The sequence below is a fragment of the Schistocerca nitens genome, chromosome 2, assembly GCF_023898315.1.
Source record: "Schistocerca nitens isolate TAMUIC-IGC-003100 chromosome 2, iqSchNite1.1, whole genome shotgun sequence".
NCBI lineage: Eukaryota > Metazoa > Arthropoda > Insecta > Orthoptera > Acrididae > Schistocerca > Schistocerca nitens.
This window is the reverse complement of record NC_064615.1, coordinates 526,672,478-526,816,656: the sequence shown is the minus strand read 5'-3', so window position 1 is coordinate 526,816,656 and position 144,179 is coordinate 526,672,478. Positions and strand designations below refer to the sequence as shown.

The window sequence follows — 144,179 nt, the reverse complement described above, 5'->3', positions numbered from 1 at the left end:
CTATTCAGCATAGAACAACTGTACGTGATGTACTACGCCCTCATAACGGCTGTAGATCTTGATTCAATTGAACATTATTACCAAGTTCCTGCACATACATTCTGGCTGTGAAGCTGGTGTTATTGAGAAGGATATTTAGAAGATGCCTGTATGCCAGAGGATTGGTACAGACTAGCAGAATATGCTCGAATGAAGAATCTTTTTCCTGTTCCGGGGATGAACAAGGAAGATTTTCAAGATTGGCAAGAAGCAACTTCGAATTTAGCTAAGAAACGGACATGTACGTCGGGGTAGAAGATGAAATTTCAAAACATTTACGTTATGAAAATCGAAGCCAGTAAGTCTGACGTTATCTGTTTTAAATAAAATACCTTCCATAGGCTATTTATGAGGATGCTGATGTTTTCACAAGAATACTGTACGACATCGGAAACAAAGGTTGTAACCTCCCCCTCACTTATCGACCTTAATGACAGTGAAAAATTAAACCGCGTGTACCTAATGAAAATTTGGGAAAAGCAATCGTCACCGAAGTTAATCGTTGGGTAAAGAGGAAGGAAAGGGTTACATCTAAATGAAAGGAAAAATGCAAATGAAACTGGTGGAAATTAATTTTGAAATGGGGTAAAGTTAATAAGGAAAGTAAATGTGCGGCCGTTACGTTAACAATTAACTAGCGGTAATTAGATATTTGAGATTTGGGGAAAATTACGGTCGCCAGTCCTATGGACAATTACTAAAATAACTGAAAAACAAAGGTTATTGCACATACACTCTTGGAAATGGAAAAAAGAACACATTGACACCGGTGTGTCAGACCCACCATACTTGCTCCGGACACTGCGAGAGGGCTGTACAAGCAATGATCACACGCACGGCACAGCGGACACACCAGGAACCGCGGTGTTGGCCGTCGAATGGCGCTAGCTGCGCAGCATTTGTGCACCGCCGCCGTCAGTGTCAGCCAGTTTGCCGTGGCATACGGAGCTCCATCGCAGTCTTTAACACTGGTAGCATGCCGCGACAGCGTGGACGTGAACCGTATGTGCAGTTGACGGACTTCGAGCGAGGGCGTATAGTGGGCATGCGGGAGGCCGGGTGGACGTACCGCCGAATTGCTCAACACGTGGGGCGTGAGGTCTCCACAGTACATCGATGTTGTCGCCAGTGGTCGGCGGAAGGTGCACGTGCCCGTCGACCTGGGACCGGACCGCAGCGACGCACGGATGCACGCCAAGACCGTAGGATCCTACGCAGTGCCGTAGGGGACCGCACCGCCACTTCCCAGCAAATTAGGGACACTGTTGCTCCTGGGGTATCGGCGAGGACCATTCGCAACCGTCTCCATGAAGCTGGGCTACGGTCCCGCCCACCGTTAGGCCGTCTTCCGCTCACGCCCCAACATCGTGCAGCCCGCCTCCAGTGGTGTCGCGACAGGCGTGAATGGAGGGACGAATGGAGACGTGTCGTCTTCAGCGATGAGAGTCGCTTCTGCCTTGGTGCCAATGATGGTCGTATGCGTGTTTGGCGCCGTGCAGGTGAGCGCCACAATCAGGACTGCATACGACCGAGGCACACAGGGCCAACACCCGGCATCATGGTGTGGGGAGCGATCTCCTACACTGGCCGTACACCACTGGTGATCGTCGAGGGGACACTGAATAGTGCACGGTACATCCACACCGTCATCGAACCCATCGTTCTACCATTCCTAGACCGGCAAGGGAACTTGCTGTTCCAACAGGACAATGCACGTCCGCATGTATCCCGTGCCACCCAACGTGCTCTAGAAGGTGTAAGTCAACTACCCTGGCCAGCAAGATCTCCGGATCTGCCCCCCATTGAGCATGTTTGGGACTGGATGAAGCGTCGTCTCACGCGGTCTGCACGTCCAGCACGAACGCTGGTCCAACTGAGGCGCCAGGTGGAAATGGCATGGCAAGCCGTTCCACAGGACTACATCCAGCATCTCTACGATCGTCTCCATGGGAGAATAGCAGCCTGAATTGCTGCGAAAGGTGGATATACACTGTACTAGTGCCGACATTATGCATGCTCTGTTGCCTGTGTCTATGTGCCTGTGGTTCTGTCAGTGTGATCATGTGATGTATCTGACCCCAGGAATGTGTCAATAAAGTTTCCCCTTCCTGGGACAATGAATTCACGGTGTTCTTATTTCAATTTCCAGGAGTGTATAATCAGCACTAAAAGCGTGGCAACTGAAGGTTGACACGTGTTGTGTGAAAACTGAATGTTTGTCTGAAGTAATAAATTTCGCTACACCCTGACTTAATTTAGCAAAAGAATTAATAAAACTGGAAAATTGAAAGTTAGTTTTGTGACTGAAATTAATAGTGAACTTTGTTTCTGAAGCATATCGAAATTCAGTAAAATACAGTTAGTCTTGGGCTACCTCAACAATCATTTCAAAAGCTACTTCAATCTACACAATTTAGAAATGAGAGATTTAACTTCGAACTTGAATTAAATGATTCTGAACAATTAACAATAGTAAAATTTAGTACGTACCAAGCTGAGCTGCAGTCACAGGTAAGCTAAAATATGCTAACAAAACTCGCACTCTTAATTTGTGCTCGTGTAATCTAAATATTGTAGCCAGCTATGAATACTTTAACTGAACTTTGAAATTAAGGCAGTGAAATTGAATTATATTATTTTAATGCTGTCGTTTGAATTTCAACGACACTCGGGTTCATTTCGGAAAAGGAAGGGGACCCTGCTTGGTAATGCAATTGGGACAATGAGCAACAAACGTTCATGCTAAGTTGCTGTAATTTTGTGATGCAACAATTTTAAAAGTTTGAAAAGCTGAGGTCTGCCATACAGTTCTAAAACTTTATGTGCTTCCAGTCTTCCTTGTTGGCTGCTTTAAGGTTTGAAGCCGTCGATCGAGGAGGTGACGACAGTCACTCATTGTCGGCCGTCGCTGTTGCTGTAGCTGGATGTTGGCGCGCCTTCTTCTCGACACGGTCACCAGACGAAATGGGCTCTTGATGTGTGCCAGCTAATGCTTCCCGTCCGTGACACCGCGCTAGAAACTGTTATAGCCAGCCGAGCGCAATTTCATGCTGTCCAACCCCGAACGCGTGGCAACTCGGGGGAGCGTCACACAACACACCTGCTCCATTGCACTACTCCAGCCAGACTCCCTCTGCTCTGCCCGCGCTCCACGAGGCAGAGTTAACACTACCAAAGATCCTACACACTTTGATTCTTCACACGACCTATCGATGTAATCGTTCGATAGCAGTTTTCCCTAGGCAAGACCCAGCGTAAAAATACAAATAATATTTACGAAACAAACCAATTATACACCGACATAAATGAATAAATATATATATACAAATAGTAAAACAAATACAATATGTAAAGACACAGAAATGTCATATAACAGGTAACAAAAATAAGGAAAACAAATTTATAGTACAATAGATGGAAATAGGAGGATATGCATTTCCGACGTTACACGTGCCCCACATTGGCTGAGGATGTTCGTGTAACCTAAACAGACTCAGAAAATGTCCCAAAAAAGAAACAGGGGAAATGCATATGCTCAAAACATCAACAAAATTTAGCATTCGTCTAATTAACCATAAACCAATTTTTAGACGATAATAATTGAGTGGAGACACTCCTAATCTTATTCCACTCTGTCATCTTGCACAAAATAAAACAGGTTGACAACATATTAAAATTCATAGAAAACATAGAAAATGGTTTAGCTATTTAAAAATCAAAATTCCTAGCAGTATCAAGAAATGAAATACTATTTACAAAATTAATCAGAGTACATGGTCTTAAAAAACAGGTATATCAAAATACGCAAATTAATAATTAATTACATAGAATACACATTTTATGTAACCTTTTCATAATTAATACTCTCGCCATGAAAGCCCACTTAACGCTAAACAAGAAAATAATATACAGCAGATCGACAAAAACATAAATATTGACAGCAGAATTCTTTCACATCAGCTGTCCGGGAAGAAAACCAACTCCACCTTCCGTACTCGCAAGTACGAAGAATGCCGACAGCGGCACAAGAGGCGACAGCGACACAAGAGCCGACAGCGGCTCCGCCTTGCCAATATTGTTGCGCCCGCCTGTGCGGCACGCTTGATCTCACTCTCCCTTTAACGGCATTTCCAGATCGTGCGTTTCACTGAATTCTTGCGGAAAAACTCACTCCCGAGTAATCTCAAGGAGTCCATTAACACTATCACAGTGGATAACTCGACACTGTCCATCATCACACGCATGTACTAGCCTGAAACTCAAAACAGCGTCTAAGTACATCAGCAATGACTAGTAAATTACACATTCATTAAATCTTACAGCTAGTTACAAAATCATATTTACATTCCTTAATCTACTGTGACTCAGCTAAAAACTTAAACTAGCAGCTTGGATTTTTTAATTGATTTATAATGACTCTCTTGTAAATCATTTAGTAAAATTAATTACATATTAGTTACAACTTCTTTAATGTCCTCTTGGTCAGGCAAAAGCATGGCAATCTAGCAAATCGTTTAAATCTTACACTCTATATTTACATACTGTACAAATTACCCATTCTGTGGTACTAATCGATCCTAGGATGGTACAATTTCAAGTCTACAATGTTCCGTATACCTAATAGTTTTCCAGAGCTTGGATACTCTAAGCAATAAGCATTTGTGTGAGGTATACCAATGACTGTATATGGTCCATTATAAACAAACTTAAATTTAGAGATTTCATTGTCTATCTCGCTCGATTTCTCATGAGCTTTTACAAGTACTAAGTCTCCGATTGCAAACTTAGCAAAACGCGCTTTAGCGTCATGACGACGTATGCGAGCATCGGCTTTTAGCTTCATTACTTCTCGCAAACGATCTTTTTTCACACCAATGCTAATGTCAATCCGTGGAGGGAATTTGATTATCTCTTCCATTAGTCCCAGTTTGTCTGAAAACACACTCTTATTCCTCATTATTACATCATACAGGCCTCGTCTTTGTTCGTGTGTTACGTTTGACACACCGTTTACAATACTTTCCAATTCACTTTCTACACTATTGTCAATGCCGAGATTCCTCTCATTACAGTAGTTCAATTTCATACCTACATCAATACCATCCGGCCAGTTAACAATGTGTATAGGCTGGCATTGCCTATGCACACCGTCTCCTGCCTCGTCAAAGCTAACTACTATTGTTTTATCTTGTGACGTACATGTCAAAGTTTTGCTTTCGCAATTAATCACTGCACGGTACTTAAATAGCCAATCTAACCCGATAATTACTTGCGTAGTTAAGTCTGGCACGACGACAAACTCTTGTTCAAATCGTGCCCCACATATCTCGAAGTTGACAAAAATCTGTTTTGTGAGCGGTTTACTGGCCTTCCCAGTACCACCGATAATTTTCACTCCTGTTACTGGCATAACTACGATGCCGGGTCTGTCTTTCAGTAACTCAAGTATTTTCCCAGATACAGCACTCAATTCCGCACCGGTGTCAATCAACACGTTTAGTTGTAGGTCGTGCATATTAAAAGACACTACTATCTGTCTACACTTGTCCTCGACTGTTTCTTTATTTTCCCACAGTAAATCCTCGTCTATATCCAGGTCATTACAGAAAATCCCATCCGGCTTTGATCCTCAATCCGGCTTATCTGGCGGCCTTCTCAGCCTCTGTTCATATACAGTTTTAATTCCAACACGTTTGTCCTGAGGCTTAGTCTGTAGCTTCGCCTCCAATACCGAAACCTATTCCTGTAACTCGTCAACTAGTGAGTGTTGCTTTGCTATAAATTCACTAATTGTCACCTTCGTTGATTCCACTTTGGTCAGATTGATCTCATCTGCCAATCTACCTGGAGGAATGTGCCCAGTTGTATCTGCAATTACTTCCTCTGGATCTGCACAACCCACACTGCTACCGTCTGACCGTATAACGTCAGCTCTAACCTCATACACGCTGTAATCTATGTGCTTTTCTACCAATCGTGTTCGGCTATCACTAAAATTTTCGTAATCTTTCTCCTTAATACTCTCGCAATTTCTAAACTGGAGGTTTGCGTCGGATGGGTCGGCTACTTCTACCACTACGACTTTCGGTAAGGTCTGCCGGTTAGGGCCAGAACTTTCCGTTACTACTTCAATATCTAACTCCTGCGGGACGAAACACGACGAATCTTGCTCGTGCTCCCCATTAACATCAACTGTTTCTGGTAAAGTCTGCCGGTTAGGGCCAGAACATTCTATCATTTCACAAACACTATCTTCCTGCGGGACGAGACGCGGAAAATCCTGCACGCGCTCCCCATAAACACTTCTCCCTTACAGGCCCCTATAATCTCTTAGTTCGTCGTATAGCGACCGAACGGCCTTAACCAGACCTCATCCCTCTCTGCATCCCCTCGCTCGATGACGGACGTTTTATCCGACATCTGATCTTCTCTCAACACTAGCGAATCATTCTTAAACTCAATTTCCAGTTCCGCTTTGGGTATTACAGCTGCCACTTTATAATCGATTTCCGGAACACTACTTAAATTGTTCTCACTGACAGTGAATGTACTTCCTACTGCCGTGTATACAGCTGATCTACTACTTGTGGGCGCACTCCTTTCTCCTAACACTCGCACACTCTCCCGCCATTGATTATTCCACACGGAATTTTCATAACGACGACACCTGGGTTTTCTCCTGTTATTGGGCCGCCAAAATTTCTCCACGCCCGGTCGGCCCCTCACCGGCGCGGCTAATGGTTTCCCTGTCTCGTCCCAGCAGATACGCTCCCCCGGATGCTGCTGAGGCGGCTGATCACACCCTCTGGCGTTATTACTATTCTGTGAAGCCCGTATCACGTTAGTATGATACTGGTTTCCGTCATTCCTGTTATTATTTGCATTGTACCGATTGCTATTACGGTCCGAACCATTATTGTTATTGCTGCCATGGTTGCGGTATGCATTATTCCCATGGTTATCGTTGTTGTGGTTGCTGTGGTACCCGTTGTTGTTACCACGGCCTCTACCACTGTCGTGACTATTGCGCCAATTATCCTCGTCCTCCACTCTTTCCAGGAAATCATTTATTGTCATGTAATTGCTTCCTACGTAGCGTTTTGTATCATCTGGAAGCTTCTTGTAGAGTTCCAAGACTATTTCGGATTCCGTGCGGCGATCACGCAAATATTCCAACTTGCGGATCCAGCCCTCACAAAACTCCTTCATCGAACCGCGCGAATTCGCATCGAAAGGCCTCGATACGACAAATTCGCGCCAGACACTTTGCTGTTTTTGCTCTGACCAGCATTCAGCCAGAAACAAATTTTTAAACTCGTCAAAAGTCAGGTTCGTAATGTTGAGGTTTCAGCCCCAACGCTTGGCATCACCAACCAACATATCAATCATCGCATTAATTTTTCTCTCATTAGTCCATGATCTGGGTAAAACTCTTTCACAATTTTTAATGAAATCCGTCGGGTGTATACCGCCTTTTTTCAAGGGGTCGAACCGCTCCTCTTTCGTCAACAATTCCGAACTAGGTGCACAGATTGGCACATAGCTCTGTTTTTCGTCAAGTTTCTTTTCTAATTCCTACACTCTCGTAATGTCCGCCCCAGTAGCTGAGTGGTCAGCGTGACGGATTGCCGTCCTCTGGGCCCGGGTTCGATTCCCGGCTGGGTCGGAGATTTTCTCCGCTCAGGGACTGGGTGTTGTGTCGTGTTCATCATCATTTCATCCCCATCCGGCGTGCAGGTCGCCCAATGTGGCGCCGACTGTAATAAGACCTGCGCTATGGCGGCCGGACCTGCCCCGCGAGGGGCCTCCCGGCCAATGACGCCAAACGCATTTCCATTTTCCTACTCTCGTAATTACTTGGCAAGTGGTTGTCGCAAGCGATTCTACTTCCCTTTTTTTCTCTTCGCAGGTATTAGCCTGCTTCGTCACTTTAGCATCAACCTCGGACACTAAAACCTTTAAAGTTTCCACCTTCTGTTGATCCTCTTTTTTCACTAACTGAATTTGTTCCGTCACCTTATTCTCGATGATCGAAGCAACTGCTTCTCCTACACATTTCTCGATTCTGCTAATTTCGGAATTAAAACGAGTATTTATGCTCGCAATTTCCGCCTGAACGCTTACCATTTCCTGTTTAAGGTTACCGATTTCGGTATTAATTACAACAATATCTTCTTTCATTTTATCAACTTTTGTGTTAACAACTCCAACATTGTTGTTAACAACATTAATAGCTTTGTTCTGATTGTCTAGCTTCCGTTCAATTTTTTCAGCCTGAGCTTCTTGCTTGGCAGCCTGAGCTTTAATTTCCGCCGATTGACTCTTGATTTCATTAAGCAAAACAATCAATAAATCAGTTAAATTCCCGGAAACTACCGGTTTTACTTCCGTAGCGGCTTCCTCTTTAATTGTCCCCCCGTATTCGTCATCAAGGGATTCAGATCTGATTTTCACTTCCGATTCCGAAACATTTTCTAAAGCTTGGAATTCCATTTCTGCTCATTGTTGCGTTACGGCGGCCGCGTCTTTCATGCTAGCCGCCTGCCCCAGAACAATGGGTACCGCGGTGCACGTTTCCCACTGTTCGACCGATTGTTCCGTATGCAAGTCTACCAAATTTTGGTAATTGTTGCCTTCACTCATTTTAATAATTTTCAATATAAATGCCCAATCTCAAATGTAATTAGGATTCCTCACACTAATATTCTCGCTGACGTAACGACCTGTTCGTAACCAGTACTTTGTTACGAGATTTGCACAATGCAAAATTCGTGTCCAGAACAACCTCAAATCCGAAGATTGTCCTGTCACCAGGTCATCACGTGTAACCTCCCCCTCACTTATCGACCTTAATGACAGTGAAAAATTTAAACCGCGTGTACCTAATGGAAATTTGGGAAAAGCAATCTTCACCGAAGTTAATCTGTCGGTAAAGAGGGAGGAAAGGGTTACATCTAAATGAAAGGAAAAATGCAAATGAAACTGGTGGAAATTAATTTTGAAATGGGGTAAAGTTAATAAAGAAAGTAAATGTGCGGCCGTTACGTTAACAATTAACTAGCGGTAATTAGATATTTGAGATTTGGGGAAAATTACGGTCGCCAGTCCTATGGACAATTACTATAATAACTGAAAAACAAAGGTTATTGCACATATAATTAGCACTAAAAGCGTGGTAACTGAAGGTTGACACGTGTTGTGTGAAAACTGAATGTTTGTCTGAAGTAATAAATTTCGCTACACCCTGACTTAATTTAGCAAAAGAATTAATAAAACTGGAAAATTGAAAGTTAGTTTTGTGACTGAAATTAATAGTGAACTTTGTTTCTGAAGCATATCGAAATTCAGTAAAATACAGTTAGTCTTGGGCTACCTCAACAATCATTTCAAAAGCTACTTCAATCTACACAATTTAGAAATGAGAGATTTAACTTCGAACTTGAATTAAATGATTCTGAACAATTAACAATAGTAAAATTTAGTACGTACCAAGCTGAGCTGCAGTCACAGGTAAGCTAAAATATGCTAACAAAACTCGCACTCTTAATTTGTGCTCGTGTAATCTAAATATTGTAGCCAGCTATGAATACTTTAACTGAACTTTGAAATTAAGGCAGTGAAATTGAATTATATTATTTTAATGCTGTCGTTTGAATTTCAACGACACTCGGGTTCATTTCGGAAAAGGAAGGGGACCCTGCTTGGTAATGCAATTGGGACAATGAGCAACAAACGTTCATGCTAAGTTGCTGTAATTTTGTGATGCAACAATTTTAAAAGTTTGAAAAGCTGAGGTCTGCAATACAGTTCTAAAACTTTATGTGCTTCCAGTCTTCCTTGTTGGCTGCTTTAAGGTTTGAAGCCGTCGATCGAGGAGGTGACGACAGTCACTCATTGTCGGCCGTCGCTGTTGCTGTAGCTGGATGTTGGCGCGCCTTCTTCTCGACACGGTCACCAGACGAAACGGGCTCTTGATGTGTGCCAGCTAATGCTTCCCGTCCGCGACACCGTGCTAGAAACTGTTATAGCCAGCCGAGCGCAATTTCATGCTGTCCAACCCCGAACGCGCGGCAACTCGCGGGAGCGTCACACAACACACCTGCTCCACTGACTGCACTACTCCAGCCAGACTCCGTCTGCTCTGCCCGCGCTCCACGAGGCAGAGTTAACACTACCAAAGATCCTACACACTTTGATTCTTCACACGACCTATCGATGTAATCGTTCGATAGCAGTTTTCCCTAGGCAAGACCCAGCGTAAAAATACAAATAATATTTACGAAACAAACCAATTATACATCGACATATATATATATATATATATATATATATATATATATATATATACAAGTAGTAAAACAATTACAGTATGTAAAGACACAGAAATGTCATATATTCAGGTAACAAAAATAAGGAAAACAAATTTATAGTAGAATAGATGGAAATAGGAGGATATGCATTTCCGGCGTCACAAGGTCATCAACACATTTCGGCCCCATAACATTTTATTCACGCTTACATAATGCAACACGCTTGTATTTTGCCGCAAAACACGAAGACTTGATGCCGCCTCTCCCTTTTTCTTTTTTTGAGTCATCAGTCTTCGGACTAGTTTTATGCGGTGTGCCACGAATTCCTCTCCTGTGCCAACCTCTTCATCTCAGAGGAGCACTTGCATCCTAAGTCCTCAATTGTCTGCTGTATGTTGTCCAATGTCCATCTTCCTCTACAGCTTTGCTCTCTGCATCTCCCTCCAGTACCATGGAAGTCATTCCCTGATGTCTTAACAGATGTCCTGTCACTCCTGAAAACCATGCTGCTGTGTGTCGCGCTCTCCAACCAAACACTCCAGGTGTAAAAAGCGAAGAGGATGATGATGATGAGAGTAAGTACAGGTTTCCGAACAGACTGCTCCTTGGGTCAGTGTGACTTCAGCCTCACACAATGTTAGTACACCCTAAATGTAATAAGAAATTCATGTTGAAGTAGGTCTGAATTTAACTGAATTTTAAACAAACAATAGATGAAAAATGGATTGTAAAATCAACAAATTTTTTAATGTCTAGATTTTTCGATTTGAAGGTAACATTTATTTAGATCAGTACTAAATATCAGGAGACGATCTGAAATTTCTTAAATTTTTACACTGTAAATGATTGTTTTATGTACCAACAAGGTGACTGTTGATATGCAAAAAAGACGAGCGCAGAAATCAAAAATTTGAGTTCCATGTAAGCGAGGATAAGCTTTCCTTGCATTCTAGCATTAAGTTTCACTTTCACATTGTTCTAAGAAGCAAACACATGACTTCACACAACGCGGTAGGAGGTGTTTCTCTACCTGGCGTTGGCTGTTTTCTCATCAAACAAATTGTCATCTAGTAGTGTCACACCTTTTTTTTTTCTTTCACCGGGCATTCGACATACCCACACCCTGCTATCGTATTGCCACATTGTGTACCGTGATTCGCCACTCTACACAACGTTTTTCTACTGTTTTCCTATGTTTATGCTCCTTACACCAAGCATTTGCTGGCTTCATGCGTGGCTTACGAGTTGCCGCTCGACCATGTAAAGCACGTTTTCTTATCTCCCGCCTAACTGTCATAGTACTTGCAGTGGACCCTGATGCAGTTTGGAACTCCTGTGTGATGGTCTGGATAGATGTCTGCCTATTACACATTAGGACCCTCTTCAACAGTCGGCGGTCTCTGTCAGTCAACATACGAGGTCGGTCTGTATGCTTTTGTGCTGTACGTGTCCCTTCATGTTTGCACTTCACTGTCACATCGGGAACTGTGGACCTAATTATGTTTAGGAGTGTGGAAATCTCGCGTAAACACGTATGACACAAGTGAAACCCTGTCACCTAACCACGTTCGTGAGATTCGTGGAGCACCCCATTCTGCACTCGAACGATGTATAATGACTATTGAGGTCGCTGATATGGCAGCACAATGCACTTAATATGAAAAACATTTTTTTTTTTTTGGGGGGGGGGGGGGTCCGGATACTTTCGATCACATAGTGTATCACATCAGTATTAAAGCAGTTGGGAGAGTAAAAAGGGATATCATGTCTCAGTAAACAAACTTAGTACACAAACAGATGTAATTTGCATTTCTTGATTCAAGTTAGGGAGAACTGTTAGGTGGACATTGCTCAATACTTCCATGTGAAATATACCAACAAAGAAGCAGAAGCAAATAACAACAGAGATAACGAGAGGAAGGCTATCACAGCAGCCTCTGTTCTACTTACTAAAAAATAAAAATAGAAAAAAATATATGTGAAAAAACTTATTGTGTTTAGCGTAAGATTTTGGAGAGTTTGATCTGGCCGGCCACAAATTTCTCTCCTGTGTCAACCTCTTCATCTCAGAGTAGCACTTGCAACCTACGTCCTCAATTACTTCCTGGATGTATTCCAATCTCTGTCTTCCTCTACGTATTGGCCCTCTACAGCCTTTTCTAGTACCATGGAAATTATTCGCCGATGTCTTAAAAGATGTCCTATCGTTCTGTCCCTTCTCCTTCTCAGTGTTTTCCACATATTCCTTTCCTCTCAGATTCTGTAATTCCTTGCCTTACGAGTCCACCTAACTCTGAATATTCGTCTGTAACATCACACCTCATATGCTTCGATTCTCCTCTATTCTGGTTTTCCAGCAGTCCATGTTTCACATCCATACAATGCTGTGCTCCAAACTTACATTCTCAGTAATTTCTTCCTCAAATCAAGACCTACGTTTGACTCTAGTACACTTCTCTTGACAGGAAATGCCCATTTTGCCAGTGCTAGCCTGCTTTTGATGTCCTCCTTTCTCCGTCTGTCATTGGTTATTTTGGAGTCTAAGTAGCGGAATTTCTTAACTTCATCTACTTCGTGACTATCAGTCCTGATATTAAATTCCTAGCTGTTCTCGTTTCTGCTACTTCTCGTTACTTTCGCCTTTCTTGTATTTACTCTCAATGTAGCCTGAGGATCAAGGAACTAACAGTGGTAGTAGTTAACGGTCAAAATTCAAAATGGATGATCTAAGCACAGGTCATACGGTGACTTCGACACACTTCAGGCTGTACCTTGCCATAAGAAAATCTGATGCAGTTATTATTCCGGAAGAGTAATGGTAAAAAACGCAAAAACCGCAAGAAAATGTAAGACACTATTTTTCTCTCATACAGGCAGTTGATAGTGGAAGCTAAAATGATGAAAAATCAATACTCGTTCGTAGGATTTTTCGACCAGGAAAAAGCGTTCGACAGTGTCACATGATATATACGTAATTAAGGCGAGAACGACCAATGATTGTCTTAACTCAGATGCAAATCAGGCTGAGGATAAGGGGCAATGGGCGCTACGTCACTAGTGTGTGGATGAAGTTAAGAATTTGGGTATGACGGGATTCGTGCAAGGGTAGCGCATGCAGCTGCGATGACCACTGTGTCGCACTGCTCAGCGCATCCGCCTGGTAAGCAAGAGACTCATGTTCGAATTCCGGTACGGCACAAATTTTCAACTTTCCCCATTGATTTAAATCAATACTTACTTGCAGTCAGTGTCTGTAATTCCGTTGTGCCTTAATGTCAAATGATGCAAGATGTTGAAAATTCTGAGAAAAATAGGAGTAAACTTTAGAGAAAGCCGGGTTGTTCACAACCTGTGCAAGAATCAAGAGGAAACAATAAAAATGAAAGACCAAGAAATAAGCGTTGGAATTAAAAAGAGTATACGACATTGATGTAATCTTCGGCCTCTACTATATAATCTATACATCGAAGAAGTAATGACGAAAGTAAAAGGGAGGTTCAAGTGGGATTAACATTCCAGATGAAGGGATATCAAAGATAAAACTGGCTGCTGACATTGCCATCCTCAATGAAGGTGAAGAAAAGTTACAGGATCTGTTGAATGGAATGAACAGTCTAATGAGTACAGAATATGGACGGAGAGTAAATCGAAGGAAGACGTAAGTAATGAGAAGGAGAAGAAAAGAGAACAGCGAGAAACTTAACATCAGCATTGGACATAACGAAGTTAAGGAATTCTGCTACAAAGGCAGCAAAATAACCGTTACCGGCGGCGAAAGGAGGACGTAGAAATCCGACTGGCAGTATCATAAACAGCATTACGGGCCAAGAGAAGTATACTACTAGCAAATATAGGTTTTAATCTGAGGAATAAATTTCCGAAAATGTATTTTTGGACAACAGCATTGCATGGTAGTGAGATATGGGCTGTTGGGAAACCAGAACAGAGGTGAATAGAAGCATTTGAGCTTTGTTACTGCAAAAGAATGTTGACAGTAGGATGGACTGATAAAGCAAGATATTAGGAGGTTGTCCGCAGAATCGACAAGAAAAGAAATGTATGGATCACGGTAAATGATGACAACCAAAACAGTTGCAGGATAAAGATTTATTAAGATTCTTGACCATGAAATAGTCGAAGTACTGATGCTAAGCTGAATTCGCATCGACCTTCTGTCCATAATGATGTTGTATAAATGGAGATGATGCTTTAACTACTGACGACGCCTTTGGCACAATTGTTTTATTAACTTCCATTGCAGGATGTAATTTTAGACATTTTTCTTCTGATGAAAGTGTATTTATATATACCGAAACCGTGGTCAAGAATTTTAATAAATCTTTATCCTGCAACTGTTTTGGCTGTCATGATTTACGTGAAGAATTTCAACAGTTGCTGTTTCAGCCATGTTTAATATCTTGAAAAGTATGGATATCACTTTCAAGGAAGAGGGACTGGATGGTAGGACATCTGTTAAGACCAAGGAATAACTTCAACGGTAATACAGAGAGCTGCAGAGGATAAAAACTGTAGAGGAAGACAGAGATTCGAATACAGCCACAATATAATCCAGGACGTAGGTTGCAGTTGCTACTCTGAGGTGAAAAGGTTGCCACAGGAATTCATGGGGGGTCGCATCAACCCAGTCAGAAGACTGATGACACACACAAACACACACACACACACACACACACACACACACACACGCTCACGTACACACACAGAAGGGGTAAAAAAATGTGGACGGATTTATCACCGTTCAAGCTGTTTCCGAGGAGACATATTTCACCGCGAGTATTCATGTTCTTATTTAATCGCAGTTTAAGCTTTTTCTTTGGTTACATTAGTTTAAAACCTGATCGGTATCATACTTTAAGATACCGAGTCCCTTTCATTGGAGATAGGAAAAATATCAGGTACTCACGCGAAGTTCACAATATATCGGAAAAGCAGAGTAAGCAATAAAAGACAAAGACGATGCAAAAAAGCAGCAACCACCACTGTGCCACGAGTAAGACAGGATTAAGAAAGACTAGATCACTACATGACGCCACAGTCCCGTGAACGTCTACATTTTCCTACAGAGAATCGCTGGTGTGATGTGACATTGACTTCCTTGAAATCCGCTTTCCAAGTGTGAATACAGGCGTTTGAAACTAATTGCAGGATGTTCTGGCGTAACATTTCGTGGCGTGATGCAACTTGATGCGCAAAATGATTCAGCTTGTAGAAGTCTGTCCATTGTGATGTTTACACTGAGGTGACAAAAGTCATGTCATAGCGATGTGCACGTATTCTTATGGCGGTGGTATGGTGTACACAGAGTGTAACATGGCAGTGCATTGGCGAAACAGTCGTTTGTACTCAGATTGTTCATGTGAAAATCTGTCCGACGTGAATGTGGCCGCACTACGGCAATTAACGGACTTTGAGTGAGGAGTGGTAGTTGGAGCTAGGGGGATGGGACATTCCGTTTCGGACGTCGTTAGGGAATTCTGTATTCCGAGATCTACGGCGTACCGTGAATACGGTACCTCTCACCATGGGCAACGCAGTGGCCGATGGCCTTCATTTAACAAACGAGAGTAGCGTCGTTGGTGTTTTGTGGTCAGTGTTAGCAACACGTAACAGTGCGCGAAATAACCGCAGAAATCAATGAGGGACCTACGACCAACGTATGCGTTAACGGCAGTGCGACGAAATTTGACATTAATGGGCTGTGGCAACAGACGATCGAAACGAGTGCTTTTCCGAACCGCACGACATCGCTTGTAGCACTTCTGCTGAGATTGTGGCCATATCGTTTGTACTCTAGATGACTGTAAAACCGTTGCCTGGTCAGACGAGTCCCAATTTCGGCTGATAAGAGCTGATAACAGGATTCGAATGTGGTGGAGACCTAACGACTGCATGGACTCAAGTTGTCAACAAGGCACTGTGAAATTTGGTGATGGCTCCATAATGCTGTGGGCTGTATTTGCATGGAATGAAATGATTATTTTCGGTACTTGGAGACCAATTGCAGATATTCGTGGACTTCATGTTCCCAAATAACTAAGGAATTTTTATGAATGACAATGCGACGTGTCACTGGGTCACAGTTGTTCTCTACTCGTTTGAAGAACGTTCTGGACAATTCAAGCGAGTGGTTTGGCCATCCAGACGGCCCGGCATGAATTCCATCTTAACTTTTACGTGACATAATCGAGAGGTTAGTTCGTGCACAAAATTCAGCACCGCCAACACTTTGGAAGTGATGCGCGGCTATTAAGGCCACATAGTTCAATATTTCTGGAGAAGACTTCCGACGATTTATAGAGTCCATACCACGTCTAGTTATCGCTTACGTATGTGTACGTCCAGCACGATATTAGGAGGTATCCTATGACTTTTGTCACTTTAGTGTAAAGTACAAATCTGTTTTCCAATGAAATTGGTAACATTTGGTTTGCCTAGACTGGCTATTGCCACTGGTATCGATATATTAAATTCGTAAAAACATCCACGAAGTTAGAAAATGCGCAGGAATTTTGAAATGAGTTCATAGGATTCACGCTGCAAGAAGAATCTCATGTATCTTGTGAGTATGAAAACAGTATAGAATTGTGACACTGGAATAACAGCATGTTACGTAGTCTGATGCAGTCGTGAGGACTGCACAGAAACTGTCAGAAAGAGAGTATGAAAAATTGCTGAAAAGTTATTATGTCTGTCTAACGGATCATCTGTCCAATCACAAGCTTCCGTTTAGGGAATTTCAGTTGCAGCAACTTCCTGTGTGTGTAACGATTCTGGGCTGATATTCGAATTATTTGTTCTTCGTCGTCAAGTGAAGCACACAGTTCTGTACCTACAACAGTCATTAATTCGATGATATGATACATACACAACGTTTATATTAGTTTACGTACGCTCATTCGTGGCAACGCATCCCAAGACAGAACTAATGATAAGCTCTTCTTTGTGGCGAACAAAGATATGATACTTCTTATCCTTAAGTAAAGGTTTAAGATAAATACAATAATTCGGCACGCATCGTTTACAACATCTCCTTTGGCGGCAGACGGCTGTCTCGCTGTTTTCACAAAGAGCTGCCTTGCGCCGTCCGAGTAAGACGGTCCCTAGAATACTATTACTAATCACTTTGTTCAGTAACTTTCGCTTTATATGCTTAAATCTCTCTGTATACCAGTTTTATCTTCTGCGTAACATCTCTGAGTTGCTTTTATGAAGTCCAATTCTAGTGAAATACCATTTCCGACATTCTCTTTCGTGACACTCTAAATTTCACTTTCATATAGCGATGCTGGGTCAGCAGTTGTATCATTTAGCTTTGTCGTCGTATTCTTTCATATTTGTTCTGTAGTAATTTTTGTTTTTATCCTCGTGAGGCATGGCGTTTTGGCTTTTGTCTCAGCGTTCTCACTCAGGTCACTTTCGAGGATCTCAATCTCTCAGAACGGTATAGTTCAATCATTTCGTTCCTTTTCCCAAGACTGCAATCTTCTGTAGGTCTCCTCCAAAGGTAAGTATCTGGGCCCAAATCCTGATCCAGTATAAGAATATTCATTATTTCATTTCAAGCCCTATCACGTGCATACCAATCTGCTAGTGAAAATTAACGTGCATTTCTAATGTCTGTTCATTTGTTGCCAACAATCGCAATAGGTGTCGTTATTTCTGGTCAAACACGCACACATCTTACTGTTGGTGAATAAGCAAGTATTACTTAAGCTATGTTCGTGGATGATAAAGAAGGACGGTAGGTGTGCGGTTCGATTCTCGCTCAGGCACAAACATTTGTATCCTTATTTTAGATTCAAACATCTAGCAGCTGGTAAGAAAAACCGATACGGAACATTTGATTTTACTTAGTTAACAATCCGATTGCGTGCTGGGTTCGTATCTCCGTCACAGAACTTCACATCATGAGCTTCATCTTTAAATGCATGAACACTTTGTTCCTTCTGAATGGAGGTTATATCACACATCTTTCGTGGTTAGTTAACAGGGACGAAAGGGTCTTTAAAGGAGTCCCGGTTTATTACAAAAACTGTCGTCTTTTTTTTTCAAGTTTAGACTTGGTTACTGATATTGGCGAAAATTTCTAATTCGTGCCTCTTCATGACTAGTCAGCAATATGATATGATTAGATTAGATTAATACTTGTTCCACAGATCATGAATACGACATTTCGTAATGAGTAGAACGTGTCATTTTAATGAAAGATTTCTTTACATACCGTGATTCAGTTTCTTTGCAACAATTTTTTAATCTTTCTCTCTCATTCTTTTTTATTTTTATCTCTCTCCCTCATCTCTCTCTCTCTCCCTCTCCCTCACACTCTCTCTCTTCTCTCTCTCTCTCTCTCTCTCTCTCTCTCTCTCTCTCTCTCTCTCTCCCTCTCTCTCTCTCTCTCACACACACACAGTCTTTTTTATTTTTATTTGTTTGTTGTGCTCGACTATCGGCGAGGCACGAAAACGTTCGTCAATGATTTTTTTAGTTTTGAGCACACTTACGAAAGATATATAATAACAACTATGAGAGTTACTGATTTATGAAGATTAGTTTGCAGTCAGTTCTGAGTATTATTAGTAACTACGCTCCAGTCCCTAAACCCAGTTACAGACATGTGAATCAGACGGATTACGTATTTTAGGCCGTAGCAGCCGCGTCTTTTCCCAGCCCGTCGTCTTCTTCCTGCTGGTAATGTAACTGAGATTTGACAACAAGGCAAGGTATATATGGCAACCATGTGATGGACGAGTTACTTCCTGGTGTGCACGGAATTAAGCCTCGAAGTTCTCTTGATTCTTCCTGTCATTTCCATTTAATAATCTGAGTTATTATTAACGCTTGAGCTGTAACAAAAGATTGTAAATTTACGGTTTTCTGCCCAGGAAAGTTGTTGCACGTGGAAATCGCATCTAATCTCGTCTTTTATATAGCGGTTTACGAGTTCTAGCCACTACTGGTCTCGTAAGAGGACACCTAGACGCATGGCTCTTCCCTAGTTCTGTGGAAACGTGCTAACTTGAGAGAAAGAGTCTGTTATGGTTTGCGGTTCCAGTCTTGCTGACTGTAACGTTTTTATCCCTTCTGTGAAAGAGCTACAAGCAGTCAGATCACACATCAATAAGGAAATCGCAAGAAAATACTTTCGGCTCATAGTGCAATGGTGAAAAACTTACAATGCTGCACAACAGGTAACGCCTCTTTCCACTGCTGACAAGCAAATTTTGGGTTTCTAGGAATACATAACTTTATTTATTAAATGCCACATTTGCATACCACTTGAGTATGACACAGCATACCAATCAAACACAGACCCAATCGAAATATAAGTGATAAGTATTTTACTAATTCGTGCCGATGGAGGCACGCTTGTCTACAGATACTCAGTTTTATTGAAACAGACTTTCGTCGTAAGGTTATCGTGGGTAATTTTATTTTATTTCTTATAATACAGTGCACAATTTTCGTATGGTTTCTTTTAGTGTTGTTAAAACATTAGTTAACATGAGAGAGAAATTAATCATCAACGATATATGCGAATTATCTGATGTTATCTATAACAGTCTAACAATGCACATGCAGTTTATTGATTACATGCATGTAGAAAACTTGTTCTGCCACTGCCACACGACAGCTAATGTAGAAAATACTTTTCTGACGTATTTTGGCACGATGCGCTCTCCCCATGCATAATATAAAAGTTTCGAGATGCATCTGCAGCCTGGCCATCTATTAAACCTGAAAAGAACAAAATGTCGCAGAAGTTAGCCCTTTTTCCACATGCGACTATTTTGGGTTGAGAAGTGAAAGGAATTATGTTCAAAGTTCCATTAGATCGATAACTTCAGCAGACAGCAGTATGGCGTTTCAAAAAAATGTAGCAGTGAATGTACCCAAACTCGCGACGTCTTATCAACAGTGCGCGACGCTTACCGTTACGCTACTAGCTGACACATAGCTACAACACCTCCAGAACTTGCACATTGCACAGTGCTGTGAGATAATGCATATCGCCGGATCTAGACTTCTGAGAGATAGACAGTTACAGTTTTTCTTTTGCACTGCACGACGTTTTTAACAAACAGGTAGCGCAATAGAGTAGCTCAAGTCGAAAGGAACACTTCCTGTTTAAATTTCTGCATCCTACACTGTTGGCATTTCTGTGTAGGTGTCAGTAACGTGATTTTATTTCGGTGATTACAAAAGAGTCGAATGTATGCACTGGGTAGCCGAGGCAGCTAGTTCATGGTGATTCGGTCAACCAAGCAAATGAATGTACTGAACATGCTGCAAACCACTACAGGGAGTCTGTGTGTCAGAATTCTCATCCAGTGGGGCGCAACAATGTTATGATAGAATAATGAGTGATAGAGCAGAGAATTTGGTGGTCTCTTGGATTGATGCTAGGTTTATATACTTATGGTCTGGGTTCGATTCCGATTTCTGCTGATTATTTTTGATAAGGAGAGACAAATGCTGTTCTCTTCTGGCTATGCCAAGTGAAGAAGGTATAATGGCATTGTGGTCTGAAATTCACGTTAAACATGATATTCCTTCTCTACCAAGTAGACGTTAGGTTGAACCACAATCAAGTCAGGAGTCGCGTCACGTAGAAACTCTATCACCAGTAACCTTTCTTATACTAGTTATTTATTTCTAGTGACGAAACAAACGCAATGTAGGGTCACAGGACACTTATTCCATCTTTGATTTGAGCTTCTGTATGTCGATAAAATTGGTTCTGATCTGGGAATGCAACTCAGACCGTCCTTAACGCGGAATTTGATCCCTTCGTGACAATACAGCTCGACTGCAATTTATTGTTCGTTCAAAACTGCAGATTCCTCAACATCTCCACATATTGCGCGTGAAAGGGTTCGAATCCTGGCCCGCCACTAACGCTTTCATTATGTATTATCAAGCTCTAGCATGAGAACACCTATCTGCTGGTGGGTAATAATTTTGGTGTTTAATGTATTTCCATTCGTTGTCAACACTAACTTTATTTGACGTTTTTCAGTCCCAGTGAGACACAGAACTGTTTGAGAAATCATTGTAAATTCAAGGATGTTATTCCGAGCTGCTGGTGGAGGAAAAATTCGGTAGCTGACGTCTCTTTGTGTGCAGTCAACAACGATATGAGTGGGGCTCGATTCCCAGTCAGCACTGAAGTCTTTGCCATATTATTTCTAGTTCAAACATGCTCACATGTCGCTGCTGGTGTAACAAACCCATTTTTAACGTTCGTTTTCTCTAGAATATAACAGCGATAGGTGCCAGGTTGGAGTCCTGGGAAAGAAAAAATTAATGTTTCGTCTCGTCCTTTCAGTTAAAACATCTAGCTACTGCCGAGAAAATCCGATATGTCACAGTTGATTGTGCTTCGATGACAACCCAATTAGGTTCTGGGTTCGAATCCCTGTCCAACACAAAGCTTTATCTCACGGCATTTCAAGTAAGTTACTTGTGAAGAAGCAATATTTAACATCTCTCGTAGTTCGTTAACAAGGACAATAGATGCTGGGCAGGAATTCGCGTCCGTTAACAATGTTTACGTTATGTAGTTTAAAGTTGATATTTGCTAACTGTTACTGTCTAAAATCGAGGTATATCACTCTCTGTATGCCTAGTCAGGAATGACTGTTAGTTTACGTCAGTCACGAAGTCTTTGCTTAGTCTGCATGACCTGGGTTTGAATCCATATGCAGAACGAGACGGTTCGTCGTGTCATTTGAAGTTATCACATATTGTCAACTAGCTGCTCGTGAATAACTTAAATTTTTAATGTCATTTTGTGTTAAATAATATGTACGGTATGTTATTTTGAAGAGGAAATCATGAATGCGACGAACTTACTACGTGAATTACTTATCTGACGTAATAATGAGAGTGGTAACATTTCGTGTATGTCATTTATTGTAATAAATGTGAACTTACAAGCCTGAAGAACCGTATTATCTGTGATAAGATGTTCCCTGATATTTGTAGTACTTTGGTATTACTTTACATCTTGAGTTATTGCGATACAGAGCAGTGTTTTCTAATGGTGACTTGGAACCATTTTCAATAGTCAAACGACTTTACCGAGGGGCGATTAGAGGACCTGCTAGACAGCTGCGCTATGTGGGTTGCATTCGAATCAGGCGAAATGCAATTCAGGTCGTTCGGATTCTTTTGAGCACAACTGTACCTTTGAAAGCTAACTAATAGACATGAACAGTTAATTACACTTCCTTTTAAGTCACCTTTCACACTATTAACGGTCAGTTTTAAACATGGCTGTTACTCAGCGACCGTATACTAGTTTAAACATGGGATTACGCAGCCAACTGGTTGTACGTGATTGATAGGTACATTAACCAAGGTTTCGACACCTGCTAAGGGGGGTCTTCATCAGAATAAAATTAATATAAATCGTAAAATTACGATGCTAAAAAGCAATTGTCAGAATTTATAGCAGTCAAAAGTCAAATAAGTTGTCGTAGACTTTGCCTAGCTGGATGCAACACCAGAGTCTGATCTTCAAGTCAAAACTGAAATAAAACGTTCGAGCCTTTGTCAGTGTGTCCAACCTGGAACAACATCAGAGACTGATGTTCTTCCCAGCTGGGCACACGTGACAAAGGCTGTTGTTGTTGTGGTCTTCAGTCCTGAGACTGGTTTGATGCAGCTCTCCATGCTAATCTATCCTGTGCAAGCTTCTTCATCTCCCAGTACCTACTGCAACCTACATCCTTCTGAATCTGCTAAGTGTATTCATCTCTTGGTCTCCCTCTACGATTTTTACCCTCCACGCTGCCCTCCAATACTAAATTGGTGATCCCTTGATGCCTCAGAACATGTCCTACCAACCGATCCCGTCTTCTGGTCAAGTTGTGCCACAAACTTCTCTTCTCCCCAATCCTATTCAGTACTTCCTCATTAGTTATGTGATCTACCCATCTAATCTTCAGCATTCTTCTGTAGCACCACATTTCGAAATCTTCTATTCTCTTCTTGTCCAAACTATTTATCGTCCATGTTTCACTTCCATACATGGCTATACTCCATACAAATACTTTCAGAAATGACTTCCTGACACTTAAATCTATACTCGATGTTAACAAATTTCTCTTCTTCAGAAACGCTTTCCTTGCCATTGCCAGTCGACATTTTATATCCTCTCTACTTCGACCATCATCAGTTATTTTGCTCCCCAAATAGCAAACCTCCTTTACTACTTTAAGTGTCTCATTTCCTAATCTAATTCCCTCAGCATCACCCGACTTAATTCGACTACATTCCATTATCCACGTTTTGCTTTTGTTGATGTTCATCTTATATCCTCCTTTCAAGACACTGTCCATTCCATTCTACTGCTCTTCCAAGTCCTTTGCTGTCTCTGACAGAATTACAATGTCATCGGCTAGAACGTTTTATTATACGTTTGACTTGAGCATAGCTGCTCTAAATTCTGACCATTGCTTTTTAACAATGCAGTTTTACGATTTATCATAATTTTGTTCTGACGAAGACACCTCTAGTGGATGTCGAAACCAATGTACCTACCAATTACGTGCAACCGTTTGGCTGTGTATTCATATGTTGAAACTATTAACGGTATCAATACTAAACTGCTACTTCAGTGAAGTTATACTTTACAAACAATAATAGACCGTGTTTTCTACAGCAGTTTCTCATTAACCTATGATGACGTTCTTCCTCATTCATTATCACACCAAACGTTACTAGTTTTCAGCAGTGTACTGCCTTAGTGTCGAATAAAATAAAGTTTCCTGTGATACGATGAAAAAGTTCTGTGTTAGTGACTACAAAGTAATACAATGAGTTGCCTTTCCAAGCAGAACATTAAATTTAGTTTCTCAAAGAACCTTCCTGAAGAGCAGAACTGTCGATTTACCGACAGATATTTGTATTTGATATCACTGTTTGTAACTATTGTACGACCGGCAAATCTCAAACTTACAACGATGTTTCACATGTACTAGATCAAAATCTGTTTCCACTGGCGACTTCTAAATTAATTATCTGAGGTCTTGCAATTATAGCCTTGAGGTGTTGTCTAGGCTATCTTCCTTAACACCGTTCAGGTAAACAAAACAGTACAGCTCAGAGTTAACGTCTTTATCAGTGTCCATCTCTTTAACACGTCTTAATACATCTTCACTTAATGCATCTCCGCACCAGTTCTGGGCGTTTATCACTCGAGAAACTTCTTTCCAAACGTTTAATACTATGAAGAGAAGGGGTGGCAACGAATAAAACCATTCCTCAGCTAAACGTTATACAGCAACAGAAAGTACGGTTTTCAAATACACAAAAACGGATGACAATAAATGATAAAAAATGAAAACATTACTGGACAATACTTACGGTTTGTACATAAGAACAGAAGATGATAAATGAAGATTTAAGAAAACCCACAGTGGTGGACAATAATTGACGATTTTTTAAAACATTGTCTATTCTTTTACATTACATTTAAAGTGTAGTCACTGAAAATATTGTCAATGGTGCTCTCGTGTAATGGTGGAGCTGGTGATATATAAAAAAGATCATGGATATTGTGGATGTGGAATGATGAGCGCGACTGTGGGTCTATGTGAAACCACAGCCAGTGATTGAAGGCGAGCAACGTGGAGAAAGGGGTGAGGAGTAATTGGAAGGATGGTGAGAAGTGGTGCTATGTGATTAAGGTGGGAAAGAGTGGTGTATATCGGGACATCTTTCATTGTTGAGGAACGAGAGTTGATTGAAATTCCACCGGGAAAGAATGGATAAGGAATGGGGGTATATGGAAGAAGGGCTGCAGCAGGATACCTGGAAAGGTAATTAATGATTGGGATATTGGGTGACTTGGCGGAGGTTTGCGATTAACGTATTGGATGCGATGGTGCTCTAGGAAGAGAAGAATATGTTGAAACTAGATGAGCTGGTATAGGATAAGAATTGGGGACCGTAGACGCATTTTGGAGGCGAGACGGAGTGCATGTCTTTCCGAGATTTATAAGAGACTTGTAGAATTTAGGATAGTTGGAATGTTAGGACTGGGCGGATGAGACTTTTATAAGTGAAGATATCGGTAGAAGGGAGCAGATTTTTTTTTCATTGTGATTTCGTATCTCTCTTGCCCATATGGGCGGCCTGGAGGAGGAATGTCTGCAGGTATGTGTCGCCACCCTGTAGCCATATGACAATAAAAATTTTAAAAGATGTTATAAAATTGGTAATGGTGGTAGAAACTAAAGAATGGTACAACAAAAACACAGATCGTCAGTTGCATGAGTTAAAATGCAAAAGGCTGATTCGTTGATCAATTAAAATATTGACACGGATGAAATGGAAAATGAATGTTCCACAAAATATAAACGACAGATGGACAGTTGCATAAGTCAAAAGTTAAAAAGCAAAAGTGTTGACTGGTCAAGATAGAGGCATACACGAGTGAAGTGATGATTGAATGTAGACTGGCAGGGATAGGAGTATCATCGCAACCTATCAGTCGGCTGTAATGTGTAAAACGGTATTCTGTAGGCGGGCGTTTGGAGGAGATATTTGAGGGAGAGAAGAAGAATGCTGCTCTGGGCCGAGCGTTAGGATGTTCGTTGAGAGGAGTGGAGAGGCAGGGAGTCCTGACCACGGGAGAAGGGATGGGCTCTGTTAGATCTGGCAGGTTGGGTAGAAGCCAGGGGGGATTTTATGGTCGAGTAAGGGAAGACGATGATAGTATCATGGGGGTGGGGGGGAGGGAAGAACGAGGAGAACGTGGAGGTGTGGTTTTAGGGGAATTTGGTACCAGAATCGGTGAACAGGTGGGGAGCTAGCTGGTGGGTAGTGTCAGGTTTATAGGTAACGTAGAACACTCGAATGTGCTCAAAAATGAAGATCAGGGGGAGGGGGGTTTTATAAGGTGGTAGCGTATTTGGATGAGGGAGAGTAAGCGGATGCGAAAGGTTAGGTGGATTGCACGGCGTTTGAGGATCTGTGGGGCTCAAGAAAAGAAAAGAGAAGCGAAAGGTCAAGTCACATTTTGGTATCGGAGGGTTGGTTGTAACAGGGTTTTATAGGTATGGAGGATTGTGGAAGGGTGCAATTTCCAACTTCAGCCGGTTAGTAATTTTAGTGTGTTTTGGGCTTTGTGTTCAATGGTTCGTAGATATTTCTTCCATGATAGTCGGCGTTCAAGTGTTAGCCTGAGGTATTTCAGTGTGTTATTTTGCTGGATAGGACCATCGTAAACGGTAAGGTAAAAGTTGTGTGGGCTGAAGCTGCCTAGAGTGGATGTTGAGGAGCAACTTGTTACTCCTGGATGTGAACTGAACGAAATGAAACTGGAGGGATAGATGGGACCAAAATGATAGATCTGTCTATAATTTAAAACAAAGGTTTTCCTAAGTTCTCCCAGTCATAACACAAATGTCTTATCATAAACAACAAAATTTGCAATTATAACCACATTGTATGATTTACAGGTCAAATATAATACCGACTGTAAGCTTTCACCTTACCAGACCGTTTGTAGCCATTGGTGCAAATGCCACTTTGCGATACTCAGCAGATCAGACAGTTATGGGACTGATGGCCCAGTAGTTTAGTCCTTTTAAACTCATAATCATCGAATTATCGTCTAACAGTTGCACCAAGTTACCCAGAGAAGGCTTGTGCATCTGGTCTCAGATGTCTTGCACAAATAAGTGCCATGGTATCTAACATGAAGATAAAAATTAGGGGCGATGGCGCTCCAGACTTCTGCTGTAAGTTGTTTTGATGCTGATGGGCAGATCCTGCGGCCTTCTTAGAGTTCTGTGATTTTGGGTACCCCTAAACATTGGCAGACTACTTCATCCGGTTGATTCCTCTTCTTAATTTCTCTCGTGTACACGCAACAGTTGCTTCAGATATAAATATTACAGTGCTTAGGTGAATAACACAATGTCAGGAAGCCAATTTCAAACGTTTTTTCTGCTTTTAAATGTGTATTTGACCAGTAGTATGACACATTTGGCCTCATTAATGTACCTGTTTCTATTTACAATAACCAAGAACAGTGGTACATGATATGAAAAGGATGCTTCCGTAATCCTTTTCAGCCCTCTTTTACTCTATTTGCGTAAATAGTTGATGAAGCTAGCGCCCTGAAATTAATCTGTGTTTCCTGTTACTGATTCCTACTAGTTGCATTTTCAACATCTAACTCATACCGTATGCACAATATTATTAAACTTCACGTTTACCAAAAACTTACCTATATTTTCTTTGCCAGCCCATAAATCTGTGCCATGAGGATAGAAACAAGGCATCTATCATCTCTTGTGGATGTCAACAAGGTGGAAGACGTTTGAAATGTCAAAGGAACAGAACTCCACGTAAATATAACTCAATGCAAAATACAGTCCTTCTTTTACTAGGTCGTCAGTGCAACAGTCTCACTGTAGTTTACATATTTTCTCAGTTTGAATCTCACCAGTGATGTGTGTGGCCAATAACAGCAATATACAAAGTAAAAATAAGAAAAATTCTTTCTTTAAAACATGTAATAGCATTTTTCAATGCTCTAATTGTAACTAGTTGACGGTTCTGAGAGCAATAATGTACTTCCAAACTAATACCTTCTGTATTAGTTAGTGCGAAAGACAGCATAATGAATAAAGGAATAACCTCAATAGCCTAGACCCTCGAAAATGGATGTTTTACTTCAACAAGTTTCACATATACACTGACGGAAACAAAAATCGCAACACCGAGAAGGAGCTGTGTGCCATAAACAAAGGTTGGTAGGCGTGTTTCTACATCTGAAAGATTATGTCTATTCAAATTTTGCACCAGTTGCATCAGAGTGGGGCTAATACCGCTACTATGAGGATATAAGTCAGGTTTGCTATTAACACGGTCTTGAGCGTTAGGTACCTCTGAAACTGGACGTGGTGAGTTGATGTTAGTAAAGAAAGCCTATAGGGTGACGAAGAAGCCATTATCAGAACCTCACTGAGTTTGAACGAGGTCGTGTTGTAGGATTTCGATAAGCTGAATGTTCCTTGTGCGATCCTGCAGAAAGACGTGGCAGGAATGTGACCACTGCACACGATTTCAGGCGGCAGCGGTGGTGACGAGAATGTATGGTAGCAAGAACACCGGGCTCCGGACGGTACTACCGAGAGGGAAACCATGGTGTAAGGCGATGGCTCTGACGCCTCGCACTCTGTCTGCAGCAACAACATGAGCAGCAGTCGGCACCACAGTGACACAACGAACTGTTACACAACGGTTACTTTGAGGGTAGCTCCGATCCAAACGCCCTGTAGATTGCAGTACATTGGGCCCAAACCACCACCATTTGCGACTTTACTGGTGTCAAGCAAGAGCTCACTGGAGGGCAGAGCGGAGATCTGTTGTGTTTTCTGATGAAAGCTGGTTCCGACGACAGTGATGGCCGCGTGCAGGTTAACAGGAGACAGTTGACGGTGTGCAACCAACTGGTCTGCGAGCTAGACACGCTGGACCGACAGTTGGAGTTATGGTCTGGGGTGCGATTTCATATGACAGCAGGAACACTGTCGTTATTCCACACACCACGACCCCAAACTAGTTACTCAGTCTGGTGGTTCGAACTGTTGTGCTACCATTCATACACAACATTCCAAGTGTTGTTTTCCAACAGGATAACGCTCGCCGACTTACCACTCTTGCAATCCAGAACGCTCTACATCGTGTCGACAAGTTGCCTTAGCCTGCTCGATCACCATATCCGTCTCCAATCGATCACATGTGCGACATCACCACACGCGCCAGCACCTTTGACGAACAATATCAACCGTTCTTGTATTGACCGAATAAATGCAACAGGCATGGAACCCTATCCCACAAACTGACATGTACAACACAATGCATGCACGTTTGCAAGCTTGCGTTCAACGCTCTTCTGGTTACACCGGCTATTAATGTAGCAGCACTTCACATTTGCAATGGCGTATCTTGAGTTTACATTAACCTGTGATCCTGCGATGTAAACCACTTAAATACGCATTCCCAAAATTTCATTACTCTTCGTTAATTAATTTCAGGTGCTGCGACTTTTTTGCGTCAGTGTGTTTTAACAAAGATTTCGTTAACAGAATGTAGTTTCACACAGGGGTTTCATCATAATTTACTGTTTATTCCGAACAGTAGCCTATTTGTTTCATTTCCCAGAAATTTCTTGCCAAGATCTCTGTCAGATTTTCAGTAGTACCGGTAATCAAACGTAACCCAAATAGAATGTGCAGCTACTTTGCTCATACGCTTGCTGTTACTTCCGAATTTGATTTTGTCAAAGAACATAACAGTATATCACACTTTGTGATCAACCTACAATTTTGCTAGAATGCCAGCCAAATACTGATTTTGTTTGTTCATTTAACCACAATCACCCAGGACATCACATTTGATTCAATGTACTTCACACATTTAATAAAGAAGTATGCGAAGTAATAAAAATAATGTCAAGTTGAGAAATGTTTACATCCCAAAATGTTCATTAACCGTCAGTCGGAATATAACGTTACAGACTAAACAAAAAAGAAACATTTACAAGATACAGAAAATTGGTTTATTTGTTACAACCACAAGGTCATAAACATATAACCATTTGCACAACAACATGTCTGTAAGAGGTAATTTTTCATTTTTGTTTTATTTAACAGAGCTTATTATTTTATTAACACATTTGAAATTATTAATGCTTTGTGTGCATTCTATAGAAAGGGATTACAGTTCAGATGACAGTCATTGTCAATTATTCTGCATAACTGAGTACAAAGGCAAGAGCATTTTTACTAACTTCTTTCATAGAATTAAATAAATCCAAAGAAAAGTAAATCAGGAGAGAGAAGACAAGGAAATGACATAGCATTTATGACAGTATGTGAAAAATGAGCTCGTGTTTAAGCAGAAGTAATGTCAATTCAAATTCCGAGCTGGAAAGACAGCTGTCCTGTATGCATCAAATCCGAAGACACTGCAAAATCCAGTCTGCTGTTGTGTAGATAGCAAAGTCGAAAACACTGTAAAATCCAGGATGAAATATTAATAAACAGGCAGGATGCAGCCAGTGTGGTATTGGACACCCCTGAAAACTTTGTTGTGTTGACAGACTGCTCTTTAACGTTGACCGAATTCTAGGTTAAGCTGGAAGGTGATAATTTGGTTGTGAGCGACAAGAGAGAGAGAGAGAGAGAGAGAGAGAGAGAGAGAGAGAGAGAAGTAAGAGAAATAGATGGAAATGAATCATAAGTTTTACCATTATTTGTTCATGTATTATTTTTATACATTCAAAAATATGCTCGTGTATGAGACTGAGAGAGAAATTAAAAAAAAAAAAAAAAACTGGCCTTTTAAAAGCACCGCTTTGGTGTAATCTGATCTCAATTTGTTTTTTGCATGTAATGTATCTGTTGTACATTTTGCAGACTGTTTCTGCCCTTTCAATAGGTACCTTATGGCAGTCGCCCTGGTCAGCAACAGCAAATAGTTGTTTAATGGGTGCTGAGCCTTTTTGTGTTCAGCCATGTCAATGAACTCTGGTCTGAACACAATAGTACTAAGTACCTCTGACACACACTTGGAAAAATATACATTTTTGGGATTTGCTATTTTCGGCATTGTACTTCCTAAATGTCTTTTCTCCTGACAGACAAATTTTCACAATGTCATTTGAGGCTGAAACTAAACTACCTCTGCTCTTCCTGTGTATGAGAGAATAAACAATATGAGTGGCATCCCCTCGCAACACTAATAAGCATGATTCGCAGTGCAATGTATGTTCTAAGTGACAAAGGACATATTTGAGCATCCACAGATAGACTCACACCAGCTTCATCACAGTCATGATAATAAGTCGCTAAATTGCTTCACGCAACTACTATGTGCGAATGATACTAGGTGAGATTGATGTGTTTTTCAGTGCTTTGTCTGCCGTTAAGTCGGAATAGAGATTTCTTCCAGTATCACACAATTGCCTCTCTCAGACTCACAACCTCATTGTGTACTAATATTCTCTTTCAGACAGACATGAACTGACGTGTAGTTGGGTTTTTGTTCCACCCATCATGTCTACGACTGTCAGTGAAAAACATTTATAGAGGGTCCTGCGAGCACTTGTTTTAAGGTGTCCGGATTTTACGGACCTTACGTGAGCTTGATCCATAACGACAAGATGATACATTATGAGATCCTCAGATAATAATAGTTATATTATATCAACAGAAGGCAATTGCAGTTCAGTTAATCTCATGTACCGAAAACTAACAAGACAATAGTTACCATCATATGGAATGGCATGAACAAACAAGTTGAAGTGAAACGCAGTTTAGAGACGAATCGAGCAGGTGGTTAATGATATTGTAAAACTCTCATTTAGCAAGAAAACGGAGAGCTTCAGCGCAGAAATGGATAAAGTCAGAACAATACATTATTCCTTTTAACGTAAATACGGCCAGGAATGAGGGTAAGTGGCTGCACATCATTTACAGGGCTAGGCTACGACCCAGCAAGAAAAATAAAAATGTAATCACCTCTGGCGAGACGTTGATTGGCTGAAGCCATACTTGGCAACGCAGACGCGACACGGTGGTGAGATCCCCATTACATAAAAGTATTGGAAGACCTAAAATTTCTCTCTCTCCCGTCTCGTGGCGGACCGCACAAGTGTGTGGAAATATGCGAAGGCATTGAGAGTTTGCTCTCTGCAAAGTGAGGACGATACGCTTCATGTATCATGGCGACAGATAGCAAACAGGTAGTTAATTATTCCTGAGGGAATTTTTGCGGGCAAAGAAATTGTGCACGTTCCTCCAAGCCATAGCGAGTGTGGAATAGCCATTATTTGAAAAAGGGAAAGATTAAGGTTCTACGGAACGCAGGAAAGTTGCGACTGAGTAAATTCAGTCAACGCCATAGTGGGGAATTAGCGTTTCAGATCCAGAATGGAGACAATGCTGTTGAAAATGCTGCTTGGTAAAGTACCATCGCGCATTATGTCACAGTAAATGTGGAGTCTGGATTTTGCTCACTCCAACTTGCGTATGCTTTGACCATTGAACATTAAAAGCTAGGATACTAACCTGCCGGCCGGTGTGGCCGAGCGGTTCTAGGCGTACAGTCTGGAACCGCGCGACTGCTACGGTCGCTGGTTCGGATCCGGCCTCGGGCATGGATCTGTGTGACGTCCTTAGGTTAGTTAGGTTTAAGTAGTCCTAAGTTGTAGGGGAGTGATGACCTCAGATGTTAAGTCCCATAGTGCTCAGAGCCATTTGAACCATTTTGGTTACTAACCTACCCTCACATTGAGTGAGAGGTTTTTTTATTGGTTCAAAAAGTAAATTTATTCTCCACCAACTCAGAGCATTGACCAGCTAGGAAAATGTAGATTTAAATGAGCTGATAAGAATTTTTAATAATCATTCTTTCCTGTGATAAAAAAATTTCATTTGTAGAGATAACGATTTTAATAATCGTCATCTCAATATCTCCAAGAATTAGATACTTTGTTTTTGAGTGTCGAAAGTAATTGAACATGATTGTTGTTTATCGCTTGACTCCTGTAAGCAACAGTTGATAAATTATATGTCGAATAAAAAGGGAATAGCTGTTTTGTCTTTCTAGGATAAACCCCAAACTTTCACTTATATTAATTCATGCATTCTAGGTGCGTGACAGCAGCATTTCTTATGATTTTTGTTATGGTCCACACCTGATATTAGCTGCCTTACAGGGCCAAGGTCATACTTATCTAGAATGTCTTTTTGAACCCTGGGCTTAAGAAGACAGTTCAGATGTTTCATCCATTTGCACGCTAAGTGGTAAGCTAAGTTTGCACACATTTGTACACTCGCTGTGCAGAAACAAAGGTCGGATGTACGACATTGTAAGTGAGAAGGAATTTTAGAAAGGGTGCATAAGACTGACTATGTATAAAGGTGTAAAACACAGGAAATACATACAAGAAAACTAGCAAATCCTGTCTTATTTTTTAGAGCACAAAACACTTGTGCGATGAGGTATTTGAGACATTGCAAGCGATGCACTTCAGCACATCCAACGAAAGTCTTTCCACAGTTCTAAAATTCTGGGCTGTCATAGGCTGCTTGCATTGATGCTCCTGGAATTTAGCACATTGAAAAGGCAGTTGAATATGGGAATAAATCTGACTGTTGTAGATGCAATGTCAAAGTCAGGTATCTTCATGTCAAAGCAATACTCATAACATCCGCTGCAGAGTTGCTTAGCAGCTGACTTACTAACCTCATGTTCATTTTATTATTTAGAAAATTAATGTGGCTGTTTGTAATACTCTTGGCTTTTTGGAATCCTTCTTTTACTTGCTCCTTATGAAGTCATTCAGAAAGATACCATGAAATGTCTACGTCTTGCTCATACCAGAAATGTTTCTTTTATCTTAAAGCACCACAAGCTTCAACATGTGTGAAGGATCTAGCAGAAATGCCACTTAATAGCTGATAGTTTCAAAAGAAAGACATAGTTTTTAGCTCACAATGGTCAAAACTGCACCCCAAGCATTTCGCTATGGACTAATTCGAGGTCGTGATGACTGGGTGTTGTGTGCTGTCCTTAGGTTAGTTAGGTTTAAGTAGTTCTAAGTTCTAGGGGACTGATGACCATAGATGTTAAGTCCCATAGTGCTCAGAGCCATTTGACCATTTGAACTAATTCGAGGCGCAACCGTCACAAAATATACACACTATCAAAATGCCACTAACACTGGCAAGGCTGGTGCATTGTTGAACTAGGTGGGCTTCCGACTGCCCAGTTATCCCACAAGTCAAAAAGTACCCCACTCAAAGCCTCCAAGAGCCATTAATAGCAACCAGCATCAGTACAAACGCCTCCTTAGCTACAGGTAATTTATCCATTATATACGGCCCTGTTCAACATAGCCTTAATATTAGGTACTAATGAGGTCATTGTGGTGCCTGATCTTGATCTCATCAAATAATTGACTGCAGAGAATAACATTAGTTCATCTCTGAAGGAAAGCTTTGGATATAATTATGGTAAAAGACTCGGCGATAAATCCAGGGGCACCATACACACACTGGTACCATTTTGCTAAAGTTCTAGAATATGGCAGGCAAGTATTAAAGAGCCATCTAACATAGTATTATGCTCTTGGTGAGTAAAAACTTAAGGCGAGGACAAATGAACATAGTTCTGGTTTGTATGTTATAGGCATCCTCTGACACTTAACAGTCGAAGCATGCTGTTGCTACAACTCCATGTTCATTCCAGGTATGCTTTCAAGTACAATAAAACCGCTTTCATAAACAAGATGCGGTTACGTAAGTTTATCAATAACCATGTTCGGAGACGTACCTTCTTGCTTGGGCTTCGCTTTGACAGTTGATGAAGTTTAATTTTATTATTGAATTCTCAATTTTTTGCCAACGCAACACTCACGTATCTCTTGAGTTTTTTCGCTGAATGCTCATCGAGGTTTTCACTCAAATGCTGAGAGTCATTGTCAGCAGCAAGGAAAGACACAATTTGTTCCACAATACTTGCAGCCGTCTGGTCCTTTGGTGACGTAGATAGCGTTGGTGGCCTCTTCTACTCTTTCTAAAGAAAATTATTAAGTTACTGCAAATTAATGTTATAAATTACTTTGTGCTCCATTACAAACTACAGCCTAATTTTAACTCTTCTCATTCTTCCAGGAGATATCAAATGTTTGCAATAATTATAAATCTTTGATTATACTTATTTATATGTATTTACATCACATTCCTTTACAGTGATTTTATAAACGAACAAATCATGGGGGGATGATTATGATGTTCGGTTTGTGGGGTCCTCAACTGCGAGTTTATCAGCACCCATACAAATTCCCAACCTTTGCTCAGTCCAATCTCGCCACTTTCATGAATGATGATGAAATGATGTGGACAACACAGACGTCCAGTCATCTCGAGGCAGGTGAATATCCCTGACCCCGCTTGGAATTGAAAGCGGGACTCCGTACTCGGGAAGCGAGAAAGCGATCACGAGACCACGAGCTGCGGACTCATGGGGGAAGAGAGAGTACTGCCTACAGAAGTAGCTCCATTTGGGTAGGCGGTAGAAGCCCAAGGAAGTGACTGCACTGTCAAAGTACTAAGCTGATAAAGCTTTGAGTTACTTATCCGTCCTAACCTAACCTAAACTAACCTAATCTGACCTGACGTTCCTTAAGCTAGGACGTTACCTGGCATTATAAATTTCCATAAATGCCTGGAAGTGTGAAACTCTTATATCAGAGAATGGTAGACTTCTATGAAATCTTCCGAAAGTAAATGGTATGTAATTAAATATCAATTGTTCATTAACGTACACAGAAATAATATCCATTATATTGACAGAAAACTCTCATAACGTAATTTTATAGAAGCTGAATTCCAAATTAATGTTCTACGCTTTACGTGAAGAGGAAACGCAGGAAAAATGATGGCACAGCATTTTTCCTAATATCTCCTTTTCCCGAAAATCATGATAATGTATTACGGCGAGTTTGGTTGGATTCCAGTCTTTCACCCAGGGAACTTCGCGAATTAGACTGTTAGGAAACCTGAATTCAAATGACAGAAATAAAACCATTAGAGTAAAAGTAACCAGTACGACCAACATTCATGTGTATAAAAGAAAGTACCGCTTGAACGGCTCCACTTACAAACAGAATGTGATTCTTTTATACTTTTGACTACGAGTAGAACGATTAGTACACCCGTAAACGACGAAATCAGGCATTTTTGACCAAACAAGCCGGGCTGTGCGACCGAGCGGTTCTAGGCGCTTCAGTCTGGAACTGCGCGACCGCAACGGTCACAGGTTCGAATCCTGGCTCGGGCATGGATGTGTGTGATGTCCTTAGGTTAGTCAGGTTTAAGTAGTTCTAAGTTCTAGGGGACTGATGACCTCAGATGTTAAGTCCCATAGTGCTCAGGGCCATTTGAGCTATTTTTTTGACCAAACAAGCACGCCTCCACTCAATGAAACCACCAGAAGTAAATGACATGGCTCACTTCGGCTTCAGGTTTGTGACGACATGAAAATATCCCTGTTTTCACCTCTGTGACTACTTCACGCTCAAACACAGCGTTATTCATCTGAGAAACGAGTCACTAGAGATTCTTGCCGTCGTTGTTCAAGCACTCCATCTTGCGAAGCTCAAGAAATGAATATACTTAGGAAAATTTTAAAATCTTATTCCCGGCCGCATTCTTGAGGTCATTCTTTATCTGTTGCGAATGTAAGAACCTGTTTTCAGTATAAGTGAGAAAGTGGCCTTGGCTATGATGAGTCAGGCTTTCTGTAATCCTGAATTGATTGGGTTTAGGGCTTTGTGACTCACCATGGTGGCACGTATTTTGCAACATCTCTTGGAGAGAAAGCTTTGAGAAGTCCTATGAGGATGCAGCGCTTTCCACAGAGGTGCTGGTACTACGAACGGTATGTGATTACTGAAAAGTCTTAATTCTGTTTGAGCGGGTAACCTCGGAGTGAGTGATCCTCAGTTATCAGTAAAGTCGTTCTGTCTGAGAGCTTTGAAAGGTTTTGCAAGTCAGTTTGTAGTGATCGAAATTTTAAGGACATATTCGACGCTTGGTGGTATATGCGGTACGTCTGATAACTTTCGGTTGTTAAGGAAACAGCAGTAGTAGTCCAGTCCATAGTTACATCGACTCAGAACAGACACGGTTTCTCTACGGCTTCAGCCACAACAAGTATGAACGCTGCTGGCGCTTTCTGCATCTGGAGTCACGAGCACGCCGATGGTGACCGGCGCATCTGATTCGTCGGCCTTGGCGGCGGAGTTGCGGTTTCCTGGTTAACGCCAGCACACAGTCTGCGCTCCTGCTGGGACGTTGCATCATAATCGTCCCACCGTAGTCTGCTCGGCGGAAAGACGGTAGCGGGTGCACATAGCGGCTTCCATACCGCTATATCGGAGAAACGCTCGTTGTTCTGAACGTATGAACTGCGCCCGCCCCAAAAAGACTTGGTGAGTACTGCAGTTAAAGCGTAGTAAGAGTACTGAACTTAATACGTCGGTTGTATTCATCGGATAAACATGCAACAAAACAACGGATAACTTAAGCCACCATAAGGTGCATAGTGGAGGGTATTGTACCACTGACAGTCATTCTCTTTCGTGTTCCACTCGCAGTTAGGGCTAGGTAAAACGACTAAAACGACTGTCTAAACGCTTTCGTAGTAGCCTCTGATTTCTCTTATATTGTCTTCGTGGCCGTTTCGTGAGATACACGTGTGTAGGTGGCAGTAAGATGTTTTTGCAGTTCATCGGAAATACCGGTTCTCTAAACTCTCAATATCCTGAACTAAGTCAGTTTATACCGCGTCATTACGAAATAGTAAAACAACATTCGTCTCACTTGCCCGCGAAAGGCAAAGGTCCCGAGTTCGAGTCTCGGTCGGGCACAAAGTTTTAATCTGCCAGGAAGTTTCATATCAGCGCACACTCCTCTGAAGAGTGAAAATCTCATTCTGGAAACATTCGTCCCATTATTCTTCAGGGCAACTGATCACAGTAATAACTAATACACAATACGATTTTATGCAAATAGAAACCGATCGTAAAATCATAACGACTATTATTTCTCGATAGTGTTTCGTGAAAAGAATGTCTCCTTCCTTCTAGGAATTTCCACTTGAACTCATGGATTAATCGAACCTACTGGTAACATATGCAGCTACATACCTCTAAATTGCTTCGGTGTCTTCCTTCAATCCGACCTGGTAGGGATACAAAAAACTCTAGCAGTACTCGGTATTCAGTTCGCGGTCTTCTTGACAGATGAATTACGCTTATATAAAATTATCCCAGTAATCCAAAGCTGACCTTTCGCATCACGCACAAATGACCTTACGTGTTAGACCAATTTCACATCACTTTGCAACGTCTCGTTTGGATATTTAATGACATGAGTTTGTCAAGCAGTACACAATTCACACTATATTTGAACTTTGCAGGATTATTTTTCCTAGTCGTCTTCAGTAATTCCTTTTTTTGTTTGCACTTAGATCAAACTACCATTCATCACATTAAATATAAATTCTATCGTTTTATGTCCTGCCACATTCACTCAATGATGACAGTTTCCCGCACACACATCATCAGCAAAAATTCGCAGATAGCTACTCACTGTATCCATCAGAATGGTAAAGTTTATAGAAAAAAAGAGCGGTCGTATCATAGATCCCAGGGGTCTGCTGATCTGTCTCTGATGAACATTCGCGTTGCAAGACAATGTATTGGGTTCTGTTACTCAGCTCTTCGAATCACATAGATGTCTGAGCATCTATTCCATACGCTCAGACCTTTGTTGAATGTCTACAGTATTGCACTGAGTCAAAGGCATCCGGAAATTTAGAAATACGGAATCTACTAGTTTCCATGTACCCAATGTTCGCAAGATATCGTGCGATGAAAAAGCAAGCTTCGTTTCAAACGAGCGACGCTTTCTAAATCAGCACTGATTTGTGAATACGTGCTTTTCTCTCCCAAATAAATTTATTAGATTCGAACGTGGAAAATGCTCAAGGAGTCTAGCAAACCGTCGCTATAAATATTGGTCTGTAATTCTACGGGCCCATTCTTTCACCTATCTAATGTATGGGAGTCACCTGTATTTTTTTGTTAATAGAGAGATTGTGCTATATATCACACTCTTCTTGAATTCGATCTACGTACTATCACAAAGATACGTGCAGCATCAAAAATGGTTCAAAATGCTCTGAGCACTATGCGACTTAACTTCTGAGGTCATCAGTCGCCTAGAACTTTGAACTAATTAATCCTAATTAACCTAAGGACAGCACACACATCCATGCCCGAGTCAGGATTCGAACCTGCGACCGTAGCGGTCGCTCGGTTCCAGACTGTAGCGCCTAGAAACGCACGGCCACACCGGCCGGCTGTGCAGAATCGGGGACGAGTTATGTGAAGTGTCTGAAATAAACAAAATCAAATACCTCTTTTCTCGAAATGTGTACACCAGAATAGCAATGTCAGTTATACGAATTTTCATATCTGAAGCTATAAAACTACAAGATCTGCTCGAGAAAGATACGTGCGAAAGTTTTTATTCGTGATAACTTGTAGGTGAGGATTCAAATTTTATCTCAGCCAGAGAAAATGCCACTGATACTCACAGTTCTAAAAGACAGGTTGTAGTCTCGAACGACTCGTTACAAAATCGCATAAATTATCTTATTGAAAAAGACACATAAAAACGTATAATAGTAATTCATGGCATGCTTCAATATCATAAAAGTGGTTGTTGATGGATTCCAAAACAACTGATTACATCCTTGAAGACACTGCTCCTTGCATGCTTTTTGCGCTCAAATAATCGTTTTCAACGGAAAGTAATAGTCTCGTAGCACAGCGATGAAGAGGGGATTCACCAGTGTGAAGCTGTACTCAAATGACGAATTCTCGAATAAACCATCCAGATACGCTTGCAGAGAAAACATTCAGCTCTCAAACGAGTAAATGATATTAACGGCCTTTCGGGCGTCTCAGAGCTCAATTCATTATGAATGTTTAGGAGTCCACTACACGCAGCAAGCGGCTACACGGGTAGCAGGAGTTGTGTGGCGTGGACTGGGCGGTTTTTTAGGTTAGATGGCCTCGGGCAAGTACAGAAAGGGCAACAGCCTCAAAGGGTGCGGGGCAAAGTCAGGACATGCGGGAACCAAGAAGCAATCGGTATTGTAATTGGAAACTGTCGAAGCTGCATTGGTAAAGTACCGGAACTTCAAGCGCTGATAGAAAGCACCGAAGCTGAAATCGTTATACGTACAGAAAGCTGGCTGAAGCCAGAGATAAATTCAGCCGAAATTTTTACAAAGGCACAGACGGTGTTTAGAAAGGATAGATTGCATGCAACTGGTGGTGGCGTGTTTGTCGCTGTTAGTAGTAGTTTATCCTGTAGTGTAGTAGAAGTGGATAGTTCCTGTGAAATATTATGGGTGGAGGTTACACTCAACAACCGAGCTAGGTTAATAATTGGCTCCTTTTACCGACCTCCTGACTCAGCAGCATTAGTTGCAGAACAACTGAGAGAAAATTTGGAATACATTGCACATAAATTTTCTCAGCATATTATAGTCTTAGGTGAAGATTTCAATTTACCAGATATAAACTGGGACACTCAGATGTTTAGGACGGGTGGTAGGGACAGAGCATCGAGTGACATTATACTGAGTGCACTATCCGAAAATTACCTCGAGCAATTAAACAGAGAACCGACTCGTGGAGATAACATCTTGGACCTACTGATAACAAACAGACCCGAACTTTTCGACTCTGTAAGTGCAGAACAGGGAATCAGTGATCATAAGGCCGTTGCAGCATCCCTGAATATGGAAGTTAATAGGAATATAAAAAAAGGGAGGAAGGTTTATCTGTTTAGCAAGAGTAATAGAAGGCAGATTTCAGACTACCTAACAGATCAAAACGAGAATTTCTCTTCCGAAACTGACAATGTTGAGTGTTTATGGAAAAAGTTTAAGGCAATTGTAAAATGCGTTTTAGACAGATACGTGCCGAGTAAAACTGTGAGGGACGGGAAAAACCCACCGTGGTTCAACAACAAAGTTAGGAAGCTACTGCGAAAGCAAAGAGAGCTTCACTCCAAGTTTCAACGCAGCCAAAATCTCTAAGCAAACAGAACCTAAACGATGGCAAAGTTAGCGTAAGGAGGGCTATGCGTGAAGCGTTCAGTGAATTCGAAAGTAAAATTCTATGTACCGACTTAACAGAAAATCCTAGGAAGTTCTGGTCTTACGTTAAATCAGTAAGTGGCTCGAAACAGCATATCCAGACACTCCGGGATGATGATGGCATTGAAACAGAGGATGACACGCGTAAAGCTGAAATACTAAACACCTTTCTCCAAAGCTGTTTCACAGAGGAAGACCGCACTGCAGTTCCTTCTCTAAATCCTCGCACAAACGAAAAAATGGCTGACATCGAAATAAGTGACCAAGGAATAAAAAAGCAACTGGAATCACTCGACGGAGGAACGTCTACTGGACCTGACGGGATACCAATTCGTTTCTACACAGAGTACGCGAAAGAACTTGCCCCCCTTCTAACAGCCGTGTACCGCAAGTCTCTAGAGGAACGGAAGGTTCCAAGTGATTGGAAAAGAGCACAGGTAGTCCCAGTCTTCAAGAAGGGTCGTCGAGCAGATGCGCAAAACTATAGACCTATATCTCTGACGTCGATCTGTTGTAGAATTTTAGAACGTTTTTTGCTCGAGTATCATGTCGTTTTTGGAAACCCAGAATCTGTAGGAATCAACATGGAGTCCGGAAACAGCGATCGTGTGAGACCCAACTCGCTTATTTGTTCATGAGACCCAGAAAATATTAGATACCGGCTCCCAGGTAGATGCTATTTTCCTTGACTTCCGGAAGGCGTTCGATACAGTTCCGTACTGTCGCCTGATAAACAAAGTAAGAACCTACGGAATATCAGACCAGCTGTGTGGCTGGATTGAAGAGTTTTTAGCAAACAGAATACAGCATGTTGTTATCAATGGAGAGACGTCTACAGACGTTAAAGTAACCTCTGGCGTGCCACAGGGGAGTGTTATGGGACCATTGCTTTTCACAATATATATAAATGACCTAGTAGATAGTGTCGGAAGTTCCATGCCGCTTTTCGCGGATGATGCTGTAGTATACAGAGAAGTTGCAGCATTAGAAAATTGTAACGAAATGCAGGAAGATCTGCAGCGGATAGGCACTTGGTGCAGGGAGTGGCAACTGACCCTTAACATAGACAAATGTAATGTATTGCGAATACATAGAAAGAAGGATCCTTTATTGTATGATTATATGATAGCGGAACTAACACTGGTAGCAGTTACTTCTGTAAAATATCTGGGAGTATGCGTGCGGAACGATTTGAAGTGGAATGGTCATATAAAATTAATTGTTGGTAAGGCGGGTACCAGGTTGAGATTCATTGGGAGAGTCCTTAGAAAATGTAGTCCATCAACAAAGGAGGTGGCTTACAAAACACTCGTTCGACTTATACTTGAGTATTGCTCAACAGTGTGTGATCCGTACCAGATCGGGTTGACGGAGGAGATAGAGAAGATCCAAAGAAGAGCGGCGCGTTTCGTCACAGGGTTATTTGGTAACCGTGATAGCGTTACGGAGATGTTTAGCAAGTGGCAGACTCTGCAAGAGAGGCGCTCTGCATCGCGGTGTAGCTTGCTCGCCAGGTTTCGAGAGGGTGCGTTTCTGGATGAGGTATCAAATATATTGCTTCCCCCTACTTATACCTCCCGAGGAGATCACGAATTTAAAATTAGAGGAATTTCGGCGCGCACGGAGGCTTTCAGACAGTCGTTCTTCCCGCGAACCATACGCGACTGGAACAGAAAAGGGATGTAATGACAGTGGCACGTAAAGTGCCCTCCGCCACACACCGTTGGGTGGCTTGCGGAGTATAAATGTAGATGTACATGTAGATGTAGAGTGAGATGTGAGTACTACCTTAACATGCAGCCACATAAATTGAAATCTACGATAAGAAGAAACTCTGTCGATGGCCACTCAAAAGGAGTGAAACAGGTGCCCGATAACAACCATATCCATACACTGTGAAAGCGACACGATGGCAGAAAAAAGAGTTATTATGACACCTGCCTCACTTTCCCAACCTTCCATTGCCGATTGTTGCTCCTACAGACTTCTGAAAGAATTGTTACGTGGCACCAATTCTGACAACAACGCGGACAAACAAGTTGTTGATAAGTCACCGACGTCGATGTGAAGAGTTATTCACGAAATTAGACAGGTCATAGAGTGATGGCGTCAATGTTTAAAAGTTGTTAGGACTATGCTGGAAAATCGTGGAAGTATTATTGTCACGGGTAACTTTTTCCCTTTTTCAAATATTTCCTAGTATCAAAGAGGGGTGATGTGTCTGAAATATTTTTAAATACTATAGTCGGTAATGCAGAAAAGCAACAGGTAATTTGCAAAGCTGTTCAGCAGAACAATCACCGGTGTTAGGGGAGATTACTTGGATTAACTTGTTAAAGAATGTTAGACAAGTGAGTAAATAAGGAGGAAATTAATATGGTACCATGATGTAGTTATTATTGGTCACATGAATAAAAAGGTTTTTAAAATTCGTTATGATGATAATAAATTATTTCACATGGGAATTTATCACTGATTACGTATTGCTGTTGCGCCCTTCAGTCAGAAGACTGGTCTGATGCAGCCCTCCATGTTACTGTGTCCCGTGCAAGCCTCTTCAGCTACTACTGCAACCCACATCCCTCTGAACCTGCTAACTGTTTTCATCTCTTGGCCTCCCTCTACTATCCACACCCCCCACCCCCCCTACAAACACACCTACACTTCCCTTCAACTCTATAAATACTAAATTTGTCATTCCTTGATGTCTCAGGAATTGTCCTATCAACCGATTCCTTCTTTTAGTCTGGTTGTGCTACAAATTTCTTTTCGTTATGATGATAATAACTTATTTCACATTTGAATTTATCATTTATTACGTATTTCTGTTGCGCTCTTCAGTCAGAAGACGGTCTGATGCAGCCCTCCATGTTACTGTGTCCTGTGCAAGCCTCGTCAGCTACTACTGCAACCCACATCCCTCTGAACCTGCTAACTGTTTTCATCTCTTGGCCTCCCTCTATTATCCCCACCCCCCACCCCCCCTCAAAACACACATACACTTCACTTCAACTCTATAAATACTAAATTGGTCATTCCTTGATGTCTCAGAAATTGTCCTGTCAACCGATTCCTTCTTCTACTCAGATTGTGCTATAAATTTGTTTCCTCCCCAATTCTATTCAGTACTTCCTCGTTAGTTATGTGATATACCTTCCTAACCTTCAGCATTCTTCTGTTGCACCACATTTGAAAAGCTTCTGTTCGCTTTATGCCTAAACTGTTTATCGTCCATGTCTCACTTCAACACATGGCTACACTCCATACTAATACTCTCAATAAAGACTTCTTAACACTTAAATCTATATTCGATGTTACCAAATTTCTCTTCTTCAGAAACGCTTTTCTTGCCCTTGCCTCTCTACTTCGACGATTATCAATTATTTTGCTCCCCAAATAGCAAAACGCATCTACTACCTTACGTGTGTCGCTTCGTAATTTAATTCACTCAGCATCTCTTGATTTAATTCTAGTACATTCCATTGTCGTAGTTTTGCTTTTGTTGATATTCAGCTTATATCCTCCCGTTAAGATACTGTCCATTCCGTTCAACTGCTCTTCCAAATCTTTTCTGTGTCTGACAGAATCCTGTCTCACTTCTTTCTCAACAACTGCTTCCGTTACATGCCCTTATACTCTTATAGCTACAGTGTGGTTCCTGTAAAACTGCAAATAGCTTTCCGATCCCCGTATTTTACCCCTTCTACCTTCAGAATTTCAAAGAGAGTATTCCAGCTAACTTTGCCGAGAGCTTTCTCTAATCCTGCACATAATATAAATGGAGGTTTGCTTTTCCTTGACCTATCTTCTAAGAGAAATCGTAGGGTCAGTATTGCCTCGAGTGTTCCTATATTTCTCTGGAATAAAAGCTGATCCACTCCGATATCGGCTTCTTAGTATTTTGCAGCCGTGACTTACTGGACTGATAATTCGGCAATATTCAAATCTGTCAGCACCTGCTTTCTTCTGATGCATACCTAATACGTTCCAAAACGCTGGGCATAAAAACGGGATTTTCCAGTGCTTATACATCGGGTTCTTTTGGTGATAAAAGTGTAGTGTCAAGTACGTTCGATAGCCCTTGAGCTGGGACCATTCCTATACACAACAGAAGGATTTTATTAATGGAATTATCATCTAGTACATGGTCATAGTATGGATATCACACACTTCCTCCTGCTTAGGCAAAAGGAGCAATTCTGTTGGTTCTGTCTGGATCTAATGTGGTCTATAGTGGGCTTGTTGAGGTTTATGGGGGTACCAATAGTTCAAGGGCGGTTCCTCGGAATACAGCAAAAAAGAATATCTATTAGTCACTGAAATCAGCTACTTTAATGTTTTCTTTGGGCTAGAAACATACTGCGTTTTCCTTCGGGACTTCGATTACCACAACAGCTATCGTTTGATCGACGACTCACGGAATCATCAGAGCTATTTTCTGTTTCTTATAACGTTTTTTAAGTTTCTAACGAAATTTTGACATCATTGGCATGAATTTCCAAGAAATTAACTAATAAATAACACTTGCGTAGGTTGAAAAGAGAAGTGTTGTAAACATTAATTAATTCCACACTGCTTTGAAACTTTGGAGCCTGCACAAAGATAGAGGCTGTAAACAACCATATGCGAAGAAATGACAAAGAAAATTGATTCAGTTCTACCTCCATTTTTAACAGTTCCGAATATAGCAAAGGCAACTACAAATTATTATGGACATTAAATGAGTTGCAAGTTCGAATGAATAGTAATTGTGAACAATTGTGTCAGAGAAACTGTCAACGGAAACTGAAATTCGCATTAAAAATTACGACCCCTTTATGACGTGTTATCCGTTCAGCGATGTGCCACCAGTTAAGGTTATGTGCCCGTCGTGTTACGCATGCACTGTCTGCTACAGCTACATCTGGTGTGAACACTTCTCCAGCAGCCTCGAGAGACAGACATTTGGCGAACGCTTAATTCTTTTCTTTTTTTTAAAGTACTTGCTGTGTTTCATAGCAGCTAAAATTCTGACGTTGTGTTTCTGTATAAAAATTTCGGGTCTGTCTGACAGTGATGTAATCGAACTGGAATTCTTTCCTAAGTCAGGACGTTTTCCAAGAATATCTTCTCCTCTTTTAATTTCTGAACAGCGTATTTGAGTATTTCTCCTCTCTCATTCCTGCTATCAAGCCCATATTCTCCTGAAACTCTTTTCTATTCCTTCCACTTCAGCCACATTCGAATCGCCCACGATCATTAGCTTATCATCTCACTTTGCATGCTAAATTATCTGTTTAATTTCCTCAACCACTTTATCGCTTAATCTTCTGCTTGCGACGTCGGCACGTGTACCTCAAGTAATGTTGTCGGTTTTGGTCGGATGTTGAATCTGATGAGAAGAACCGTATCACTGAACAGTCCACTCCCGTTGTTCCATTTGCCGCTGGCGTTGCTATGATCCTCTATCCGCCTCATCAGAAATGCTCACGCCCTGTATCTAGAGTCGGCCTTTGCAGTTCCCTTTCCAGATTTTCTAGCTTTCCTACCTCTTTCAAAATTCTGAAAGTAACCAATAAAATAATCAGAATATTTATGAACAGACTATAAATGACCTCGTTCACACACTCCAGTCGCCAAATGAATGGTGGGAAAATACTATCTCGAGAAGATAGGAAAACACGTGGGCATGTTTAGATAACTCTTGCTTGTGAGCAGCTTTGTGGCAATGTGCCTACATATCATGAAGAGATTAAATTTGATTGCGCATTTCCGCGAAAACACGTTAAGCAGTATTTTATATTTATATTGTGTAAGATGAAACATGTACTTGACGAAAATGAATAAAAAATTCAATTCGACATTTTGTACAAAGACTTTTTAAATAATTTATTCAAAGGTCGGAAGTAACAGTTTGAAATGTATAAATTTGTAACTGAAACGAAAATATCTCGAAGGTTAGAAGAAACACGAACATCACTTAAGATGGAACTGCGACCAGCCACGCTTTCGATGAACGATTTATTTCGCAGTAACTGATGTCAGACAGTAGCGAGGATTTGTTTTTCAAATTTCGACTTATTCTGAACCTATAATATAACAGACATTCATGCATTTCTTATTTACAAAGGTTTTTACGTTATATGTAATAACTTTACAATTTAATGACTCGAGGAAAGATTTTTTCTTTGTGCATGGCAACACAGCAGTCTGTATCATCGATATGGAGCATGCCTTACCGTGTGCTTGAGTAAAGAAGTCACGCCTGCTAGTGATCTGGTTGGTTGTGCCAAAGAACAAGGTGGTACAGTAACGGCACACTTCTACTGCTGGATGTTATGGCAAAGAGTCTTTTTATAAGCATACATATGGATATATTAATAATAATAATTAGATTTTTTCAGGCGGTGGTAATTTTTATACCACGCTTGTATGTATTTGTGGCGGAAGAAACTGAAATGTACTTTGATATTTTAAGCATATTGTGGCTGTTATCTTACCAACCATCTATGCAATTATATAAAATGGAATAGTCAGCCAAGCGGTTGCACACAATTTTTTTTAAAAAACATATTAACCATTTTTCGAAGACTATCGTCATTACCATGGTAAAAGTTACATGAAATCACCTAAAAGCTTTAAAATTTTCAGCAACAGTGCTCTCGTCAAATGACATGTTTGTGTCATGTCAAGAATAAAAATCATAACACAAAAGACAGATTAAATGTATGAAAAGATAGATGATATGCATTTACATGTAAAGAACGTGAACTTTTTGTGTCTTATGAACAAACGTTTTGAATGCCCTTTCAGTTCCCTCCATCATCATCTCAGCTTTCGTATGTTATAGACAGTGTAACTCCAACTAGCATATGGGATCATATGGCATGTGGGAGCAGAGGGACTAGTAGAACTCAGTATAAGGTTTCGGTCTCCTGAAGATTTACCAGTATCATAAACTGGGTCAATCACCGTTTTAACAGCGTCACGTAATTGCATATTTTCGTTCTTAGTCAACAGCACAAGAATTATATGTTCTCAGTTACCCCCTTAATTCTCTTAAGATTTGTTGGCAAAATTTTCTAGGTTCACAGCACGTTATGCCATTTGAACATGTATTGTCGGAAATTTGTGATACTGTAAAAGCTTAAAATTTAATTGTAATATTATTCCAATGCACCATTCACGAGTGGAACAGCGATGGTGGGAAATAACATTGTTACAAAAAATACCCTCAAGCACGACTATAAGGTCGCTCCCGAAAGACAGATTTAGGTGTAGGTACTCAACAAAAAATAAAACAAAATTCTTGCTAAGGAAAAGTATTGCATTAAGTTGTTTACCATAAGCGAAGTTTCAGATGTACCTCACGTCGAAAACTGTGGAAATATTCCAGCTTGTCACAAAATTTTCCTTTTTTAGTTTATCATATGAGAGAAATGTCATTGTGACAGTACTAATATCAAGCTTTCTGTTGTGCATTAAGGTTAAGTTACGACTGTAACAACTTTACCGGCCGAAGAGTTGGGGGAGGGGTGGATGTGGGACGCAGTTGTTAGCACATTGGTTTCGCATTAAGAAGGAATGGATTTCGAATTCTGACTCAAGTATTCAAATACTGGTTTTCAGTGGTATCCACGAATCGTTCGAAGCAAAAGGTGAGCTGGTTCCTGTGCAAACATTTTTCCACCTGTTATTGTCCTATCAAAGATTCTGTTCTGTCCATAAAGCCCTGCTTGTCGACGGCACGTTAAATTTTAATCTGTCTTCCTTTCCTGTGACATTATAAAACAGCACGATACCGAGTTTCGATTATCTTGTTTGCACACTGCTTTCGTTCCGTATGGGAACAAACACCGAAAGTGATAAGGAGATATCAACAGCAGTTATTTCAGATCAATTGTGTGGTAATCACTTCATGATGTTGTTGTTGTGGTCTTCAGTCCTGAGACTGGTTTGATGCAGCTCTCCATGCTGATCTATCCTGTGCAAGCTCCTTCATCTCCTAGTACATACTGCAACCTACATCCTTCTGAATCTGCTTAGTGTATTCATCTCTTGGACTCCCTCCACGATTTTTACCCTCCACGCTGCCCTCCAATGCTAAATTTGTGATCCCTTGATGCCTCAGGACATGTCCTACCAAACCGATCCCTTCTTCTAGTCAAGTTGTGCCACAAACTTCTCTTCTCCCCAATCCTATTCAATACCTCCTCATTAGTTACGTGATCTACCCATCTAATCTTCAGCATTCTTCTGTAGCACCACATGTCGAAAGCTTCTATTCTCTTCGTGTCTAAACTATTTATCGTCCATGTTTCACTTGCATACATGGCTACACTCCATACAAATACCTTCAGAAACGACTTCCTGACACTTAAATCTATACTCCATGTTAACAAATTTCTCTTCTTCAGAAACACTTTCCTTGCCATTGCCAGTCTACATTTTATATCCTCTCTACTTCGACGATCATCAGTTATTTTGCTCACCAAATAGCAAAACTCCTTTACTACTTTAAGTGTCTCATTTCCTAATCTAATTCCCTCAGCATCACCCGACTTAATTCGACTACATTCCATTATCCTCGTTTTGCTTTTGTTGATGTTCATCTTATATCCTCCTTTCAAGACACTGTCCATTCCGTTCAACTGCTCTTCCAAGTCCTTTGCTGTCTCTGACAGAATTACAATGTCATCGGCGAACCTCAAAGTTTTCATTTCTTCTCCATGGACTTTAATACCTACTCCGAATTTTTCATTTGTTTCCTTTACTGCTTGCTCAATATACAGATTGAATAACATTGTGGATAGGCTACAACCCTGTCTCACTCCCTTCCCAACCACTGCTTCCCTTTCATGCCCCTCAACTCTTATAACTGCCATCTGCTTTCTGTACAAATTGTAAATAGCCTTTCGCTCCCTGTGTTTTACCCCTGCCACCTTTAGAATTTGAAAGAGAGTATTCCAGACAACATTGTCAAAAGCTTTCTCTAAGTCTACAAATGCTGGAAATGTAGGTTTGCCTTTCCTTAATCTATTTTCTAAGATAAGTCGTAGGGTCAGTATTGCCTCATGTGTTCCAATATTTCTGCGGAATCCAAACTGATCTTCGCCGAGGTCGGCTTCCACTAGTTTTTCCATTCTTCTGTAAAGAATTCGCGTTAGTATTTTTCAGCTGTGACTTAAACTGCTAGTTCGGTAATTTTCACATCTGTCAACACCTGCTTTCTTTGGGATTGGAATTATTATATTATTCTTGAAGTCTGAGGGTATTTCGCCTGTCTCATACATCTTGCTCACCAGATGGTAGAGTTTTGTCAGGACTGGCTCTCCCAAGGCCGTCAGTAGTTCCAATGGAAAGTTGTCTACTCCCGGGGCCTTGTTTCGACACAGGTCTTTCAGTGCTCTGTCAAACTCTTCACGCAATATCCTATCTCCCATTTCATCTTCATCTACATCCTCTTCCATTTCCGTAATATTGTCCTCAAGTACATCGCCCTTGTATAGACCCTCTATATACTCCTTCCACCTTTCTGCTTTCCCCTCTTTGCTTAGAACTGGGTTTCCATCTGAGCTCTTGATATTCATACAAGTGGCTCTCTTTTCTCCAAAGGTCTCTTTCATTTTCCTGTAGGCTGTATCTATCTTACCCCTAGTGAGATAAGCCTCTACATCCTTACATTTGTCCTCTAGTCATCCCTCCTTAGCCATTTTGCACTTCCTGTCGATCTCATTTTTGAGACGTTTGTGTTCCTTTTTGCCTGCTTCATTTACTGCATTTTTATATTTTCTTCTTTCATCAATTAAATTCAATATTTCTTCTGTTACTCAAGGATTTCTACTAGCCCTCGTCTTTTTACCTACTTGATCCTCTGCTGCCTTCACTACTTAATCCCTCAGAGTTACCCATTCGTCTTCTACTGTATTTCTATCCCCCATTCCTGTCAATTGTTCCCTTATGCTCTCCCTGAAACTCTGTACAACCTCTGGTTTAATCAGTTTATCCAGGTCCCATCTCCTTAAATTCCCACCTTTTTGCAATTTCTTCAGTTTTAATCTACAGTTCATAACCAATAGATTGTGGTCAGAGTTCACATCTGCCCCTGGAAATGTCCTACAATTTAAGACCTGGTTCCTAAATCTCTGGCCTACCATTATATAATCTATCTGATACCTTTTAGTATCTCCAGGATTCTTCCATGTATACAACCTTCTTTTATGATTCTTGAACCAAGAGTTAGCTATGATTAAGTTATGCACTGTGCAAAATTCTAACAGACGGATTCCTCTTTCATTTCTTAGCCCCAATCCATATTCACCAACTACGTTTCCTTCTCTCGCTTTTCCTACTGTGGAATTCCAGTCACCCATGACTATTAAATTTTCGTCTCCCTTCACTACCTGAATAATTTCTATCTCATCATACATTTCTTCAATTTCTTCGTCATCTGCAGAGCTAGTTGGCATATAAACTTGTTCTACTGTAGCAGGCATGGGCTTCGTGTCTATCTTGGCCACAATAAGGCGTTTACTACGCTGTTTGTAGTAGCTTACCCGCATTCCTATTCTCCATAAGAAAACTAAAAACAATTTTTTTGCTGTACCTTAGATCTTTACATTAGCTGATGTTATCTCCACATCTTTGCGATCCACTCGTGATGGACTTGCGTTATACCCTCTGTAGCTCTGTGACCGGGTGCTTCGCTGTTGTCAGTACGGTATCTTAATCTATGGGTCGAGGAATTATGTCTTAATCTAGTGGGGGAATGGGGGAAGGAGGAAGCGAATGAGTTTTGTACGCTGAACGTGTGTAATTAGGTCATGTTCATGGAATAATTTAAGCTACTGGAAGTAAAAGACTCATAATTTAAAAAAAAACAGTTTTCTGTTATGTTCTTAATAATTCTGGGAAAATATTTGTGTTTTCTTTTCCGGTTCATGCTACTCGGGGTACATGTTGGGAGTAAATCAGGAATTATAATTTATATATTTTGAACCTTTTTGCAATATAATGCTTTATTTTGTAAAACTTTTAGATTAAGGTACTCAAATTTACTTGGTGTGATAATTTTTAAACTCTACACCTGTGAATGCGTGCATACTGAGTGCAGTTTCTACTTGATTGTGAGCTCCATTTACAGTTTATTTTATACACACAGCTATTAGCTGGCTACACTCACCATTCATTCACCCTAAGAGGCTTTTGATCTTTTTCCCAGCCACACGGGCTTACCGCCATAACGTTAGGAAGAAGAAAATCCTGCTCAAATCTGTCTAGCAACACGAAGGCGAAATGACAAGAGTTCTTGATTTTTCTGTCTTTTCTTACATTCCGTAAAATGTAGATAACGAAAATAACTAGCTGTAATATAAAGAAGAGAAAGAAACTGCTCGCACTACAGATTGACAGAGCGGCTCAGCACAACTACGGCTCAAAGATACTTGTCAAAGCAACACACATCTTCCATTTTCTCAGTATAAACGTCAACCAAAAGAGGGCCGCTAATACGTTCTACGAAAAAAAAAAAAAACAGGTGCATCGAGAAGGATGAATGTGTAACACTGCAGCACAGTTTCACCACGCAGCTGGCGAGGAAAATAAACAAGGGTCAGTCGACGACAGGGAATAAAGTCTTTGCGGATGTCATTCAGTGTACTAAGCTGCACTGTAACTATGCCTCGCAGACAGGCTCATGAAGAGTATACGCAGATGGCAGAATTGGAAAGAGGACGTGTAATTGAGCCCAGAGATGCCAACTGGAGGAATCACCGAATCGTGCGACTCTGAACAGGAGCGATGCCACTGTCGATGGTGTTGGCAGGGCATGAGTGAACCATGGAAGGGAGCGGTTGACTTAGAGACGCGACAGAACTTGAGACAGAGCAATCGTCAGAGAGGCACTCAGAGCCCCGAAGTCATCATTATCATCGATCCGACATGTAAGCGATGCTTCCGTGATCACAGTGATACGCGTCTCACAGAGAGGGAGCTCTGTACACCAACGGCCCGTTTGAGGTGATGTCAGGCACACTAGCACTGATATCTCGTTGACTGGAGTAGATTTGTCTTCAGTGATGGTGCCCGTTTTGAACCACGATGGCCAGCGAAGCCGCGTGTGAAGTCGTCCGAGATAGCGGTGGGATACCAATCTGACTGACGCCCGCCATATTACCCAAAAGCCAGGGGGTACTATTTCTCTTCGTAGCAGGACCCCTTTGGTTGCCATCCGGAGCACCCATACAGCTCAGCCCTTCATGGCATGCCATCTGAGAGCTGGTTTCTCAGGATGGGGCAGAGTAACGTTACGATTGTGGACGAGGGCCGTAATCAGTTACTCTCGGTTGCACAACAAATACGTAAACTTTATTTAAAGAAATTAAAATTTTAAAACCATCTTAAAAAAAAACACACACACAATTGACTGTTTAACGTCTGAAGGCCTGAATTAGAAGTCAGAAGAACAATTCCAAATAGCACATATTAAGATAAATACTTCGTTTTAAAACAGCTGTAACACTGCTGGAAGCCTTATTATAAAAGAAGTGAAATTATTACTCACAAGGGAACCTCCCCATCGCACCCCTCTCAGATTTAGTTATAAGTTGGCACAGTGGATAGGCCTTGAAAAACTGAACACAGATCAATCGAGAAAACAGGAAGAAGTTGTGTGGAACTATGAAAAAATAAGCAAAATATAAAAACTGAGTAGTACATACGCAATATAGTCAACATCACGGATTACAGAGCTCCGGAGCGCATGGTCCCGTGGTTAGCGTGAGCAGCTGCGAAACGTGAGGTCCTTAGTTCAAGTCTTCCCTCGAGTCAAAACTTTAATTTTTTTTTATTTTCAGACAATTATTATCTGTCCGTCCGTCCGATGCGAGGTAACTGCGCGTAGTGAATTGAAGTGCGTCAGGAAAAAATGGAGAAAAGACTGGTGAAAGACTTTAATGAACGTGTGATTGCTCCTTACGCGGCCAAAGATTTTGCCTTACTCCTTGACAGCTATACAGGACAGATGGATGAGGCATTGTACAATTTTAGTGTGGGAGTAGACGTGATTGCCATTCCTCCAGGTTGTACACCTCTTGTAGAACCGTTAGATATGTTTGGTTTTCGGCAAGTGAAATACTTTGTGAAAAGATTCTATGATTTTGCGAAGCTGCACAGGTACACAGAGCAGTATTGTTTACGTAATCGTGTGTCAATTATCAAAATTTAGGCACTCACACATAATCAATTTCGCTCTCCAAACTTCCAGGACATGTTCAGATTTGCTTGTAAATATGCAGGATTTCACGGTCTCACACGGAAAAATTTGAAAACGTTAAAAACATATGTTTTGACAGAGCACAGGGAAAACTGTGCGACTGTGAAACTGTTGCATTCATTTGTTGCAGTTTATGTGACAAACTCTTATGTTTTCATCACTTTCTTGGGAGTGATTATCACATACACAAGAAAACCTAAATCGGGCAAGGTAGAAGAATCTTTTCACCCATTCGCCAAGTGCACAAGTTAGGTGCGTCGACAACATATTCCTGTCATGTGACGCACATGCCGTCACCAGTGTCGTATAGAATATATCAAACGTGTTTTTCTGTGGAGGAATCGGTTGACCTATGACCTTGCGATCAAATGTTTTCGGTCCCCACTGGAGAGGCACGTCCTTTCATCTACCAATCGCACGGTTTTGCGGTGCGGTCGCAAAACACAGACACTAAACTTATTACAGTGAACAGAGACGTCAATGAACGAACGGACAGATCATAACTTTGCGAAAATAACGAAAGTAAAATTTTCGGTCGAAGGATGATTTGAACCAAGGAGCTCTCATTCCGAAGCTGCTCACGCTAACCACGGGACTACGGCGCTCCGGAGCTATACAATCCATGATGTTACATATCTTGCACATGCACTACTCAGTTTGTATATTTTGCTTATTTTTTCACAGTTCCACACAACTTCTTCCTGTTTTCTCGATTGATCTGTGTTCAGTTTTTCAAGGCCTATCCACTGTGCCAACTTATAACTAAATCTGAGGGACGGGGGGTGCGATGGGGAGGTTCCCTTGTCAGCAGAAAGCCACAAACAATTTCAAATAACAAAAGGCTGACGGCCTGAATTAGAAGTCAGGAAAAGAATTCCAAATAGCAGTTTTAAAATAAATACCTTGCTGTTAAAACAAGTTTGCTTAAAGAAAACTTACTGTAACACGCTGAAGGCCTTATCATGAGAGAAGTGAAATTTTAGCTAGGCTGGAGGCCACACACAACTTGAAATAACAAACGACTGAAGGCCTGAATTAGAAGTCAGAAGAACAATTCCAAAAAGCACATTTAAAATAAATCCTTTGGTCTTAAAACAAGTTTCCTTAAAAAAAACCTTATTTTAACACGGCTGAAGGCCGTGCTCGGCTGAAGACCACACAAACAATAATTAACCGCGCGGGATTAGCCAAGCGGTGTAGGGCGCTGCAGTCATGGACTGTGCGGCTGGTCCCGGCGGAGGTTCGAGTACTACCTCGGGCATGGGTGTGTGTGTTTGTTCTTAGGATAATTTAGGTTAAGTAGTGTGTAAGCTTAGGGACTGATGACCTTAGCAGTTAAGTCCCATAAGATTTCACGCACATTTGAACATTTTTGAACAATAATTAGAAAATTAACAAAAATGTTCAAATGCCTGTGAAATCTTATGGGACTTAACTGCTACGCCATCAGTCCGTAAGCTTACACACTACTTAACCTAGCTAATCTTTCAAATTCCCTTATTTTCTGTTTTAGAAGCAATTCACCCGCCCTACTTCGGTCAACATGCGCTCATACTATCTCAAGCGTTTCATAAACTTTTTGTTCACACGACTTGACACTTATTATACTTAAGACTGACAATCCATTCACTTACTTGTTTGGTCAGAACCAACTTGTCAACTATGTATCCGCCACCTGTTCGCTTGGATTGGAGAGAAAACTTAATTCTAACAATATTAAAATTCATAACTTAGTTATGCTCTTGTCCCTGCTAGAATGTCTCACTTTCTATTGAATCCTTTCTTACTATCTATCACTGCAGCTACTGTTTTCGACTATTTATACCTACCAGAAACACTTTTTGTTACGAAAATGTTTCAACAAGATATTTTTCTGACCTAGTTATGCATGTGGTCGACCTTCAATCATGGTATTTTACCATCATGGCAGGGTCGCCATTCTCTAATATTCTGCGTAGTGTCTGTTTGTTCTAAGTCGTGTCTCCCTACCATTTTCGCGCAACGACGCTCTGAGCATGTTTTATAGGGAATTGACTAGTTTGAACCTGCGACCTGTTGCTGGTAAGGAGACGTCAGACCACACATGAGATGTAGAGTTCAGAAGAGTTCATTGAGACTAGCGATGATATAATCAAATACTTAAAGATTTCTGCGTCAGCTCCACTGCACACCCTGTAAAAGAATCTTAATACTAACTAAATTTAGTGGAAGGGGTTCAAGGCTTTCCTATTTTTAGTTAGCTGGTAAAATAACGTCGAAAAAGCAGTTAAGTTTACCATTGGAATTTTTATTCTACTCACGAAACATTGTTTATAAATTGCGCTATTGATGAAAGGAAATATTTTAATACAGGATGATAAAAACCAACTGCGTCCAACAAAAATGTGAACGAATATTCCCTGAATGCGTTTCCAATTTCTACAATGGATCGAAGGGTGACCTATGCCATTTCACGTTGTATAATCTAGGTTTAAACTAAGTTTCATAAAAGAGAAAACTATCAAGATGGTCTACAGTGACCCTCAATTACCTTTAATTACTTATTTAACTTTTCGTAAATTATAGTGGCTGATGTGGCTTCTCAATAATTATATAAAAGAAAAATCATTGCGTTTCAGATTTTAACTTCTAGTAGCAAATGTGAATACCATGAAGTTTAATTGACGATCGACATTAGTATTATGCATAAAGGGGATGTAACAGATGAGAATTCTGCAGTTCTGAGTGAAGCCCTATGCGCTGTTATGCAGCATCGTGTGCGTTTATTACCTTGTCGGTGGTTAGGGAGCGTCAAGAGAGCGGCGGGCGGCGCAGCTCAACACACCTCGCCGTCTCGGAAGCAACTCTCTCCTAACTTCTCCTTACTACAATTTGCTGAAGTTGGTTTAAGAAAAGGTATCTGGCGGTTTTTTTTGAACTGACCAATCAGCATCTCAATTTTAGCTTTAAGCTCCACCTACAAAAATTCTGTCTATTCAATGAGAAACGTTATACTTTTCGGGTGGTGCAATGTTTTTAATGTTTGCAACGTAACAGAGACGCGTATAGTTTCACGCTAAAACTTGCAGCTGGTGTGGCCCTTTTTGTGTTATTGTAAGATCTATATTGTTCTTCTGGAGGGCTCTATCTTTTAATATGGGCGGGGGGGGGGGGGTGGTCTTGGCGGTCGGCGGGCGATGTGGGTGACTTGTTTCGGCTTCTGTTCTCGTTTCTCCCCTCGGAACTGCGTCTGTTTTACGGTGAGAAGGTATGACATGCATTTAGGCGTTCTTGTGTGTCTGTGGTATTCCATTTGCTCACTCGTTGATCGCATTACTTTGGTTAATTTAATGTCAGGATTTATTTGGAGCTATGTTTCATACTGCCGGATTTGCTATCATGCCAGGGTTTCCATGGAAGGTGTTGGATTTGCCTGACACTTTACACATTCATTCATAGACGAAGAATTTTCGATCCCATCCATGTTGCAATTTTAAATATTATTCGACCACAATTGCAGCGAACACTTTTCGTAATTTAACAGATTTAACCTGATGATGTGGCTTCTAGGCTACGAAATGAGTCGTTAAATAAATTATTTTAAGAGCTTCCAAGCAGTTGTTATTCAACACGAAAAATTACAGAGCTACCACTGTTCTTCCGTAGCACACGAACGACGGCAGAAGAACATAAAACTAATTCTTGCATAATATTATCAGAGTGTGAAGTTGTTATGGGCCTGCTTCACAAATTACACTTCATTTGCCCTGCACTTGATGAACAACGCTACTTAACAGGTGCCGTCGAGCAAGTGTGGCACCGTACTTGTCTCTCCCGGCATCCAAGTGTGATACCTATTCCAGCTGCAGATAATTCGCGCGAATAAAAATACTTTGGTTGACACAGTGTGACTAAACCATCGGCCGAAAGGAAATAATGTAGTTCCGGCAGATTAAGTTTCTCAACACATCTGTAAGTGACCCCGTATAAGCCTCTCGGCCGGAGTGGCCGAGCGGTTCTAGGCGCTACATCTGGAACCGCGCGACCGCTACGGTCGCAGGTTCGAATCCTGCCTCGGGCATGGATGTGTGTGACGGCCTTAGGTTAGTTAGGTTTAAGTAGTTCCAAGTTCTAGGGGACTCAGAAGTTAAGTCCCATAGTGCTCAGAGCCATTTTGTTGACCCCGTATATTCAAGTTGCAGTCTGTGTCGTACATAGAGCCCACTGCATCGCTGTAAATGGCCATACATTGCCTCATCGTTCGCTGCGCCAGCACGCTGCTCAAAACTGCAATTTAATGAGTTGTTTTACTACATGACCAAAACGCTGTTAGAGCGAACAGTGAAGGGGATGTTATCATACTTGATGCGGTGATAGATTTCCAAAGGATACTCAGCCGTAGCACCGGTTTGGTACAGCGTAGACTACAGCACTTATTATACTCCCTCCGGCGCTGTTTCGCAGTACACGGGCGTCAATAGCGACTAGTAAAAATAAGTCTATTTAGGAGGACGTTTGTCTTAGCCGATATGGTGGTACATAAGGGAAGGAATGCAAACATTTCCGAACTTTTTTTACTGTTCCTATACCCGTGATCTAGGGTAGATCAGCGTGTTCGGTCGGAGGGTTAGCAGTCTTCTCTAACAAAAAACTGAGTGAATGGATCAATAACGAACTTCAGCGGGTGTCGAACAAAGGCTACGAATACTAACAAACAAAATGAGATCAGCCAAAAAGAAAGGGGGAGTGTCTTTGATTCTTAATCAGAACGTCTTCGGTCCTGGGTTCGAATCTCGCCGCTGCTAAAATTTTTATTAATAATCAGCATTGGCCAACGGCCTTGTCAAGGAGGGCGGAGGAGCAGACGGAGGTTCAGGGCAATCTATTGTCCTAGGGGTGGGAAATTACCCATAAAGGCGGAAGAATCAGCAATGTTCAGAGGCATGAGGGTGCAGAAGGCAATGGAAACCACTGCATTAAAGACACGTAACGTGTATCCACAGGACATGTGGCCTGTAATTGAAGAAGTGCCATGATGATCTCTCCATTGGTAAAAGATTCTGGAATAGTCCCCCATTCGGATCTCCGGGAGGGGACTGGAAAAGGGTAGGTTACCATGAGAAAAAGTCTGAATGATCAACAGGATAACGTTCTACGAGAGGGGGCGTGTAATGTCAGAAGCTTGGACGTGGTAGGGAAAATAGAAAATCTGAAAAGGGAAATTGAAAAGCCCAATCTAGATACAGTTGGAGTCAGTGAAGTGAAGTGGAAATAAGACAAGGATTTCTGGTCAGATTAGTATAGGGTAATATCAACAGCAGCAGAAAATGGTATAAAGGGAGTAGGATTCGTTATAAATAGCAAGATAGGGCAGAGAGTGCGTTAGTGCGAACAGTTCCGTGATAGGGTTGTTCTTACCAGAATCGACATTCAACCAACAAATACAACGATAGTTGAGGTATATAAGCCGACGTCGCAAGCTGAAGATGAAGAGATAAAGTGTACGAGGACATTGAAAGGATAATACAGTATGTAATGGAATGTGAAAATCTAATAGCCATGGGAGACTGGAATACAGTTGGAGGGGAAGGAGTAGAAGAAAAGATTACAGGATTATATGAGCTTGGGACCAGAAATGAGGAAAACGACTAATTGAGTTCTTTAACAAGTTTCAGCTAGCAAAAGTGAATGCTCTGTTCAAGAATCACAAGAGGAGGAGTTATACTTGGAAAAGGCCAGGTAAAGAAAAAGATTTCAGTTAGACAGAGATGGTCAGACAGAGATTCCGAAACCAGATACTGGATTGTAAGGCGTACCCAGAAGCAGATATAGACTCAGATCACAATGTAGTGGTGATGAAGAGTAGGTTAAGGGGAGCCGGAACGATGAAATTGACAAAATTAACTTTTTTGGTTTTTTTCATTATAAATTTATTTAGAGATCTCTGAATAAAACAAATCAAGTTTCACCCTTCTAAGTGAATACTAAGTGTGTTTTTTATCGCTACAAAGTTGACGCGCCGCGTAAACGGTTGTAGCGACTTGGCGTGTCACCTCTGACGGCGCTGCTCGCTGGCTGCAAGCAGGGTATCTTTGCGGAATTAGACAGTGTTTTGTTTTACAACGGCTCTATCTCTGTGGCAAGTGAGTGTTCATATAGGTAAACATAAACACTATACCGTGTGTGGTGACTTGTGAAGTTTGCTTTGTTGTTGTTTAGCTGTTCAATTTTGCGTATTTGACGAATTTTGCTCTATCTGTTTTACGTATTTGGTTTGTGGATATCAGTATGCCCCGTTTCAGCAATCGAGTGTTTAAGAAAAGGCACAATGAGTGGAGGAAGAAATCTTTTGTTGTTTCGAAGGGAGTTGCTGCTCAGACTGCTTCACCGACTACTCCAAATGAATGTGATAGAACTTCTTCCAGCAAGAAATTTTGTGACAGCAAAGAAAAATTTGAAAACTATGAAAGCGACAGTAATGATGTGAATGAAATAATTAACATTTCCTTGCTCTCTAATATTTTGAAACATAACGTATTATACCAAGTTTGCAAAGAAAGAGGACAGGAACTGAAAATAAATTCACACATTGGTTTGGCACGTAAAATGTTCTTGAAGTGTAACAAATGTGCTGCTGAAGATTCGTTTTCTAATCCTAACAGTATTCCTCGTAGTGGTAATAGTGGAATGAAGGTGTGTGATATAAATGTTAGGCCAGTGTATGGCTTGCATTGCATTGCCAACGGCAGTGCTGTAGGGACAATGTTACGTGGAATTATGAACTTGCCAAAACCACTAACCATGTTTGGAAAATGGCTCTGAGCACTATGGGACTCAACTGCTGAGGTCATTAGTCCCCTAGAACTTAGAACTAGTTAAACCTAACTAACCTAAGGACATCACAAACATCCATGCCCGAGGCAGGATTCGAACCTGCGACCGTAGCGGTCTTGCGGTTCCAGACTGCAGCGCCTTTAACCGCACGGCCACTTCGGCCGGCAACCATGTTTGCATTTCATAATGAATTGATGTAATCTCGTGCTGAAGATATTGCTCAAGCAACAATAAAGAAAGCAGTTGAATAAGCTGTGACATGTAATGGGAATTGTAGGGATTTAACTGTTGCTTTAGATGGATGATGGCAATGTAGAGGTCATAAATCTCTAAATGGAGTTGTGACAACTACTAGTGAAGACAGTTGCAGAGTAATTGATGCTACTTTTCTCTGAAAACATTGCAGATGTAAGGGCAATACCAAGGACGAACATAGTGAAAGTTGTGAAGCAAATTTTCACGGCACGAGTGGAGAGATGGAAGTAGAGGGACTGAAAACAATTTTTTCCAGCTCACAGGAGTGGTATAATGTACGATATACTAACCATCTAGGAGATGGTGATTCTAAGGAATATAAAGCTGTAGAGGAACTCAAACCTTATGGCATTAAAATACACATTAAAAAACAGGAGTGCATTGGATATTTGCAGAAGAGCATGGGGGCTCGCTTGCGCAAACGAAAGCAGACATTAGGATCCCAGAAGCTTAGTGATGGTAAGACCCTTGGAGGAAGAGGAAGATTGACAGATGAAGCCATTGATAGATTGCAGAGGTATTATGGGTGTGCAATTAGGCAAAATACAAGAAGCATTGAGCAAATGAGGAGAGCAGTATGGGCATTATTTTTTTTATAATGCATCAACAAATGAGCACCCACAACACGCACTGTGCCCCACAGGTGATGACTCATGGTGTAACTACCAATCAGGAAAGGAATGTGCTCAATAAAAACAGTTTGCCAAATGCTGTAATCGAGGGTGCGTGTTTTTAGGGCCGCATTTGGCCTTGATGTCTTTTTTTATGGATGACAATGCGCGACAGAATCGAACAGTACATGAAGAGGAGTTCTTGGAACGAGAGGATATTAAGCAAACGGGCTACACAAGAACTCCTTACCACCCTCGTTGCCAAGGTCGGAGTGTGTTGCAGACCACTCACCTCGTGATCACCCCTCTTAACAAGAACCATGTTCCGCCTTTTGTAATGTCCAAGAGACCATCATAAATCATGGCAACTTCACTATACTTGTTGTCCATCAATAAAAGTGACATATCTGTCCATCTTATGAGGTATTTCTTTCAGTTACCTTCTTTTCTATATTGTAGTACTTCTGTCTATGTATGGTCCAAGTTAATTATAGCTTTGTTATTCGAAAGTGACACATCATGTAACAGTTACTTTCATCCTTACGTTTTGCGCATCAGTGTATATGAAAAACTTAAGTGTGCAAGATTACCTATAAACAGGACTAAGAAGTCACAAAAGCTACGTGCTTATATATGACAGCGTGTCACAGACCTGGCGTTATTATCACGTTAGAATGGTAGCACCAAATCATCCGTACTGACTTGAAATGTTGTCTTACAAGTACATTTGCTACAAAGGCTAAAAGAGGAATAAATTGTTTTGAAATATAGCCTTTCTTAAACTGATGCTAGTGTTTCATAGTATGCCAATTTGATAATCAAGGCAATGTAAAATGTTGAAGGAGTTACTTTACGTCATGCAATAAAAGACAAAACATAAATCTACGTAAAATATAATTGCCCGTGTCATATCTGTCTCTATTTCATGTGTATAGATATAATTTGATGTCTTAATACGTGTCACGCCTCTAGTGTAGTTGTTGTGCATTTACGAAGAGGCTCGCTTACTGCTGACACTGGCTGAGGTGGACTCGCCTCCGTGGGTCTCCCTGTCCCATGTCCCCTACGCCGCAAACAGCACAACCCATAAAGTAGTGTGCTGCTGGGAGAGTATAAAGCCTACTCACTTACGAGCATCTTCGTCGAGTAATCTGATGTTGGTTTCCTTGTTTTACCTACATATCCTTCAGGAAAGCACCGACATCTTTCCAGAGAAAATGACACATACTATTTCATGGCCCGTTGTTCTCTAATACCAAGACTGAAGTGGGAGAAAAAAGCTTGAAAATTTCCTTTAATGTTGGTATCACTTTTTTTCGTTGCAACAGGCAAGAATTTTTTTTTTTTGGAAACCTATTCAACATATTTTAAACTAAAAATAGAGATGTATAATACAGGGTGTTTCACAATATTTTGACGATTTCAATTTTGAATAACACCCAAACTATTCCTGAAACAAAATTGAACATTTTTCACAAGGTACATCATTTACTGAAACTTACTTAAGAAATACTATATCGGATAAATGAGGACCATTTGCGACTATACAATACCCGAGGCGTTTCACCCAGATTTTGAACACATCTTTCGTAAATGCTCGAGGAATCCTGGCAATCTAGCCGCAAATTCGATCTTTTGACTGTTGCAAGTTTATCGGTGTGTCGTTTCGGCACGTTTTTGTAACGAACGACGAGGGCTCGCGTCCAAACTGCTACGCACACGTTCGATGATTTCTAGAGTTCGGATGGTTTTCCTAGTGCCGGTTGACTTTCGATTCGATGTGGCAGTTGCACGGAAGATTATTACCCATTTTAATATTGTTTCACTAGCAGTCAATGGGTAGAGTGGCTAAATCTTGGAATGCTTACGAAAGGCAATCTGCACGAGTACGACAGATTCGCCGTAGTGAAAACACCACTCCATTGCGAACGCTTGATGTTGCTTCGACCAGTACGACATGATTATTGACCTGTGTATAGGATGAATCTTGATTTATCACATTACTAATACACGGTGCCACCGTCGCTCTATCTTGGTTACAGATGCGTTATTCACATTTTAGATCATCAAAACATTGTGAAACACTTTTTTTTAAGTGCAAAATATCGTGCGAGAAAATACCAAGTTGAGTTCCTCTCCAGCAATGCTTCTAAATCCGCGTTGATTTATTGTTAGATGCTTCTCTCTCCCAAGTAAATTTAGAAAATGCTTAAGGAGTCTGTAGGAAAACATCGTATGAATATTGGTCTCCAGTTTTGCAGGTCTGTTCTTTTAACCCATCTTGTATAGAGTGTTCAAAAAAAGTGTCGAATACTTTGAGAGATTGTATTACTCATTCAAAAAAGAAAAATAAGTCGTTTAAACATGGGTCCGGAAACGGACACTTGCAGAGATACCTGTGTCTATAGGAAGGGCTGCTCGACGCTTGGTTGCGGCTATTAGCGCAGTCGTTTTATTGGCGCTCCGTAAAATGTGTCGACAGGTTATTACGATATCTTACTCACTGTACTCTACCTGCAAATAGGTGTTCTGCTGTCAGTTGTGTGGTTCGAGTCGCGATGTAGTCTACGTTAGTTTCTGTCGTATTTGTGTGCATTATAGCGCGATGGAGGCTACGTTAGTTTCTGTCGTATTTGTGTGCATTATTGTATAGTACTGTCAACGCTTGGTACGTATCATGGTGTTTCACTTTCTTCCTAACGCGGATTCGCTTATGTGTTTACTGTTATTGCGCTGTTTGTACGTACAAATGGTGTAGTACATTTACTTTTTCTGTTAGCAATGGGAGCCTATTACTCGACGAGTGAAATGACAAATGTGACTTTCTGCTACGGTTTAGCCCTTTCCGCCGGCCGCGGTGGTCTCGCGGTTCTAGGCGCGCAGTCAGGAATCGTGCGACTGCTACGGTCGCAGGTTCGAATCCTGCCTCGGGCATGGATGTGTGTGATGTCTTTAGGTTAGTTAGGTTTAAGTAGTTCTAAGTTCTAGGGGACTGATGACCACAGCAGTTGCCGGCCGAAGTGGCCGTGCGGTTAAAGGCGCTGCAGTCTGGAACCGCAAGACCGCTACGGTCGCAGGTTCGAATCCTGCCTCGGGCATGGATGTTTGTGATGTCCTTAGGTTAGTTAGGTTTAACTAGTTCTAAGTTCTAGGGGACTAATGACCTCAGCAGTTGAGTCCCATACTGTTCAGAGCCATTTGAACCAACCACAGCAGTTGAGTCCCATAGTGCTCAGAGTCAATTGAACCATTTTTCATTTAGCCCTTTCCCTACACTCTGAAAAATATCCACAGCGCAGAGTGCACTCAGGTAAGCTGTTCAGCAGACTTTCCCAGCGACACAGGGACTCAGGTACCCTTGCACCTCGGAAGACTGACAGTGGAACGTCCCGCGCAGGCCACACGCCTGGCATTTAGGACCGTGTGCTTCGTACGGTGGAAGAAACCACTGGGACCCGTGTGCGATGATTAGCATCAGCAGAAGCCTTGTCTCACTCTCTTGTCTGGAGGGGGGTGGGGGGACTTCAAGAACAATTGCTGTACCCATATCATCTACAACACGTTCAGGCCCTATGGCCACAGGTTCATCATGGCAACCAGTGATACAGTCAATGGCTGTTGCAAAAGTGTGAGGCACATCCACTGCTCACAACCTAACTTTTATTGACCGATGAGGCAGGGTTACCAAGAGGTGGTGTTGTGATATTCCATAAGCAGCACCCGTGGGCACATGTAAATCCCAAAGCAATTCGGGAAAGAGGTCATCAACACCGATTTTCAGCTAACGTATAGGCAGGCGTACTAGGTTATATATTAATAGCGCCATATGTGCTACCACAAAGGTTAACTGGCGCGCATTATCTGGACTTTCCCGATAATGTACTGCCTACCTTGCTGGAGGTTGTATCATTGCAGCAAGAAATGCATATGGGGTCCGTGCATGATGGCGAACCAGCACACTTTCACCACAATGTGCGAGAAAACCTGACGCAGATATTTCAGGAACGATGGACATTCCAACCGACGATGTGCGGACACTGCAGGGTCACCTTTTTAATGCATGCCACAGGTACAACGTCAACCTGGTAAACTTCAAAGAGTGCGTCATTTTTTACTTCGTAGGGCAGAGGGGTGCACTGTCATGAATGGGCACCACATTGAGCACGTCCTGAAAACACGTGTTTATCGCAGACAACATGCATTTCCGGCCCCATGTTTATTAGACTTATTTTTCTTGTTTCGATAAGTACTACCACCTCCCAAAGTATTCGTCACTGTCTTTTTGAACACTGTGTAGTCACTTGCTCTTCTTTTCTTGATAAAGAGATCAGGCTGTGCAGCACATTCTTCCTGAATACTTTTCCTGTGCCTAACCTAATGCAGTATCACATTAAGTCAGTAGAAGAGGCGATTACAACAAGCAGAGTGTGACAATGGGTGAAATACAAAGAGGCAAAATAATACAGCTAGGAAATATTGAGAGAGTTTGTGTGAAGAGAAGGTTCACAGGAAGCTTAATGGGGGCAGATTCCTTAGTAATTATATAAGTAGGGAGATGAACGTTCATGGCTAAACGAACCACAAAAGTAAAGAAAGAAGAAATACAAAGGAACTTCAAGAGCGAAACTGTATTGTCAGGAATCTACGGAATATTACGAAATAAACTTACTGCACATAATTGGGAACGAGTTACGTGAAGTGTTTGAAAAAAAGTAAAAGGAAAGACAACCTCTTTTCTCGAAATGTGTACACCAGAACAGCGACGGTCACTAATACTATTTTTCATATCTCAAGATGTAATATCACCGTAATACTCGATAACGTTTAGAAGGTATGTGCAAAATCTTGTACCTGTGGAAACTTCTGCATGTGGTTTGAAAATTTTAGCTCAGCCACAGAAATTTCCACTGATATTCATTGTTACAAACGACTGGCTGTAGTCGCAACCGACTTCTTAAAACTGATTGTTGATGGGTTCCAAAACATGTAATCAGATCTCTTTTGTCAAATAATAATGTTTTTCTACGGAAAATAATAGCCTCATAACACTGCGATGAACAGCGGCCCCACCATTGTGAGCCTGTATGCAGCTTTCAAACGGTTAAGTAATATTAACGGTGCAGGGGGAAACTCAAACCTCAGTTCTTTGTGACTGTTTAAGACGACAACATGGAGTGAAACTTAAATACTACTTTAACAACAAGCTTTCACACACTTTGAAATTTACGGCAAGATGTAAATCCCTGGGGGGTTTCTGAAAACGAGTAATATAGGTGCCAAATTACAGCCATATTCACACACACTAAAAGCGACAGAGACGATCGAAAAATTTTGTTGGGAGCTATTATGACACCTGCTTTACTTTCACTGTCTCGCAGTGTCTTTTCTTACCCCTACTGACTTTACAGAGAGTCATTATGAGGCACCAAGTTTGACGACAACAACATAGACAAGTTGTTCATAATCAACAGAAATCAAGGTGAAGAGTTCATCAAGATTAAAATTGGATTCGTTATAGAGATACGGCATAAACGTTTTTGACTGTCGTTAGGACTATACCGAAAAATCTTACTCTCACGAATAACGTTTCTTGCAACAAAATACGGGTATGATGTCCCAAATATGTTAAATGCCGGCGGGACAAGCTCCTATAGCACAAAAAATGCAAATATATTCCTGTTTATTTAAAAGATCCTAACTGTTTCCCCATTATTCTCATCACCTTCAGAAATTTTTTGCCAAACGTTTTGGATTGCGAACATATTAGTGCCTTTTTTAACATGCAACTCATTTCAAGCTCCCCCAGGCTCCCTTAACTGAACTCACTTATTCCTTCTATTCTATCGCTGCAAGTCACTCATACCCACCAAGTTGCTCCTTCAAACTCACTCATTCAATCCGACTCATTCTCATTATCTCTCTGCGTCTCTCTCTCTTTGTCTCCTTTGTCACAACCACAGTCCGTTTACTCAAAGTGACACTGTCTCTTTCTTGTTCTGTATTACCGCTTATATAACATTCCTTCCTTATTAATGTTGCTGTTTCAACTCACTATCTCTCACTTCCTCGTCGTCATTGTTTTTGTATTCCAAGTTCCAAAGAAGTATATTAGACTTGTAGAAGTGAGTTTGAAAAACACAAATGGTAGAGTACGCGTGTGGAAATTGGAGTCAGAAGAATTTGTAATGAAGAACGGAATTAAGCAGGGAGATCTCCTGTGTCTGCTACTTTTTAATGATGTCTCAATCATTGGGGAAAATTACTTAGCAACACAGGAGAAACTGCTGCTTGCAATTAACGCGAAAAGTCGGGAAAAACTGCGGTAAGAATTCCAACTGCTTCATGATAGCACACGTCCCGCTATCGCGAATGTCGTAACGCAGAAGGTACGCCAACTCTTGTAGGTGACGCTCTAGCACCCGCCCTACAGTTGAGATCTCACCCCATGCCATTATCACCTATCAAGTCCTTTAAAAAATCGCCTGAATGGTCGAGCTTCCTGTCGGACGAGGATTGCAGCAGGCGATTACGCATCTCTCCTCGCAGCAAGACACGGTGTTCTACGAAACGAGTATCTTCAAACTGGTGGGTAGGTGGGATGATTGCCTCAATGCTTATGGCGATTTCACGTGATTGGCAAATGAATTTTGGACTGCACTGCCTTCGAAGGGAAAATTTGTATTCTCCCCTGATATTCCGTCTCTTGCTTAAGGTGTCTTTGCATTTACTTCCTTCTACCTTTCTTTGTTTGCCGATGTTCAGTGATTTCTCTTCTTAGAGATGTCCACTTCTCTTCAACTAAATTGCTACTGTGGTATTCCCTATCGCAGTAACCAAATCTTTAGCGAACTTCAAACGTGTTTCATCATTTCACAGTACTTACGTATCCCACTTTCTTCCACACTGGTTCTTCTAAACTTGACTCTGTTCTTCAACAGCTCCAAATTGTGATCTGAGTCTGTATCTACTTTTGGAATCTTTTTCTGACCATAATGTAATCCAACTGAAATCCTCTCGTATCTCTAGGCTCTTTCCAAGAATATCTTCTCCTCTTTTGATTATTGCACAGTGTAAAAATGGCTCTGAGCACTATGGGACTTAACTTCTGAGGTAATCAGTCCCCTAGAAATTAGAACTACGACATCACACACATACATGCCCGAGGCAGGATTCGAACCTGCGACCGTAGCTGAAGCGCGGTTCCAGACTGTAGCTACTAGAACCGCTCTGCCACTCCGGCCGTCTATTGCACACTGTACTTCCTATTAGTAACTGAAATCTGTAGCAGAACTGAATTAGTATTTATCGTCTGTCATTTCTACTACAAAGCCCATATTCTCGCGAAAATCTTTCTTCTGTTCTTCCCCTATAACCGCATTCCAAACGTCCATTATTAACAGCTGTTCATCGACCAATACATACTAAATTACCTGTTTAATATCCTCTTACACTTTATCACATCTTCTTCTTGAGAATTTGTCATGTACCGTGTGATCAAAAAGTCAGTAAAATTTGAAAACAGAATAAACCACGGAATAATGTAGATAGAGAGGTACAAATTGACACTTATGCTTGGAATGACATGGGGTTTGATTAGAACCAAAAAATTACAAAAGTTCAAAAAATGTCCGACATATGGCGCTTCATCTGATCAGAATAGCAATAATTAGTATAACAAAGTAAAACAAAGCAAAGATGATGTTCTTTACAGGAAATGCTCAATATGTCCACCATCATTCCTCAACAATAGCTGTAGTCGAGGACTAATGTTGTGAACAGAACTGTAAAGCATGTACGGACTTATGGTGAGGCATTGGCGTCTGAAGTTGTCTTTCAGCATCCCTAGAGATATCGGTCGATCACGATACACTTGCGACTTCAGGTAACACAGAAGCCAATTATCGCACGGACTGAGGTCTGTGGACCTGGGAGGCCAAGCATGACGAAAGTGGCGGCTGAGCGCACGATCATCATCAAACGACGCGCGCAAGAGATCTTTCACGCGTCTAGCAATATGGGGTGGTTCTAATAAAACCCCATGTCATTCCAAGCATGTGTGTCAATTTTTACCTCTCTATATACATTATTCCGTGGTTGATTAAGTTTTCAAATTTATACTGACTTTTTGATCACCCGGTATATCATAACTGTTAACCGAACAGTTCACAGTGACTCACCCTCTGCCCTAACTTCCCATTCACACCGAGTCCTACTCCTGTGATACCATTTTCTGCCGCTGTTGGTACGATCCTACATTGATCTAACCAGAAATGGTTACCTTCTTACCATTTCACTTCACTGATCACCGCTATATCTAGCTTACCTATACCTTTTAATCTTCTGAAATTAGGCAATAAAAGAGGCAGAATTTTTGTGCACAGATTAAGATCTCGTGCGCACACTCCAGCCGCCGCATGAATGGTCACAAGATATTATCTTGAGGAGACAGATAAAAACTTGGTAAACATGTATAGATAACGGTTGCTTCTGAGCAACTCCGTGGGAACAGGCTTACATCGTCATGAAGAAACTAAATCTGATAGAGCATTTCCGCGAAAACAAGTTATGTAATACTTTATACATTGTCAAATCAGTTTCACCCGAAAAAAATACTTAATAGAAGGAAATTTAAAATTTTAACTACACAATTTGTGGACTTTTTTAAAATAATGTATTCATTGATCGCAAAATCTGTTTGAGACATGTAAATTTGTAACTGAAACCAAAAGGTCTCAAATATTAAAAGAAAAGCAGCTAATAATAAAAACTGCAGATATAATTGAAGATAAAACTTCCACCAGCCATACATTTTGATGCGTGGTTTTTTTTCGCCGCAGGCAGTTTCGGGTGTGAGCTCGTTGACAGACGGCAGCGAGTATTCCTTCTTATAATTTCACATTATGTTGATCCTATAAATATAACAAAATATTAATGAATTTCTTGTTAAAAAAAAGCTTCTACGTTATATACAAGGTCTTTACAATTTTACTGACTTCAGAAAATGTTTTCTTTTATGCATTACAGCATAGGGTTATCTTTGCATGAGCAAAACTGCGCTTTCTGTCGTCAGTACACGTTTAGGGGGCGTTGCCTACACAAAGTCGCTACGACTCTTGTAGTTTCTTCACCCGTAATATGCATGATTAATAATGATGTTTCCTGATTACGACAACGCATCAAGTCAATTCGATTCTACCACTCTAGAGACCATCTACGCCGAGCGTCGACAGTACAATATGGTAGGCTGGGGCTTAAGGGGGTAGGGAATCCTGGTCTTCAGTGGCCATAGCCCTCAGTATACATTCAGGGAACAGTACACAGAGCATGCAGCTATTTCTTGAAAGTGAGGGGCTGTATTCCCTGCAGCAGGCCAATTCCCATACTTTACTTCTCGTGCAACTAGCCGAACTGTTCCTTGAGTGTTTCAGTGTTTCGCGATGGTTGCATCGGATACTGTTGTGAAACCTGCACAATATTTCAGTGAGACAGCTGCTCGTCGTCTTCAGGTGCTTTCTGACGTGTAGCTGCAGTGGCTCGCCAATATATGCACTGGCTCGCTATAATAGCGCAGTCACTAAGGGCTGGGGCGTCACCGTAAACGAACAGGAGAGGACATCGACGTCCAATGTCCCCTACCGGAGAAACTGGAAACAGTCTTCGAATACGCGACGCGGGAAACCGCGGCGGCAAAACACGGCCAGGCGCTTGCGCGGATTGTTTGTTGGCACCCAGTTTAAAAGTCCTGAGTTCGATTCCGTGTCTGTATTGTCTCGCTGGAATCGTACGTGTGGAGCGAACGATGCCTAAGTACCACTAATACTGCTTCCCATGCCGTCGCCGCGCGGGATTAGCCGAGCGGTCTAGGCGCTGCAGTCAAGGACTGTGCGGCTGATCCCGGCGGAGGTTCGAGTCCTCCCTCGGGCATGGGTGTGTGTGTTTGTCCTTAGGATAATTTAGGTTACGTAGTGTGTAAGCTTAGGGACTGATGACCTCAGCAGTTAAGTCCCATAAGATTTCACACACAGTTGAACAGTCCCATGGTTCAAATGGCTCTGAGCACTATGCGACTTAACTTCTGAGGTCATCAGTCGCCTAGAACTTAGAAGTAATTAAACCTAACTGTCCTAATGACATCACACATATTCATGCCCGAAGCAGGATTCGAACCTGCGACCGTAGCGGTCGCTCGGTTCTAGATTGTAGCGCCTAGAACCGCACGGCCACTCCGGCCAGCACAGTCCCATGCCGTCCTAAGTTATGAACGTTACTTACACGTATTTCGACTGCTTCTTTAATGAAGGGATCTCTGTACGCGGAGGCGGACGAAACGATCTTTGCCTCTCAGTAGTTCATGATATGTTCCATGTCGAGAAAGTGTTCAGCAACGCCAGACTATTATGGCTGACCTCACCTGGTGTGACGTCTATGTTCAGCGGATTTATCAGAGCGACACGTCTGGCCATTGTATGATTACCGACACTGGCTCGGGCTTTTGTATGTACTTGGTCTCCACAATTCTGTGTTGTCTTCAAGCATCGTTTGCCTTTGCGCAGTTCGGCACGTGCCACATTTTATTTTATATTTCTTCCACTGTCTACTTATCGTAAAGGACACCCCACCAACGTAGGTTACAAAAAATCATCATCCTAAAGTTGTCCGTTGCTTGTGGCTGTTCTTCAGTTTTAGGGCGAGAAGGTCGAAATGCATTTCGAAGCTGCTTATCAGAGTACCCGTTTTGTACAAACACAGCGTGAAAATTGTTAAGATCTGCTGATAATCTTCCTGGATGTAAAACTAGATCTACGAGCGAGAGTCTGTAGTACACGACTGCCATGAGATTGGCGATGGCAGTTCATAGATATAGGTTGGAAGGAAATAAGGTTGCTGCCCTATGTGGCCATACTACAAAGGTGTCGTCCACATACTTACATTGTTTTGGACTGAATTGCCGGATTCAAAATATCTAAGGAGACGCTAAAGTCTCTACATTGGACCCAAAACTGTAAGAGATGTACTTTAGTATATTATGAATTGTTATTGCCATTTTCACGTGTCTGCACCGGATAGGATTGTTACTGCGGATTTGACGACGTTAGCGGTGGAGGATGCCCGCATGCTGTTCGTGCCTTCCCCTCTACGACGGAATTTGTGCCCCTCTTGTGCGTCTAGTGTTTTCCCATTCTTAAGCGTGAGGACGTTTTCGAAATGTTTGAGAATCGTATAACTGCGTTGTGTTGTGAGAATTAGCCCGGTATTCCTGTAGTTAGATGTCAGAGTCCACCTGAAGAATCGCATCAATGGTGGCCAGCACATCGGCCCTTGTCGTTCGTCTGCCGGGCGGTTTCGGTCCGGAACCGGCTCACGTCCCTAAAACCCTGAAGTGGATATTATCTTTATTTACAGGAGAAAACTAATTACGTTCCATAGCTTTGATGTATCCATAGCTTTGGCGATGTCTTCATTAAGTCTGGAAGAATGGTTACAGCACACAAGCCCCCAAAGCATATGCACAAAAAATTGGCTTGAGAATGTAGCAAAATCACTAGTGTGTTCACTTTTGGCTTCATACATGACAAACATAAACAAGTCGTTTCGCTTAGCGTTATATATCGGACTGAGAGAATAGACCGTGCTCGTAAGTTATTAGTCTCGTATTAGGGGAAGTGGGGTTAGTACCACTGTCTGACCCTCGGCAAGGCGCTGGTTTGATGCAGGAGAAGTCGGTGATCCTTTTTTTTTTTATTAGTTTATGAACAAAATATTGTAGATGGCGTTTTTTGTAACTGTTATGAGAGGTTTCAGGCAAATTAGGCCTACCTCAGATATAACACTTGAATCAAGAGAAACAAATTCTACGCTTATTCCGATTTTTCTAATCTATTTATGAAAATACACTGTTGTGCGAAACTTAAGGAAGATAGTAAATTTCACATGATGTGTCACTGCGAAGTAACATAGTTCGATGAAACTCTTACCAGACTTAGAAAGAACTGTTACAGTACAGTATGGTACAGTGTACTATACTCGTTAAATGGAACAGAAATGACACTTTTGTTCAGACTGTAATTACAGTGAAGTTACCACGATTAATGATGGTACCTTGGACGTTAAAAAAGGCGGTACATGGTTCCTAATAGGGTGCGTGTTTACCAAGGTAGGCAATGCATTTCCTGCAACGTTCATCCAGTCTAGCCACAACATAGGTAACGAGTTCTTGTGATAGGGCGTTCCATTCCTCTACCAGCGCGAATGGCAACGGCTGGATGTTCGTTGGTGCATTTGTACGTGCTGCAGTGTCCCCCTAAGCATCCTATAAGTCCTCGACTGGATTTAAGTCGGGAGAACGGGCCGATCAGCCCATTCGCCGAACTTTTTGTATGTCCATCCTTCTGACTGGATGTCTTAGGGACCGTGGTCGTTCACTACACCCGTCCTTCTTGTTTATTTGGTGGCTACCAGTTTCAAAGATTCAGTGCGACATCTACAGGCGACAGTTGATGCTGGTTTGCGCAGACCATATGTAACTCAAATGATCAACTGCCGGTTGCAGATAGTTCGCGTAAACAAGTTATGTCGGCCACTGATGCAGCGTTTATGTAGATCATGATAACCCCTTCAGCATCAACTGCAACCTGAAGATGGCGCACTCAAGCGCTGAAACTGGAGCTACACAATAAATAAGGACGGCTGTAGTCGGTTCATTTTCTTACATTCGCCGAATATCCTCTCTTCCAATACCTCCTCGACCTGCACAGTTCGATGCCGTTGCGCATACGCTCCAATGGAAATACGCACACAGGGAGGGAGCACAGAGTCATAACGACGACCGGTGGGTGTGCTGTGTTTCACGATATGGAGATCAGTACGCCTGTGCAACATTATACCTTCACATACCATAACATCTTGACCGTGAACATGATCACGTTCCATAATGCTGGATTATTTTTTTTATTTTTTTTATTTTTTTATTTTTATTTTATTTTATTTTATTTTTTATTTTTATTTATTTATTTTTTTTGCGCGACCGCATGGACGAGCGCAGGTGAAGGAGCTCTTGGAACGACAGGATATTGGTCGAACGGACCACAACAACTCCTTAACTTCTTCGTGGCCAACATCGGAGCACGTTAGAAGCCATGCACTGTCGTCCGTTGCGACCACACCGCCTATTATGAATCATGTTCCGCCTTTTGTAATGCCCTAAAGGCCTTCATAAATAGCGGCAACTTCACTGTAGTAATTGTCCGTCAATAAAAGTCTCATTTCCCTTCATCTCATTACGTATTTCTTTCAGTTACCTTCTTTACTATATTGTAGTAGTTTTGTCTATGTATGTTCCAAGATACTTAGAGCTATGTTACTCGACAGTGACACGTCATACGAAAATTACTTTCGACCTTAAGTTTTGCGTGCCAATGTATATGAAAAAGACAAAAATATAAATGTGCAAGGTTACCTATAAACAGGACAAGGTCAGAAAACTCAAAAAGCTACGAGCTTATATATACGAGTGTATAACACACTTGGTGTTATTATCACGTTAGAATAGTAGCACAAAATCATATGTACTGACCTGTGCTATTGTCTTACAAGTACATTTATTACAAAGGCTAAAACACGAATAAAATGTTGTGAAGTACAGTCTTTCTTAAACTGATACTACTGTTTCATAGCAAGGGAATTTGATTATCAAGAGAGTCGAAAATGTTAAAGGAGTTGCTTCGTTAGGTTATGATAAAGTGATTCTGACTTCATGGAATGAAAGACAAAACATTAAGCTACGTAAAATGTAAGTGCTCGTGTCATAGTTGTCACTATAACGTGTGTTTAAATGTAGGCTGATGTCTTAATAAGTGTCTCGTTTCTAGTGTACTAGATGTATACTCCCGAAGGGGCTAGCTTGCTGCTGACTCTGGCTGCCTCCATGGGACCCCTGTGTTCCACGTGCTTCCCCGCGCCGCAAACAGAACGACGCTCAAATTAGTGTGCTGCAGATGAAGTATAAGTCTCGCTGATTTAGCAGCGCCTTCATCGATTGATCTGATGTGGGTTTCCTTGGTTTCCCTGCAAATCATTCAGGAGAACATCAACATCTTTTTAGAGAAAACGACGCATCCAACTACATGGCCCGTCGTCCCCCACTCCAAAGCTTAAGTCGGGAAAAAATCTTGAAAATTTCTTTTAACTTTGGGGTTTACTCTTTTTCGAAAAGAGTAGCAAGAATTTTCTTTTGGAAAGCAATTCATCATATTCTAAACTAAAAACCAAGGTGTGTAAGACAGGTTGTTTCACATTGTTTGGACGATTTCCAATTTGAATAACACACAAACTAATCGTGAAACGAGATTGAACATTTTAGACAGGATACATCATTTATTCAGATTTACGTATTATATTGAATTAATGATGACCATTTGAGGCTACACAACACTCGAGCCGTTTCACCCAGTTATTGAACACATCTTTCAAAACTACTCGTGTAATTCTGGCAATTTAACCGTGAATTCCATCAAGCTTCTCGGTCTGGTCGTTTCGGCACATTTTCGTAAGGAACGACGAGAGTTTGCGTAAAAACTGCTAAGCACACGTTCGAGATTCACGGTTTTCCGAGGGCCGGTTGACTTTCGATTCGATGCACTGGCAGTTTCACGGAAGTTTCTTACCAATTTCAATGTTGTTTCACTAGCAGGAACTGGATAAAGCGGCTACATCTTGGAATTCTTACGAAAGGCACGCTGAACGCGCACGACAGATTCGCCGTAGTGAAAATAGCACTCGACTGCGAACGCGCAATGTTGCTTCGACCAGTACGAGGCGATTACTGACCTGTATTTGGAGTGAAACTTGATTCCCTGCACTACTAATAGACGGTGCCACCGTCGCTCTATCGTGTTTGTAGCTTGTGTTTCTCAAATTTTAAATCATCAAAACATTCTGAAATACCCTGTATTTTTTCGGACGTTTCAACATTTCAAATTATCACTAACTGGCAATGCATTAAGTAGTTCAGTGACCACTCTCGTGTCGAGCGTCTCCAGCGACCTAGACGTCGACGGAACGCTAAACCCTGAACTTCCTTCCTTCCCTCTGGTATCGAGACATGTTATTTCCTTAGACACTCTGACACAAGTAATTAACTGAAAAATTTGTTTGTTTGTTCGTGATGGTTCAAAAATGGCTCTGAGCACTATGGGACTTAACATCTGAGGTCATCAGTCCCCTAGAACTTAGAACTACTTAAACATAACTAACCTAAGGACATCACACACATTCATGCCCGAGGCAGGATTCGAACCTGCGACCGTAGCGGTCGCGCGGTTCAAGACTGAAGCGCCTTTAACCGCTTGGCCACACCGGCCGGCTGTTCGTGATGTCTCGGTGCTCTATACACATTAGGATATCAGGTATTAAAAATCTACATTGCTTAAGAAATTTCTAATCATCGCTAAAATCTTGGATAATTACCTTTCGATTGATTTCCTGTAAACAGAATATCACGAAACCACACTAATCTGTTCTCTGACCTTAAGTATCAGCTCATATCTCAAAGAATTCGCAGTTATCAATGGGCAGTGATGTTACAACACTAAAATTGACATTTTGTAACCACACTGATCTGTACTCTGACCTTAAATAACAGGTCATATCTCAATCAATTCGCAGTTATCAATGTGCAGTGATGTTGCAACACTAAAATTGACTTTTTGTATAAATAGAGACCAAGGGAGTCCCCAAGTTAATCTGGCCGGCAAAGAAAGCGGCGATGCGGGCCTTGTGGACCTTCCTGGCAGTCTTGGGTGCGGCCAGTGCGCAATGGGACCCCAACGTGGCGAACGGCCGCAGTGCCATGGTCCACCTGTTCGAGTGGAAGTGGAATGACATCGCCGCCGAGTGCGAGCGCTTCCTCGCGCCCAAAGGCTACGCCGGTGTGCAGGTAACGAAAACCTTACTTTTCATTATGAAGAATACCTAATTAATTACACTCCACGCCAGGTACCTCCTCCTAAAATGGAATAACCAGGACCAGATGTTCTAATAACTCCAGCTACTATTTCTTTCACCCTCCTCTTCCTTTGCTTTCGGTCTGACGTTTGCAACTGCCAGTATTATAGCTACTGCCGTATCATTAAAAAAATTATAGTATTTTAAGCTAAGCCGGCATCTGTATCGCAGTCTTTATAAAAATCCATTCCGAGGTTCAGTATATAATTCTTCACAAGTTCAAATATGGTTCAAATGGCTCTGAGTACTATGGGACTTAACATCTGAGGTCATCAGTCCCCTAGAAGTTAGAACTACTTAAAACTAACTAACCCAAGGACATCACAAACATCCATGCCCGAGGGAGGATTCGAACCTGTGACGGTAGCAGTCGCACGGTTCCAGACTGAATCGCCTAGAACAGCTGCTTCACAAGTCCTGGTGCCACTGTTACTGCCTGCTGGTTTGTCATCGCGACCATTTCTACGTATCTTTGAAAATAATCTATGATTGAGAGTACATATTTATCCATTGCAGGTGTTTTATTGGATGGACCTATAATATCAGTACCCAGAAATTCGAATGGTGCTAATGCTTTAGGTAACCTCTGCAGTGATACTCTGGTTCGACACAAATCCGCTCTCTGTGCGCACTGTAAGCAATTCCGCACACAAAAGTTTACGTCCATCTGTTTATTCCTCCACCAATATCTGCCTGCTACTCTTCTGTTGGTAGATCTGCAACCTCCATGGCTCGCTAATATGTGATCATAAACTTCTTGTATCACTCTTCCTTAGCATCTCTGGTAACACTAATGACAGTCGCAACCTGTCTTCTCCGCACAGTATACCAACCTGGTTAAAACAGTTCTTACATTCATCATCCGCTCTCAGTGCAATCTGTCATTTCTTGCGCTCATTGCCCACAGTATGTAATACTGCTAGTTTTCTACTTAAGCATCCGCATTTTCTTGCCTCTTCCCAGCTTTATGTGTCACTTCGAAATCAAACACACTTAGTCTTAACGCACATTGCGTCTACCTATCAGAAAGATCTTTTAACCCCAACAACCATTTTAATGCTCCATAATCTGTTGTGACTCTAAACTTTCTGATTTACATATAACATTTGAAATATGTGTTTCCATAAAAAAGGCTTAAAATCTCTTTCTCAACTGTGAAATAATTTCTTTCTGCAGAGGTTAGTTCTCTCGATGTGTAAGCTAACGCATGTTCTACTCCTTCTACCTCTTATGACAACATACAGCGAAGTGCACGATTTGATGCATGACACGATAAAACAAATTCTCTATTAAAATCCGAAAATACCAATATCAGACTGTACGTTAAAGCTTTTGTAGCTCTTTAAAAGCATGCTGGCACTCTTCTGACCACATGAATTTAGTACCCTCCTTTAACAACCGTGTCAATCGTCTGGCAATATCCGCAAACACTTTTAAGAACCGGCGGAAATAGTTCGTGGCGCCTATGAGCAATTGCAACTCCTTTACAGATTCTGGTACAGAAGATTCACGTACAGCTCTAATTAATCTTTGGTTTGTCTTTACCCCTTCTTTACTTATGACCTACGTATGTTACGTCTTGCGTCACAAAATTTCACTTTCCTGTACTCAATGTTAACTTCGCTGCTTTTATCCATAGGAATACCCTTAATCGCTGCGTATACTGTTCCATGTCACTCCCGCAGACGACTGTCATTGAGAGGCACTAAGAATTGCCGTGGTTGTAAACCTCTGCTTAATCCACGCAACAATCTCTGAAAAGTTGCAGGAGCTTTTCTTAATCCAAATGGCGTTCTTCTTAATTGTTAATGTCTTCTGGGTGCCGAAAACACTGTTTTGTATCGATCCCGCATTGCAGCCTCTATCTCACGATAACCGTTCTTCAAGTCAATTGTTGAAAAATATTTGCATTGCCCTAAATGGTCCAAGGTTTCTGTGATCTTTGGAAAAGGGTAGGCGTTTCTGTATTTAGATATATGTAATTACAACAAAACCTGTATTTTCGTGTTCCATCCATGGATTTTTTTTGGCACAACGACTATTCCAACCCGACAGTTATTCCACCTTTCAGCTGTTGATCGATAAATTACTCCAAACTTGGCTGTAAGAACCTAGGTATTCTGTATGATTTTCGGTAGACTGGTGATTCATTTCCCATTCGTATGCAATGCTATGTAGTACGCATAGCTGGTAATGTCCGTTTTTGAAAAAAATATATCTTTAAATTCCAAAAGTAATTTTTCCAACCGTTCCCTATTACGTCCCTCTGGGTGCTTCACTTTTCTCCATAACGCAATTTCAGTGGCGTCCGGTGACTGTACATCGCTGACACGATTCATGTCCCATTGCTTTTCTTCCAAATTCAAATGGCTCTAAGCACTATGGGACTTAACATCTGAGGTCATCAGTCCCCAAGACATAGAACTACTTAAACCTAACTAACCTAAGGACATCACACACATCCATGCTCTAGGCAGGATTCGAACGTGCGACGGCAGCAGCAGCGCGGTTTCTAACAGAAGAGCCTAGAACCTCTAGGCCACAACGGCCGGCGCTTTTCTTGCAGCGTATACATTTTTTTGCGATTAACAACCTCTTTGTTAACCTTACATCCTCTGCACTAAAATTGTCTATAAAAACAGCTACCTTCTTTTCAGCCTGTATTTCTTATATGCATACAGTATCTTTCGTAACTAAGCAACCCACCTAATATAACACTTCATTTCCTTCTAACGCTTCCACGCTACTGGCAAGCTAGACTCAACACTGACACAAAGTGATTTCTCAGTATACTGAAGCACACAACTGTGTGAATCAAGTCTTAGTGTGATTGTTCGTGGTTTAATCAGACCACCTTTTGTATTGCCTAATCATAGTCCCCTGAAGATTACATGTATAACATTTTACTGGAATTGATTCCGTACATCGTGCTGAGTGGCCCTCAAGGTTACACTGTGAACATCTAACAGGCACTCACCAATTGTGACTTCCATTACCTCTGAAACTATACAAATCAAGTGGTTCTCTACTCGCAATAAAATCTATTTTAGAAAAAGCTCAACTGACAAACCTTTTCTCCATACGAAAATTTTTTGTACTCACTGTACCAAAGACTGTAGCGCTGTAGGTTCAGACACTGCTCCAAGAACGCGACGTCAATGACCTGGCGCCGGAGTTAGATGGCCCATGGATTGTCACCCATGAGAGTGAAATGAGACATCAGGATCACAGTAAATTTTGTTAATTAACTTCTTTATTCTGGCCCTCAGCTGTAGTACATCAGGAACAGCCTGGTGGAGATGTCCAGTTGCCCCTCATGCGAAATAATAGACGTCCATCATTGCTGACACCAGAAACAGCAGAACCGAGCGTGGTGTCACTCGAATCTGCTGTTAGTTATGTCCCCAGCTGCAACCGTGATGACACCGTGGCAACACAGATGGCGGTACCCTGGAGGCAGCCGTGACCTCCCTCCAGCAAGGCAGTAGCTCTCTGCTTCTGTGGCGACCGCTCTCGTGACTTACGGCAGGCTGCCCCACTCCGTGGTCGAACAGCATATCCCTTAATGCATTCCAGGATGTCGCTCCAGGTGTTACAGGCTTATGGTGTATGCTGTGATACTGAGACGAGAATATATTAGTACATGAATAGTTAAGTACTTATATGTTCCAGCCTATGTTCGTTTAGGGCTTTAGGCATGTACACCGAACACGTCCACGGCGGCAAGTAAGGATAGGCGTCTGTCCTTCCACTAGCATATTGCAGCATTGGCTGTTTCTATGTAGCAACCACCTGGCTCTGCTTGGCAACGCCTGTGAGATGTGTTTTGCTTCACAATGCATAACAATCTTGCCTGCCTGTGGCTGGCTATGTTGCAACTCACTTCCACTGTGGCGTACTTTTGGACCCAATACAGTCGATATGCTACATACTTCGTTAACCTCATTTTATAACGCACAACATTTATGTTTAAACTGTACTTTGCTTTTGAGGTGACGAAAGAACTACTTATGCGCTATGTATCAGTGGCAGATCTGGTCCAAGTGGCTGCAAGTGCCATTGATGCAGACATATTGCGTACTCAAATATATCAGCGTTGCCGGCCGGAGTGGCCGAGCGGTTCTAGGCGCTACAGTCTGGAACCGCGCGACCGCTACGGTCGCAGGTTCGAATCCTGCCTCGGGCATGGGTGTGTGTGATGTCCTTAGGTTAGTTAGGTTTAAGTAGTTCTAAGTTCTAGGGGACTGATGACCTCAGAGGTTAAGTCCCACAGTGTTCAGAGCCATTTTCGTATAATTTCTGTGTGAGTGTGTCGTGGGGTCCTACCTATAAATAGATACATGTAACTGAGTTTGCATCAATTTTTTACAGTAATAAGGATGATAAAATGGACAAATTTCCTTTACTAGGACATGGTATGAAGTTTGTCTTTGCGTTTAATAGCACTGAAATAGTTTGTAAACATTGGTAGACATTCGCATGTTTCTAAATATTTCGTCAGTTTCAGCTTCGGTCTCCAGCGTTTTCGTTCTCACGGAGTGTCTTCTAAATTCCTAACCTATACCTTTCTTTTTTATTTTTATTGTTATGATACTATTATTCTTCTTCGTTAGTTGTGAAATTATCACTGGTATTTTTGTGTTACCAGGTGTAGAAGTATGAAACCTGTAGATGGCGCTAGCTATCAGTGTAGGGCCCGGAGACCGCGTCTGCAGCGCCATCTGCTTCCTGTAACGGCTGACGACGAATGTCAACCCACAGTAACCCATGTTACATACATCGGTATCTGTTTGAAACCCGTAAACATGACGAGTTTTATGCCTACGAACTAGAATTTGCAAGCGGCATTGGTTTTCTGTTATCATTTAAAGAAAACTCTTGCAGAATAACATCAAATACTTGTCGAAGCTTTCGGCGAATATTCTCTTGGGAATACGCAGTGTTCCTAATGTTTCAAAATATTCAAAAGCGGTGATTTTGACATGAGAAACGACAAGCGCGGGAAACCACCGAAAGAGTTTGAAGACAACGAATAGCAAGCCTTATTGGATGAAGATGATGTTCAAACTCAATAGGAACTCGCGGAACAATTGAATGTGACCTCATAAAGCCGTTTATCCTCCGTTGAAAGAGGTGCAGCAAGTGGGATACTGGGTTCCGCATGAACTAAATGAAAGACGGCAAGCAAATCGAAAGACCACTTGTGAAATGCTGCTCGCCAGATACGAAAGAAAGACGTTTCTCCATTGAATAGTGACATTTTATGAAAAATGGATATATTTTGTGAATCCTAAGCGTCGTAAATCATGGGTGAATGCAGGCAAACCATCGACATCCATTGCAATATTAATTCGCTTTGGAAAGAAGACAATGCTATTGGTGTCATACATTATGAGCTGCTGAAACCTGGTGAAAACGTTAACACTGGTAGCTACCAACAGGAAGTGATCGGTTTAAATCGAGCATTACGTGAAAAACGACTGGAATATGGAAAAAGGCGACAGAAAGTCATATTGCTCCATGATAACGCCCCATCAGCCGCAGCAGAACGGGTCAGGGAAACGATCGAGGCTTTCATTTGGGAAATACCAGTGCATGCGGCTTATTCTCTTGACTTGTCTCCTTCCGGTTATCATCTACTTGCATCACTGGAACACGCTCTCGCTGAACATCGCTTTAATTCTTATGAAAATGTACGAAAATGGCTCGTTGACTGGTTCGCTTCAAAAGAAGAACTGTTCTTTTGGCGTGGCATTCATAGCCTTCCGGAGAAATGGGAGAAATTTATAAATAACAATGGAGATTATTTTGAATAATGCTTATAGGTAGCACACCGCGCTTAGTACACGTCTACCGTGGTGCTCGGGGGCCACAGCACAGTTGCGACACCTGAGGATGGGCTTATGAGAGCCCGAAACCGGTCGTGATAATAAAAGAAATTTAGAACTGAAGCGGATTTTCAATCTCTGGTTTGAATAAAATCTCGTTTATCAGTTTCAGACCACAGACGTGTAATTATTGGAACCAAATTCCGGTGTCATACTTCTACATCTGGTAATTCCACGACTGCTAATTTTCAACTATCAGGAAAATTTGTAACTTTATATTATAAAGGGTAGTGCCCTTTCATACATGACCCCGTATTTCCATTAGCTTTTAAATTCAAAATTCCCCCTCCGTTTTAATACCCTTATAACTCTCCTGCCCGCCTTTTCTCCTTACCCATTAACAAGTTGCAAGCAGCGGTTTGCATCCTGAGATTGGTATGTGCGGTACTGTTTAGCATCGGAGTCATCGTCGAAACCATACAAACCATCCCACCCTACTCCTGTCCTCTAAATATCTGCATGCGAAGGGATTAAAGGTATGTTACGCGGGACGGTAATGAGAAAAGTGCGATATCTCACCCAAGACAGCAAAATCTACAACTGTAATATCATGCTAGAGCAGCTGATTCTCATTGCAGATGAAGACTACAGGAAATACCTGAAATAGAATCAAGGCGATTCCTGAAAAATATCAGACATTTTGGGTTTACTTCTTAAGAATGCTGGCAGGCACTATGGTTTTCAAGTAATGTTTCAGCGTGGTAGCTTTCTGTAGCCATCAGACACTTAAAGTGCTGAATTTTTAACCATCAGCTATACAAATATACCTTTATTCTCTACCGGTTTCGGTCTCCCAGACCATCACGCATAGGAAGAAAAGGCAAAAACATCAGCTCTAGCAATTCACCCTTCTCTTGCCTTTCCATCTTATGGGTGTCTTTTTTTCTGTGATGATGGCGTGAGGGACCGAAACCGATGGAGAATAAAGGCTTGTTTGTAGAGCTGACAGTTAAAATACAGTTCTCTAACTATGTTTTTCACTTTAGTCTGTAATGTTTGTATGCTTGTACAGAACGTGACTGAATATTGTGAAAAATTACAAGATCATACTACAGTACTACTCTTATGTGGTTGAAAGAGATACAGATACAGAGCATCTGGTGATATTTTGGTAAAATTTGTTGGAGGTCAGAGATGTTTATTCGAGACATTTTTCAGGTGTCCCCACCAAACGAGAACCTGGCCATCCCCAGCGACAACCGTCCGTGGTGGGAGAGATACCAGCCGGTCTCCTACAGGCTCATTACCCGCTCTGGCGACGAGGCCGCCTTCACCGACATGGTCAACCGCTGTAACAATGTAGGAGTGCGGTGAGTTTAAAGCTTACTTTACAACATCGTAATACTGGCAGTATCTCAAGAAGACTCGTTATAAAGGCACATTTGCATGCCGTGCGTGAGTTTCCTCGGAAACGCGAAATCTTAATTAAATAATTAATCTCTGTCAAATAAATAAAGCCTATGGCACAGAACTGCAGCGCTATGTCGCTGATAAAACAAAATACGAGGGTCAGTCAAAAAGTAATGCCTCCTATTTTTTTTTCTACGTTTAATTGTCAGGAAATTTAAATGCAATTACATAGGTTGAAAACCACAACATTGAGGATCATTTTGTCATTTTTCAATGTAATCTCCGCCCATCTCTACAGTTTTGGTCCATCTTTGAACAAGGGCATGTATCCCAGCACGGTAAAAATCACAGCTCTGCTTCCTAAGCCATTGACGCACGGATGTTTTGACGGCCTCCTCATCTTCAAAATGAATCCCACGATGAGCTTCTTTTAGTGGCCCGAACAGATGGAAGTCTGATGGTGCCAGGTCAGGGCTGTATGAGGGATGAGGCAAAACTTCCCATCCAATTTTGACAATCTCGTCAGAGGTGTGACGACTGGTGTGTGGTCTTGCATTGTCATGCAAAAGAAGAACATCTGCCATTGATTTTGTTGGGCGAACTCGCTGAAGACGTGCTTTAAGTTTTTTGAGGGTTGTGACGTATTGAACAGAATTTATTGTGCATCCCTGCTCCAAAAAATCAACCAGAATCACACCCTCTGTATCCCAGAAAACTGTTGCCATAACTTTCCCTGCCGATCGCACAGTTTTGAATTTTTTCTTCCTCGGCGAGCTTGTGTGACGCCACTCCATTGACTGCCTCTTTGATTCGGGTTCAAAAAAATGCACCCATGTTTCGTCCCCGGTCACAATTTTTTTCAGAAACTCATCTCCCTCCAAACGGAAGCGCTGCAAGTGTTGGGAGGCTATTGTTTTCCTTGCCTCTTTATTCTGATCGGTTAACATTCTTGGAACCCACCGTGCACAAACTTTTGAGTACCCCAATTGTTTAATAATCGTGATCACACTGCCTTTACTAAGAGAAATAATGCGACACACTTCATCTGCAGTCACCCGACGGTCACCACGAATGATGTCATCAACTTGCTGAATGTTGTGTGGAGTCACTGCACTCACCGGCCTGCCGCTCCGCTTTTCGTCAGTCAACGGTGTTTGCCCTTCAGCTTCCTTACAACGACGAACCCATCGTCTAACAGTGCTGACATCCACTGTCACAACACCATACACCTTCTTCAGTCTTTCATGAATGCGTATGGGCGTTTCACCTTCTGCATTCAAGAATTCAATCACACAACGCTGTCTCAAACGAACATCGATGTCGGCCATCTTACAAACTTCTGCTGTGCTGCCACCTGTTGACACAGAAAGTTACTACTGCAGTGGATTGCAGAAGAAGGTTTGAGGAATGGCGCCAAATTCAAATTTTTCACTTAACTTAATTTCTTTAAGTAGAAAAAAAATGGGAGGCATTACTTTTTGACCGACCCTCGTACAATTAGGACACTCTTATGTTTGATTAAGAAGAGGTAGGTCATGTACAATAACTGGTGCGGGAAGCACGTATATTTTATGGACTGGCACACCGCCATATTTGATGTTATATAAGAACACGGCGAGTTGCAATCTTACTAGGCACTCGATACTGTAAAGAATCTATATTTATGAAAGTAAGTTGAATTATTTAACTGTAGGCTTATTCGTTGAATATATCTGATTTAACTAACTGTGTAAACTTTTTTATGTTTAGTAGACAGTCACCTCTGTACGACGTGTTGACATGGCTGGCAAATTATTCTAATATTGAGATTTAGATTTTGAGTCCGCACCTACCGCAGCAGTCTCTGGAAACGATTTAAATACGAAGTCCGATTATTTGAATCACATTTCACGGTCAACTACGAATAACATTGCGTTTACGAAAAAGCCTTTGTCAAGCGTCTGATACCAAATAATTAAACGTCCACGTTCCAGATAAGCAAATATTAATTACAACCAATCACTATCATACATATACAATAAATTAATATTTATATTTAATTTTATTTATTTTATATCGTCTCACACAGATAGAAAGTAAATAACTCAGCAATCACATCTTTATTTTCTGACGAGTACCTCAAAACGGCTTCACGAAGGCCCGCGATTAGTTTCTATCGAATGAAATAAAGGATTTCTTCTAAATGACCTGTGTTTGAACAGTGCGTTACAGAAACAACTGTCCGCATTTCACTATCATTTTTAAATTCTCAGCATCAGGTTGTACGTAACAAATAAGTGTATTTTATATTATTCCGAATCGCAAACTTCCTCTTAGTGTCCTGTAAAGGCTGTTACTGGATTGCTTTATTTAGCAAAATGTTCTGTGATATAATCTGTGTAACTGAAACTGCAAGCTGAATGGGAAGAACTAAAATATAGAGGTGTACCAAACTGGAGAATCGACGACGAATTGTAGATTGTTGCTTCAGTAAATCATCGGAAAATAAATAATGTTACGATTCCAAAAAAGTAAACAAAATTCATTTCCTTGCTTGGCAAATAGCAAGTGAAACGTAGTTTCTACATTTGCTGTGCACTACGGTCTGTGCTGTAGAGCTACCCTATTCCACTAATGTCGAAGTGGTCCGTCTATTTCGAGGAAAAAGACGTCACCCATGTCGTCTTTGAGGTAAATCTCTGCCTATTGCTTCTATAAACTGAAAAGAAGAAGATCTTTGAGATCACCTTTACAGAAAAAGTACGTTTCATTTGATTCACAAGGGGCTTGAAAGGTTGGATCGTCATACACATCACCTCTGGTTTCTGCGTGCTGGTCGTTGTATTCATCTTTATCCACCGTCATTCCCAGAAAACGGTGGTACCTATGACACAAAGCAAGTGCTAAATTAATATACTGTAGTGCTTTCATTACAGTTCATTTGTTGTTTTAGAGGTTATAATAACAATTTTTACCACGCAAATCGAACAGTGAAAGATATATGACGCAATGTTCATCAGCAACTTGTCACGAAAGTAGGACATGCGTGGGGGAAGGTGGAAGGCAGGAGTACGAGTGCGTTTGTTGTCCCTGTCGCACCTGTCTAAGAATAGAAATAGTATCAGTTTTCATTACTGTAGGCTTGGGGATAACGCTTCTTACGTATATCAAAAAATAATTGTATTTACGCAGATATGAAGCATTTCCCCAGGATTAACATAAAATACATAACGAACCTATAACAGCAAGCAGAAAGTTTCTACAGTAGTTGTCATAAATCTGGATGTTGAATCACAAAATCAGCACAACGCTATTCTTCGTGTTCCATCATGACTCGTCAGCAATTGAACTTCCTTTCCCCAGAGATGTGTTTCTGAACTGTCAGGTAAGGAAATTCCATGTATACGTTTAGATTACTTTCAAAAATATGAGTGAATAATTTAACTAAGCCGCAACAGAATAACCAATATGCAATGTTTTCAAGAATGACAATAGGCCAAAAGCGATTTCATTTTCGAAATCCGCGTTCACGACTTTCATATTCAACGTGACAATAATGTTTAAGAACAGTGTAAGTGAGAAATGGAAAATGCAAGAACTCTCATAAGATGAGAAGCGTGGTTTTCTGCGCGTGTCTCCAACGAATATATTGTAAGCTGTTCTACGATTATATATGAAAGGTCAACGCTCCATTTATGTAGCTATTCCTGAAACAATTTGGAACACGTACCACTAAATATGCAGAATATTTCACATCGCGATTTTTATCAGAGAAAATTACCGCTGAATTCCTGCCGTCATTGCAGTTCGGAATTAATTTAATTCTGAGATCTTTGACTTTGTATTGGATAGAACACGATTATTCTAAATTACCCCAATACGAAGAAAAGGGTTTGATTTTTCCATTCAGAAATATGAACAGCCCCTTGGTCTCTGGAACTGTCCCCTGTTACAAACTATATGATTAACTTTTGAGAGAAGCTAAATGTTTTGGATGGGCTTGAAATCGCAAACGTGTTACTGTGATTTACGGAGAGTACGCAAGGCTCCGGGTATGTATTTCCGATCCATCCCAGAACATATATCACGAACATTCTTAACCGTGTATAATATGCCAAGGAGCAGGGGCATGCCATCTAGTTCTCCTATATGTCCTTTTAATATCCTGTTAATATTTTGTTTTAAATTGTAATTATTGTAAGCAACAGACTTCCGTAACGAGATATTTCTTTTGAAGCAGTGCTACTTTTACTACTAATTACAATAACCTTACTCCCCATTATCAAACACCAAGCACTGGTGTGTCCTGTCGTTGAGCGCGTGACACTACTATTACCACCAATCACACTACAGTTCTTCTCCCACTAGTTGAATTAATTTGGGCACGAAGTCTTTTGTGGAACTAATACTGTACAATGAGGTTAATTGTCGTTACTAAACCCGACCGGAATTTCCTTCGGTAAACACAATACTTATTTGGGATCTTTCAGGTAAACTCGATGGATTCTTTCGATGACAATTTTTTATTACTTTCATGGAATGCACTGCCTGCACAGAATGTTGTCTTGGAGAAATGTAAAATAATGCATCCACTGTGAAGTTTTCCCCTGCGTTCTTGGAAATTATGGTAGTAGTACCCGTTCCTTGGCTGCTTTAGAGTCCTCATTTCCTACTGACCATGGCACATTGTTTTTTAGTGATGAGCGTAGGTTCATACAGGGTGAAACGTGGAAACTACGACGCTATATTTGCAGGTACAGTACGTATGTATTTTACTTTACATTCATTGCATGTTAATCATGGTGAGTTAGTGCATGAGACTATCCAATAGAGTGAGGCATTTCAACTAAACACCGAAACAAAATATGCATTTTTCTGTCAATTTTTGAGAAATGCTGTGCGCTCGTGTTTCATTAATGTTCAAGAGGTAATATTTTTTATTTCATTTATTTGCATATTTAATTGATTCAGTCAAGGCCATCATACCTTCTCTTACATTGCACCAGGGACAAAAACTTACAGTGCCTTTTTACATCACAGTTATCCAAGAAATAACAATTTTAATATGGCAACTAGAATTGAAGTGATCTGAGCGTCTTAAGAGACAAAGTGAGTAAATAATACTGACTATGAGTTAATAAGTTATTGCTGTCAGTGCTTGCACTGCTACTGCTGCTGCCGCTAATAGTTATAATAGCAATGATAATATTAATGACAATAATAACAATAATGATAGTCGTAGATATAAAAAGTGTTTATTGGTATGTAACATAGATGTTTCCCGATGTAGCGAGTTCCTAGAAAAGGAAAGGACACAGCATCACTTAAATATATTGGAAAAAGACTAAGATCTAGTTGGAAAGAAGAATGTACAAGGGTAACGAGTATGTCAAACGACAACGGTAATCCCTATTGTCACTGTAGTAGATGCACAAATGACCCAAAACACTATTCAATGATCACCGCGACGTTGTATGCCGCCTGATGTCGTTGCGGGCACCTTCCGCGGTAACAAAAGTGCGTAAACGGAGTAGGCAGGGCCGACGGATCGCCCTAGCGAAGATCTGGGCTGGAAATGGGTAAATCCATTGAGATAAGCCACTTTGACAAACGGCAGATTATTATTACGCAGAGCCTGTGAACGACTGTTCGAAAACGGCGAAGCTGTTCTAGTGTTCACGTACTACTATCATGAGAATCTACGGAAAGAGATGGAAGGACAGTGAAACTACCACTAGGCTCTAAATGGTTGGACGTCCAGGACTCTTCACAGAAAGTGGTGCTCGGAGGCTTGCCTGCTCTGTGAAGTACGGTAGATGGTAGTCCTGTTTCGGAGTTCACCGTTCATCGTACATTGTTGAACATGGAGCTCTGCAGCAGCCCACCCCTACCTGTCCACATGTTGATCCAACGAATTCGTCAGTAAAGATTGCAGTGGACACGAGAACATCGGGATTCGACCGTTGATCGATGGAAACATGTTCGCTCTTGCTGCACTAAGTCGATTCTCGCCTCCACAAACGACGTCATCGAGTTGAACGACGGCTCGAAACGTGCAGCGCGCCTCGGATGCAGGTTGGTAGGAGCAGTATTATGCTATGGAAAACATTCTCCCGCGCCTGCATGGGTAATGTGGTAGTAATCGAAGACACGCTGACAGCTGCGAACCACCTGCATCCCTTCATGCTTGATGTCTTTCCCGACGGCGATGTCATCTTTCAGCAGTGGAATTGTCTGTGTCTCGGACCCAGAACCGTGCTACAGTGGTTTGAGGAGAATTATAGTGAACCCACATTAATGTCTCGGTGACCAGCTTTGCCTGCTGATACACAGCGTCCGCTACGGTCGCAGCTTCTAATCCAGCCTCGGGCATCTATGTGTGTGATTTCCTTCGGTTGGTTACGTTTAAGTAGTTCTAAGTTCTAGGGGACTGATGACCTTAGATGTTAAGTCCCATAATGCTCAGAGCCATTTGAACCATTTTGAACCTGATACACAAAATCAATGATGTATTTCATTCCAAAGACGGACAAACGAGCTATCAAGCAGGTGGTCGTAATATTTTGGCTCATTAGTGTATGTCATTAACTGTCTCTTGAAGCTGAAGGTGTTATTCAGCTCTGAAATATAGTGAAGGAGGTTATTTCAGAATCGAGTACCTGCTACTGGTGAGGACTTTGGTAAGGTACCTGAATGAAGGAGAGGGACAGAAAAGATTTTGCTGTGATGGGAGTGGCTGTTTCTGCCATACTGTTCAGACAACAGCGTTGTCGTCGAGGAGGGATAAGAGGGACAGTGTTTATTGACAAGACAATAGAGAAGACAGAGGATGTGTATATATCTGTCCTCGTCTGCACGCAGCCGGAATAGCTGAGCATATGATGGTGAAATACGATGAAAGAGCCAGACATCACAGATATAACGAACACAAGCTTTCGTAACTAGTTTCAAGCGCGTTCATTACTGATCTCCATGTCCCACTAAGTCGTCGTTTCACATACGAGCCAGAGTCTGCATCCGTGTGGCTGGTAGGAGCTCTTAATTGCAGCAAGATTAGAGTTGTTGGTGATGTGACACATTGTTATAGAAACTGAAATAAACTACTGATTCTTTCCTTATCACCCGTGAGATTTTTTTTTAAAAAAGTGATCATTAGAAGATGAAATTAAGGATTACACACACAACAAGAAAAGAATCCTATTCGGTCATGGTAAATGACCCATCCCAAGTCCTCCACATATTGATTCACCGACAAACATTGTAGTAACTAATTTAAAAGGCTAGTGTATTACATCACTGAGCCGGCCGCGGTGGCCGTGCGGTTCTAGGCGCTGCAAGCCGGAACCGAGGGACTGCTACGGTCGCAGGTTCGAATCCTGCCTCGGGCATTGATGTGTGTGATGTCCTTAGGTTAGTTTAGGTTTAAGTAGTTCTAAGTTCTAGGGGACTGATGAGCTAAGATGTTAAGTCCCATAGTGCTCAGAGCCATTTGAAACATTTACATCACTGTGTTTCAGCCACTGCGAAACAACTGACCGAACGAAGAACTATGTATACGATACCATATTGTGAAATTAATTGATGATGCTATTCTTTAGCGGTAAGATAATTAGCAGTTTACAACTGCTGCTGACCCTGTCATCTCATATTGCAGGATCTACGTGGACGCTGTGATCAATCACATGAGCGCCACGCAGGGCGGACAGACCGGTGTGGGAGGCAGCAAACCTTCGGCCTACAACTACCCAGACGTGCCCTACGGCCAGAACGACTTCCACTGGCCCCCCTGCAGCGCCACCAATTACCAAGACGCCAACAACGTAAGAACTTACATATACTAGTATCAACTATGGCAACGTAATCATTGACTTGTTCGAAAGAGTACGTTCTCAGTGATGGAATTAACTCAAGCTAAGATAGCGTATTTTTAAGATTAATGTTGATTAAACTTACTAACTTGAGCAAGGCATTTATAAATTAATAATAAATCAGATACCCTTCACAAAATACAATTACAAAACATTTAATACAATTTCACCCGCCGGCCGAAGTGGCCGTGCGGTTAAAGGCGCTGCAGTCTGGAACCGCAAGACCGCTACGGTCGCAGGTTCGAATCCTGCCTCGGGCATGGATGTTTGTGATGTCCTTAGGTTAGTTAGGTTTAACTAGTTCTAAGTTCTAGGGGACTAATGACCTCAGCAGTTGAGTCCCATAGTGCTCAGAGCCATTTGAACCATTTGAACCAATTTCACCCTTAATACTGAATCGTAAAATAGTGATAAGTCAATTACAAAATGGAGTTGTAAGAACACTGAATGTAAACGTAAATGACTCTAAGGTGTTAACTGAACCCGCCAGGTTAGCTAAGGGTGCTAATGCGCTGCTTCCTGGACTCTGGCAGCCGCGCCGGCCCCGGATCGAATCTGCCCGGCGGATTAACTGCGAGGGCCGGTGTGTCGGCCAGTCTGGATGTGGTTTTTATTCGGTTTTCCATATCCCGCTAGGTGAATACCGGTATGGTCCCATCTACCATCTTAGTTACACGACTCACAGACATTTGAATAAGTTGGCACTGTTTCATTGTTTACACTACACACAGGCACCTGGGATACTCTAATTCCGTCCCTGGGGGTACGGGGTGGCGACAAGAAGGGCATTCGGCCACTCTCGCACACTAACATCGCCAATTCCATAGTAAAAAGGCCGAACCCGCGCTGAAGTAGGACAAAGGCCCCAGAAAATGATGATGACACTAAAGTGTTACTGAAGGCATTATCCGGCTGGCGGTGGTGTGGCCATTCGACTGCGGTGTAGTCGACATGTTGCGCTTGGCCTTGGTTCGTGTCCCAGTCTAGTTCGGGGCCTCAGCGTTAGTGGCTGTGGATGTGGCTACCACTGACTCTCATTGCGGTCAAGACCGAAGTCTCCAGTGACGTCTTAGCTGCAGCTAAGCGTGTCGGTACCAAGTCCTGCACCAGAGTCTGTACTGTGAAGTCCAGCAGGATCTGTCCCCTACCGATCTGCAAAGTTTCTTGTGCGTGTGGTCAATTCAGTTTACTCTTCTCGCTAAAGGAATTATTTAGCAACTTTTATAGCTATTGCGTAATGTCTTCTGCCACGCTAAAACACACAAGGACACATACACACACACACACACACACACACACACACACACACACACACACACACAAATAAAAAATGTTTTTCCACATCTTCGTTATCAGAAATCGCGTTATCTACGATTGTATACCTGCAAATGTCCCTTGCCCACTTTACATGATCATTGATCAAATACGTCGTGAACAACTTTTTGATACAGTACGAATGTCTGATTGCCTACACTGGTATAAATGTGGAATGGGTGCGCACCTGTATTTTCTAATCTAAAGATGATGGCTCTCCTGTGTTGTTATTCTTGGCCTCTCTAGACTCCTTACTGCGCAGCGAAAAATTTTTCTCACCCAATGTTTGCCTCATTCATTACAGGTTTCTCATTTCTAGACGAACAGCTACTGAAGTGTACAGGTTAAGCCTTCTATAGAAGGGTTCAGCCCAATGTTTACAATATATAAGCAGAAATATCAGGACACTTCTTAGTGGACGTGAATGTAAGGGGGGGGGGGCTGTCCACCCTTCGCCTTTATGGTGACAGTGACTCTGCCAGGTGTCTGTATATCTGTGGAGGAATGTCAGCCCCTTCTTTCTCAAGAGCCGAAGGTTAGACAATTCTGGAGCGAATTCGACGTTCTAAGTCATGCGAAACGTGTTCTGTTTTGTGTAGCTTGAGGCGGATCTGTTCAGATCTGCATTCTGTGGAAGATAGTCCCTTTCAGGAGTGTTATTGTTCACAAACTATAGCTTGACAGATGCTGCTTTATGACAGTTTCCGTTGTCATCCTGATACAAAACTTTCATTACTGTAGACAGTAAAACTGTAATGAAATGTGTTCTTATCCTTCCGCATGTAATAATTTGTAAGCCGAATCACGTAAAATGTTGCCATGACGCTTCACCACCACCTCTGTACTTCACAGTTGGTACAGATGGCACATAACGTTCTCTTAGCATTCCGTCAAAGTCAAACCCTTCCATCGAATTTTCGAAAGGTATAGTGTGATTCATCACGCCAAATCACTCGTTTCTGGTCATCCACTGCCCAGTGGCTCGCTCTTTACAGCAACTCGAACATTGCGTAGCACTGACTACACGTATGTGTGGTTTTAGCTCAGTCATTGTCCTAGCTGAACTGCTGGTAGCACTTTCAGTCTCACGAGTGAGTCTTTCCGCTGATTTCAGGCGGTTTTCGACAACCACCCTTCGCAATTGTCGACGGTCACCGTTGGTGTCCATTACATCTGCCTGGTTTTGGTTGACGTCTGCGTGGTTTTGGTTCAGCTGTGGCTATTCCTTCGCGTTTCCTTCACAGGTACCAACGCTCGATTTGGGGCAGCCATAACATGGCTTAAATGTTCCTGATGGATTTGTTACTTAGGTGACATCAATTATCGTCACGGAGCTCTGCTGACCGAGACACTGTCACTGAGCTAGATTAGATTAGAGATTAGATTAGATTAGTTTTCGTTCCATAGATCCGTGCTGAGAAGATCCTCGTGGATGTGGAACATGTCAATTTTTTTTAAAGCTGAAATAACAATACTAATAGTATGAATATATACAATACATCATTTGTTTCTATTAAAAAATTCGTCAATGGAGTAGAAGGAGTTGGCCACTAGTAAGTCTTTCAGGCTCCTTTTAAACTGATATTTATTTGAAACTAATTTTTTTATGTTTACTGACAAATTATTGAAGATGAGTGTTCCTGAGTAGTGGACCCCTTTTTGAACTAAAGTAAGTGCTTTTACGTCCTTGTGCAGATCATTTTTGTTCCTGGTATTGTATGTATGAACTGAGCTGTGTGTTGGAAAAAGAGATATATTATTTAGGACAAATTTCATTAATGAGTAAATATACTGAGAGGCAGTAGTTAGTATACCCAGTTCTTTGAAGAGGTTTCTACAGGACGTCCGTGAATTTACTCCACAAATAATACGTATTACACGCTTTTGGAATCTGAAACTTTTGTTTGACTTGAAGAGTTACCTCAAAATATTATACCGTATGACATTATGGAATGAAAGTAGGCAAAGTATGCAAGCTTTTTCATTTTTATGTCGCCTATGTCTGCTAACACTCGAATTGCAAATACAGATTTGTTAAGGCGTTTCTGCAGTTCTGTGGTGTGCTCTTCCCAACTGAATTTATTATCAAGTTGTAATCCCAGGAATTTAAGACTGTCAACCTCTTCTATCTGCTGTTCTTCGTATTTTATGCATATGCTGGGTGGAAACCTGTTACAGGTTCTGAATTGCATATAGTGAGTCTTTTCGAAGTTTAATGTCAGTGGGTTGGCTTTAAACCATTTATTAATATCCATGAAAATATCATTAGCAGATCTTCCTAGAACTACACTTGACATACTATTTATTGCAATACTTGTGTCATCTGCAAACAAAACGAACTCTGCTTCTGGCAGTGTAACTGATGAGAGATCATTAATGTACACAAGAAAAAGCAATGGCCCTAAGATGGATCCTTGTGGGACACCACATGTAATTTCTTCCCATTCTGATGATGACTTGTAACGCTACCGCCCTACTCGGACGTACGTTAGCTGTATAAAGCCTGTACTGTAATAAGTTCACGGGCTTCACCTTATAAACAAGGATTTTAGTACATAAGTTGACCGCGTGTACCTAATAGAAGCAAGATCGGACTTGTACTCAGTCAATAACTACAGTGATGCATCAAGCAAATGTAAAGTATAATTACTCTTTCGCATAGACAAGAAGTACACACAGTAGATGCTACCTATAATTAATAATTCGGTCGCCAGCCTACTTAGGCAATGAGTGAGTTTTTCCTTGTACAAGTGGGTGCATGTACAAGCATAGTAACACGTAGTAATGATGCGTTATATGGCAAAGTTTGGAACCAGAAAAATCCACTGAACTAAAGCTTTCTCTTTTTGTACTAATTTGGACGAGATAAATTTACACAACACCACACAACAATGATTACTACGAACTGCATTTTGTATATTGATCAGACTGAAATCGGGCATAGATTGTCCTAGACTGAGCTGTTTTGAAAGCACACATACAATGTCACTATTAAAATGGGAAAACAACACTAATATCCTTAGGTTCAATATAGAACTTAACTTTACTGGTCAAATCTGATCAGCACATTTCAAAGTTTGAAAGAATGGACAAGAGAAGGGGGGGGGGCTGAAACTGTTATGGTCGTTATACTGAAACTATTAAGTACTGAAAGGCAAATTAACACTCAAAATTATCAATCTATGGATAACTACTCTTTTGTCTTACTTCTGAATAATTTAACTGTCATTAGTTCTGTCTCAAATTAATTAAATAACATCGCTAACTCAATTCAAAAAACTCTCTTCCAATTTAGTCATACTTTTGTTCTTTACCAACATTTGCAATAACACACAGAACTGTAAACTTCTTTATAGCAAAGGTTTGACTGCTGATAATTTTCATTGACACTAATTTTAAACTTTCAGTTCAGGATACTCGGGTTGCACAATACGAGGTAAGGATCCTGTCTAGGTCAGTGATGAGGATAAGTCATGGCTAAAGCAATTCTGGTAAAAGTCACGTTATTATTGATCAGTTAGAAACAGTTTCGACACTGGTCCACACAGATACACTTCTAAAGATGAAATAAATGTTTGACCTGTGCAAGTCGGTGCCGCGGTTGGCGGGCAGCTAGATAGCGGGCAGCACGGCACACATACAAGCACGGCTAAGGCTCTCATTACATAGGCACTTTCCTTCTTCTTAGCGTCGTAATCTTTCCAACTTTGTGCCTCAGAATATAGCCATGCCAAGTAGTCGTCGGAATCGGTGCATCCGAGGCTCAATGGAATCCACTTTTCCTGGGTAGCCGCCTCGGTACAGAACGTGTTCCTCTGACCGATTCACAACTCCGACTGTTGCTCGCCTCCGACTGTGTTACTGAGCCCGTTGTGCCGAACCGCGCCAGTGTGCGTCTTCCCGCGCCTCCACCTTTTCCCGCTCCCCTACAGGTAGGGTATTCACCACAGGTTTTCTACTACACATATCCTAATGCATTACCTACGTATGGACCAAGTGTATAAATTACAATTTTCACATCTTACAATAGTTTTAACATTAAATACACTTCCCTTTGATTACCACATTATTTGAAATCTAACATAAATAATAATATTCATTTCAAAAGTTACTCACAGTTTCTTTAACATCACGATACGAACCGAAAAAAAAGTTCAAAACATTGCTTACATTAATTTATCTAAATTCATAAAGAAAAAAAATTATTATATGTACAGTTGTCGTTACATATGCCCCTGTTTCCAGAAAATTTTCTTAAGTCCAAATTTTATGGGAACACTAAATCTTACAATTATACAGTGGTTCTGAATCTTTACTTAAACGTCCAAAAAGATTTACACTACATATTTCCTTTTACTTACTGTATATAGGTTTACACTCTTTTAACACATCAAGAATAATTATTTGTCATTTACTCAAGTGCCTTTTGCACAGTCCAACTTCCCATCATAACATTACTAAAATAGCAATTTAATCAATTTTTCTAAATTTCTCAAAGAAATAATTTAAAATTCTGGAATACAAACATTTAACTACAAAAACAATTGCATATTTAGTACACACTGTAAGATAATTTGTCGCTGCTTGCTTTGAATAGCAGTCCATTTCCTTACTTACTAAGCAAAACACACACACATATATTCAGAAAATTAACTACACATATTTGCTGCCTATTATGCGGATTTGGGCAGTCCTTTTTACTTCATATTGTCACATCTCCTGGATCACATTTACAATTTTCCATCGACTATTTATCTGCCCTCATTGGTATTTGGCAGTCCTTCATATTATGGTTCATACACTGCCCATTTTCATTTTTGACAGTCCCATCTTTTATCTGGCTGATAGCATTTATCCTTTCTTTTCAGTCCCTTTCTCCATGCATTTTTACAGTTACAGTACAATTGGTAATCTGAAACTCACATAACTACATTATCACACTTTCAAGGGTATACAGACATTTACAAAGATTAGTTACATTTAGAATAACTTGGGTTCAGCATAAGATACAGCACAATTACTCGTTCCTAGGAACATACAGTTTCAGGTCCACAATATTTCTTACACCTAAAGGTCTTTTGGATTTTGGGTAGATCAGGTAGTAAGCATTATCGTGTGGAATATTCTGTATTATATATGGTCCATTATAAATATATTTAAATTTTGAAATTTCATGGTTTAGTTCACTAGACTTTTCGTGGGTTTTTAAAAGAACATAATCTCCAATTTTAAATTTTGAAACTTTTAAATTTTTATTGTGTCTTTTAGATCTAGATTCAGCTTTTTGCTTTGCCCTTTTTATCACCAATTCTTTCTTTTGATCCAATCCCAAACTTGTACAAGGTGGAAACTCTAGTTTTTCTTCAATTAAACTTGTACTATTTCTGCCTAACAAAATTTCTTCCGGTGGAAATCCTGTAGTTTCATGAAGTAATGTGTTCATGACATTCTCAAAATCCGATATAAATCTGCCCCAGACTCCAAATCAACAAACCAATAATTCACTTTCAGGTAACACTGAGATACAGTAATAATAAAGTCATGCATAATACTAACAATATATACAAATACAGTATCCTGCCCCCAGTCTCTTTATTAACAAGGCAGTCTGTTAGTGTTCATAAAACAGTCACTTAAGTCTGGTGGCTTTTTAGGCCTCCTATTTTCTACATCTTTCACTAAGCCATTCAGATCTTGCCCACGTTTCGTTTCATCAGGTGGCTTTTTAGATTTTGAAATTTCAAAGTCTTTAGCAAGGTACAACATTTCCTGTTCTGCTATCATTTTATCAGGTGGTTCTTTTTGTTCCTGTAATTCACACTCCTTCAAAACATCTATTAAGATGTGCCCCAGTATAGAATCATCTGGAGGTTCCTGCAAATTATGCCCCTGTTTTACATTACTGAATAATTCATTCGGTTTTTGCCCACTTCTATTTACTGTATCTTTCTTTGGAAAAATGTCACTAATTTTCTCATACCCTCTTTCAGTAAAAGTATATTTACTTTCGTCTACTTCTAAAAATTCATCTTCGCTAGAGTCATCGCTACTATCTTCCTCACCATCAGATTCACTTAAGTATGCTACTTTTGAACAATAGGGAAAGTTAGTATATTCATTTTCGTCTGTATTTGCGTACCTTTCATCATCTGAACTATCGTCAGAATCCGACCATTCCGGATCGCTTTCAGGTTCTAACATAAAAGCTTTTCTGAGACAGGCACTAAGTTCCTCCTCTGTATTGTCGTCAGGCTTGGATTTTAACTCAATCTCCTCTTTTGGCAAAACGGCCTCATCCTCAGCTTTATTCACCTCCACTGTGACTTCATATTCGGTGTAATCCTCGTGGACTTTAATTACTCTCAGGTAATCATCTGCCCCTTCTCCACGGTGCCTCTCGGTAGCAGCTTGTACTATTGGCGGACTGTTAGCAGAAGTTATTTCTTCGTCAATGCTGAGGATTTCATCCTCCAAATCCTTCCTACCCTTAATCTGCGTCATATTGGCGGCACGCGTACTTTGCGCGGCGCTATTTATTCTCTCCTCTTCCAATTCGGGCCACGGCACCTTATCGACGTCCCTACTATCTCCTTTTCCACTAACTAATTTCTTTGCCTCATACTCCTTCTTAAAATCCTCCCACTCACATTGCTTTAGGCCCTTGTACAGATCGTCGATCTGCACATGCCAATCAGTTACTTCTGCTAATTCATTCTCGCCTTTTATCTCATTGCAAACACTGCTAACCGCACCTCTCTGTGTATTCACAGTTTCCTTTATCGTTTCCTTTGCCACGGAATTATCACTCGTAAAATTTTCATTTGCTCTGACGGCTATGTTCGTATCTACTGCTGCCGTATTTCTAGCGGCTTCTTTCCTAACAGATGTTCTGCTAGGCTGGGCCGTTGCCCTCTGATGCTTCCCTCGCCTGTTAACATGTAGCGCACTGTGCGTCAGAGATGACTCATTCTGGCTCGCACCTGACGCTTGTTTTGCCACAACACGTCGCGGCGTTCCATGTCTGTCCCTAGCCTGTCTCATTACATTACGGTCGGTCCGGTATCTTTTTTCAAATCGGGGGCGGTATGTATTGTCCGCTTCCGTTTGGCCCGCAACGTTCGCGGAAATTAGTTTCCCGCGTCGTTATTATTTTGCGCGGTATACTCTCTACCGCGACCTGAATAATTTCCTCTGCCTCTTCCTCTGCCTCTTCCTCTCTGTATTATATTGACGCGAAATCCATCGCCGTCATTTCTTTCTTCATTGTTTTGGTTATTACGGTTACCAAAATTTTGATAATTGGCACGACTTGCGCGCCAATGGTCTTCGTCTTCGACCCTTTCTAGAAATGCTTGGAAGCTACGATGATTGCTTCCTACATACCTCTTTGAATCTTCTGGAAGTTTTTTATATAACTCCCAGATAATTTCTGAATCTGATCTTCGGCCTCTTAAATGCGTCAATTTCCGGTACCAATGCTCGCAGAAATCTTTCAAAGAATTCCTGCCCCTGTTATCATGCTGTTTGGCCATGATGAACTCCCGCCATAAATGGTCCTGCTTTTGTTCAGACCAATATTCTTCCGTAAATCTCTGCCTAAATTCTTTGAACGTCATTCGTTCGGTATTTAAATTTATTCCTCAGCGCTTAGCATCACCTGCTAAGGTGCTAATTACAACGTTTATCTTTTCCTGATCAGACAAGTGCTCAGGAAATACTCTCTCGCAATTTTTGATAAAATCTAACGGATGCCACCCGTTATGTTTCTTGGCTGGATCGAAGCGTTCCTCGCCTTCTAACAGCTTCGTAATCGGTGTGCCATTACAGACAACACCAGGCCTATCTTTAATTTTGCTTTCCAGATCGAAAATTCTGCCTTGAATTTTCGTAGTATTTTGTTCACAGTTTTGAACACATCCGGTTACTTTTTTATCTAAATCCCTTTCAGTTTCTAAAACTACCTTTTCCGATATTCCGTGCTGACATTCGTTTACGATCTCAGTTTTAAGACCGAAAACTTTTTCGTCTATCTTAGTTTCAACCAGAGGTTCTGCTTTCTCTTGGATGTTGAGAATTTCAACATCGAATCTACTATTAATGTTTCCAATTTCCTCCTGCATAGTATCCATATTCTTGTTAATGGTATCAACTTCAAATTTCAGAGTATTTACCACAGAATTTAAATTACCCACTTTTTGTTCTACCTGTTCTATTTGTTTACTAATTTTAATTCCCTGTCCTTCGACCTGTGCTTTAATTCGATCCATGTGTGTTTTAAGCTGCTCATTCTGTGTTTTGAGCTGCTCGTCAACGTGCGTTTTAAGTTGCTCATTCTGTGTTTTGAGCTGACGTCCCTGTGTTTTAAGTTGCTCGTCAATGTGTGTTTTAAGCTGTTCGTTCTGTGTTTTGAGCTGACGTCCCTGTGTTTTGAGTTGCTCGTCAACGTGTGTTTTAAGCTGCTCATTCTGTCCTGCAATTTGTTTGGTTAATTGTTCAAATAAGTCGTTCATACTTAAAATTTTTATACTGTTTTGTTCTACAGGATCGATGTGTTCCGATTCTACTTCAGAAGTTTCTTTCGGTTCTTTCTTTATCTGTGGTGAATCAAACATGTCAGTGGATTCGTTCACGTACCCACTATCATCTACCAAGTCACCCTCTACTTCCTGTTTTGTCCCTTGCTGTGTTCGAGACGATCTCGACATTCCAATCTGTTCGTTGACGTGTTCATGGTATTGCATGTACGCCAATTGTCTTCCGCTAACGCCATCTGTTATCTGGCCACGTAAACTCCTGCTACTGCCAGCCGCATTCTCCATTTCGCTTGGCGCATCTACCCTGCCTACGTTCCTGTCCATATTGAATGCCAACTATACCACACTATTATACTTTACGCTCACTGTAATTTATTTTACTAAACTTTATTGCTATTCGTGCCACTGAACATCCACTGTTCGATCTTTACGTTAATTTGTAATCGACAACAACTGGATGTCCTGTCACCGGGAAGCCACTTGTAACGCTACCGCCCTACTCGGACGTACGTTAGCTGTATAAAGCATGTACTGTAATAAGTTCACGGGCTTCACCTTATAAACAAGGATTTTAGTACATAAGTTGACCGCGTGTACCTAATAGAAGCAAGATCGGACTTGTACTCAGTCAATAACTACAGTGATGCATCAAGCAAATGTAAAGTATAATTACTCTTTCGCATAGACAAGAAGTACACACAGTAGATGCTACCTATAATTAATAATTCGGTCGCCAGCCTACTTAGGCAATGAGTGAGTTTTTCCTTGTACAAGTGGGTGCATGTACAAGCATAGTAACACGTAGTAATGATGCGTTATATGGCAAAGATTGGAACCAGAAAAATCCACTGAACTAAAGCTTTCTCTTTTTGTACTAATTTGGACGAGATAAATTTACACAACACCACACAGCAATGATTACTACGAACTGCATTTTGTATATTGATCAGACTGAAATCGGGCATAGATTGTCCTAGACTGAGCAGTTTTGAAAGCACACATACAATGTCACTATTAAAATTGGAAAACAACACTAATATCCTTAGGTTCAATATAGAACTTAACTTTACTGGTCAAATCTGATCAGCACATTTCAAAGTTTGAAAGAATGGACAAGAGAAGGGGGGGGGGGGGCTGAAACTGTTATGGTCGTTATACTGAAACTATTAAGTACTGAAAGGCAAATTAACACTCAAAATTATCAATCTGTGGATAACTACTCTTTTGTCTTACTTCTGAATAATGTAACTGTCATTAGTTCTGTCTCAAATTAATTACATAACATCGCTAACTCAATTCAAAAAACTCTCTTCCAATTTAGTCATACTTTTGTTCTTTACCAACATTTGCAATAACACACAGAACTGTAAACTTCTTTATAGCAAAGGTTTGACTGCTGATAATTTTCATTGACACTAATTTTAAACTTTCAGTTCAGGATACTCGGGTTGCACAATACGAGGTAAGGATCCTGTCTAGGTCAGTGATCAGGATAAGTCATGGCTAAAGCAATTCTGGTAAAAGTCACGTTATTATTGAACAGTTAGAAACAGTTTCGACACTGGTCCACACAGATACACTTCTAAAGATGAAATAAATGTTTGACCTGTGCAAGTCGGTGCCGCGGTTGGCGGGCAGCTAGATAGCGGGCAGCACGGCACACATACAAGCACGGCTAAGGCTCTCATTACATAGGCACTTTCCTTCTTCTTAGCGTCGTAATCTTTCCAACTTTGTGCCTCAGAATATAGCCATGCCAAGTAGTCGTCGGAATCGGTGCATCCGAGGCTCAATGGAATCCACTTTTCCTGGGTAGCCGCCTCGGTACAGTACGTGTTCCTCTGACCGATTCACAACTCCGACTGTTGCTCGCCTCCGACTGTGTTACTGAGCCCGTTGTGCCGAACCGCGCCAGTGTGCGTCTTCCCGCGCCTCCACCTTTTCCCGCTCCCCTACAGGTAGGGTATTCACCACAGGTTTTCTACTACACATATCCTAATGCATTACCTACGTATGGACCAAGTGTATAAATTACAATTTTCACATTTTACAATAGTTTTAACATTAAATACACTTCCCTTTGATTACCACATTATTTGAAATCTAACATAAATAATAATATTCATTTCAAAAGTTACTCACAGTTTCTTTAACATCACGATACGAACCGAAAAAAAGTTCAAAACATTGCTTACATTAATTTATCTGAATTCATAAAGAAAAAAAATTATTATATGTACAGTTGTCGTTACAAACTGATGAGTTAATTCACTAGTCCCTTGCACTGACACCCTTTGTTTCCTGTTAGTGAGGTATGACTTGAACCATTTTGCAGCACTGCCCGTGACCGAATAGAATTCTAATTTACTTAAAAGAATGTTGTGGTTCACACAATCAAATGCCTTTGACAAATCACAGAAAATACCTGTTGCTTGTAATTTGTTATTTAATGAATTAATTACATTTTCACTGTAGGTGTAAATAGCCTTCTCGATATCAGAACCCTTCAGAAATCCAAACTGTGTTCTTGATAATATGTTATTTGTGGTCAGATGGTTGAGCAGCTGCCTGTACATTACTTTTTCTAAAATTTTTGAGAATGCTGGCAAAAGTGAAATCGGTCTGTAGTTTGATGGTATCTCTTTATCCCCTTTCTTGAATGGAGGCTTAACATCTGCATATTTTAGCCAGTCAGGAAATGTCCCAGTTATAATTGACTGGTTACACAAGTAACTTAGAATTGTACTAAACTCACAAGAACATGCCTTAATTAACTTTGTTGATATTTCATCGTACCCACTAGAATGCTTTGTTTTTAAAGATTTTATTATGGACGTTATTTCTTTTGGTGAAGTGAGTGATATATTCATGTACTTGAAGCTATTTGTGAAGGCTAGTTTCAGATATTCAAGGGCATTATTTACTGATCCTGAAAGTCCCATTCTATCAGTAACGGATATAAAGTACTTGTTAAATAGATTTGCCACACTATGCCCATCAGTTACTAATGTGTCATCTACACTTAGCGCTATTTGCTCCTGTTCCTTTCTGGTTCTGCCAGTCTGCTCTTTCACTATATCCCATATTGTTTTTATTTTGTTCCCTGACATTGCTATCTTCTTCTCGTAGTGCATTTGTTTAGACGTCTGAATTTCTTTTTTTAATGTTTTACAGTATTCCTCGTATTTAGCTAAATCATCAGCATTGGAGCTATTCTTGGTCGACAGATACATTTTCCTTTTTGTCTTACAGGAAAACTTTATTTCTTGTGTAATCCATGGTTTTATTATAGACTTCTGTTTAATTTGAGTAACTTTTAGAGGAAAACAGTTTTCAAACATGGTACTGACATTGTTCATGAATGTGTTACATTTTTCATTCATGTCATGAGCACTATAAACATCTTTCCAGTTCATATCTTTGAGTAGTTTTCTAAAACACTCAATTTTTGGTTGATTGACTACTCTCCTGTACTCAGATTTAGCAGTCTTGATAATCTGCTTAGAATTTACATCTAAAACAAGGAGCTGCATGTCATGATCTGATAGTCTATTTATAACAGGTTTTATGATATGATTTTGTTCCTTTGATTTGTCTATAAAAATGTTATCAATGGCTGTCCTTGAGGATTTAGTGATCCTAGTTGGAAAGTTTACAGTCTGAGTTAGATTGAAAGACAACATTACTAACTGCAGTGAATGTTTACTGGTAGATTGCATTAGAAAATCTGTATTAAAGTCACCAGCAATCAAAATTTCTTTGTTTCTTCCTGTTAAATAACCCAAAAGAGCTTTTAGATGATCTAAGAATAGATTATAATTTCCTGCAGGTGCTCGGTAAATAGTTATTATTATATAGGATCTGTTATGGAACTCTACTTCTGTTGCACATGCTTCTAGATGCTGCTCTAAACAGAATTAATTAATACTGATGGTACTGCTTCTCATTGACAATACTCCCCGCGTCTTTTGATACTGTACTTGCTGGTAAGTCTTTCGTGATACGTAGTAAGCAGTTTCGCGTTACATAGGAATGTCCGGATACTTTCTATCAGATAGTGTATTTCTAGTGATACTACGATACTCCACATATTCACTTCCATTGCAATTCCTGCTTGGAGAAAAGATATTCATATACTACACGACAGAGTGATATTTAAACATTTATATCCTGGTACAGTTCCATTGAATTTCTCGTTCTCACACTACCTCCTTTCCGCTAACTATTCGAATGTACTCGGCAAGTATGAAACTGTTCTCTTGATTTCTTCCCGATGCAGCTGCTGCTTCTCCGTCTAAAACTGCATAACTGGGTTTGATTATTAAATCAAAATCATTCCGAAATAAGAATAATAAATTCAAATACACTGATGAGCCAAAACATTAAGACATGCTTAATAGCTTACTTTTCTGCCTTTGGATCGAAATACATCACTGATGCTGCGTATCAGGGATCCCACAGCTTGTTGGTACGTTTGTGGAGGCTTGTGGCATTAGATGCTCACACGCACGTCTTGTAATTCGCATAAATAACGGGCCGATGATATGTGTACGCTGTGATGACGCCCGATAGCGAGCCAGGTGGGTTCCGTAGGATTTACATCAGGCGAATTTGGTGGTCGAAATATCAACATGAGTTCACTATAATGCTCCCAAACCACTGTAGCACGGTTCTGCCTCCGAGACACAGACACACTGATGAAAGATGACATCGCCTTCGGGGAAGACATCAAGCATGGTGGCATGCAGGGGGTTTCCAGCCGTCAGCGGTCTCCGATTGCTATCACAGGTTCCATGCAAGCGCAGGAGAATGTCTCCCACGGCATAATACTGATCCCACCAGCCTGCGTCCGTGGTGCGCTGCACAGTTTGAGCCGCCGTTCACGTCGGTGGCGGCGTTTGTGGAGACGACCATCGAGCTAGTGTAGCAAAAATGTGATTCACCCGGAAAGGCGACACGTATCCATGGATCGACGGCCCGGTGCCCACTGCAGTTATAACTGACGATATGGCTGGGTCAAAATGAGAACACGTAGGGGTGGTCTGCTGCGGGACTCCATTTTCAACAATATATCATTAACGATGTGCTTCGAAATAGATCTGCGTACACCAGTATTGCGCTCTGTCAGCAGACATGCCACAGATCATAATCTGTTCTGCTTTATGAAGCAGACAAACCTCCGATCCCCACGTTCTGTAAAGAATCGTGGACGTCCAACCATCTAGCGCCTATTGGTAATTTCACAGTTCTTCTGCCACTTTCCGTAGATGCTCACGACAGCAGTACTTGAACATTCGACCAGCGTCTACGTTTTCGAGATACTCGTTCACGGGCTCTGCGTAATAATAATGTACCCTTTGTCAAAGTCGCTAATCTTAATGGATTTCCCCATTGTGACACATGTCTTCGCTAGGGTGTCTATTCCATTTACATACTTCTGTTACCGCGTCAAGTGCCCGGAACACCACCAATCGGCATCCAAAATCACGGTGAGCAGTGATCAGAATGTTTTGCCTCATCAGTGTACATGACCTTAGTAAAAGTGAATATGTAAGACTTGACTTGGAATCGTCGATCTGGTGCCAACTGATTTGCCACGTGGGGTAGCCGCGTGGTATGGGGCGCCTTGCCGCGGTTCGCGCGTCTCCCCTCGTCGGAGGTTCGAGTCCTCCCTCGGGCATGGGTGTGTTTTGTCCTTAGCGTAAGTTAGTAGAAGTTAGATTACGTAGTATGTAAGCTTAGGGACCGATGACCTCAGCAGTTTGGTCCCACAAGACCTTACCAAAAATTTCAAATTGCTTCTATGATACTCTCTGAAGTTTCGCATCACGAAGAGCAGTGCTGCAAGACTTACTTTCCGTGTCCAGGCAAGAACATGTAAGCCCTCTTCGGTACTGCAGTGAAAACATTGTAGATTAGAGTAATTTTACTGATCTAACTGTTTCGTAATACTACGACGACGAGAAACCACCGACAGGTTCTGAGAGTTCGAAGTGATTTAGTACACCTTTCTCTTTGTTCACACTTGTCTTTACTTTATAGTTGGAGGAATCTTCGAAAGTCTGTCATTTTTCCATATTTTTCTTGAAAATATAATTTCACTTGATTCCAGAATGCAGTTAAAAAAGAAATACTAAGCAGAAGTTACATGAACAGATACGTTTCGTTGAACACACACCTTTCTAACGACAGATAGAACCAGTAGTCTACCAGAGTTTTTGAGCTACACTTCTTAGATTTCCATTTTACACCACTTCGATGTCCAGTTTCGGACGACAGAACCTAATAATTGAAATATAAGTATGAACTGTTGTTGTTATGTCTTACTTTCAGGTTCGCAACTGTGAACTGACTGGACTTCAGGATCTGAACGATGGATCAGATTACGTGCGTGGCAAGATCACGGAATACATGAACAAGCTCATCGGTATCGGCGTTGCTGGGTTCAGGTACTGTTCCAATCAGTTTTAATGAAAACTGTTTGTGTTAGTAGGACAAATTTCAACCTTGTGTCAAGAAATATATTTAAGTTACTCAGGTCATTCATAAGTGTATACACTTGAAAATATCCTACAATGAACTGGAATATATTGGTGTAGGCAATCTGTAATTACTTTCTGTATGAGGCACTGCTTGAGAACAACGTTTGTACCAGCTGAATGTCTGACGAATACGTAACCATCATAGCTGAATCCTAAATGAAGAAACAACAGTGATACTTTTCTAAGTCAATGAGATTAAACTTTGGGGAAGTCCTCCACTACTTTAGCAGTCTCTAGCTCTGGAAGACGTGGAAAATGCTGGCTTAACCACTATATGTGACCTATGCGAAACCCAGACATAGTCAGTAGGATTCAACACACCAAATAAACAATGTAACGGAACGATGCTCTTAGCTTGTGGAATCTTTTTCTCAGTGTTAAGTTCATACGGACGACCTTTCCCATCCTTATAAGGAAAGGAATTGCCAATGTTTTTAGCACGCACCAGAGTGAAACCCGGCCGGAGTGTCCGAGCGCTTCTAGGCGCTACAGTCTGGAACCGCGAGACCGCTACAGTCGCAGGTTCGAATCCTGCCTCGGGCATGGATGTGTGTGTTTTCCTTAGGTTGGTTAGGTTTAAGTAGTTCTAAGGGGTAGCGTCTTTGATTCATAATCAAAACGTCTTCGGTCCCGGGTTCGATCCCCGCCACTGCCTAAATTTTGATAAATAATCAGCATTGGCGGCCGAAGACTTCCGGCATAAGAAGTCAGCCTCATTCTGCCAACGGCCTTGTCAAAGAGGGCGGAGGAGCGGATAGAGATTCAGGGCACTCTCTTGTCCTAGGGGTGGGAAATTGCCCCTAAAGGCGGAAGAATCAGCAATGATCAACGACATGAGGATGCAGAAGGCAATGGAAACCACTGTATTACAGACACGTAACGTGCATCCAGAGGACATGTGGCCTGTAATTGAAGAAGTATTATGATGATCTCTCCATTGGCAAAATATTCCGGAATAGTCCCCAATTCGCATCTCCGGGAGGGGACTGCCAAGGGGGAGGTTACCATGAGAAAAAGATTGAATAATCAACGAAAGGATAACGTTCTACGAGTCGGGGCGTGGAATGTCAGAAGTTTGAATGTGGTAGGGAAACTAGAAAATCTGAAAAGGGAAATGTAAAGGCTCAATCTAGATATAGTAGGGGTCAGTGAAGTGAAGTGGAAGGAAGACAAAGATTTCTGGTCAGATGAGTATCGGGTAATATCAACAGCAGCAGATAATGGTATAACAGGTGTAGGATTCGTTATGAATAGGAAGGTAGGGCAGAGGGTGTGTTACTGTGAACAGTTCAGTGACCGGGTTGTTCTAATCAGAATCGACAGCAGACCAACATCGACAACGATAGTTCAGGTATACATGCCGACGTCGCAAGCTGAAGATGAACAGATAGAGAAAGTGTATGAGGATATTGAAAGGGTAATGCAGTATGTAAAGAGGGACGAAAATCTAATAGTCATGGGCGACTGGAATGCAGTTGTAGGGGAAGGAGTAGAAGAAAAGGTTACAGGAGAATATGGGCTTGGGACAAGGAATGAAAGAGGAGAAAGACTAATTGAGTTCTGTAACAAGTTTCAGCTAGTAATAGCGAATACACTGTTCAAAAATCACAAGAGGAGGAGGTATACTTGGAAAAGGCCGGGAGATACGGGAAGGTTTCAATTAGATTACATCATGGTCAGACAGAGATTCCGATATCAGATACTGGATTGTAAGGCGTACACAGGAGCAGATATAGACTCAGATCACAATATAGTAGTGATGAAGAGTAGGCTGAAGTTCAAGACATTAGTCAGGAAGAATCAATACGCAAAGAAGGCGGATACGGAAGTACTAAGGAATGACGAGATACGTTTGAAGTTCTCTAACGCTATAGATACAGCAATAAGGAATAGCGCAGTAGGCAGTACAGTTGAAGAGGAATGGACATCTCTAAAAAGGACCATCACAGAAGTTGGGAAGGAAAACATAGGTACAAAGAAGGTAGCTGCGAAGAAACCATGGGTAACAGAAGAAATACTTCAGTTGATTGATGAAAGGAGGAAGTACAAACATGTTCCGGGAAAATCAGGAGTACAGAAATACAAGTCGCTGAGGAATAAAATAAAGAGGAAGTGCAGGGAAGCTAAGACTAAATGGCTGCAGGAAAAATGTGAAGACATCGAAAAAGATATGATTATCGGGAGGACAGACTCAGCATACAGGAAAGTCAAAACAACCTTTGGTGACATTAAAAGCAACGGTGGTAACATTAGGAGTGCAACGGGAATTCCACTGTTAAATGCAGAGGTGAGAGCAGATAGGTGGAAAGAATACATTGAAAGCCTCTATGAGGGTGACGATTTTGTCTGATGTGATAGAAGAAGAAACAGGAGTCGATTTAGAAGAGATAGGGGATCCAGTATCAGAATCGGAATTTAAAAGAGCTTTGGAGGACTTACGGTCAAATAAGGCAGAAGTGATAGATAGCATTCCATTAGAATTTCTAAAATCATTGCGGGAAGTGGCAACAAAAAGACTATTCACGTTGGTGTGTAGAATATATGAGTCTGGCGACATACCATCTGACTTTCGGAAAAGCATCATCCACACAATTCCGAAGACGGCAAGAGCTGACAAGTGCGAGAATTATCGCACAATCAGCTTAACAGCTCATGCATCGAAGCTGCTTACAAGAATAATATACAGAAGAATGGAAAAGAAAATTGAGAATGAGCTAGGTGACGATCAGTTTGGCTTTAGGAAAAGTAAAGGGTCGAGAGAGGCAATTCTGACGTTACGGCTAATAATGGAAGCAAGACTAAAGAAAAATCAAGACACTTTCATAGGATTTGTCGACCTGGAAAAAGCGTTCAACAATATAAATGGTGCAAGCTGTTCGAGATTCTGAAAAAAGTAGGGGTAAGCTATAGGGAGACACGGGTCATATACAATATGTACAACAACCAAGAGGGAATAATAAGAGTGGACGATCAAGAACGAAGTGCTCGTATTAAGAAGGGTGTAAGATAAGGCTGTAGCCTTTCGCCCCTACTCTTCAATCTGTACATCGAGGAAGCAATGATGGAAAGAAAAGAAAGGTTCAGGAGTGGAATTAAAATACAAGGTGAAAGGATATCAATGATACGATTCGCTGATGACATTGCTATCCTGAGTGAAAGTGAAGAAGAATTAAATGATCTGCTGAACGGAATGAACAGTCTAATGAGTACACAGTACGGTTTGAGAGTAAATCGGAGAAAGACGAAGGTAATGAGAAGTAGTAGAAATGAGAACAGCGAGAAACTTAACATCAGGATTGATGGTCACGAAGTCAATGAAGTTAAGGAATTCTGCTACCTAGGCAGTAAAATAACCAATGACGGACGGAGCAAGGAGAACATCAAAAGCAGACTCGCTATGGCAAAAAAGGCATTTCTTGCCAAGAGAAGTCTACTAATATCAAATACCGGCCTTAATTTGAGGAAGAAATTTCTGAGGATGAACGTCTGGAGTACAGCATTGTATGGTAGTGAAACATGGACTGTGGGAAAACCGGAACAGAAGAGAATCGAAGCATTTGAGATGTGGTGCTATAGACGAATGTTGAAAATTAGGTGGACTGATAAGGTAAGGAATGAGGAGGTTCTACGCAGAATCGGAGAGGAAAGGAATATGTGGAAAACACTGATAAGGAGAAGGGACAGGATGATAGGACATCTGCTAAGACATGAGGGAATGACTTCCATGGTACTAGAGGGAGCTGTAGAGGGCAAAAACTGTAGAGGAAGACAGAGATTGGAATTCATCAAGCAAATAATTGAGGACGTAGGTTGCAAGTGCTACTCTGAGATGAAGAGGTTAGCAGAGGAAAGGAATTCGTGGCGGGCCGCATCAAACCAGTCAGTAGAATGATGACAAAATAAAAATTCTAAGTTCTAGGGGACTGATGACCTTAGCAGTTAAGTCTCATAGTGCTCAGAACCATTTGAATCATTTTGAACCAGAGCGAAAGTTTCAAGAATCCCGCATGTATAGCTATGCCCTTTGAAGATAAATTTCAAATTACGTCTGTCAGTTCTGATAAACGCTCACTAAATGTCCACGACACTGCAAATAATTTTTTCATTCATCGGTCTTTCGTGGAATTTTACATCAGAGAGTATCAAAAACGATATATAACACATATTTAATGCTGCTTCCCAAGCACTCAAAATGCTAACTCATCAGAGGACAATATATGGCTCCAAGTCAGTATGGTCTCACTATATTAATGTGACACAGAACATGTTCTTAAGTGAGTCTCGACGTCTCTTTCACGAATAAAAATATTCCCCATCTACTTGCTACGGCACAGCTTATGAGGCAGAGAGATAATATTGCACATCTACTTGCTATTGGCACAGAGTTTGAGGAAGGTGAAACAGTCATCTTCTTTGCAACGTCCGTGACTGAATATCATCAACGCTTGATGTGCGTGACACTATGGTAGGTCACCTTCCTGAGCCACTGAATTACCTTTACTCGACTCGACGTTAATACTAGCACAGAGCGCACTCCTTGAGCCCAACATTTGAAAAATGCTCCAGCTGTGAGCTATGTTTATAGTCAGAGTGTCTTTGTGAGTGTGACTAAGAATTCTTCTTCTTGTAATACACTTGAACATCTGTGTTACAAGTTAGCAGAAACTTATAGAGAATTTACAGTTTGTACGTTCTTAATAAACGGTACATTTTATTTATAGATAAGACTCTTTATTCATCGGTACACCAACAAGAGAAATAACCACTATTACGTAATATTCGATTAGCTTCCCTCTGATTATTTCATATAAGCTCCTCCTACAATCCACCACACTCCGATCCTCGGGCCGTAGCGGGTAGCCGGGTACTACATGCCGGTGAGCGCGGTCTTTACGGCGTTGGTCGTTCAGTGACCTATGAACTATGAGCACTACAAGTTTATCGTGAAAAATGTGTCAAACTTCGTCCGATAATACTAAACTGTCACGCACAACCTTTGATGACACGGCGGCCTGATCCACATACTTAAGCTCGAAGGCCACCTAGCGACGTGACGCGACAGTAGCGCTCCTAGCGCATTAACTCAGAACTATAGCGTCGATGATGTTATTGATGATGGGATAACTTGTCGATATAAGTGCCTCCACGTTTCCCAACAAGCCACGCCTACAAATTATGCCTCAAATCAAGCGTTTTTTCGGCAGTACATTCATTTTACGTTCACCCCATCTTCAGATGCTTATATTTATTTACGCGTCGTGGACATTTACTCATCACCTTTTACAATTGCTGCCTTAAGATCTTCAATTTCAAACTTCCGCAATGCTTTTAGTAAAGAAACAACATTCAGGGAATGTAAGTAAATGTAAACAACTGAAGATGGGATACCAGGTGACCTGTCACTATGGAAAAATAGATGCCTGTAAAAGCTACTGGTGGCAGATAATTCCTTATAAATTACCATCACTGCCACAGTTGCAGTGTTCTAATGCGTCCACAACGGAAAAGAATTATTTACTAATGTTAATATGAGAAAGAAAAGCGAAATAAAATACGGGAATGAGATTGACAATGCAAGTCGACAAGCGAAACTGAGTAACTTATCGAATTTTAGCCACAGGCAGGACATTCGCTTGTTGTATATATCCAGTGGGGACGAAATGGCATTGTACGCGGCAGTTTTCACAGGCGAGTGTCATCAACTGCAAACCCGAGGCGAGCCGAGCATCGCCGGAAACAGCCGATAATCCGCCTTTGGCCGAGTACAATGCGAGAGTCACACTGCTTCACCGGCGTATTTCTCCCCCGGGTCGGATGGTAACCAGTCGCAGGCCAAATGCGGCATACGGGCAGCTGGTTGGCCAGACGGGTACTAAATTATCAGGGGAGATCTAAAACCTTCCGTCTGAGGGTGTTGCTCCAGCGTATACACTGATGAGCCAAAACTTTATGACCACAGCCCACCGCCAGGTTGAATGCCTCCTGGTGGTCTTGGGAACATGTGACCCAGTAAGAAATGAATGTAGGTAGATGAATGGACAGTGATTATAGCGAAGATACGAGCCGCGAATTCGGACATACACTGATGTAAGTGGTTTGACAAAGGGCACTTCTTTGTTGCGCTGCGGCTCGAAACGAGAATCTCTGAAACCGCGAAGCTGATCACCTGTTGAGCACTACTGCTGTGAGCACCTATGAAAAGTGGTGAAGTATGGTGAAGTAAGCGTAACGAGTCGGCCGTATGATATTCGATGACCATGTCTCATCACAAAACGTAGAGATCGGAGGATTCCCCACTGTGTAATCCAGTACAGGCACCGATCTGTGGCAGATCTGACAACAGAGTGCAATTCTGATGCAGGCTCCACATCACACGAAGCCTACGTTTTCCTGTATTAACCCTACGACATCGTCAGTTATGATTGCAGTGGGCACAGCATCACTGAGTTGTAGATCAATATGAAACGTGTCGCCTGTCGAATGAGTCGCATTTCTGGTTACATCTGGTCGACGGTTGGGTCCTTACACGCCATGTCCGAACGAATGGCTGCAAAGAACATGCACCGCTCACAGATGCAGGCCGCTGAGAGAAGAGTTGTGCTGTGGGGCACTGTCCGTGTTACAAGGTCAGAATCGTGCTACTGTGGTTTGAGGGGCATTATAGTGAAGTGAAATTGATGTTTCGTCCAGCAAATGTGCCTGGTCCGTACCCACAAACAGGGCGCCAGCTGCGTGCCCGGGTAGCACCATCACGTAATTTATGTGAATTACGTGACCTCTCCGTAGACATCAGGTTCCACACACTTCTGGAATCCTGTCAAAGACCTGTAGAATCCATGCCAAGCAGACTTTCTATTGTACTGTGCTTCAGAAATTGAGCAACACGCTTTGACAAAGGTGGTCATGAAGTTTTGGCTCATCGGTGTATGCAACGCAGCGTGACTCCGATGCAGGTAAGCACCGACGTGAAGGCAAGGGATTAGAGTAGCACTTGGCTATTTCCCACGCGAGTGCTTGGGGAAACGTTTTTACCAAATGTGTCCAAATAGAACCAACGTGCTGATATTATTTTCTTGCCTACTAAAGGATGTAACAGCGGTTGACGTGCATCTGAGAATGAAGAACGTATCTGGGGCACTATGTCCGTCGAAAACCACCGTTGCATAGTGTTGTGCTATAAGGGTTGCCCTTGCTTCATGATAAGCCCTAAGGTCCGGCACTCTTACCACTCGATGATCAGGCCTCCGGTCTCTTAAAAAAGGTCTTGAAAAGTCGACGATTCATATCGGGTGAGGACGTGCAGTGGCAGTTATGTACTTCTTCATGTAGTGGGACACAGTGTTTTACCGAACGGATGATTCTTCGTTGGGATGATTTCCTCAGTCCTCACGGCGGTTTTTCATGATTAACATACTGAGTCTGGATTGTACAGCCTTCGAACGGATACATAACGATCGCTCGCAAGTCAGTACATTATGAAAATTATTGGGAAGTACCAAGAAAAGTAAATTAAAACTGATTTTACAATAGTCACTTTTACGTCACTAATTTGGCCAAGAGTCCTCCGAAAACTATGAAACTAACTAAGAGATTGCGCTGGAATGAAGAGGCGAACAGTAGAACATAAAGAGGTATACATACATGTATGTACTGATCATTCGTATAAAGCGAACGCAGCCTCACTTAAAAAATTTATAGTTGCTGTGGGACTATATTACATGAAATCTTATATAACCTTAATAACCCTTTTAATGAATTCTGTCTCGTATCTTCAATAATGCATTGGTCCTCTACGTATGTCATTGTATTACTTCTCAGGTCGATAAACAGCCCTAAGCACACCTTAGGAACCAAGTTTAGAAGCAGTTTAGAAGCAAACGGACGTGAGAGACGACGGTCTGTATCATGTAGGACATAAGTGGACGGCGCACGTGACTGGTCAGCTACGTAAACAACCGGCCAGGCTCCTGTTAAACTGCGTCGGAGAGAGCCGCTTCTGCGACGGGGAGGTATGCCGGCACAGAGTCGTGTCTGTTTGGCGGATTAACGTTGAGCGATAGGATTGCTGGCCAGCATAGGTGTGGTTTTCGGGCGGTTTCTCATTTTTTTTTTAGTCATCAGTCTACTGACTGGTTTGATGCGGCCCGCCACGAATTCCTTTCCTCTGCTAACCTCTTCATCTCAGAGTAGCACTTGCAACCTACGTCCTCAATTATTTGCTTGGCGTATTCCAATCTCTGTCTTCCTCTACAGTTTTTGCCCTCTACAGCTCCCTCTAGTACCATGGAAGTCATTCCCTCATGTCTTAGCAGATGTCCTATCGTCCTGTCCCTTCTCCTTATCAATGTTTTCCACATATTCCTTTCCTCTCCGATTCTGCATAGAACCTCCTCATTCCTTACCTTATCAGTCCACCTAATTTTCAACATTCGTCCATAGCACCACATCTCAAATGCTTCGATTCTCTTCTGTTCCGGTTTTCCCACAGTCCATGTTTCACTACCATACAATGCTGTACACCAGACGTTCATCCTCTGAAATTTCTTCCTCAAATTAAGGCCGGTATTTGATATTAGTAGACGTCTCTTGGCCAGAAATGCCTTTTCTGCCATAGCGAGTCTGCTTTTGATGTCCTCCTCGCTCCGTCCGTCATTGGTTATTTTACTGCCTAGGTAGCAGAATTCCTTAACTTCATTGACTTCGTGACCATCAATCCTGATGTTAAGTTTCTCACTGTTCTCATTTCTACTACTTCTCATTACCGTCGTCTTTCTCCGATTTACTCTCAAACCGTACTGTGTACTCATTAGACTGTTCATTCCGTTCAGCAGATCATTTAATTCTTCTTCACTTTCACTCAGGATAGCAATGTCATCAGCGAATCGTATCATTGATATCCTTTCACCTTGTATTTTAATTCCACTCCTGAACCTTTCTTTTCTTTCCATCATTGCTTCCTCGATGTACAGATTGAAGAGTAGGGGCGAAAGGCTACAGCCTTATCTTACACCCTTCTTAATACGAGCACTTCGTTCTTGATCGTCCACTCTTATTATTTCCTCTTGGTTGTTGTACGTATTGCATATGACCCGTCTCTCCATATAGCTCACCGCTACTTTTTTCAGAATCTCGAACAGCTTGCACCATTTTATATTGTCGAACGCTTTTCCAGGTCGACAAATCCTATGAAAGTGTCCTGATTTTTCTTTAGTCTTGCTTCCATTATTAGCCGTAACGTCAGAATTGCCTCTCTCGACCCTTTACTTTTCCTAAAGCCAAACTGATCGTCACCTAGCGCATTCTCAATTTTCTTTTCCATTCTTCTGTATATTATTCTTGTAAGCAGCTACGATGCATGAGCTGTTAAGCAGACTGTGCGATAATTCTCGCACTTGTCAGCTCTTGCCGTCTTCGGAATTGTGTGGATGATGCTTTTCCGAAAGTCAGATGGTATGTCGCCAGACTCATATATTCTACACACCAACGTGAATAGTCGTTTTGTTGCCACTTCCCCCAATGATTTTAGAAGTTCTGATGGAATGTTATCTATCCCTTCTGCCTTATTTGACCGTAAGTCCTCCAAAACTCTTTTAAATTCCGATTATAATCCTGGATCCCCTATCTCTTCTAAATCGACTCATGTTTCTTCTTCTATCACATCAGACAAATCTTCACCCTTTTAGAGGCTTTCAATCTATTCTTTCCACCTATCTGCTCTCTCCTCTAATTTAACAGTGGAATTTCCGTTGCACTCTTAATGTTACCACCTTTGCTTTTAATGTCACCAAAGGTTGTTTTGACTTTCCTGTATGCTGAGTCTGTCCTCCCGATAATCATATCTTTTTCGATGTCTTCACATTTTTCCTGCAGCCATTTAGTCTTAGCTTCCCTGCACTTCCTCTTTATTTTATTCCTCAGCGACTTGTATTTCTGTACTCCTGATTTTCCCGGAACATGTTTGTACTTCCTCCTTTCATCAATCAACTGAAGTATTTCTTCTGTTACCCATGGTTTCTTCGCAGCTACCTTCTTTGTACCTATGTTTTCCTTCCCAACTTCTGTGATGGTCCTTTTTAGAGATGTCCATTCCTCTTCAACTGTACTGCCTACTGCGCTATTCCTTATTGCTGTATCTATAGCGTTAGAGAACTTCAAACGTATCTCGTCATTCCTTAGTACTTCCGTTTCCGCCTTCTTTGCGTATTGATTCTTCCTGACTAATGTCTTGAACTTCAGCCTACTCTTCATCACTACTATATTGTGATCTGAGTCTATATCTGCTCCTGGGTACCCCTTACAATCCAGTATCTGATTTCGGAATCTCTGTCTGACCATGATGTAATCTAATTGAAATCTTCCCGTATCTCCTGGCCTTTTCCAAGTATACGTTCTCTTGTGATTTCCCATATCCACTAGATAAACATTTGGCACGTGCCCTTGTTCCGCCTAAGATACAGGCTACGCCTGAAGAAAGGCTTTACCCTGTGCTCAGTCAGACAGTGTACACCGCTTCCGTCCAGGAGGGTGAATAAGAGACTGATAGCCTTCAGCGTTTGGTCTCCTTAAACACTTACTCAGTATCAGCGGCCGTCGATATCTGTATAAGTGAGAGACGCCGGCATGTCATCAGAAGCTGGGAAGAGACACTAGCATTTCGTAAACGTCGCGCTCACACTACGGGTTTCGCGGCAAGAAAGCCACAAATATATTTTTTTTTTTTTTTGCATTGACACAGAAAAATATTCATAGACACAATAGGTGTTTGCGAGATGCATGTAGAACAAAATAACGAAAACATTGAACATACGCGAAGTAATGTACCTTTTGATCTTTTGATACGAAGGCGTGGTGCCGGCCGCGGTGGTCTCGCGGTTCTAGGCGCGCAGTCCGGAACCGCGCGACTGCTACGGTCGCAGGTTCGAATCCTGCCTCGGGCATGGATGTGTGTGATGTCCTTAGGTTAGTTAGGTTTAACTAGTTCTAAGTTCCAGGGGACTGATGACCTACGATGTTAAGTCCCATAGTGCTCAGAGCCATTTGAACCATTTGAAGGCGTGGTGAAAAGTAATAGTTCCGAATTTCGTATGTGAAAACTCCTGAAGCTTTCTAAATAAAACAAACCTTATTACATTCTACATCGTTTTCATCAGAACTTCATATTGTCAATCTTCTGCCTTAAATGGCTCCAAACCGCAGTGTGTCGGCGTGTAACGTAACTGACTCGGTGCGTGAGACTGTGCTATAATCGACTTTCTGCTTCGAAAAGTTCGTTCACATAAGGGGCATCCTTTCCATCAGTGTAACAATACCAGACCACACACGAGCTCTGCGACAGCTGCAACAAGCCTACGCTTTGTTCCACTGGAATTGGTCATTATGTGCACAGTACCGACTTGGCACTATCTGATTTTGATCTGTTCCCAAAATTTAAAGAGCACCTTCGAGGACTTCACTTTGACATTGATGAAGCGGTGCAAGCAGAGATGCGGTTATGGCTCCGTCAATAAAGTCAGACATGTTACAGTGACGGTATCAACAAATTAGTCTGTCGTTGGGAGTAATATGTTCAGGTGACTCTGTTGAGAAACAAATATGTTGACATGAAAAATTAAGATGCAATATATTAATAATACTTGTTTTATGTTAAAATATTGAAACGTTTCTATATAAAACAATCGGAGGCACTAATTTAGAGCATGCCCTCGTGCTCTTGTTAGATCACTAATTGCACACTGTAGTCGTTGAGAAATAAAGTTCCATGATGTTTAAAAATAGGATGGTGATCTGAATACTGGAAACAGGTAACAAAATACGTCCCATAAACTACAGCAAATGCTTCAGGCCTTACAGAGAGCACCTGCAGTTGATAAGTCATTCGACCTAATGAACGCCACACTTGACCGCTACTGCTTGTAGTGGTTTCATCTGCCGTGGTTGATGGATTGACTGCCACAACAGGGCAGATAATTCTGCGAAACTGCCTGCCGTAATCAGTGATGGCCTCAGTGTAGTTCCTTGACTCAATCAGAAATTCATTGGTCCACTGCTTGGAGATTAATTTGCGATTCCTGCTAATGGTATCTTTCCATGCAAGTAGCCAGAAATTAAATGTACACCTTTACAGTTTGGTGTACGATGACTTCTTATCTTTCAGGATCGATGCTGCAAAGCACATGTGGCCCGACAATCTTGCCAAGATCTATGGTGCACTGAGTAATCTCAATAGCAACTACTTCGGCAGCGGGAAGAGGCCCTTTATTTATCAGGAAGTGATCGACCCTGGTAAGCAAAACCGAATCACTTACTGATGTGATCATTATGTAGTGGATTTGCATTGCTTAAATTCTATATTTTGTTGTAGGCACTGAAGCTGTAAAGAAAACGGAATACATAGGGATGGGAAGAGTCTGCGAATTTACGTATGGTTCCCAGCTGGCACCATGCTTACGGAGGAAGAACCTCATGAAGTGGCTGGTCAACTTCGGTAACAAATAATGATATAAAGTTTAATTTTGCAGCTTTGATTTCAGTTCTGTTGTTGATAGCTTCACATGGAAGCCTTATTACAGAGTCATGATGAGTTCTCCGAAAACGGCTGTTTCACTCAGCAGTCTATAGTATAGAGGAAAGTGTGTACTCCCATTTCTACTTTTTTATTATTACACTTTCTTTCAACCAAAGTAGACTCTCAAGTAATTAGTAGTTATTGCATGGTTTGAAATCGGACTATCTATCGTTTCTCAGGTGAGGAGTGGGGCATGGTTAACGGAAACAACGCTCTGGTCTTTATTGACAACCATGACAACCAGCGGGGTCACGGTGGTGGTGGTGACGTCCTCACCTTCCGGGAACCAAGGCTTTACAAGGTAAGCCCTGATGTTCACCACACCATTCAGTCTAGTCCGCCATCTGTCGTTCTGTCAGTTACTTAAAACAGTCTTTAAGAAACTAAAAGAATCATAGAGCTTTTCGCCCCTACTTTCAAAACTAACGGTATAAGACTTTAAATTTTCTGCATGGATATCATAGAAAACTGGAACTTAATTAGAAGTCGGACATTCTGGACGACTAAATCGCTTATTTAAGCCATCCTGCAATTGTTTCCTCCGCCTTGTTTATGAAGCATTGAACGAGCACTGAATTTTCGGGATTTCTATGTGGAAGGCAAAAGTTTTGAAATAAGCAGTCCTAGGAACGTTCTTTCATTCTAGTAAGTGTACTGCTGCATCATAAAACGTGGAGGAAGAATAGCTGAATAAGGAATTATTCTGATGATTGTGTTACTCGCAGCTACCACAAATCGATAAGATGTTGGATGGGGAAGAACACGTTATATATAGTAATTAAAAGTTGAGAATGGAAAAGTAAATTAAGCGATAGCCGTTAACAGTGTTGAGCAGTTACCGTAAAACTGCACCACCGAAGGTGCACGACCACGTTGACGTCCGAACAGTTGCTTTATAAAGTTAATGCACGTGATGGTTGGTCCACAGAGAAATCCGAACAAAACATATTCAGCTTTATAATTACTATTAAAAACAGTCTTGATCACGATTTATTTAACAAGGTGACCGGTTTCGACCACTACCGTGGTCATCTTCAGACCATTGAGTAGGAACCTCTTTCTGTTGGAGATTCTCCAACAGAAAGAGGTTCCTACTCAATGGTCTGAAGATGACCACAGTAGTGGTCGAAACCGGTCACCTTCTTAAATAAATCGTGATCAAGACTGTTTTTAATAGTAATTATTTATAAGACATTGATCACTGCTGTTCCCATAATGCATTCAAAAGTAATATTCAGCTTTCATTGTAATGGTACAAGAGAATGATAACTGACGCATGGAACACGATAACCAATTGCTTTCTCCTGTTACATCAAGTCAATAAGGGTGTGAGCCAATGTCATCTTCTAGGTGGTGTACAAAACATGTAGCACAGGTCATACACGAAACTGGATTAGCAGTTTTTCTAGTGGAAGACATTCAATTAATCTCCCCAAAAAGGTCTGCTGCCATAAAAAACAGTCTACTGCCAAAAAACGCACCACGGAAGTGAACTACGTCATTATTATTTAGAACTCGTTGTACCCCCTCATGACTGATGATTTATCCAGTTTACCCGACATCATTCAAGAGGCCCCTTGTTTATGCTACGCTGTCAACGCATCTGAATGATCGGTCTACGTGAAGTCCTTTTACATTGTATTCTTTCCTGGAAAACTTGGAATTCGCCCCCATAACAAATTATGTTCCTCCTGTGACGAGCAAACTGGAGGATGGTGGTTAGTATTCATACCTCTCGTCTTCGATCGAATAACAACACTAGTTCCTAAATGTCACTCATCTGAAATACTATGTCTCCTCTACTTACAATATGCTGCAGATAGTAGATGCACTCTCCTTCTAGGATTCCAAAAGGCTGTCTCCTCCGTTCTCACATAGTAAGTGACCACAACAGGAAGGTACGTTGTATCCTCTCAAACGTCTACATCTACATATACGTGATTACTCTGCTATTCACAATTAAGTGCCTGGCAGACGGTTCAATGGACCACCTTCAAGTTGTCTCTCTACCGTTCCACTCTCGAATGGCACGCGGGAAAAACGAACACTTTAATTTTTTTCTGTGCAAGCCCTGATTTCTCTATTTTATGATGATGATCATTTCTCCCAGTTTAGGTGAGTACCAAAAGAATGTTTTCGTAATCGGAGGAGAAAACCAGTGATTGAAATTTCATGAAAAGATCCCGTGGCAACGAAAAAACCTTTGTTTTAATGATTGCCACTCCAATTCACGTATCATGTCTGTGGCACTATCTCCTCTATTTCACAATAATACAGAACGAGCTGCCCTTCTTTGATCTTTTTCGATGTCATCCATCAGTCCCATCTGATGCGGATCCCACACAGTACAGCAATACAACAGAATAGTGCGGACAAACGTGATGTAAGCAGCCTCTTTAGTAAACCTGTTGCACCTTCTAAGGATTCTGCCAATGAATCGCAGTCTTTGGTTTGCTCTACCCACTACATTATCTATGCGATCGTTCCAATTTAGGTTATTTGTAACTGTAATCCCTAAATATTTACTTCAACTTACAGCTTTCAGATTTTGTGACATATCGTCTAATCGAAATTTAGCGGTTTTAGTACTCACGTGAGTAACTTCACACTTTTCTTTACTCAGGGTCAATTGCCACTTTTCGCACCATACAGAAATCTTATCTAATTAATTTTTCAGTTCGTTTTGGTCATCTGATGATTTTACAAGACGATAAATAACAACATCATCTGCAAGCAATGTAAGAAGACTTCTCAGATTTTCTCTTATGTCGTTAATATAGATCAGGAACAATAGAGGACCTGTAACACTTCCTTGGGGAACGCGGACAATTACTTCTGTTTTACTCGATTACTTTCCGTCTATTACCCCGAACTGTGACCTTTCTGACAGGAAACCACGAATCCAGTCTCACAACTGAGGCGATAGTCCGTAGGCACGGAGTTTGTTTAGAAGGCGCTTGTGAGGAACGGTATCTAAAGCCTTCTGGAAATCTAAAAATGTTAAAACAATTTGACATCCCCTGTCGATAGCACTCAATACTTCATGAGTTTGAAGAGCTAGTTGTGTTTCGCAAGAACGATATTTTCTGAATCCGTGCTAACTGTGTGTCAATAAATCGTTTCCTTCGAGATGATTCATGATGTTTGAACACAGTATATGTTCCAAAATCCCATTGCAAATCGACGTTAGTGATGTGGGCCTGTAATTCAGTGGATTACTCCTATTTCCCTTTTTGGGTATTGGTGTGACTTCAGAAATTTTCCAGTCCTTAGGCACAGATCTTTTTGTGAGGGAGCGGTTGTGTATAATTGTTAAATATGGAGCTATTTTATCAGCATACTTTAAAAGGAACCTGACTGGTATACAATCTGGACCGGAGGCCTTGCCTTTATAAGTGATTTAAGCTGCTTTCCTACGCCGAGGATATGTACTTCTATGTTTCTCATCTTGGCTGTAGTTCTTGATTGGAATTGAAGAATATTTACTTCGTCTTCTTTGGTGAAGCAGTTTCGGAAAACCGTGTTTAATGACTCTGCTTTAGTGGCAGTATCACCAGTGACTTCACCGTTGTTATCGCGCAGTGAAGATATTGATTGCGCCTTGCCACTGGTGTGTTTTACGTATGAGGAGAATCTCTTTAGGTTTTTAGCAAGATTCCGAGACAGAGTTTCTTTTTGGAAATTAGTAAAAGCATCTAGCATTGAAGTACGCACTGTATTTCGAACTTCTGGAACAGTTTGCCAATCTTGGGGATTTTCGTTCTTTTAAATTTGGCATGCTTTTTTCGTTACTTCTGCAACAGAACTCTGACCCGTTTTGTGTACCATGGGGTATCAGTACCACCACCTATTAATTTATGTCATGTATATCTGTCAATTGCCGTCGATAACATCTCTTTGAAATCGTTCGACATCTTTTCTACTTGTACATGATCAGACAGGAAGATGTGAAGACTGTCTCTTAAAATGGCGTTAAGAGCATTTTTATCAGCTTTTTAAAATAGATGTACTTTGGGTGTCTTTTTTATGTTGTGGGTGTCATGGTATTCAGCCTAGTACGAACTGCCTTCTGATTCCTAATCCCTGTATTCCTCATGATACTCACTATTTCTCCCGGATTATTTGTTGCTAAGACGTCAAGTATGCTTTTGCAACCATTTACACTTCAAGTGGGCCCATGGACTAGTTGTTCAAAATAATTTTCTGAAAAAGGATTCAGTACAATTTCGGATGACGTTTTATGCCTGCCGCCGGCTTTAAACGTATAATTTTTCCAGCATATCAAGTTGAGATTGAAGTCACACCGACTATAATTGTATGAGTGGGTTACCTATTTGAAATGAGACTCAAGTTTTCTTTGAACTGTTCAGCAACTATATCTTCTGTCGGTGGATCGGTAAAACGATCCAATTAATAGCTTAGTCCGATTATCAAGTGGTAACTTCTACCTTTACTATTTCGCAGGACCTATCTACTTCAATTTCACTACAAGGTAAACTACTTCTGACAGCAATAAATACTCCACTACCTACTGTATTTAATCTATCCTTTCTCAACACTGTTAGGTCGTTTGAAAAAGATTCAGCTGAACTTATTTTCGGCTTTAACCAGCTTTCCGTACCTGTAACTATTTGAGCTATTGGGGCTTGGAGCTCAGGTTCTTTCCCCACAGCTACAAGTTACAACTACACTACCGATCGTTTCTACAACTACCTTACTGTGTTTTATCTGCCCCCTTGGAGACGGACGCCCTTTCTGTGGTTTCCTGAGACCCTCTAACCTAAAAAACCTCTCAGTCCCTTCCAAACAGCCCCCGCTATCAAGCACGTAGATGATTTGAGAGATGCATGCAGCATCTGTGTAGAAGAAATTGCCATGAGTGAAAGATGAGAATCGTTTTATACGGCTAACACTGTTCTTAGGAAACCTAATTTGGAAAATTTTGATTTCCTCTACTTGAAACAGACTAGGCAACCGTTCTGCTTCCTCCATCACAATCTCGCTTTGGGATTGTGAGAATAACGTAACTGAGACTGGGGAACTTCAGTGGCATACTCCATACGTCAGAGAGCAGAGAGTGGCTAATTTTCATTCACTTTACGTCGCATGCTGCAGAGTGACTTGCGAAGTATGTGTGTACCTGTCGATGTAAATGCTGATATTTACGTACATTGTAGGCGTTAACCAAAGCAACACATTTGTTCCTCTTCGAAAAGAGAAGCATATGTGCTGGCAGCGTCATGACGAGCGTAAACACCTACAACAATCTACACGAATTGTTTATAACAATGTTCACTCTAGTAACTGTACCGATGCATTGACGTGTAAGTTACCGCATAATTGTTATTATCATTTTATGAAACTTGTGTACTGACAATTTAGTAGACGTTAGAGAGACAATTTTCGTTTACTTTCTGCACTTGCCAAAACAGAACCTGCTACAATGTATCGTTTTATTGCCTTGTCCGCCGTTACAGATGGCAACCGCCTTCATGCTGGCGTGGCCTTACGGCTTCCCCCGAGTGATGTCGAGCTACGAATTCAATCTCGACAAGGACGGACCTCCACAGGACTCCAACAACAACATCATATCTCCCACCATCAACTCAGACGACTCTTGTGCCAGGCCGTGGGTGTGCGAGCACCGCTGGAGACAAATCTACAACATGGTTGGCTTCAGGAACAACGCAGGACGTAAGTAAGATTTTCGTTAGTGTAGAAGCAACGTACTAGTAATAACAATTACGTATGTTTTGCCAACAACTCGTTTTTGCTTCTGCCTGCATTTACTTCCATAGATGGTTGTGTGTGAACCCGGTCAGAGACGAACATGTCCAAGTCAGTACGTCCCTATATCTCTGGATACCACAGATCCCTCAGCAAGATGTAATTTTTGAGGAAGTGTGTAGATATTTATACGAGAATTGCAACCTTTATGAATTTGTGGAACTGATGCCTCTATCATGATTAGCGTTGTAACGAACATAGAACCACAGTTTGTCTTCCTGACTAATTTAGAAGCCGGAGTTCTAGCACCGACCTTTAAAAAAAAATTCGTTTATTACATTGGTTCTTTACACTAACTTCTGCGACGTTCTAAAATCGCAGACACGTGCATTCTGTGTACGAGTTCCAAAAAAGTAGCTACTGATAAGTGCGAAATGTCGGCGAATCATCAGTTTTATAAGTAATAGTTCCAAAATACTAGCACGCATTGTAGGGGAATGGAGCGACCGATAAAAGCGGGCTTGGAGAGCCAATGCTGACACTATGACTTATCTTAGAAGGTAGACTGATGGAAAGTTATTTTACTTAAATAACATTGTTAGATATAGAGTAAGCTTTCGACAATGTTGGTTGCATAAACTCTTTGAAATTCTGAAGGTAAGAGGGATGAAATAAAGGGAGTGATGAAATATCTGAAACTTGCACAGAGAGGAGACAAAAGTTATAATTATTGACTGACACAAAAGAGAAGTGGTAGTTGAGAAGGCAGTAAGATAGGTTTGTAGACTCGCCTTGATGTTGCTGGATCTGTTCATTGAGCAAACAGTGAAGGAAATCAAGGAGCAATTTGGAAAGTGAGTTAAAGTTCAGAGAGACGAAGTGGAATCTTTGCAAGTCAAAATCAAATTAAGAGGCACATGTGGATTGTGAAAGTCAGTATGCTAACATTTTATAAAGCATCTCTGGACATTCTGATGTTTGTTGTTAAGATCAAGCACTTTCAGAGCAGCCTCAGTTGGCCAGGCTTGAAAATGAAATTGCTAATTCGAAACTAGTCGCAAAACATTCGTACTGCAGCTGTTGACAGATTCTTTAATTAACGCTTCATGAAATATTGTTAATGATGCTGGTTCCCTGGCAACAAAACGTCCAAACGGAGAAAAGTATGGGTAACTGTCGATGGTCGAAGGAAAGAAGATGTAATGCAGATTGGGAAAAGCAACAAAAGAAATTCTGAAAATTTGTTGACGTAGAATATAGATTTAAATATAACGAGTTCTTTCTGGAGCTATTTGCCTCGCAAGTAACCACATACGGTTGTGTAATATGGAAGATAAATAATACATGCAAGAGTAGAAATGAAGCGACTGGAACATGGCGTTACAGATGAATGAAGAATGCTAAAAATTAGGTGGATGGATCAAGTATTTGATGACCAAGTACTGAATCGAAATGTGAAAAAAAAAACTTTATGGCTAAACTTAATTAAAAGAGACGATCGTTGATAGGTCAAACTCTGAGGTATCAAGCATTCGTGAGTTTGGAAATGAAGTTACGTGTAGGAGGTTAACATTGTAATCACAGATCAAGGCTTGAATAAAATAATCAGATTCATATTACAGTGGTAGACTACAATAGCTATGTCGAACTGGAAAGGAATGAGCACAGGAAGGACTAGGGCGGTGAGAGACAAAACCAGACTTCGGGCTAAAGACTACAATAAAAACCGCTGTGTACGGCTTTTCCATTTGTATCTGGAACTGGTAAAAGTGCTTAACGGGTATTCAAACAATGTCACGTGGACCAAAGCGACGTCAGAAATTGGAAACTGAGTTCTTTCTTTCAGGCGTGGCCAGGCAATCCTTCATATCAAATTTTCATATGTATGCCACTACTCAGTACGCCATTTCACTTAAAGAGCAGAGATAATGTGGCAAGTCCAGAGATTATTTGTTTTGGTGATGTTATAGAAGAAGTAATTGATGTCGCAATGGAAAACATGGAACAACTACTATTAAAGTTACAGTTTGACAGAACATAGGAAACCTGAATCCTCACATTAGTGAAAGATGAATAAACAAAACAATTATTCATATTAGTGTAGAAAATCTGAGACGGCTGACACGCTGTCGGACCTGCTTATGAACATCACCCTCACAATCCCGAAGAAAACAAGCTTGGATAAAGCTGAATGTGAGAACAATCGTCCAAACAGCTTAACTCTTCACGCACCCAAGCTAGTAACGAATATATTGCACAGATGAATGGAAAATAAAATTGAGGATTTGTTAGCAGACTATTAATTGGATTTTAGGAAAGCTAAAGACTTCAGAGATGAGGTTCTGACGTTTCGTCTCATAACGGAAAACTGACTTAAGAAAAAATAATACATTTTCATAATATTGCCGGGTTGCGAAAGCATTCGACAAATTAATAAGGGAGCTGGATGTTTGAAATACTAAGGAAAATAGGTGATGATAATTATGGGTTTAATGGGGCTTAACATCTGTGATCGTCGGTACATTATTAATCTCCCTCCCTCCCCCCTCCCCCCTCCCCCCTCCCCCACCAACCCAGGACGGAATCTGTGTATCTGAACTGTCAGCGTCTAGAGTAAATCCGATGTGCAACTATGGAAACATTTGCCACATATTTTCATATCGTGTATCTGAGGCGGGACGTCGGTATCACACCGGTATTTACCGAAGGGTATGTGGGGAACATTCAAAAATCACAATCAGGCTAGCTGGCTCACCACAAATCGTCGTTAATCCGCGAGACGGATTCGGTGCAGGCCATGTTCACCTTCCCTCGTTCCGGAAGAGGCACGTTACTGCGTCCGGCTATCTGGGTCCGGCTATCTTGGAGGGTCAGGAAAATAGATATAAGCTGGTGAGGAAGGCGAAAAGGAAATATGTACAAGAACCAAGACGGAAGAATCGAAGGTTAAGAGAGAGGTTCTCGGATTAAAAAGGGCGTAAGACATGGTTGTAGCCTTTTTCCTAAATTGTTCAGCTTACACGTAGAAGCAGTAATGACGATAATAAAATAAAAATTCAGAAGTGCGATTATGTTTCGAAGTGAAAGGTTATCACTGATAAGATTCGCTGATGGCATTTGCTATCCACAGTGAAAGCACACAAGCTCCGTGCGTGTGTGCTTGTGTGTGTGAATGTGTGTGTGTCTGTGTGTGTGTGTGTGTGTGTGAATGTGTGTGTGTGTGTGTGTGCAGGAGCACCTATAGTACTGTTTTTACAGTGAAAAAGAGCGGTAGAAAGGTAGAGGGTGAAGTAGAAGTAGAAGTTATACATATAAGGACAACTTCCTCAGAGTGCCTCTGCGGAATACCGGCAGCAAAATCTACGGTAAATTATTCAATATGAGACACTGTCGCAGTCGCTGAATATGAACACAATGACTTTGTATGGTGGAACAAATTCTACGGTTCGTTTCACGGCGCCCATATAATTGTAACTACTGCAATAAAAATAAATGTATTTGGTTGTAGAGTGAATTATTATGCATGTGAATTTTCTTTTAATCTATGGGCTAATTTTATATTTGTATTACGATGCGTAAGTCACAAAGTGGACCTGCCGGTGTGGCCGAGCGGTTCTAGGCGCTTCAGTTTGGAACCGCGGGACCCCTACGGTCGCAGGTTCGAATCCTGCCTCGGGTATGGATGTGTGTGATGTCCTTAGGTTAGTTAGGTTTAAGTAGTTCTAAGTTCTAGGGGACTGATGACGTCAGATGTTAAGTCCCATAGTGCTCAGAGCCGTTTGAACCATTTCACAAAGTGACAATAGAAGATTACTTTCTCTCTAGGATTCATTAACGTCTTTCTGTCTGAGATTAAGAGGTAATAGTTCACAGTATGCGAAAATCGTGTATCTGAGTGCCGAATATCATGAGTTCATTATTACGTGCAAATGGCTCTGAGCACTATGCGACTTAACTTCTGAGGTCATCAGTCGCCTAGAACTTAGAACTACTTAAACCTAACTGACCTAAGGAAATCATACACATCCACGCCCCAGGCAGGATTCGAACCTGCGACCGTAGCGGTCCCTCGGCTCCAGACTGTAGCGCATAGAACCGGTCGGCCACTCCGGCCGGCCATTATTACGTAACAAGCAGCCTACATTCTTGGCCATCTTCTAAATCTTTGTAGATAACATTACCTTTCATTTTGAATACGACCGCAGTAACTAACTGCTATAGTGTGCTGCACGTTTTCAGATGTTATCATGTAGTAATTAGATCTGATTTGTCCTTTCAAGCCGGCCGGGGTGGCCGATCGGTTCTAGGCGCTACAGTCTGGTACCGCGCGAACTCTATGGTCGCAGGTTTGAATCCTGCCTCGGGCAAGGATGTGTGTGATGTCCTTAGGTTAGTTAGGTTTAAGTAGTTCTAAGTTCTAGGGGACTGATGACCTCAGCAATTAAGTCCCATAGTGCTCAGAGCCTTTTTTTTTTTTTTGTCCTTTCAAGAGGTAACTTCACCTCTTCGTTTTTGAAGCCGTTAGGTTTTTATTAACAATTGTTAAATATTTCATTGCACGTGCTGTGTAGCTTGTCTGTACGCATCCTTGTCGCATGGTAAAGAGTATGATTGTTTACATTTTTATATGCAAAGTAAGAAGAAGTACCAAGTTTATGCTAAATCCCATGAATATAAGATTTCCCAAAAATTTTCGCAGTGACTGCAATGGCGAACTGGTGGGACAACGGCGGATATCAGATAGCCTTCTCTCGAGGAAACACCGGGTTCATTGCCATTAACAACGAAGCTAACTCCGATCTGAAGCAGACTCTCAAGGTTTGCGTCCGGCATTACTCGCTTTTTTTCACATGCCAAAACCATGCCATAGACTGTAATACATACCTTTTTTCTGACAGACTGGTCTGCCAGGTGGTAAATATTGTGACGTCATATCTGGTAATGTGAACGGAAACAGCTGCACCGGCTCCACCATCACTGTCAATGGTGACGGTACGGCCTACATCGAGATCCTCACGTCGGCTGATGACGGCGTGGTTGCCATCCACACAGGAGTAAGTTCAACAGATCTCGCAAGCACATATGTTGTAAGGCAAACAGAGACCTCAGTACTGCTTCTGGAAGATGTTATTTCTGTGACAAGCAGCATTTTGAAAACTAGAAGTCAAACACATTTCCTTAAGTCTAGACCCAAATTCGTACGTCAACCAAGTATTTGGGAAACAGTAAGTAATTAAGGTAGTTTGCAAGAAGTGGGATTAAGTTTATAGTATACATATTCTCTGAGCTACGTTTTGATGAAACTATTATGGACCTTATACGTAACGGAGTTTACAAGCATTGGATGAGTTCTTTCTAAGACTTGCAGCACGAACGAAATTGATTTGTTTCACAATAAATTTCATTGCAAAAAATTTTATAGCCCCTTTACTAGAGCTCTGTTGACTGTGTTTTACAGAAACAAAGCACATATGACCTTTTTAACCATTATCGTTCTGACTAGTTTAATGAACCTGTAACGAAGTCCTCTCCTACGCCAACCCTTTTATTTCAGAGTAGCATTCTCTGTCTTCCCCCGCAGAGCTCCCTCTAGTATCCTGGACGTTATTCCCTAATGTCTTGCAACATTTTCTGTCATCCTGTCCCTCCTTCTTGTCAATGTTTTCCACAAGTTCCTCTCCTCACTAATTCCGCTGAGAATTTCCTCGTTTTTTATCTGATCAGTCCGACCAATTTTAAATTTCTGCTTCGAATTAAGGCCGATATTTGATTGTAAAAGAATTTTTTGACCAGGAATTCCGTATTTGCCTGTGATATTCTGGTTTAATGCCCTCTTTGCTTTGTTCGTGAAGTGTTATTTTGCTTCCGAGATAGCTGAATCTCTTCACTTCGTCTCCTTCGAGGCCCCCAGTTCTAATGTTAGGTTTTCGCTGTCGTCATTGTTGATATTTCCCATGACTTTCGTCTTTCTTCGAATTACTCTCAGTCCATAGTGTGTTCTCATTAGATTCTCCATTTCTTTTAGCAGGTCCTGTACTTCTACTTTATTTTCAAAGAGGATAGCAGTAACATAAATGAATACCAGTGGATATCTTTTCACCATGAGTTTTATGTGTACCCCTGAACCTTTCTTACTTTTCCGTCATTGCTTCTTTGATATATACACTGAACAGTAGAGGTGAATGACTGCATCCATTTCTTATACGCTCTCTGATGCGAGAATTTCGGTTTTGGTGTTCCATTCTTATATTTTCCTCTTGGTTCTTGTTCGTATTGTGTATTACCCTGTTGTCCGTTTAGCTTACATCTATTTTCCTCAGAATTCTGAACATCTAGCACCATTTTACAATGTCTAATTCGCAGTGGTTAGACACTGGACTCGCATTCGGGAGGACGACGGTTCAATCCCGCGTCCGGCCATCCTGATTTAGGTTTTCCGTGATTTCCCTAAATCACTCCAGGCAAATGCCGGGATGGTTCCTCTAAAAGGGCACGGCCGACTTCCTTCCCCATCCTTCCCTAATCCGATGAGACCGATGACCACGCTGTCTGGTCTCCTTCCCCAAAACCAACCAACCAACCAACAATGTCTAATTCTTTTTATTCGTCGACAAATCCTGTGTGTGGGGGAATGTAATCCTTGCCTTCCGCACTATTTCATCGCAGTTGTTCCAAAGTTTTTGTCAAATATTCTCTGATACTAGAACACCTTTTTCCACCATATATTCTCTCAATTATACTTCTACCTCGTCATCAGAGAGTTTCTCCCTGTTGAAGAGGTCTTCAGGATACTCTTTCCAACTATTCGCTCACTCTCTGCCTTTACAGCGGAATTCCTATTGCACCCTTAATGTTGACATCTTTGCTTTTAATTTCATTGAATACTATTTTGACTTTTATGTATGCTGGATCTGTACTCCCGACAACGATTTATTTTTCGATTTCTTCTTATTTTTTCTTGCTGACACTTTGCCTGGGCCTCCCCGCACTTCTAATTTATTTCATTTCTAAGTGATTTGTAGTGCATTATTCTTGTATTTTCCCGAACTATTTTTGCACTTTCTTCTTTCGTCGATCAACAGGTTTCTTCTGATAACCCAAGGTTACAGCACAGTTGCCTTCCCTGCAAATACACTGACGGAAAAAATTGTAACACCAAAAAATAATTAAAGTAGTGTATCGAAATTTCGGGAATATCTGTTCCATGTAACGTATTTAAATAATAACATCGCAAGATCGTAGGTTAATATGCAAGATAAGCCACTGCAAGTGTTAAACGTTGGTACGTTAATAACCGGTGTAACCGCCAGAATGTGAGCATGCAACTGTGCATGCATTGTGTTGTACTGGTGGTGGAGTTCCATGACTGTTGCACTTTTTAGATCAGTACAGGGACAGTTACAGCTGGCTGTGGACGACGCTGAAGTTATCGTCCGATGATGTTCCCTATGAGCTCGATTGGAGACGGATCTGGTGATGGATGAGACCAAGGCAACATAAACTACTGGCCATTAAAATTTCTACACCAAGACGAAATGCAGATGATAATCGGGTATTCATTGGACAAATATATTATACTGGAACTGACATTGGATTACATTTTCACGCAATTTGGGTGCATAGATCCTGAGAAATGAGTACACAGAACAACCACCTCTGGCCGCAATAACGGCCTTGATGCGCCTGGGCATTGAGTCAAACAGAGCTTGGATGGCGTGTACAGGTACAGCTAGCCAGGCAGGTTCAATACGATACCACAGTTCATCAAGAGTAGTTACTGCCGTATTGGGTCGAGCCAGTTGCTCGGCCACCATTGACCAGACGTTTTCAGTTGGTGAGAGATCTGGAGAATGTGCTGGCCAGGGCAGCAATCAAACATTTTCTGTATTCAGAAAGACCCGTACAGGACCTGCAACATGCGGTCGTGCATTATCCTGCTGAAATGTAGAGTTTCGCAGAAATCGAATGAAGGGTAGAGCCACAGATCGTAACACATCTGAAATGTAGCGTCCACTGCTCAAAGTGCCGTCAATGCGAACGAGAGGTGACCGAGACGTGTAACCAATGGCACCCCATACCATCACGCCGGGTGATACGCCAGTATGGCGATGACGCATACACGCTTCCAATGTGCGTTCACCGCGATGTCGCCAACCACGGATGCGACCATCATGATGCTGTAAACAGAACCTGGATTCATCCGAGAAAATGACATTTTGCCATCCGTGCACCCAGGTTCGCCGCTGAGTACACCATTGCAGGTGCTCCTGTCTGCGATGCAGCGTCAAGGGTAACCGCAGCCATGATCTCCGAGCTGATAATCCATGCTGCTGAAAACGTCGTCGAATTGTTCGTGCAGATGGTTGTTGTCATGCAAACGTCCTCATCTGTTGACTCAGGGATCGAGACGTGGATGAACTATCCGTTACAGCCATGCGGATAAGATGCCTGTCATCTCGACTGCTAGTGATACGAGGCCGTTGGGATCCAGCACGGCGTTCGGTATTACCCTCCTCAACCCACCGATTCCATATTCTGCTAACAGTCATTGGATCTCGACCAACGAGAGCAGCAATGTCAAGATACGATAAATCGCATCGAGATAGGCTACAATCCAACCTTTATCAAAGTCGGAAACGTGATGGTACGCATTTCTCCTCCTTACACGAGGCATCACAACAACGTTTCACCAGGCAACGCCGGTCAACTGCTGTTTGTGTGTGAGAAATCGGTTGGAAACTTTCCTCATGTCAGCACGTTGTATGTGTAGCGACCGGTGCGAACCTTGTGTGAATGCTCTGAAATGCTAATCATTTGCATATCACAGCATCTTCTTCCTGTCGGTTAAATTTCGCGTCTGTAGCACGTCATCTTCGTGGTGTAGCAATTTTAATGGCCAATAGTGTACGACACTCTGTAGAGCGTGTTGGGTTACAATAGTGATATATGGGCGGGACATATGCCGTTGGAAAACACCCCCTGGAATGCTCTCGTAAACGGCAGCACAACAAGTTGAATCACAAAATTGATGTACAGAGTCAGCGTGCTTGGGATAACACAAGAGTGTTTCTTCTGTCATACGAAATCGCACCCAAGAACGGGCATAGGTCCAGTGTGTCTAGCAAGCAGACAGTCTGGTTTCAGGCCCTCAACTGGCCTTCTTCTAACCAACACACGACCATCACTTGCACAGAGGTAGAACCAACTTTCAATATGAAACACAACAGGCCTCCACTCTGCCCTTGACCGTGTTTTGCGACCGTAGTTCCTTGTGACTGCCACTGCCACCAATCAGGTACCGTGGCTACTTTCTGTCAAGTCTCTCTGCAATAACGCAGAAGGAACATGCAGCTTTTTGTAGCCCTATTACACGCCATCGTTCGAACTCTGTGAGATGTTGTCGCCTTAAAGCGTTCTCTACTAACACCGACTCACCACATCCAGTCTCAAGATAACGAACGCCCACGACCGCTACAGCGTGTATTTAAAGAGGAGCTGATTTCCATCCTCACAGTAGCCCTACTAGTGTCACTCTTATGAGACTGGTACGATATCTGAATAGAGATAATCTTTCAGATGTATAAATACGCCCACCCACTTCTATTTATGTCGCACTACTGGTGTTGCTATTTCTTTCCGTCAATGTATATCTATCCGTATTCTGTAACTTCTCTTTTTAGAGATGTCCATTCCTCGTCAACTGAATTGTCTGTCTGGCATTTATTATCGCAGTACCTTTAGCCTTAGGGAACCAAACGAACCTCATCAGCCGGCCGGGGTGGCCGAGGGTTCTAGGCGCTATAGTCTGGAACCGCGCGACCGCTACGGTCGCAGGTTAGAATCCTGCCTCTGGCATGGATGTGTGTGATGTCCATAGTTTAGTTAGGTTCAAGTATTTCTAAGTTCTAGGGGACTGATGACCTCAGAAGTTAAGTCCCATAGTGCTCAGAGCCATTTTTTTTAACCTCATCAGTCCTAAGTAGTTCAATATCCCAATTCATTCCAATTTGGTTCTTCCCGACAATTTTCATAAGCTTCACTCTTCATTGTTTCTAGATTGTGGTCGAGTGCCTTTCTTTTCCCTACAGTCCCTCTGTCTGATCTTGGAGGTTTGTTGTATCTCTGGACTTCTCCAAGCATACTTCCTTGTGGATTTCCAACAGCGTATTTGCTATTACTGGCTGTTGCAGAAGTCTAGTAGCGTTTCTCTTGTCTCATTCCTACTATCAAGCCGATTGCTGCCTGTCTTCTGTATCTTCCACCAATACAGAACTGCAATTAGATTCTCATCTCCGTTTAAGTACTGCATTGTACGTTCTGTACCCTCATATACTTCGTTTAGACTTTATATTTTAATAGAAGGAAAAACCATTCCAAGTCGCAAAATTTTACTTTTTATTCATTCAATGACTAGTTTTGGACCGAGATCCCATTGCAAATCATGATAACTAAGTCGAAAATGGCGTTTCCGAAGATGTCAAAAATGTGCAGTGAACGTTTGCAGTGCTTATAGACGACAATATCTTTTACTTGAGATATGGGCATGGAATTGAACTGTTATAGTTGTCATTGGTTCATTGTGGATTCTGATCAGAATTATTCCAAGACTCAACTTTTCATAATATTGCTTTATCTTCCTGTTAGCGATCACATTACGTCACTTTCTGCTGTTGATATTACTCTATAATCGTCTTACCAGATATTCTTGTTTTCCTTCCATGTCACTTCATTGACCCTCATTTTATCTAGACCCATCCTTTGGATTTCCGTTTACATATTTTCTAATTTCCGTACCATATTCAGAATTTGGAAATTCCATGCGCCTTCCATAACATAAGAGTACTGTTGTAGCATTGTTTGCTGTTAGAATATATTTCTGATTAAACCTATGTTTGTTACACCAACCTTCTTGATGAAAACCCCTTTCCGTATAGCCGTTGAAAAGTTCACAATAAATGCATCCCACATGTAGCTCATTCCTTATGACAATATAATGCTGTATGGCCGACAGAGTAAAATCTTGAAACGGTAGTCGCTTTATGGAATTGCTTTACAACAAATAAGTAGGAGCAAATAGGAAATTAATTTGAAGAGAGAGACATTGATTATTTAAATCTGTTTCGATTAAATGTAGTTTCTCCTATTAAAATAGTGCTCAACGGAGGCAGAACAAAATATGGGCGATTTTTGGTTTTGAAGATATATTGATTGTTGTTCCCGTCGGATTTTTGTGTGCTGATACGAGTTTCATCTTATCCTTCCAGTATAGTATATACGTTTATTATATACTTAATTTTGCTAATACGTCACTTGTAATTGCACTTCCAAGGTTTCAAGTAAATGTAGAACTGTTTTATTATATCTATGACTTTTTAAAATACTATTTTTTTTATTTTCAGGCCAAAATTGCTTAAGACATTCCTACATGATAATAACATCTACAGCGACATCGCTCAACATCATGGACTATTCGATCTTGTTCTTTAGATTACATCTTATTTCGTGAAGCATTGTAAGGAATTTAATATTAGCAATAAAATACTTTGGAATCTACAATGTTGCTATATTATTTAACACATGATGACATTTGTACAAAAGCTTACCAAACTGAAATTTCCAGTAAAAATATATGCGATTCACACATTACATACTTCGTAAGTTAGAAATGAAACTCAATACGAAACCCTTAATTCACTTCTTTCTTCTTTATGTGATGAAGTATTTTGAGAATCGTGTTTGCAATGAAAGACTTCACTGACTCAATTTCTCGCAAGAAGCAAGGACAGTAGTTAGCAGTTAGCGGATATATAGTTTAGAGCAAATTTCGAAAACACCAGAGAAATTATACGCAATGTTTTGATTCCGGGACGTTTTATGTACAATGCTTTGAAACCGGAACTCTTACATATCTGGTGCAGATAATATGAAACTTTCGTCGAATTTTTTAACTTGTAATTAACTGGGTGAGTACTACTAACTTACCCTTGAAATATATGGGAAACGTTAAGCACTTCCCATTTACTTATGCTGGGAATTTTTCAACGTAATCGGTAACTAGAAAGACTGGACGTTATTCAGTGCCAGCAGTTGTATATGACGAGTTGACTGTCCACAGCTACATTTTACGATCCAAGAAATAAGTATGAATCCTTGTTATTTATAGTTAATAGCAGAAACAGTTACTTTCACAAGAAAACTACATAAACCGACGCAGAATTTTTGTCGGCTAGTTTCAGTAACACTTTTCTCTTTCTGCAGATCTAGATTCTACTTCGTATTAATGTAGGCACTGGAACAATGACGTAGTTATTATTTGGCTTTCTTAGTGAAATGGTTCATTCCTATGTTTCCAGCTCGTTATTATCGTTCTCGTTTCCTTCGTTAACTTAAAACAGCGAAAGTACGTCTACCATCTATGTAATTTTTATTTATTTCCAGTTACGTGTTTGGTATTCTATAACACATTATCTTAGATTTTATCTTACAACACAGAAGCAATTAAGCCATTCAAAACAACAACTGTAAGAGTAATTCACTTTATGTATCGTATACGCGGTAACGTAGGGCGCTCATTTGTTCTTTTTTAACAACTAACAATGCACGCGGCTCACTATTAAGGAATTTATGCGTGAAAGTGTACCACTCACTCAATATTCATGAAATGTCGATGGTGAGAAGCACTTAAAAAGTCTCACGGACTATATCTATGGAGCTACAAACTTACGTAAAATGCAGTTATTCGTTGTACGAGGATTATTCACGAAGTAATTTCCGATCGCTCGCGAAATGGAAACCACAGTGAAAACCAGAAACGTTTTATTTACAACGGTTAGGTACACATTCCACCTACTACTCTACATAGTCGCCGCTCCTACTTCGTGTTTTGTCGTAGTGTTCTATCTACTTTCCAATATCCTCGTCATAGAAAGCAGCCATCTGTGCTTTCGGACAGTTATCTGCACTGGTCTGCAGCTCGTTGTCTGTGGAAAATTTTTGTTTTCATAGCAAGCGGTTCTTGTGACCAGAGATGAGACTCGGGGGGTGGGAGACAATTACGGACTGTATTGTGGGTGATCAAACACTTCTCATCGGAACGCCGCAGGAGCTTCTTCATTGCTCTGCAGTGAGCGGCCGAGAATTGGCATGAAGAAGGAACTGCTCGACAGTTGTGTTATGTGGGCTGCATGACACAGGCGAAATCTCTAATCAGGCCCACATACTTGGCGGGAGACGCTATTCCATACGCATCTTTACGTGCTCACTGTTCGCTCGAAACTGAAAAGAGCGTCGCGACACGATTGACGGGCATACTAGAGACACTGCCCAACACATCTGTGCAAAGCTTTATCGGATTTTACCAGTGGTTTCCATTTCGCGACCGATCGGAACTTACTTTCTACCACCTAGGAAAATTAAGGAAATGTTGAGATCAGTCAAAGATAGTCTCGGCTTAAGAGTGCCGGGAATTTATACTATTCCTTGCGAATGCGGCAAGAATTAGGTGGGCCAGTCTGTAAGAACCGTTGCCGACCGCTGCATCGAGCACCAGTAGAGGGCACTACTTCACTACGCGCCATATCGCTGTTGCTATGACGTATTGCAGCCAATCAGAAGCCGTCCTTGGCATATAAAAGTGGGAACCTCGCTAGTTCACGACAGTCAGTTTTAGCCCTGACGACGACCATGTAGGTAGTGGTTGAAAACTTGGAATTTTATCCTGAATTGACGAGGCCTGTACACCGAGAGATTTTTATTCAACATTGTCAAAAGCTTTCTCTAAATCTACAAATGCTAGAAACGTAAGTTTCCCTTTTCTTAATGTAGCTTCTAAGATAAGTCGTAGGGTCAGTATTGCCTCACGTGTTCCAATATTTCTACGGAATCCAAATTGATCTTCCACGAGGTCGACCTCTATCAGTTTTTCCATTCGTCTGTAAAAAATTCGCGTTAGTATTTTGCAGCCGCGACTTATTAAACTGATAGTTCCGTAATTTTCAAATCTGTTAACACCTGTTTTCTTTGGGATTGGAATTATTATATTATTATTGAAGTTTGGTGGTATTTTGCCTGTCTCATACATTTCGCTCACGAAATGGTAGAGTTTTATCGCGACTGTCTCTCCCAAAGCTGTCAGTAGTTCTAATGGAATGTTGTCTACTCCCGGGGTTTTGTTTCGAATTAGGTCTTTCAGTGCTCTGTCAAACTCTTCACGCAGTATCGTATCTCCCATTTCATCTTCATCTACATCCTCTTCCATTTCCATAATATTGTCCTCAAGTACATCGCCCTTGTATAAACCCTCTATATACTCCTTCCACCTTTCTGCCTTCCCTTCTTTGCTTAGAACTGGGTTGCCACCTGAGCTCTTGATATTCATACAAGTGGTTCTCTTCTCTCCAAAGGTCTCTTTAATTTTCCTGTAGGCAGTATCTATCTTACCCCTAGTGAGACAAGCCTCTACATCCTTACATTTGTCCTCTAGCCATCCCTGCTTAGCCATTTTGCACTTCCTGTCGATCTCATTTTTGAGACGTTTGTGTTCCTTTTTGCCTGCTTCATTTACTGCATTTTTATATTTTCTCCTTTCATCAATTACATTCAATATTTCTTCTGTTACCCAAGGATTTCTAGCAGCCCTCGTCTTTTTACCTACTTGATCATCTGCTGCTTTCACTACTTCATCCCTCAGAGCTACCCATTCTTCTTCTACTGTATTTCTTTCCCCCATTCCTGTCAATTGTTCCCTTATGCTCTCCCTGAAACTCTCTACAACCTTTCGTTCTTTCAGTTTATCCAGGTCCCATCTCCTTAAATTCCCACCTTTTTGCAGTTTCTTCAGTTTCAATCTGCAGTTCATAACCAAGAGATTGTGGTCAGAATCCATATCTGCCCCTGGAAATGTCTTACAATTTGAAACCTGTTTCCTAAATCTCTGCCTTACCATTATATAATCTATCTGAAAACTCTCAGTATCTCCAGGCTTCTTCCATGTATACAACCTTCTTTTATGATTCTTGAACCAAGTGTTAGCTATTATTAAGTTGTGCTCTGTGCAAAATTCTACCAGGCGGTTTCCTCTTTCATTTCTTACCCCCAATCCATATTAACCTACTACGTTTCCTTCTCTTACTTTTCCTACTATCGAATTCCAGTCACCCATGACTATTAAATTTTCGTCTCCTTTCACTATCTGAATAATTTCTTTTATCTCGTCATACATTTCATCAATTTCTTCGTCATCTGCAGAGCTAGTTGGCATATAAACTTGTACTACTGTAGTAGGCGTGGGCTTAGTGCCTATCTTGGCCACAATAATGCGTTCACTATGCTGTTTATAGTAGCTTACCCGCAGTCCTATTTTTTTATTCATCATTAAACCTACTCCTGCCTTACCGCTATTTGATTTTGTATTTATAACCCTGTATTCACCTGACCAAAAGTCTTGTTCCTCCTGCCACCGAACTTCACTAATTCCCACTATATCTAACTTTAACCTATCCATATCCCTTTTTAAATTTTCTAACCTACCTGCCAGATTAAGGGATCTGACATTCCGCGCTCCAATCCGTAGAACGCCAGTTTTCTTTCTCCTGATAACGACGTCCTCTTCGGTAGTCCCCGCCCGGAGATCCGAATGGGGGACTATTTTACCTCCGGAATATGTTACCCAAGAGGACGCCATCATCATTAACCATACAGTAAAGCTGCATGCCCTCGGGAAAAATTACGACAATAGTTTCCCCTTGCTTTCAACCGTTCGCAGTACCAGCGCAGCAAGGCCGTTTTGGTTAGTGTTACAAGGCCAGATCAGTCATTCATCCAGAATGTTGCCCCTGCAACTACTGAAAAGGCTGCTGCCCCTCTTCAGGAACAGCATGTTTGTCTGGCCTCTCAACAGCTACCCCTCAGTTGTGGTTGCACCTACGGTACGGCTATCTGTATTGCTGAGGAACGCAAGCCTCCCCACCAACGGCAAGTTCTATGGTTCATGGGTCGGGGGTGGGGGGAGGATATTTTCAGTAATTCTATTATTATTATTATATTATTATCATAATTATTTCCATATTTAAATCTGTACATCTGAGAGAGAGGCATACTCGATTTAACATGTTCCCAAGAATGAAAATGTCGGAAAGTAGGGTTGTGTAACACAGGAATGTAATGACAAATAAAGGGATAATTTTGACACTGGATTAAATTTTTTCTTGGTAACTGTAAGACTCAACCGTTTTTGGTGTTGTTACGGAAGAGCATAGGGGAAAATAACATACTCGCAGCAGCAAAGTAACTGGTGATGTTTGGCAACTCTTAGATCGATAGAAGTAGATTTCTCATAAA

The 144,179-nt window shown here is 41.4% G+C and overlaps 1 protein-coding gene across 1 annotated transcript; it reads left to right on the top strand.

The window, feature by feature from the left end:
* The first annotated feature begins 37,268 nt into the window (after positions 1-37,268).
* Positions 37,269-139,397, top strand: LOC126236517 (alpha-amylase 2-like). Its single transcript, XM_049945882.1, has 12 exons — positions 37,269-37,395; positions 77,789-78,006; positions 85,121-85,272; positions 92,946-93,111; positions 109,341-109,456; positions 121,704-121,831; positions 121,911-122,033; positions 122,294-122,415; positions 127,592-127,808; positions 132,541-132,659; positions 132,740-132,895; positions 139,241-139,397. The coding sequence occupies exons 2-12, from the start codon at positions 77,836-77,838 to the stop codon at positions 139,253-139,255; spliced, it is 1,485 nt and encodes a 494-aa protein (XP_049801839.1). The 5' UTR covers positions 37,269-37,395; positions 77,789-77,835; the 3' UTR covers positions 139,256-139,397.
* Positions 139,398-144,179: the final 4,782 nt, after the last annotated feature.

Excerpts from the sequence above, each read along its gene's own strand:
- LOC126236517 (XM_049945882.1), top strand. The coding sequence starts at position 77,836 with ATGCGGGCCTTGTGGACCTTCCTGGCAGTCTTGGGTGCGGCCAGTGCG. Across the intron at positions 122,416-127,591 it reads GGGAACCAAGGCTTTACAAG|ATGGCAACCGCCTTCATGCT; the intron begins GTAAGCCCTGAT and ends CCGCCGTTACAG. Across the intron at positions 132,660-132,739 it reads ATCTGAAGCAGACTCTCAAG|ACTGGTCTGCCAGGTGGTAA; the intron begins GTTTGCGTCCGG and ends TTTTTCTGACAG.